This window comes from Netta rufina (genome assembly GCF_964035555.1).
Source record: "Netta rufina genome assembly, chromosome: 1".
NCBI lineage: Eukaryota > Metazoa > Chordata > Aves > Anseriformes > Anatidae > Netta > Netta rufina.
Window position 1 is genome coordinate 104,050,611 of NC_140123.1, and position 108,464 is coordinate 104,159,074.

The following is a 108,464-nucleotide window of genomic DNA, read 5'->3' on the forward strand; positions in this document are numbered from 1 at the left end:
CAGAATTTTCTTCGGTCTGCCCACTTCTTGAGTTGTGGAGAACAGAACCAGATGTGGTTTTCCAGATGGGGTTACATGAGTGCAGGATATTCTGATAATTTAACATTTTTTCTTTCCTCCTCCTTCTTTTTCCTTTGTGTATGCAGTTATGGGCCACACTTTAAATAGACTAAGATGATATTTTTGATAAGCAGAAATACCCACCTAGGGCCTGAGTCACCTTCTCTCTGTTGGTCATTCAAGTTAAGAGCAAACAGGGAGTGGCAGGGTCTGAATGATACCAAAGCCAAAGCTTTCATGTGCAATTCCTCTTCCGTGCCAAATGTTTCATGATACATAATAGTGTTCCTCAGCCAGGTGGATAACTGAGTGCTGATTCAAGAGAGAAAGTGTTTGCTATAGAAACAGGTGCAGAAATGAATAATCTACTGCGTTTTGTAATAGTCAACCTGATATCCTGGCATATTCAAACACATCTTTGAGTGGTGCTGCAATCACGTAAATGCACGAACCCATAGCTTTTTTTTCCTTTTTCTTAATATCTCTAGAAAGTCTACCTGTAAAAATGTAAGGACTTTATTTGCTTCCAGTTTTCCATTGAATAACTTGCAAGGACATGCTCACTGAAAGTTCTCTACAGAAAAAGGAAAAAAAAAAAAAAGTGAGTAACTCTTTTTATAGACAAAATGGATTTGATCATCCCACACATATTTAGGACCTAATTTGTAAAACTTCCTGATAAGGACTAGTATGATTTTGTTAAACAGGAGTGTTCATATGAATATGGACTACCCGTGTAAACAAACAGTTGAAGGAGCACATATGTTCAGGGCTAGACTAAATGTCCTACACAGCCCTAACCTAAAGAGCCAGAAACCAAGAAGGGAGAATGTAAAGAGCTAGCACTTACTTGCAGGACAGTTTCGTGACTTTTGGAAGCCTGAGTAATGTTTTTTAGATGCACAGCTTAGTGCAGGCAAGCTGGCCGAGGAGGTGAGCTGGCAGTGCTGGGAGGCTGCTTTGAGCCTGTAGATTCAGGATCTTCATGCAGAAACAATGCAGTAGGTTGTTGCTAGCACTTCTGGACTGAAAGTCATGTAAGGGAGAAGCAATAAGCTGAAAATAAATGGAGCAAGCATCCCTTTTGAGTGTGCAGAGGGCACAGTGGAGATTCATCTGTGGGCTGAAATGTGAGTGGGATGCAAGCGAGCCTTGGAAGGAGGGCTTTGTACAAAGTCCCCAGATTTTGCTAAGGAAGAGCAAAAGAACCAGGCTAACAAAGAATAGGTATGTAGTGCAGGAAAACTTTGGATCATTTAGAAAAAAGTTGCACTAGAATATCATGCATGAACTACGTTATCAAGAGCAGCGTCCCGTGTTAAATAAACACTGTCTGCATGCTCTGTTTGTTTCCAATCTTTGCTTCCTGCACCGATCCTGGGGCTGTGGATTTGCAACGACCCTTTTGGACCAGTGAAGCTGTGTGGTTGGGACTGGGGCTGCACGAGGAATTTCCTCCTCTCCTCTTCCGAGCGCTATCTTGACAGCTGAGAGCAGCCAGAGCACTCTCGCCGGCACACCCTGAATCTGCACATCTGGAGAGTGTAAGCTCTGCTTTCCTTGTGAAACATGCTCAGCTCAGGAATTTACTTCTCCCAGCGGCCTAGCAGAGCCAAAGTCCGCTGACTTTCAGGGCACGATGTAAGGCCCATCTGTTTGCTCAGATCTGTGCCGGAGGGTCTGGCAGCGAGGCTTATGGTTAACGTGTCCCGTGGGAGTCTGTGCGAGAAGAACAGTGGCCAGCGCGCTACGTGTCTGTTTTTTAAACAATCTGCATGCGTGCAGACTATCTGAAAGTTAACAACTGCAGGGAAATTAAACAAAATAATTTAACCTTACGGGCATTTTACAGTAAATAGATTCACTGAAAGGACCCCCTTTTGATGCCTGTGCCGCTAGGGTTCTTTACACCTGACCAAGAGCGTGATCTCTCCTTGGATCTTCTGCCTCGGTCCTGCAAAGAAATCACATCACAGACACTTCTGTAACAACAGACTGGCACACATTATATGCTCAGGATTAAACCAACACTGAATCATCGAACAGAAGAAGCTTGTGTGACACAAAGCCCTTATTAAAACTTAAAGAATTTCAAGGTAACAAAGAAAGAAATGTATTTCTTCTCCTTTTTTGAGTTCACTCTGGTTGGTCCTTCTTTTAAGCACGCAAAGTAAAGTACTGCAAGCCTGGCATCCAGCTGGGTTACCCGTTGACTGAAATACCTATGAACTAAATGGAGGGTGGTAAACAGGTACTGATTAATTCCTTCAGGCTTTTGTCATAGATATAAAACCAGGGGGGAATCAGAAGGTGTCAAAACATGTTAGAAAGTACCCTAGGCCACAGGTACCATAGTTCCAACCTAAAAGCTCTTGTAGAGCCCCTGATGCTCTATAACTATGTTTCTACTCAAAATCAGATGTGCTCCTCCAAGTTCACCTCCATTCACCTGTGCTCAGTTTGGCCTTTTTCTTCCTGTGCAGCATCAGCATCGTCAGGTCCATCCTTATGCTGTTTCTTCTTCCACTGCTTGTCCTCTACACCTGCTGCAGCCTTTCACTGCTGGCAAAACTCTAAAGCAAGGACCAAAAGCCAGGTCTTCTCCTTCTTTCCTGCATGAGCTGTCCTACCAAAACATGAATCTTATAAATAAACTAATTTTGCGAATTAAAGATAAATACATAGATTATTATGCTAATTGGGAATTGTTAGAAATTTCAGGTTCCAAGTCCCATTTAGGTAAAATCACTCAAACAGGATTCACAATTTAAGTTTTTTTTTTTTTTTTCTTTATTAGTTACTAAGCTAATATCACTTTGGAAATGTTTCAGGACTGTGCCAGGTCTTGAAGGTATGTCAAAGTATTCACCTTTTTAAAAAAATGCACACTTCATATCTGGAATTCCCAGCTTTGAATTTTTGGTGTGGTTTCAAATTAGGAAAGTGGTGTACAGAGCAACATGACTGCAGCTAGTTAACCATGACATGCAGGTGAGGTTTGCAGTAATCATGAAGGAAGTCTATCTGTATATAATGGAAGGCACTTGGAAAATTAGTATTTTCAGTTTCAGTGCACCAAGATGAATTTTCATAGCTGAATACAAGACAGCATTCATGTCAAGGTTTTTAATCTGATTAAATATGTAAGGCTTCCCAAATTCTAATTAACACCAACTATACCCACAAGATTTGTGTTTATATCAGTTTTATGATGGGATTTGCATGACCAGCAGTTAGAACGGTGACTGGATAAACTTTGTTTGTTTTTCCGTGACTCACTGTGCCATCAGGGAGGTACGTCACTCCTTCTGTATGTCAGAGATGAACTCTCGCGTAGTTCATGAGCTGTATAACTAGTAGATCCTGAACCTATAGGAACCTACATCTATTAGGAACTGAGGAAGCTGGGCCACAGCTGAGAAGTGCAGAGTTGCTCTGCATGAAATCCCGGCTTTAACACTGTGCTCTGTACCTCCCTTAAAGGAAGGAGCACAGCAAAGCTGCCCCCTGCACACACCTGGCTCCATATAGGTATAGGCAGCTTGTTGCCCCTGTCTGTGGAGAAATAGGAGGCAAAGCCTGTGGCAGGGGTAAGGGAGGACAAGCAGAGGCAGACACCAGTTGGACCTGAGCACCTCGGATCCTATCCCTGAGCCCTCCCATAGCCCATATGTACAGAGTACATATCCCTAATAGTTTTGTGATGGCGTAACGTGTACTTTCACCACTGTAAAACTGTGCTTTCCAACAATGCATTCAGTCATACAAAATTCTTTCAGGCTTAAACAAAACATGGAAATCTTAGTTCAGAAGTGAGGCACTGGTTTGTTCACATTTTAGCACTGATGTAAACAAGGTGCTTGGAACTTGTCTTGCAAGAAAGCATTTAAATAGCTGACTTGCTTCAACCCCCAAATCAGCGATTACTGTAGGTGCGAGCACACAGCAGCCACGGGCTGATGGTGCTCAGCCTGCAGCAACAATGGGAAAATCGCCAGTCCTAAATCATGCTCTGCAGTACTGGCACATTTTCTGATTTATTGCCAAGGAAAAGGAGAAGAAGGAGATGCAACCTCATGGCTTGAGGGCATCTTAATTCTGAATTTCCTTCATGGTAGGTTACTTACTTCAATGCTGTCTAGCATCGCATTTACCATTTATAGGATCATTTGGACTAGCGTCAGTCCCTACTCAAATCTAAAGCTTCATTTCAACTACAAGCTCATTTAAATTTATTTGAGAGCACATTAACAGTGCACCAACATGACACCAGGGATTGACCTGGCAGTCCATTGTGGGGGCTTTGACTGCATTTGTAATACCTTGCACCTTTTTCTGCAAGCCCTCCTCGTCTTCGAGGCCACTGCATGGCAAGACCCTTAAGCTGAATTTGGCCATACTTATTTTTAAATTTCACATACGTGTGATAGTCTAGGTTGTGGTATTGACAGTCCAGATTTGAGTGACATATTTTTTCCCTACCATTATTGTAAAAATTACCACAGAGAACTTCAGGAGAAATTAAGTATGAAAAGATACACTAATTCCAGAGATCTACAAAAGTCTGATTTCCTTGTCTTTTACATGTCTTCCATCACTGATATCCAAAGGCTTTTTCAAATACAAGGATTTCCAATAGGCATAATTAAGCAATGCTTTTGTGTTCCCTCACATGTAAATGGAGCTTAAATTTGAGGTGCTAAATTTTGACACTGTGCACTGCAAGACGGGTTTCACAGTAATTTGTTCAAAAATGGAACTTCTTAGTTAGTGGAATATGGAAAAGAATAACAACATCAACACAGCTACCCCCTGCTGCTTACTTTGATATTAAATTCAATTTCTTTCATGATACCTCCCAGTCATCACACACTCTTGACTCTTATATCAGCTGCACAGAGCTACATTAAAGAAGCTGCAGGGCAGGGAGCAAGCTGAAGATTTCAGTGGGAGCACAGGGAAAGCTAGATCAGAGCTCAGAGAGACAGCAGCAGATAAACCCATTGCCAACATGTTTGTGTAGAAGTCAGCAAATAGTTTCAACGCTTACTGACTCAAGCACTTTTGCACCTATATTCGTCCCAAATATTTTTGAGGACAAACGTTGTTCAATATTTCTCAAACACAAGCTTTTAGCTTACGAAAGCTTAACTGTGAAAGTCCCCTTCCTGCTGCTGCTGCAAGGTGAAGTAATCTTTCTCTACGATTACAAGACCCCAAGGATTTAGGTATATGACTGTGAACATCAGCCAGACGGTATCTGCAGCATTCACCCATAGGAAGAGAAGTCATGATGTTATTAGTCGATCCTGGCCATCACTGCTGTGCTGGAAGAGCCGTGTCCTTCACTGCTGTCCGCACTGCCACGTGCAGGGGGACGGGCACCCTGGCTGCATCGGGTGCATCATCTGCTGCTGCAGACTTTTACTGTGCCAGTAAACGTAGAAGGTCCTTGGTGGCCTGTGCTGTTGAAAAGAGACGCAGTTTCTTCCTTCCTTTGCTCTAGGACCTCAGACCACTCCAGAAAGCAATTAATATGGATCGCACGCGCAGGTGAGGCGTAAGGAGAATTCAAGCATCCCCAGCGATGGTCCCGTGCTCCTGCAAGGAGCGTTTGGCAAGCTGCCACTGGCAGCTGCACCAGAGGAGGCACCAGCAAGGTGAGACGAGCCTTTCTGCTGATGGGCTCTCAGGGTCACAAGCATTTCCTTCGTTCTGCTGCTGGACGAGCTCTTTACAGCTTTGTCCCCAGCTGCATCCTCCCCCGGCATGGCAGCAGAGCCTGGGAACTCAGCCATGGAGCTTGACCCCACAAAGGACACAGCCCTTGGCACCTGGGATGGTGCAGAGGGGCCTCAGCCTTCCTCGGGGCTGCAAAACTCCCCGTCTGCCCACCGACAATGCACTTCACTACAGTATTTTAGAATGGTGTAGACGGCCAAGGACAATACTGTCAGGGTAACTCTTAACTTCTTTGCTTTCACAGATTTAAATCAAGCTTTAAATTATTTTTAGTAGCTTGTTATTACAGCTTTTGCAACCTGAAGACAGACTACTGCCTTTAATTCATTAGTAATTTCAACAGTTAATCAGAAAATGTCATTACCTAGGAGGACTGCGGCTCAAAATAAAGCACACTGGAGTTAAATTTAAATTAAAGCATGGACAGAAATGAATGCAGCCTTTGATCCCCCTTCCATCCAGACTGCACCCTGATGGGCACAGCTGGACAGGATAGAAATCGTGAGAAGGGAGCAGTCTCGCCTGTTTAAAAGGGCACTGTCAACTCATTACATCCTCAAGTTGAGCAAATTAAAAAAAAATAAAAATTCACTGGGTTCTTTTGGAGCTCCACTAATGTTTTCTGTAATGGCCACTTCTTGCCTGTTTAATTTTTAAAGGAGGCTGATTTTTAGGTGTTTGACTGAAAATAACATAGCCTACTGTTAACATCTGTTTAACCTTCACGGTGGCCCCAGACCACCTTTCTGTTAGCTGAGTGGGAGCTGTGAGCCGAAACAAGGGCACACACCTCTGCCTGCCTGTCTGTCTGTCTTTCAGCATACAGCTTCGTGCAAGCTCTGGGACCACTCAGCGGGTGCCTGAGCCCCACGGTGTCAGGGTGAACTTTGTCCTGGGTGGCACCAGCAGGGATGCAGGCGCTGAAGGCGATGCCCTGGGTCACACGGTGTCCCTAACCTGGGAGGACACAGTGGCAGTGCTGTGCCCCCATTCCATGCATACTGAGGATGGTATGCACGGAAGGATTTTTCCCCTTCCATTCTTCAGTACAACTTTCCCCCCCATAAATCCATGTTGTTAAAAAGCTCACACACACCACGGCAACCTGTGGAAGGCTGGGGTCACCTTCCCTTCGAACAGCGGGGCGCCCTGGGCACCTCCCCACTTCCAGCTTTGATTCAGGCAGCCTCAACAAAGCTATTTCCTGGACTGCTCACAATTGGCGGGAGACAGATTTACCAGCCCTGGCTTATTTGGCTGGGTTGGGACATGCTGATAATGGCGCGAAATTCGGCCGAGGGTAAAACTAGGGATGTCGTGGCATCCGAGGGGACCCCAGCTGCTGGGAGCATCGCGCTGACACAGCAGCCTGCAGCCCAGAAGTGGATCTATGGTGCACGTAGCCACAGGGAATCAATTTTGGAGGCTTTGGTAGAAGTTTTAGGGAGTGAAAGTGGGGTAGGGGAAGGTAGCCAGCTGAGCTCCAGAAGGGTTTAGAGTGAGTCTGCCTCCCTGGTTCTCTTTCCCTACACTTTTCCTTGCCTGAAGGCAGCCCTGGCTGTGCTTTTGTCCTGAATACTTCGAAGCCTGGACTTACACAGGAGGCTCCCAGTTGTCATTCGCTACAGTCAGGAGGGTAAAATGATGATGTTTCTCAGCTCTGGCTTAAATTAGGAAGTTTTACCAGCGTAGCCTTGTCAACGAAAGCTGCTGTGAGAGGAGCACACGGCTAATCAACACCTGTGCCAGCCGAAATCCTATTAGCGCTGCGGTTGGGCTCCTCGGGAGGCAGGGAGCAGAGGGCTTCGGCTCAAGCAGCGTTCAGCGTGCAGCGGAGGCGGCACGGAGTAAAACCGCTTTGACACTTTTTAACGAGTGAAAGAAGAGCCTAAAAAAAATAAAAATAATAATAAAAAAAAAAGAGGTGGCACAGGAGAGCAAGCCCCCTATCGGGAAAGCAGCCCTGCGAGCCGCCAGCGGGGTTTTCGCCGCGGCCAGGTACAGCAGCATCCTCACGGGGGGTGCTGCGGGCAGGGCGCCCCGCTTGCCCTCCGACAGCCCGCTGCAGGCAGCTCCAAGTCTTTGGGGTGCGAGGGTGGAGGCTGCGAGAAGGCAGGAGGGTGGGAGGGGAGCAGGCGGGGTGGCAGAGGAAGGGGGGACCCCATCCGGCTGGGGGCAGCCGGGCAGCGAGCCCCCAGGCCCCGGGGCAGGGCTTCGGGGCCGTGCAAGCGGGGTGAAATTAGCGCCAGTCCAAAGCGGCGGCAGCAGCAGGAGGAGGAAGAGAAAGAGGAGGAGGAGGAGGAGGCGGAGGCAGAGGGAGGCGCCGTCCCCAGGCAGAGGGGCGGCAGCAAGGGCCCCCCCCCTCGCCCCGCTCCTCCCCTCGGCGCCCTCCGCCGAGCAACTTTGCTGCCGGGCGGCTGCACGGCCGGGGGATGCCGGCGGCGGCGGGGGACGGGCTGCTGGGCGATGTGGCTGGCGGTGGCGGTGGCGGCGGTGGCGGTGGCGGTGGTGGCGGCGGTGGCAGCGCCGTGCCGGGTCCGGTGGCGGCGGAGGGCAGGCTGCTGGCCGCCTGGCTCAGCGCCGCGCCGCCCCGCGAGCGGCTCCGCGACTTCCAGCACACCAAGCGCGTCGGAGGCTACCTGATCGGCAGGAAGCTGGGCGAGGGCTCCTTCGCCAAGGTCCGAGAGGGGCTGCATGTGCTCACCGGAGAGAAGGTAGCCGACCGGCCGGCCGGGGAGGGCTGGGCACGGCGGGGAGCGGCGCGGGGAGGGCGGCGGGGCGCTCTGCTGCCCCCCGGGGATGCTCCGCTGAAGGCGCACCGACCCTTTTCCCCCCTCCGGGTTTGCTCGCTTTGAGTGCCGGCAGGGTAAAACCTTCCCCTCCTTTTTCTTTTTCCTCCCCCTCCTCGGGTATTAGTAAGAAAAGTCCGCCGAGGGGCTCTGCTCCTCGTCTCTTCTCCCCAGCCCCTTAGTGGAGCCTCCTGCCCATCGATCAGGATGTGTCACCACGCGATAGAGAGCAGCGGGTGCTTTAGTTTGGTCCACCCAGCTCGGGACCCACAGAGGAGTTATCCTGCTCCCGTTAGAGCTGCCCTGTCGGATCAGACCAGGTAACAAAGCTCTACCTAACGCAGGACACCTTACTGCTACTGCAGGCTCCCTGCACTGCCAGGACCAAGCACCTCCGGCAATTCCCTCCAGCGCCCTAAAAAAGCTGTCGGTACGGCTGCGTCTTCGTAGTATGCGTTCCTGCACTCCTGGCTCTTTTTTCTTTCCCCTTCCAGTAAGTTTCTCGTGGAATGAAATTTCGAGTTAGGGCTCTGAATTTCATCGGGACAAAAAATGGTAATGTTAGTGATTATTATCATCCAGGAACGCGAGAGGAAAATAATTTTGTGCTCTTCTGTTACCAAGCGTGTGCTTCTCCTTGGTAACAGATACATCCAATGATCCTCTCGTTGATAAAAGGCACATGCACACACACGTCCTTCCCACCTCCACTTTTTTGGATTGCTACATTTGTCTCAGTCTGTTAAGAGGAAAAAATAAAAAGGCCCACCACACGCCCCTCTGTCTCAGCTCCCAGGCCCGCTGCCTTCCTTTTTTTTTCCCCCCAGTGTCTTGAATAACACATGCTATGACAAAGTGCTGAGCAGAAACTCTAGGAGGATCTCCCTTCCTTCCTGCTGAGCCCCTGTGTCCTTATTCGTGGCCGGGTGCGATGATCTCTGAGCTCTGCCTGACCCGATCTTGTGCCGCGGGGTCAAAGGAGGCGCTCGCTGTCGGCTTCAGCGGGTAAAAGGTCAGTCGCATAGCTCCAAATTCACACATTCAGGGTCCGTCCGCCCAGAAAACGCAGCTCTTTAATTTCAGGTATTTATGGATGAGCGATTTGAGTTAACGGATGGGAGATAAGGGCAGCTAATGACTTCCTTCAGGTGAGGCCCTATCTCAGCGAGGTGCCTCCCTCTCACATGAGGGGGGAATGCTTTCCGTCCCACGCGTGACCCCACATGAGTATCTCACAGAATGGTAGGGGTCGGAAGGGACCTCAAGAGATCATCGGGTCCAGTATCTCTCCCGGCAGAGAGAGCTGATGGACACTCAGCTCTTCTGGGCATGTTCCTCCACCACACTTTTGCGTGGCCTCCAGCCAAAAGAGGCTGAAACGTGCCCAAACTGGATCTGCCTCGCAGCTGCCGGCAGCTCTGCCTACACGGAGCCCACCACAGGCGACAGAGCTCTGGCTGTAACATGAGGAAGAGAAGAAAAACATCTGCTTACCCGGGCTCCTTTCTTTGGGAGTGCATTTGAGAGGAGGCTGGGGCTGGCAAGCAAGCGTGTGCATCGAATGGGGAGGGAAAGCATGAGGCAGTGGGAGAGCTGGGACCAGCAGTACCGGCTCGTGGAAGGAGGTCCTGTGGGAAGAGGCCACCAGAGGCCGAGCACAGACCTCCTCCGGGGTGGAAACTGGAGTCAGGATGGCATTATCAGGGCTGCCTGAGAGCGCATGACTATGTGACAGTTGCCCCTTGACACCTCTCCATACCCACCTCCCTCCCCCAGCTCGGGACATCCCCTCAGAGCAAGGCTGGGGGAGAACATGGCCCTGTTATGGCCTGTCCCCCAGTCAGTGGGGTGAGCCAGAAACTGTCCTCCAGTCTGTTCACTTGCAGAGGAAAAGTTAATCTGCAGGAGGGAGTAGTCAGTGCGCCTGCAAGTGGAGTTCAGCAAAGTGAGCCGTGGAAACAAAGCCTTCTCCTGCGGACAGCCCGCTGGATCGTCCCAGTCGCTGCATTTTTCTAGGCTGATGTTTTATGAGTCTATTATTCCAGGATTAGTGCCTGCATGTATTTTCAGAGGAAAAAAAAATAATAATTGACATCTGATTTTTGTTTTGTAAAGCAAAGGCGCTGTCTGAATTTCAATAAAATTGCTGTAATAGTGTGAAGTAGGGGTCTCACTGCTAATGCCTGGTAGCTGGTTTGGCACAGGCCAAGCTGCTACAGTCACCAGATTATCTGACTTCAGCCAGGGGTGCCCAACCAGGTTTTGATTTGCAGCAGACTTTAGCAACTCTGGAGGAGTTAATGCGCATTATTGTTTCAGAAAACTGTGTATTTAGAAATGAAATCTGTGGATTAATGAGTCCCCAGCTAGGCTCGGATCCATTGCACTGACACAATGCATTGTACAGAATCAAGGCAATGCAGAGTGAATGCCAAAAATCTGCCATTACCTCACCCTGAAATTGCTAGGAGCTAAAGAGGTCTTCAAGAGCGTCTGAGATGGTGCATGCTGTGGGCCAAACGCTAGTTGCTTTACCAGCTGCTCCAAGGGCAGCTGGCTGGATTATGCATTTGGAGTACAGTGTGTGGGACTGCAACCAGCAGCTCTTCCGAGCGCCTGAGCACGGGAGGGTGAGCTAAGGTGAGATCTTAAACCTTAGCTGCGAGTGTCTGCAGCGCTGGGCTTTAAATCCAATCTGCTGCAGTGCTTCTTGTGGTTTATGTTACCATAATGTCAGGCATGTTATTATTTTCTGGGCTTGAAAAATGTTTGGTAATGCCTGATGCAATTAAGTGTATTTTAGCTGAGCACAGGAGAATGCTGAACAGATTATTCTTTCTGTTGCTTTTGAACAAAAATATCACAGCCTATAATCTAAGATTTTGGAGTAAAAGGCTGATTTGTCAGATCAGCTCAGGCAGTCTTTATTGCCAGTCCTAAGGAAGCGTAGTTTCTCTATGAAGAGCAAGCCAATTTAGATTTAAATTGTGGCTATGAAACCCCACTGAGCTATCTGTATTGTTATTCAACTAACTTTTGCAGCCTGTGCACAAGATACTCCCGGATTGTTTCAAGCTTGAGGCTCGGCGTGGTCTATCTCTGGGCAGCAGAAAGCGGGCAATATTGCAAAATGATATCTTTGTGTAGTTTCAGACAGCTGAAATTGGGTTCCTGTCAGTGCAGGGGGGTAATATGCTCTACTGGTAGACCTGACGGATTGTGTCATCCTCTGTGGACCCCGATGAAATGTCTCAATAACTCCATACAGCATCACAGGATGGCAGTATGTTGAGGGGAGAGAACGGCGTGAGCATGAGTCTTTATAAACAAACTTGACCCGAGATTGCTTTTGTCTACTTTTAGGTACAATCTTTAGCTCGACAGAAAAAAAGACATTGAAGCAAATTGAATCATTTGACTTCTCATCCACCAAAAAACATGTTTATCAGTTTCTTTAGCGCTATTGTTAAGCTCAAAAAGGAGACATTTTTAGTTACAGTGAATCGAGTGGTTTTCTGTAACAATGCTACTTAGTGGGAAGTGGCTGCTAAAAATACAGTTTACCAGCTTCTATGAAGGCAAAGCAATTAATATCGAAAGTGGCCTTTTCACAAAAGGGTTTGCTTTCAGAATGCGTTTCTGTGTTAAAAAAAAAAAAAAACAAACAACTAAAACACTGCATTTGAGATTTCTGGAAGTGCCGGGGTGGCTGCGTGGGCTGTTGCGCCCCAGGGAAGGAACAGGGGAGGTGTTCTCAAAGGGCACCTGGGCAGCAGTCCTGCAGGCTCTGTCCCCTGCTGGTGGCACGTTGCTCTGCCTGCATTTTCCAGAATTACACGCTGGCACAGTGGGTGCATTTCTGCTGGGACATCACAGTTTGTCGTCACCTTCTGAAGCAGATCAATGGGTGCAAGAGCTGGGGGGATCTGCATGGCTCTCCACCTCTGCGGTGGGTGCTGAACCATAGGGCTCAAGCTGCCTGCAGGGAGGCAAAATGGGATGCAGAGGTGTTACAGAATCACAGAATCACAGAATTTCTAGGTTGGAAGAGACCTCAAGATCATCAAGTCCAACCTCTGACCTAACACTGCTGCTGCCCTACACCAGCCGAGGCTGTTGGCTCCTAAAATCCTTGCTGTGGTGGGGAAGGCTGTCAGACAATCTGTACCCTAGTCTCAACATCCCGTTTCTAATCCCTTGCTGGCATCGAGGACATTTGTTGAGTTGCTCATGGGCTCGCTACCAGGAGCAAAGGCTGGAGTGATGCGTTTTGCATAATTCCTGTCTTCCAGCAGTGTCCCCTAGGAAACTCACCAACCCTTCAGGATAATATAGCCAGATGGACACAGAGAAACATGGACAGAAGTAATGCCAGCACACATCAGTAGATGTTACAACGCCATACACATTTTATGCTTTGCATTTTATGCAAAGTTAACACATGCTATGGAGTTAAATTTGCCTTGAGTAAATTCACTCTTTTCCTCTTATGTTCTGCCATGGACTTGAGGGGATTGGGGCTTGACTTGGTGGCCAAAAGCCTTTGGGTGCATCAGCAGGTGAGATTTTGCCTTGTTCCTGCCCTTGATAACTGTGCCAGCCCTGCAACATTGCTGCTCTTCCTTTGGGAAACCTGATGGGGACTTCACATGAAGGACTTCTGCATCAGGATTTGCCGTCGTCAGCCGTGCCTGTATTGCAAGATCCAGGGCTGCCCAAGTAGTAATGCTGGCTTGGGAACAGAGAAATGTGGCTTATACTCACATGTAGTCAGTTCTAGGATCATAACTTTTTGAGTTTGGGGGGCTGTGTGTGTATGGGGGTCACTTCCAAGCCATTTTACCAAGCAAGTGGGCCAGAAAGTTACTTTACTGCAAACAAAAGTTGAGTTTCTAATGTGACCATCGGTCTTTCAGTCCAACCCTTTGTTTTTACTCCCAAATACTGTCAGGCTGCAGATTGTCCTTCCTCCAGTGATACTTGTATATCAGTTTCCTCAATGTGTTTGTGCTCTCACTGCAAGTATTTAATTAATAGTTCTCTTCTTAGCTCTTCCTCTACATATTTTAACATTTTATCTATACCCCCCAAAAAAAAGCTTGCTTAAGAAAGTACTTACCATAAATTTGCATGGTGGCTTTCTTCTGTGATTTTTATTAACAGCTGCCAACTGTTACACCTGGATGATGTGTTATGATGCCGCTCTTAATTATATGCACCGAGGAAGTGAAATGAGGGTGTTTCTGCAGCCTTAATTTTGACATTTCTTTGCTTCTAAGTGTTTGCTTTCACAGCTTTGACACAATTCTTTTCACAGAGGTTTGTGTAAGTGCACGCAAATGCATAATTTGTATTGAAGCCACTAAACACATGCTTTTGTTAACATGCAATACTTCAGAGAAGGATTTCAAGGGTGCTGTCATGGCTGCAGTGACATGAGTAAGGACTTGGCTGGAAGCAGGACCAGACAACCGGATGCTTTGTCAGCACAAAGTTCTCCAAAGCGTGTTCATTTAAGAATCTGAGCACGGGGCAGAATAAACACCAGACTGCTGATGTGTGCTCACCTGCTCGGTCTCTTGTATGAGCACCTGCTAACAGTTGGTTCATCAGGAGGATAACCAGTTGCAACAGGCACTTGTTATAAAGCCACACTCTTGACTCTAACCCTTTTCTGTGTTGCATGCTTGGAGTAAGCAAGAATAGGCCTGAATAGGCAAGAGCGCCTGTTCATTATTGCAGTCTGCTGCTTCCAGGAAGCTTGTTTTAATATTTATCAGCTGTAGCTTGCAACTTGTTCTGCAATGAGCTGAATTGATGCACATGTGGCAGTTGCTTATCCTCTTGAGATAATCTGCTTTCAAGTTTACATTCAGCAGTTTTAAGGACGTCACTAACAGTGCATGTCAGCAATGTGCTGCTTTTCATACAGACCGTTATAATTTTAGTGGCATAGGCAGGATTGAGGGAAGCTGAGTGTTGAGGCTGAATTGATACCAGGTGTAGTTCTTCTGTGGCACTCACATCTGGATCCCTGTATTTGTTCTCCCAAGTTTTGTGTTTTTAACATATTTAATGATGTGTAAAGCTGCGAGCCTGTTTTTGTAGGCATGCCTTACCTACAAGAGTGTTAGTAATTAAAACACGTCTAGCTTTCCACCTCTTGCAGTTTGCTGTATCCCTTTTTACACTAATGAGCTGGGGAATGCTACCATAGCTTCATGCTTTTCAGTGGACATAACACATTAGGCATCTTCGCCCCTCTGCCCTTGTGAGTTATTTGTTAGCGTGCACTCGGGAAAGTGGATGCTATTAATGAGCAGCACTTACCCTTCGCAAGGAAACAATCTCACAAGTAAAGCAGTCATGAGGTGACGGGATGGCCCTGCTGGTGACTGAATTGCAATAATAGCCTAAAAGCCAAGCTGTTGTGTCGTATAAATAACAATAGACAAATAGACTGAAAGTTTGCGTGCATATTATGCTAGTCTTTGAGATCTTAGAGAGGGATCTAAAACCATCCACAACCAGTGGTTATGTAGATATTGGCCAGAAGAAGAGTTACGTGGGTTGCTGTGTTGGTGTTGACCTGGCAGTATGGGGTGCAGCTGGACCAGGATAGATGCAGGCTATCCCGAGTACCTTCTGCCTGCAGTGTGGTCTCACTTTGCACTACTTCTCTTCCGGATTGGCTTAACTACTATTTTCAGCTAAGCTGAGGAGCAAAAACCTCAAACCTCTTCATTCTGTGTCTCTGTAAAACCTTTTCTGCTCTACTTTCCTGATGTGCTTGCTGTCTGTTGGCCAATCTCCTCGAGGGCATGAACTTAGCGGTGCCAGTGTTTTCAGTGGGCTGATGGAGCTGGCGCTGATGAAGAGAGACAGGGAGTTTTTTTCTGGTAAGTTTTACTGCAGAAGGAGAGAAGCTGCAACCACTGGCATGACCCCGTGGCCCATGCTAGGACAGAGGTGCCCGTTTCTAAGCTGTTGAGGTGAAGCATTGCCAAAATTGTGTTTGGTGTCAGTGCTTGTAGGGAACAGAGTCAAACCTCCTCCTCCCGAAGGGAAAGGCCACTTCAGGAAAGAGTGGTTGAGCATTTAAAGTGGTCCCCAAGAGAGATCACCTAGAAAAACTGGTGTTGCCTCAACCAAAGCTTTCTTTTATGAGCATGCTCTGCTGCAGTATTGCGCTGCTGAGCTGCAAGTCTGGCACTTCCAACGTGGGTCCCAGTCGAGCTCTTCTCATTCCTGGTGCGAGATCAGGTGCCACCAGGAAAATCATCGCAACAAAGAGAACTAAAAAAAGATAAGTTATATATAATGAAGTTCCTTTGCTTTCTGCCTGTTGTGGAAGATTGTCATGGAAACATTTTCTTTTCTTTTTTTTTTTTTCAAAGAATAAATGTATTTTCTGTGATTAATGTCCACAGAACTAAGGGAGAGAACATATATATATATAAACTTTATTGGCAACACCCTTAGATTGGCTCCCAATGACTGTAAATATTTTATCTCCTGTATTTTAAATTACTAAACTGGGCCTTGAAAGCAGTGGTTTTTGTTGATGTAACAAACGTCCTTTTTTCTTTTTTCTTTTTTTTTCCCTTTTTTTTTTTTAAATCATAAAGCTGCATTGGTGTTAAGGCACTTTAAATTAGGGACACTTGGTCTTCTGTAAGTCCAGTTATGGATGTGATCACTAAAATGTGAAGCAGGGACTGCTTAATATGAAACATGCCACAGGTCCGTGATCATGCGAGGGGCAAGCGGCATTAGCCGCAAGGTTTCTCCTGTGAGGAGTGGTGCTGGAGGAATGTTACTCGGTATCACTTCTCCGCTTTTGTTTCCCCACAAGTAACCCGAGATCCTCATCCATCTTGCTGTGACAGAAGATGTTTTCAGCGTTAAAAACACGAGTTTTAGTTTATCAAAAGCAGCCGGATAGGACATGGTTCATTTGTGACCAAGGCATGGAGCATGCCTTGCTGTGCTCCAGCGCTCTCTGCTTCCTGTTGTCCTAGCAGCTTACTGGGGGCTGTGTCTGGGTGAAGAGGACCTCTGGTTTCCCAGCAGTTATCACACAGCTTCCTTCATGCTTGTTGTGAGTAGCCATCATCTTTTTTTTCCATGTAAAATAAGGGCCTTGCTCCTCTTAGCCAGCTTTCCCTCAGCTGCAGCGGCTGCACATCAGGCCCCCATGTGCTCATGTAACAGGACCTGAAAAACATCTTTCCCTCTAGCTGTTAATACCTTGAGCTCAAAAGAGATCTCGAATTGAGTGATGGATGGTCTTTTAGCATGTCAAAGAGCCATTTTCTGCAAAATAGCTAATATTTGGAAAGTGATACCGGGCAAATATTTTTACTTTTCAATGGCTGGGCAAATCCAGCCATTTCAGGCATTCAGACACATGCTTTCTTCTTGCAGCACATGGCCCAGGCCTGAAGGCTGGTTTTGACAAGCTCATAAGGATTTCTTAGGGAACCTTGGTATCGCATCCTCATTTATCTCCACCTCCAGCTTTCTGCCGCCGCCACGTCCATCGGTCTCTGCATAATCTCTCTTGACTTGTGTAGATATCACTAGAGGCCAGCAAGGTAAAACGTGCTCCTGTCCCTCGGGGGACACTGTTATTGCTACCCCATTAATTAGCTGACTAAGAGAGCAGTGAAAGGTCACTGGAATTGGTTTCTTTCTGCCAAAGGCCAGGCAGATCCCACCCATGACCCACTCAGGACAAGTCGTGTGTCCTGCCTGTAGATGTGCCAGTGCTGTAGCAGCACAGGCTCTTGAAAGTCCTGCATTGTACACATTCTGCTGCTTTGGACATAGAGCACCAAGGAAAAGCATAATTTGTGGGGATTTCCATACAGAACACATGGGAAAGGGCAGAATTGCTGCAGCCCCTTACCTCAAAACCATCTCCTGGCAGCCACTGAAGGTCTGGCCGTGTCAGGTGGCAGAGATGCTCGCAGATAAGGGTACTTCATTCAGTTTGAAAATGGAGTGAAGCAGAAGATGAGGGGGAAGAAGGTAGTTAGCTTTACGGAAACAGCTGAGCAGAAGTATGTCCAGCAAAGGATAACTGTAGTTACCCATGAAGGATGGCTTGATGTTACCTGTAAATATGGCATGAAGTAAAAAAGCATGTTGAAGAGAAATATGGCTGGGCATGGCTCTCCTCCAGTGAAGCTGAGCTGCTCTGTGGAAATAGACCATGTCGAACAAGGCATTAGTTGTGTGTTAGATCAGCAGTTACCTCTGTTTCCTTCCTGACTGACTGAAGGAGGAGGAAGCATTGCAGAGATACGGGGAATGCTGTACCATGTAAAAGGGCATGAAGGTAGATCACGAGGAAGCTCTGACCAGTCTGTGCTCACAGCCTTGCAATATTGACTGTTTTAAAGCCTTCATACAGTCTGCCCTTGCACATAGCGTGGTAGGAGCAGCCCTATAGTATGTCCTTACAAACACCAGTCCCTTGATACATCAGGACTCTGGCTCCTCATGGAAACACTAATTCGACTGTGCTGATGCAATAGGCAGCAGTAGCAGCGTGGGCGAGTAGGGCTGTCTGCAGAAGCATCAATATTTGCCTGAGTCCTCGTGACACTTTGTGTCTTCTGTGCCACAGAGCTCAGGAAAGGATGTTGGATGGAGCTTTCAACATTTGCATCCCTTGATGTGACTGCTAATTGCTCCCAGACTGCCTTGCCTAGCTCAACTCCAGTCTTCCTGTGCTGTGCCTTGCCCCTGTCTCAGCTGGGACCAGAGATGCTTCTCACCTGTACAATTATTAAAGCTCAAAGGGATCACGGTGGTCATCTGGCCTGACCTCCCGTGTAAGACAAGAGCTGGTATTCTCTTTGGGCGTATCTGTAGCAATGTTTTGTTGAGCTATTGCACACTCTGGGGGTGGGGGGATTCAAAATCTACTTTCATCTCTGTAAGATAAGATGTTCCTATCACTGCTTCACTGCACCTGAATAACATGGATCGTGCTTACAGCCTGAGTTTGCCCAACGTTACCTTTTGGGCAGTTAATTTTGTTTTATTAAAGAGCTGTCTGTTATCAGCAGCCCTTTCCTCCTGCAGGTACTTGCAGAAAATCATCATCACTGCTTAGTTTTCTCTTAATTAAAATTTTTGAGCTTCAGTCTGATACTGTGACAGACAGTTCTTGGACCTCAGACTGTTCCTGAAGCTCTTTTCAGAACTCTTTGCAAACTTTTAACATCATTCTTGAAGTGCTTGTGCCAGAACTAGATCTAGTAATCTAATAATAGTGCCCAGTGCCATGTACAGGTGTAATTAATACCTTTTCTTACCTTAACAAATACATCCTGCTTATGCTTTTAAGGATTACATTTAAGTTAGCTGTGACATCAAGAGGGTTCATTTGCTTATCTGAATCCTTATGCACATTGCTGGATACTGTTGTCTTTGCACTGTAGGTAATGGTAAGATTTTTTTCTTATCTCCCAGTGATTTGGTTCTTTCCATTCAAGCTACCTTCAATCTGAAGTATACGAATGAGCATACTCTGAGCTACTTTCCTGTTTATAAAAGTTTATTCCCCTTTAGGGGCTGATTTAAAGTTTTCCTGGCTGTCTAGTCTGCCAACAGAGAGAGTGGTCCCCTGCGAACTAAGACATTTATCCTGTACTTATCTCTACAGCAGCTGTTTTTATCTCTTGCTAAACCCCAAACTCTTGGCTTACACTGTCATGGACTCTGAAGAGAAGACAATATTTTAACAAAAGTGACTCCTCCCTATGTTTTTTAATTGTTGATTTTACTAATTCCGGAGCAAATACAAATGAAACAGAATATATAATTCAGCTGTCCTGCAAAGAGCAAACAGAAAAGTTATCAAAGGCTGAACATCACCACTCAACTGTGAAGCAGAGAGACGATACTGCTTGTTTAACATGAAATCTCAATGCATCTCTAATTGTATTGCTGAGAAGCCTTTTCAGTGCATATACATGCACATGCATGCACATTTAACTCAGTCTCTGATCCTCCTATTCTATTCATAGCAAGCACACAAGGCAAGTATAAAAGGTATCAGATGGCCATGGTTGAATGGTTGTTCTTTTCTGTCCTTGATAAATAGAACAGATGTCATTCTTGTGGAAAAGTCTGCCTTCACGCGTTGCTGTAGGTTTGGATGATTGCTTACTTCCTTGACGTGAATGGCTAGGCTGTAAAGAGAATGGTTAACAAGCATTTATCTTCTTGTAATACTTTTAGAAATGCTCTGCAGTCTGCTTTGAGAGCAGTTCTTGAAAGGTGAATAGGATGCTGGCGTTTGTTAAGGAACTGGACAGCCAAGCAGGATAGCTGAGGGGAGTTCCTCCAGAAGTGCCACCCTGGCACCTCTGAATTGGCTGCTACAGACTGCTGGGTAATTCGGTGAATGTCCAGCATGAGGCCGTGGAGAAAGTTAAGTTTGTGTTTATGTAATGGTGCATGGACTCAGCCACGTCTGACAGTTGAGCAGAAAAGCTCTGACTTCTCCCTGTCCTGAGCAGAGTATGCGTGGTCCTTTCTGCAGGTGTACAGCTTATTGATTGCTGGTATGCATTTACTTGGATGATTCTTTTCTTTAATGCTTTGTTTCTTGAGATGTTGGTACTTATGATCTATGAAAATATTCCCCTGATGTACTATAAAATTTACCAAGCTTTAACAGCTAAAGCAAAGAATAAACACTGTCTAGTGAAAGAAGTTAGCATTTTCTAATCCTTGGATTCAGTTATGAAAAGCAACTTATTATATGCCTGGTTGGTTGCCCAACCTGAGATACCCTGAAAGGGATTGCTCTCAAGAATACGCTGAGAACTGTGCAGGCTTCAAAGTTAGGTCTGTTTAGTATGCCCCGAATTGGCCCCCAAAAATCGCCATCCAGCTTTGAAAACTAAGCTCAGAGTTTTGTAGTGAGAGCAGTGGTGATTACAAAGCAAGCTATGAGTGATGCCAGACACCTGTCACCAAAAGGAAGGAAAAAAAGAAAATGAATTCACTGCAAGAGTTGTCTTGGTCACCTCAAAAATACAGCTGGAGATCGACTTGCACTAACTATGGCTATACGAAATACCTACATGGCCTGGCTCTTTGTCTCATTCTCCTCTAAGCATAAATCAGGATATAAAGGTTTGGTTTATTGTGGAGGCTCAGTCTTTCCCATTGACCGTCCTGGCTGCACCCGGTAACCTGCAGCTCTGAGTTCCATGTGAATGGTCAGGGTGCACTGGGACAGTGCTGAGAACTGGCTCGGCTGCCTGGCTTGGCATCACCTCCAGCAGGGCTGCCACCAGCAGTTCCTGGAAAAAAAAAAAAGAAAAAGGAGGGATGTGGAGATGGGGAGGGGAGGAGGTGTCCCTCCAGTAGTCTATAGCTGAAGTTTCTCCTCTTGTGTTGTGTTGGTCTCCTGGCCAAATCCCACAGTGCCTGCTGGATTCTTATTCAAGCCAGCTTCCTCTCAGTTCAGCTGGAGCTCCTTTTGGCAGAGATCTGCAGGAACTGGCTTCCTCTTATTAAAAGTTAGGAGCGAATTTGCAGAAGGAAACTATTCAAGTGGCTGGATAAGTGGGAAAACTCTTAAAGAGTCCTCTAAATGTCATACCCTGATTTTGCAAGGTCACGTGCAGTCTTCTGTTCTCTATAAAGTTAAGCATGTTATAACATTTTTTGCTAGACCGGGGCTATTGCTATGAAACTGTTCTTCCAGTTGTTACCGCAAGCGTCTGACATGAGTATTGTTTAAGACCTCTTGACTTCGACTTAGCAAACAGGCCATTGAGAAAACCCATTTTCTGGCAAAGAGGAAGGCTTGCTTCCATTGAGATTCATCCGCCTGCCAAGAGACAGCCTGCGTAAAGGCATCCAATCTGGCGAGCAAGAAACCTGAGGCGAAATTGGGACCTGGGTTCCCTGGGTGCTAACATACAGTGTGACTGAAGTCACTGGTAGTCATATGCTTGCTAACTTAGTTTCATTCGGGCAGAATGATGGTGTGTCGTAACTGGATGAAGCCCGAGATTCACCAGGGAAAAGCTAGGTAGAGAGAGGTTTTTGTTGCAAAATCATAGCCTGAATAAAACTCTTTGCAGCTTTGGAGACAAACAAAACCCAGTAACTTAAAACACATGCACACAAACACCACCCACAAAACAAACAAACAAACAAACAAGCAAACGAACAAAACCACTATTACACTGCCATCAATTTTGCATATATTTGAAAATCAACTCCATAGCAGGCTTGGCTTGCCACCCCCTCCAATGTTCTTTTGTTTTGTGTGTTTGTTCAACTTCATTGTGGTATCCAACATTTGGTTTCCCATCAGCAGGACACTGCAGGAATACCTATCAAAAGTATTACTCTTTGACCCATGGTTTCTCTGAATGTCACTGTTGGAGTTACATGCCCCAGAAGGGGCAGGGAAAAGATGACCGTGGGTTATTGCTCTCTACAACTACCTGAAAGGAAGCTGTGGGGAGCTGGGTGTCAGCCTCTCCTCACAGGTAACTAGTGATAGGACTAGAGAGAATGGCCTCAAGTTTTGCCAGGGGAGGTTCAGGTTGGAAATGAGGCGACATTGCTTCTCAGAAAGAGAAGTCAGGCACTGGGACAGGTTGCCCAGGGAGGTGGTGGCGTCACCGTCCCTGGGGGTGTTCGAGGAAAGGTTGGACGTGGTGCTTAGGGACATGGGTTAGTGAGTGACATTGGAGGTAGAAGGGCGATTGGACCAGATGATCCTGGAGGTCTTTTCCATCCTTAATGATTCTGTGATTCTGTGGTTCTTCTGCCCACCAAGCACTGGGAGGTTCCTCCTTCCTAGCACAACATCCCCATCCTCAGTTTTGTGGGCCTGGCGTGCTGTCAGGGCACAGATCTGGGGAGCTGGGACTGCACAGTGTGTCTCTCACAAAGACATACAGGCTGCCCCTGGGCTTCCCTTGGGAGATGACAGTGTGAGCCCAGCAGAAACCCTTTGTGCGCTGCGTGCTGGGTCAGCCAGAGACAGCATGTGTTAGAAGAAAGGCAGAGATAGCTTCGTCAGCAGGATACTGGGTATGGGTAGCCTTTTGTGGGGTGGTCTGCTGAGGTCTGTCTGTGGTCAGGTCTGAAGGCAGGGGTCTGTCTGTTGGGCAAGTCATTCCTTCCATAATAAAGTTTTTCCCCGCCTTGCATTTGAGGAGCAGAAGGGAAAAATGGAATAGGCAAGGAGGAACAAAGGCATTAGTTGTCCTCACTTGGGATCATGGGGAAACTCCAAACACTTCCCCTGAGCCGCCTTCCATGCTTTGTTGCAATTTTATGTGTGAAGGTATGGTTGTTTATAAAGAGCATGCAAAATGTGCTTTCTCTGGATGCTGAAGCCCTTGCTCCCAGCTTTCTCCAGGCAACATCTGGTCCTTTAAACTGTCTCTTCTTGCTTTTTCTCAGGGCCTTGCTGTGACTGTTTTTATGCTGTCTGGTGCCAGCCAGCTCCACCCCCTGCCTCTCTCTTGCAGCTTCAGAAACCCTCCTGAAGCACTAAGTGGCAAAAATCCTCCTCCCACGCGTGTCAAACATGTGCCTTTATTTGGGTGATGGCACGTGCCTGTATTTGCCGATGTTGGTTTAGCCGCTGGCTTCTGCAAGCAATGCAACTGTCTCCTACAACTATCTTTGGAGAATAGTGGTGTTTACACTTCCCCCTCACCTCCGTTCCAGTACATTTTAGCCCAGCCTGAACTATTTTAGTGCAACGATCGAGAGAAGCAGCAATTGCTCATATGATGTGTCACACCATAAACTTCAGGAAAGTAATTCATTCCAACAGTAATTCTAGGACTCTGGAACCAAAAATACGGCCTATTACTCATCTTCGTATCTCATAACACAGAATAACCTAAACCATTTATTTATTTACACAGCAAAGATTTAGCCAAAAGCAACGTGTTGAATGTCAAGAGCCACTGTTGATACATATTCAGAGTAATTACTTGCTTTATCATTTATTTTTATTTCTATGCCAATATTGGCTGGCAATTCAAGTCAGGAGATAAGCGTGATGCAAAGAACCCCCACGTGAAACTTGGGAGAGCAAAACAGAATAATTGTCTTATCTTGAGTAGGTTATGAAAGCTTGAATGTGTTTGCTTTGTGGTTAGTTAGCATCTAGGGTATTTTCTATACTGAATGCTTTTTCCTTCTGCATGGATGAAATTTTCAGGTGTGTGTGTGCATATGCACCATACATGAGTCTGTGCATATTAAATGTGTCAGGGCACATTCCGTCTCCACTTACCTCAGTGTAACTCTGGATGAACTCAAAATCAAGGATATTGAGCTAAGTCAATCCTGGAGTTACTGAGCGCACATTTTGATCCATGGATTTCCTCTGTATGCTTAAGAATGAATTGTAAATTGGAGAAAAATCCAAGAAATTCAAACAGGCAAAACCAAAAACTAAAACAAAAAACCTACAACAAAACAAAACAACACCACCAAACCAAAACAAACCATCGGAGCTCTGCCTGACAGTGCTGACTCCCTATCATGGGGTGCATTTCATTTATGAAAGAAAAAGGATCCTACGAGAAAACAAAAGCAAGAAGAGCAGTGCAAGGGAAAGGGCAGTGACTAGAAGAGCAAAAGAATAAATGAAAGGAGTTGTAACGAAGATGAGCGGGGATGAAGAGAGATGGAGAGGCACAACAGCTAGAAGCAGTTATGAACATCTGTTTGACAGTCAATAGGATGCTTATGTGTTGGGTCAACTGTGTATTTTTTTCTTTAGATATATGGAGATTTCTTTAAAGCTTTTGAATTATCCCTGAGATGGAGAGAGAAAATCTATGGAGAGAGAATAAATATTTCATCCATCTGAAATATTTCTGTAGTACCATGTGCTGCAGCATGGAACTGGGAGTGGAGGCAAGGTCCTGCTTGCACTGTCCCAGGAGCAAGCAAGGTGTCACAGAACCTTGTGTCCTCTCTGATATGGGAAATGCAAGCTTTCAGTACTCTTAATTGGTGTTTTACTCTTCTCTTTCCCCTGTGCAAAGCTGTTGCTGAAACAAAACTGTTATTGCCTCCTTTGTCAGCTGGCTGTTAGCTGTGCTGATGGACTTCTTGGACCCAATGCAAGGGATATTGAAGGTATGGAAAAGGCAGCTCAGACTCAAGGTGGGGTCTGAAGGCAGCTCTGTTGGGATAGATAGCGTGCCTGACCAAGCATCTGTCAAAATCAAAGAGAAAATTTGTCCTTAAGACATAGATGACTAATTCTTTGTGATGGTGAAAAAGTTTGCAAGTAGTCACATAGTTAGCTCTGTCTCCTGGGTTCAGGTGTTTGCCCTTGTTCCCCACAGCCATGCTCAGCCCGCGTAGGAGATATGCATGGGTTTAGTAACGTGCTTTTTTTAGTCAATGAGTTCAGGATGACTTCCTGATATGGACAAGAGGTTACTGCTCCATTTTGTTAATAACCCATGTTGTGTATCCTGCAGCTGCAGAAAACAGCAGCATTTTCATGTGCATTGTTCTCAACTTTTGCAGAGGTTGTGTTGTGCTGCCAGCAAACAAACTGGTATATCATGTTTCTTTTACCCACGAATTTGTTTGTCCTCACCAGAATAGCTTTTGTGGTTTGCTGTCAAAATAATCCATGCAAGCCTCTGTGTTCTTGGTCTTATTTCATTAGATTGAAGAACATACTAATTTAAGACTGTTTCCTTGGTGAATCACCTGAGGCTTTCAAAAATGGTTAAATAAAGCTCTGATTTGCCTGTTGTCTTATCTTAAAACAGAATGATCTTTCTTTAATGTGACTAGTCAGGAATGTAGCTTCCAGGCATTTATGGCTCTGATGCTGCTCCACATTTCACCCAGGCAGCTGTCACGCATGTGGTGTTTAGCCTTGCCTTCTTATCAAGGGTATTTCATTAGAATCATCTTTTAACAGCAGAAATGTATCCAGCCAATAACGTATGCCATGATGCTGACTTCTGTTTGTTAAGACAAACTATTAAGCCCAGACTCCTGTAGTTTTATTCTCCAATTTATCTGCTCATAAAAACTTGACTTTGACTCAAGGAGTTTGTGTTAAACAGTCTGGGCGTATTTTTATTTATTTATTTATTTATTTATTTATTTATTTATTTATTTATTTATTTATTTAATGCTTCTATTTTCTGAAGAAAAACCAAATTGTTTACTAATTCAAACTTTCTATTTCTTGTAGAAAAAAGGCTAGGCTAGCCAAACTGGGAGCTGTCACATGACTGATGTGACACTTTCTCATGCGGGGAGGGGGCCAGGCATTTTGTGAACAACTTTGTCTCCCTGATGCCCAAGACCAGCAGCCTATAATGCCGTGGATTTTAACCATGTAGTTGGCTGTAGCTGGAAGCAAGTGTGTTGTGAGTAGCTTGTCAGCCATGAGGAGGGATGCTGTACAAGATGGAGATGGATGGAAGCCTGTTTGGCTTGAGCTACTCTCTGGATGTTGAGAATGAGCTATCCGGTCAGTAAAACTCCAAGATTTTCCCCATGTTTGTTATTTCTTCTCATCATAGGAGTAAATTAATGCAGGAGGTCCTCCAAGGCCAAATCAAGGCACACAGCAAAGATGCAAGTGTAGCATCTTTGTGCCCCCATCAGGGAGGGCAGAGGGATTGTGGCATTTTTTCTGCCTTCTCTTGGACCCATACCTGTGCAAACAAGAACCTTTCCAACCAGTTTCATGTAAAATTCAGCATCACACAGGAATACCAAGCACTGTATTCCCCTTCCCTCATCCCGACAAACAACTGTCACTTGGGTAATGATCAGTGAGCTGCTGGGGCTGGTGCATGCGTTAAAGGATTTCCTTTGTTGCAGAGCTCTGAGGAAATGAGGGGCAGGGGAGGAGGATCCAGTGCCTTTTGTTGCTCTGCTGGCATATGCTGTTAAATCATTGTCTGGCGCAGATGACCTGGAAGTCTGCAGCACACACTCTAAATAAGAAATCTCAATAAATAAGTATCTACAAATTTGAGGCAGATAAAGGCAGATACTAATTAATTGCAATTATTTAGTGCCTGCATTAAAACAGTAACAGGAATCAGATTCTTTAAGCATAGAAAAGAGTGATATCCTCACTGGTCCCGTCCTTTTGTTCTCATGTAGTGTCTGCACCAGCAGTAGCACTTCAACACAACAGCAGAAAGCACTTCAACAGGGGCTAGACTATGTCATAGGCTGTGGTGCAGAGTCTCTTTGTTTTTATTACATACTTTCATGATGGGCTTCAGTTGACTTGGACAGCTCTGAGTGGTATGCAATTTAGTACCCACATTTAAAAAAAAAAAGTTTTGCCTTCTTGCATTTTGCAGTTGTTCAGTTCTAGAAGTAACAAGGGGACTGTCTTTCATGTATGTTTTAAAAGAGAAAAAGAAATGTGCCAAGAGAGTGGTACCAAAACAACTGTGTTTTATGTTTGTTTGTTTGTTTGTTTTGTTTTTGTTTTTGTTTTTTCTTTTTTTCTTTTCAGTCATGTAAAACTAACAGTTGGCTATAGTTTCAGGAACTTGTAATGGAAGCAGATCATCTGAAGTCGTATGTCCTAAGCCAGGAAAAGCCAAAAATGACAGTTAACAACTTGTAAATACCAGCTTGGAGACTTTTTGAGATGGTAGATGAAATTATATGTCCAGCATTAAATATGCTCAGTATTTGGGAGTGGTTAATGAGAACATTGTCTTCCCTTTGTTACCTATTTCCTTGCAATAACTTTTATCTGTCATCGCACAAGGGAGTAATTGTTAGTGGAGGCTGGGGTTGCAAAATCAGCTGTTTCTCTGACCTGGGCAGCTGTGCCTGAAACATTGGTGTACCAGTTGGGAATTACAGCCATTTATTTATTTATTTATTTATTTATTTATTATTTTTGAAGTTGTTTGTGCAGGTTTAAAGCAATAAATCATCAGTGTGTGACTGCTAATAACCCCCCTCTCCTCTGTTTTTCACTAGGTGGCAGTGAAAGTAATTGACAAGAAAAGAGCCAAAAAGGACACTTATGTCACTAAGAATCTGCGACGGGAAGGGCAGATCCAGCAGATGATCCGCCACCCAAATATAGCCCAGCTGTTGGATATACTGGAAACTGAGAACAGCTACTACCTTGTCATGGAGCTGTGCCCTGGTGGCAACCTGATGCACAAGATCTATGAGAAAAAAAGACTTGAAGAGCATGAAGCACGCAAATACATCAGGCAGCTTATTCTGGCAGTAGAACATCTTCATCGGGCAGGAGTAGTCCACAGGTAATCTTTAAAACCCTCTCTGGAACAAATTTACCTCAGAGCCTCAAAGTGGCGTCTATGCATGTATTTATATAGCAAGGTGACTTCCTTTTGAAAATCTATTACAGCCAGCTTTTTGGCTAATCTTTAAGATATTGTTTAGTTGTTCATATTTTAGACAGTAAAGGTATCTCTAGAAAGAACTTACCTAACTGTTTAACTTCAGAAAAAGTGCACAGTAGCTGCACCAACTGCATGTCCTTAAACATAGGCCTGTACTACATCAACATAGGTCTGTACTACACTAGTACTATTTTGCTTCTTTGAAGCTCAGTACCAACATTAACTACTGTATGGTTTCACTGTGTCTTTGAGGAGGTCATGTCTGCTGTTTCGCTGGTGGAAATACAGCAGTACAGGGAGATGAACTGGTTTGCCCAAAGTCTGTCAAGGATGAAGCCTAAATGGGTTCACAGAAGTCCCTTGCTTGTTCTTCTCTGCTCTTTCCACTAATTGTATTGCCCCAATGGGACCTCACAAGATCGGAGAAAGGGAAGTACAATCCAGAGTATGCAGCTGTTCACTTCATCTTGCAGTGTCTTCTCAGGAGAAATCCAGAGCTGCTGCAATGCTGTGTGATGTGTTTCTTTCTTTAGGACCTTGTTTTAATCAGTGCATAAGCAGGATGTTTACCTGGGCTCAAGGGGAAACAGGACAAGTTAATCAAATAGAGGTCTGCTGAGGGTTTCGGAATAAGGAATAGCCTTACTGTACCTCTGCCTGAAGCCCATGAGCAGCACCTGGCAGAGGCTGGGAGTGCACAGGTGGAGATACCACACATGATTGCCTGCCCCTATTTCCTTCTCCACTTATGTGCTCTTGGCTGCTATGGAGACAGGAGGATGGTGGGCTGATGTACCTTTGGTCTGACCCAGTATGTCTCTTATTCTGTTCCTAGGTGTATTTATAGGATGTTGTCTAAGAAGGAGACTACACTTTCTAAATTCAGGATGACGGGAGTCAAGTCTGAACTCCCACAGATTTGCCACGTGGCGCTGAGCACGTCATGTAGGCCCCATCCTCTCGGTAGCAGGAGCGAGGCACCTGCATAATTCTGCAGATCTGGGACTCAATACCACCAGGCTACGCTGCTAGGCCCAGCTCCACACACCCAGAAAGCTGCTTTTTTTGGTCTCAAGGTCTCTCTGCTTGTTCCCTGCAGTCCTTTAGGGGTAGGTGCTACGTGCACCTATAACCTCGGGTGCACTGAGGTCTTATCTCAAGCTAAGCTTCTGGTACCACTGCACCATAAATATTTGAGCAGCAGCCAGGTCTTGTCTGCAGGTTCTCTATCAGCAGCTGAACTGCTGATCTCTTTAAATTATTAACCCTACAGTTTGGGGCATGGAAAAGGAAGAAGTCTATTTATTGCTTTAAAGGATCAGTTCATATCCTGTATGTAGGGAGATGAGGTGTGGGGAAAGAAAAAGGTCAAAGTTTCTGAGAAGGGCAGAGAAAAACCTGTCAGGAACAGATGAGGATGTTGAGCTTCTAGCAGCAGCACTGAGTTCAGCAGCAGAAGTACCTCTCACAGGGAAATCTGCCCGCTGCTTAGTGTCATGGTATCCAATGTGCTTATGGTGGGCTGGCGGGACTGACTGATTCACTTGCTGGTCAGTGGATCCAAACTATCATTATACATCTGGATAACTAGCAGGTCCAATTCTAGTTATACTGATAAAATATTTTCTCTGGCTTAACTGTTAGCATCTTGACTTACTATATTAACAAGGTATGTAGAACAGCACAGAGACACAAGAAAAACATGGGCAGCCCAATCCAAATTTCTTCTCCCGTCCCTCTGTGTGCAATAGAGGGACAAGGACTAGTAGTTACCGCAGGAGTTGTCCTTCAGCTTCTTGGGCTTTTGACCGTGGCAGCTATAAAAACAGACTACTTAACTGAAGAGGGGAAAAAATAGTGCAGAAGTCTGATTCATGCTCACCCTGGATGAAATGACAGTGTTCTGTTGTTGTTATTGTTGTTATTTTTAAAACAGGTAAAAATAACAGAGCTTTCATTGAGGTGGTGATCTGTGGGTGTTCACATTCGCTGTGTGTGAAACAAAACACGGCATTGTAGGCCAGGAAGCGGTCTGCTGTTTGCCTCTCTCAAAATGTTTTCGTCATTCACCCTGAATCAGGCAGAGCATTGAAAAGTATTCACTGAACCTTTGATTACAAAAGTCACCGGCATTTTTGTCCTCATTATTCAGGGAATAATCTAGATGACTTGCCCTCTTCTATAATTCAGGATGGAAAAAAAGCCAGAAAGAAGTTGCATTAAATTTGGTTACATTATTTGATGAACATTACTCAGCTGGCTTCATGATTTACAATCAAGACTTGGCATGGCAGAAAAGCACTCTGACAAGAGAAGGGACCCAGAACTCAAAAGAAAAGCCTCTTTTAGGAAGCAGTGTGACATGCAAGCAGTCTTAAGTTTTTTGAGAAACCTCACTTTAATTAGAGAGATTAAAAAATTATTTGAGTTTGACCATATTTTGAATTATAAATATTTCTTCTATGATATATAAAAGCTGCAAGCACCCCAGTGTAGGAACAGCATCTCTGATGAGGAGTGTCCAGGTTTCAGTGGCCACTTTCTGGAGAAAGAAATGCAGCTATTCTAAATATAATTCCGTGTAATCACTTGTGTTTCATTGCTTTTATCAGAAGAGCTGGTTGGTTGCTAAAAATACACTTGCAACAAGCTCGACTGTGAATCAGGTAGGAATATTTATCTTTCCCTCTGACAGAAGAAAACAAACCCAAATGGCAGTATCTGGTGAAGCTTTCTCTTTTCAGAGGGTGTTTACACAGGCCTTCATGCTGTCAAAAGGCAGGATGAACAATAAGCCCCTTGGGAGCATAAGGACAACAGAGAAAACGAAGTGAAAGCCTTGGTGCTTGCAACTGCATCCCACAGGAAATTCTCAACAACCCTTTTAAAGTAATTTTAACAAAATTCAATCCCATTCAGTGCAATTACTGTCAGGATGTCAAAGAAAAGAATTTAATAATGTATTGGTAGCAAAGGTAGCTTTCTGTGTTCCCCCTTTTTCAGTCTTCGTGGCAGTATATTCATACCTTCCACTGCCATTTTGTAATTAAAAGCAGATCAGGAGTTTGAGAGACATAAGAAAATACTTGAGGTTTTGAGTGGAGTTTGTATATTTTTCCATAATACCCTTCTGCTCTTTCCCTAGCACACCAAGAAGTGTAAGGTGGTATGATGATGCAGTTGCTTAGGGTGCTACGGGAGTCCTTCTTTGATACCCACTAATTTGACATGTGCTGGCTTTGGTAACTTCCATCCCATTAATTTTAAGTGCCAGTAATCTGGCTGCTGATGCAGTATTTATGACAGATCCTGCACTACAGAACAAACTCTCTTTTTGAAGTGTAAAGCTGGTTTGTCTTTCTATTTTATGTCAGATTTCAAAATTACCTTTAGGCATTGTCTCTTGGACTGCTCTGCTGTAAACAAACTAGACATTGTTTTAGTAAAGACAATGGAACAAATTCCACTTTTACAGAGTCAACCACATTGAATTCAGTGACTTTGTGGCTGATAGAAGAATCAGGCTCAGTAAGCAACACTTTGATAACAAAGCAGTGCCTTTGAAATGTGTGTTAACACGATGATGAACCCAAAACTCTGCACCCTTCCCAGCTCTTTCATGGGGCTACAAAGTGAGTTTGTGGGTTGGTAGTTGAGATGTGATTTTTGGTGGCACAAGCCTAAGGTAGTGTGCTAAGTGAAGCAGGTTCGTGTTGCTCTGTGGAATCACTGGCTTGAGTAGGGGTTTCCGAAGTGGTCTATGAATCTCTAAGCAAAGCCAGGGAAAAATCAGCTCCATCAACAGAAGAACAAACTCCAAACCTAAACAAGCCATCCTATGAATCACGTCCCACTCTGAACTGAAGGTCTCCAGCAACTGCATGTCTTTTCCCCACCTCAGTTCCACATACTGTGGTACGTGTACAGCTGCATGGCCCTCAGTCACAAAGCAGCTGTGTCCTGTTGAAAAGTGCAAGCCATTTTCAGAATTACAGGAACCTCTGAGTCTGCAGGGACCTGCATATATGCCTAATGTTTAATTGCTCCGTGTCTTCCCAGTGTCTTCCAAGAAAGACTTCAAGCATTATGTGTGTCATAGCAAGTAACCCGCATTCTGCCTTGCAGTATACTACCATTAAAAAGCGTGCAAAAAGAAATCTCACCAGAATACATATGGTGGGATGTTTGCTTTTGTTTGTTTGTCAACCTTTTTATAATGTTGTGCATGAAATTCATTGTTCCCTAACTTTTCAATGTAATGGTGCTATTTTTTTTTCCATTGCAAGGAATTAATGTAAGCATTCAAACAAAGTAGCAACCGAGATAAGCCTGTCTGTAAATAATGATAATCATAATATAGTAATAATAATTAAAACCAAACAAAAACACTTATGTTGGAACCAGATTGAACTGACATAATAAAACATTTAGGAACTTGAGGGAAATCAGTGCTGTCTCTACAGGATGATCCTAAGAGAGACATAAAACCAGATTGTACAATCACGCTTTTTGTCAAAAAGAAATAGCGGGTGATTTGGTGTATTGTTAAAATCACTTAAAGTATTCACAGAATAAGCCCTCTGACCAGCAGGCTGTGTTTGCACTCCTGCTGCCCTGGCCTTGGGTGCCAGGTTCCTGCCATACATCGGTACCAGTCATCTATGAGCACTGCTGGTGGCCATCCCAGTGGGATCAGGCTGCGGGGTGGTGCTGCCCTGCACTTTCTGGATAGTCCATGTCTGTGTAGCAGTGGTTCTCCAGCTATGGTCTAATCTGGCTTTTCTTGGTCTGGTTTTGTACAGCTTTGTGTTTCTTAGACAGGTTCACATGGAATCTTTTCGTTAGGTTGTACCAAAGAGTGAAAATCTGTTGTCCTAGTTCCCAGCGGCACACCAAAAAAAGGGCTTTCATGTTGACGTGGACTGACAAAAATGTGGTACATATGAACTATTAGATCAGCTACTGCTTACTGGCAAGTCTGCTGAGAATAGACGTATGGGTGAATGGCTTTAATTAACCAGGTCTGATTGTACTCTATACTGAAGCTATATTTATTTTTTTTTTTCCTCTGATAGCTTTAAGATTCCCTGTAATATTTATCCTTAGTTTTATTTTTTAACCATGAATCCTTTTAAATATCTTGTGTTTATTTTTAGCTCTTCTGTCACTCATTTGTTATTCTAATTGCTTGCATGTCTTTTTGCCTCAACTTACAGCTTTCATCTTTCTATATTCTTTCCTCTAGTTTTAAAAGTTTACCTCTTTTCAGCTAATGTTTAATGTACTTGGAACTTCCAAATTGCCTTGCTTCTTGCTTTGAGAGTTTGTACTGAGTGTTTCAGTGTACGACTTGAAGTCCCACTTGGTTCTGTTGGTTTTTCAAGTCTTTTTTTCTTTTCCATACTGTTTTTTTGGCACTCTCTCTTGTTAAATACCTGGCCCCGATATCTTTCTAGAGGCTAATCACCCTGTCTGTGGAAAAATCTCCATCTGCAAGCAATAAAGGCGTGACACGTGAAGAAATAAGCCCTTTTTTGGCAGTGGGGGGAAGTGGAAGTGGGTTGATCTGGATCCATCTGGCAAGGCACGTCACTCTTGTACCAAGCAATTTCTCAGCCGTGGTGGTTACCATACGGCAGAAGCTCCCTTTGGAGGAGGCAGAGAGGTGGGTTTGTAGCGCGTTGCAATGCATGGAGTTTCCTGCAAAGAGAGGAATGCCACCAAATAGCAGAGATTTGCAAAATACTCTTCTTCAATAGATTTATGTATCATTTCCCCTCTTTCTTTTCATGCATGAAGCAAGGAAAATCTGCAAGAAATGCTAGCTAGGGTATGGAAACATCTGTTCAATAGGGAGATGGTCGTTGTGATTGTACGGGTGAAGTGAGTGTCATCCTACATGCAAATATTCTTTTTTCTTAGAGTTATTTGAAAGATAGCATGGACATAAAATGAGGGGAGAGGGACATTTAAAAAAAAAAAAAAGGCTTGGAGTTGGTCACAGTTATTTTTATTTCCCAGATCCTTTCTTGTGAAAGTGCTTTGTTTGGTTTGGTTGGTTTACTTGTCTTATTTTATTAAGCGTATATCTTCATCTGCAATAGAGGCATTCTTCATTACTCCCTCTTCCTTACAAAGGCAAAATAACATGGATGTCACTGACTTCCCATAATTATAGCTGATGGCTTTATTATCCATTTTTTTCCGAAGTGTACTGAGAGAAACACCACTGGCAGTCTGAGCTATTGATATCCTGGCATGCTAATAGAAATATTTTATGTCTGGACTGTGGAAAAAATTCTTGTAAGAAAGACACAGGCAATTCCTAGAAGTCGTGTGGAAGTTGTGTAGCAACCTAAATGATTTTTCATATTATACTTAATGCTTATACTGTACTTGAACCATTTATTTATTTATTTATTCATTCACTGTTTTAGGGAAAATAATCTTTGTGATATTTTGCTTATGTAGAACATGGTTTAGAAATGCACAACCACATTCGTAAATGATGAAAGAACACATGTAATGTGAATGGAGTGCTCACAAATACATGTCAGCAGACTGGTTGGCAGTAGCAGATAGCTGTTTTCATTTTATCTTCTCTCCCCCCAAACTGGTCTGGGCCCTAGTCTGTGAAGTGGTTCTGGGGAGGTCAAGCAGAGTAGAACGGTGGAGAAAGCACTGAAGTGGCACTCAGAAAACTTGTGTGAGGACTTCTCTCAGCTTTCTTACTAACATACTGGATGGCATTAGGCAAACCATTTCAATCCCTCAGCCTCAATTTTCAACTCTAGCACATGAGAATCTTAGAATCATGGAATGGTTTGGTTTGGAAGGGGCCATCTAGTTCATTTAGATCATCCAGTTCCAACCCCCTGCCATGGGCAGGGACACCTCCCACCAGACCAGGTTGCCCAAAGACTCATCCAGCCTGGCCTTGAACACCTCCAGAGATGGGGCATCCACAGCTTCTCTGGGCAACCTGTTCCTGTACCTCAACACCCTCACTGTGAAAAATTTCTTCCTTGTATTATATTTCAGCCTTATACTAGCATTCTAGTGTTGACCACCTTTGTAAAGTGTTTGGATGTCTCATCCCCATGGGGAGACTGATTGTGGTCCCCAGAACTGTAGACAATATCAGAGAAGAGACATTTGGCTCCTCAAATCTCTGCAGTTTATTCTCCAGCTGCATCCAATGAAGAGACTTTGGTTATGAAGAGTAACGAGAAAATGACCTCCAATTCAGAAACATATTTGAAGTGTTTCCCATGTACAAGGTTTCTGCAGGCTTATAAGTACACAAGAAATTCAAAGAATCTGATTAATTACAGGATTTACTGACAAATGTTTGTAAATTCTTTCTGTGCATGAAGAGTTGGTGTGAACCTGTATGTGAAAGTACTGGTAATTACGGAGAGGAGACAGTGCATGGGGCTTTCTGCTTTGAATGTGGAACTGTGTGCGCTGCTTTCATAATACCCGTTATTATATATATGAATTTTGTAAATGAACTGATGAGAGTGATGGGAAGTTGCTTCATTATTTCAGAGGCTCACTCAAAATATTTTGTTTCTTTCAGAGACTTGAAGATAGAAAATCTGTTGCTAGATGAAGACAACAATATCAAGCTTATTGGTATGAAACTAGTTCGGCAATTCCAGTAATTAAAATTGGTAGTTTTATAAAGAGAATTTTAAGACTTCATAATCCTCCATGTGACAACTGCTAATGTTGCTGCAAAGAGGAGCTGGGAGAGTATAGATAGCAATCAAGCTGTTCCTGACAGCATCTTGTGAAAAAATGTTCCAAATAATTCAGCTTTAACTGGGTATGGGTATAATCCTTCATTTTCTAACAAGCGGCTTTCCTATTTAAATCAGGTACTTTGTAAAGAATTAGAGAACCGACACCACAGAAGTAACTTATTTTATTATCTTTATAATTTTGCATTTCCTGAGTTGGATTCTGCCCCCATATGCATATGCTTCCGCTGAAGTCGGTGGGAGTTGCAAGCATTTTTAGCATCTAGCAAAATTTGGTCCTTTATTTATATTTGTTAAGTTTGCTTCCAGAACCCAATAAGAAATTGTTTTAGAGGGCTGTTAAAAAATATAAAAAAGATCAACAATAGAGACTTGATTGTGTTCAGGTGTCAGTTGTGTGCAGTACTCAATTCATTCAAGTTATGCAGATGTTTTAGATTAATCATCTGTGGGTATAGTCTCTCACTGCCGTTGTGTAACTGCCATTAACATTAATGTGTGCACTGAAAAGAAAATATGCCCTTCACTAAAAAAGTAAAAAAAAATAAAAAAAATATTCATTTCTATGCCTACACTTTTGCCAAAGCAGTGTCTGTGGCTGCAGACAAATTAAACACTTGACTGACTTTCTTTGAAAAGTTTTATCACCTGAAAAGTGATGAAAAACACTTAGCATTCAGATCAAATGGACAGTCTTTGTAATGTGTAAAGCACATACATCTTGAAACAAGCAAGAAGAGCATGGTTAATGAAATTTGAAATACTCAAAAATTACTCAGGGAATTTGGTCTCTAGAAGAACTACCATGACTTCTAGTCATTACTCTGTAGTGAATCAAATGTCTCTGGGAAAATAAAAGCAAAAGAGAATGCTGCATTACCTCAGTTATGGGTCAGAGGATACTGATATGTTACCATGAATCATTCATCAGTAATGATGGATACCACCCATTATCTTGATTTAGCAGATAAGTGAGACCAGATGGTTTGCAACAGTGCTATATGAACATCTGATAGATTTAAAGAATTTCTATAGCTTTCCTGTTATTGGGTGTTTGATTACACAACAGTATGTGAACTTGACATCCAAAACCAGATCTAATCAGATGATGTGTGTACAATTAAAACTTACATGCCAAAAAATAACTTCAGAGCTGTTCCTGCAGTTTTGTTTGCTTCAGTTGCATAGAAAGGTCTCCTCACAGTGGGTGGTGTGGGACGTATAGAGAAAGAGACAGATCTTCCGTAGCCTAGCTAGCTGAGATAAATTGTCCTCAGGTCTGCAGCCTGATGTTTTGAACAAGGCAGATTGTACACAGTATGTATCTTAAAACAAAGCAATTAAATTGCACTGTCCAAATGGGTATGGTATAAAAAAATAAAGGTTGCTTTATTAGTAATAATTTCACTGTAAGTAAAAACAGTTTTAAAGTCATAGTCTGCTCAAACACTTGTGTTTTATCAACAGTCAGCTTAAGTCAATTGTTTCATCTCCTCCCATTCCCAAAGGAAAACCTCTGATCTAATTTTCCAGAGAAGCCACTATTTTATTAAACAACCCCAAACAGTTAGGATTTGTTTTCCCATGTTTCACACAAGCTGGCTGTCCCGTGTCCTGCTTCTGCACAACTCATGCAATGGAAATGTTCCAGCACATGTCTGTGCCTGGTGTAATAGACCTGATAATTTACTCCTGTTCCTCCTCCATGCCTGTTCCCTCACTCATCTTGTTCCACATTCAGTAAAATATTTTATGTAGTCTATCTTTCTAGAAATGTGATGAATCAATTGTGTTGTCATGTAGTGCTGCCCAGGAAGGTTCTTCACTAGAGAAGAGTATGTGTAGAGGAATTATGTGCTGCTTGTCATGCTTTCAAGAAGAGACTTTGAGCTACAAAACCAGATGACATTAACTGCTTTGCAGTAGCAGCTTAGTCTCCAGGCTTTGTGAAGCAGCAAACACTCTAGTATCTACTGAAAATGTTGCTCTTGTAATAGCTGTGTAATATAAAAAACAGGAAAAAAAAAAAAAAAACACACAAAGGAAACAAGAGATGAATGAAAGATGAAAAATGTAGCATAAAGTGACACTGACAGTCCCTGCTTGCTCATGCATTTCAGTGAGAGACAAATCCCTTGAATCCCTTTCTTCACACAGCTGCTAAGTGACACCTTGCTTTTTGTTACTCCTTTTAGCTATGTGATAAGATGGTTTGGAATATGTGCTTAGATAGTATTATTAGAAAAATTCCATTTGCTGTGTTAAGTGGACTTGCTGCTAGCTGCTTGGTAAGTCTCAAATCAGGGAACATCAGGATCAGCAATGCTGGAAGTAATTCACTTCCCTTTATCTACAAGCCCATGGTGGTAGGTGTCTGATTAAGGTGCCATAAAAGGCCACTCACAGACCATGCAAAGTCCTTGGCACTCTGCTCAAGGATCTACAGCACCGAAAGGACCCTGCCCATAAGTAGCTCTACTGAGGTCTGTGAAGCTCTGCTGCCGCAGACAAAGGTCAACCTTGTCCATGATCTCTCACTTTATTCTAGGGCTTGTGCTGTTAAATGCCTTTTTCCATAATCCAACTGTCACAGCTTCAGAGATAGCCATGGATCCATAGCTTAATGTTGATTTCCTGGAGGCGTTGAAAAGTAGTAGTGCAATGCGATACTTCGATAGTATGAAGAGTGGGGGTGGTGGAGCTCCCATGTCATAATATTTACTCTGGAAAACCAAGTGTGGCCTTTGATCTGAATTCTGTAATTAGCTAGGCTTATTGAAAAAAGCCCAAGAAAGAGACAGGAATGGCAGTAAAATTATCAATGCTGGTGGTAATACCATTCTTACCAAGATAAAAACGCATCCTTACTACAAATGACCCTGCGATCACGATGTGCTGCCACAGTATTCATAACAATATTTCCATTTCTTTTGCAATAAAATCCCCGTCCCCAGTATGCAGGCATTTGCAGGCATTTTTAATTTCAACAGGAACAAGAAAAGAAAAGAAAAGAAAAGAAAAGAAAAGAAAAGAAAAGAAAAGAAAAGAAAAGAAAAGAAAAGAAAAGAAAAGAAAAGAAAAGAAAAGAAAAGAAAAGAAAAGAAAAGAAAAGAAAAGAAAAGAAAAGAAAAGAAAAGAAAAAGAGAAGTATACCAGCCTGGTTGTAATGAATGAGCTGAGAAAAAGTCAATAAGATGTTTATAGTTTAAGTAAATAAGATAGCGAAAACTTTCACTAGAGGATACCTCCGTTGATAATGATAAACAGATGCTGGTTTATACCGGGTCAGAATATAGCCATTATTTATTTTGAGTGTGAAGCATTATGTTACAGTCAAGTAATTTTGAGGTGGTATGTCACAGTAGGGTAAAGACCATGAGTAATACCCTGCAGAGGTATTATTTCTAGTTTTAAACAGTATTTTACAGCTGACATAACCCATCTCAGGCCATAGATAATAAATAAATTAATTAAGTAAATGGATCCTCAGAAGTATTTGTGTAAGCCCCAGGGATAATACATATCTAGCAGAGATGATTAAGCAGTGTCCAGAGACAATTGTTTTCCATCAGAGGCAAGGAAATTGCCTTGATCCTCCCTACAGTTTTTACAGTGCTCTCCAACAAACCCCTCTGAGCCTCTTTGGCTGTTTAAATGTGGTGGTGCTGGGCTTGCCTCCCTCACAGAGAGCCAGCCAGGCAAGCAGCAAGCACTCTGCAGTCATTTGGACACTCCAACCCACATAGTCATTTTTGTACTTTTCTTTTTTGGTAAACATTATTCATTTTTAGCCCAGTTTCATAAGGGAACAGGGCTTATGTGAACACCCCAGCAGGGCGCTTTTAATATCTTGAGGGACTCTTGTCTAATTTTAGCCACATTTGGCATAGGGTGAATCCTAAAGGACAGGCTGACAGGTTGTTACTTCAAGTCTCATGCAAATATGTAGGCAGATAAGGGAGAGAGACTCTAACCAGTGACTGTGGAGGGTGGCATGGACTCAGCAGTAGCCTGTTATATTTGGCCTCCAAGATGTAATGCTTTTAGCCCAGCTGGGCAGGTGGGTTGCACACACAGAAGGCTGTTTTATGAGACACGTGGATAAAAAAGACATGAGTCTCTAGGAACAGGATTCAGTGGTCTGTTTCTCCGGACTGCATTGTTTATGTATAAGACACTTTTCATTTTAAACACACCTACATTTGGGGAATTTTTAAGAAGAGAGGATGAATGAAAAAGGAGACAAACAGATGTCAGTGTTCTTAATACCAGTATTTCTGTTGAAGCTGTCATCAATGGGAGGCTATTAATAAACGTGAACCTCTTTTATTGTGACCTCTGTAGATCCTCTGCTCCTGGATATGATGCCCTGCTACAAAGGCAGACTTCCCAGCCTGTCAGCTTTGCCTGCATCCTCCTCTTCCTTGCCAGTTTGCCTCACTTCTTCCCCTCTATCATGTCAAGTTGCTGCCTTCTCTCAAGACCCTCTGCAACCTCTCCTCACCTTCCCTTGTCATCTCTGAGGCTGTAGTTTTGCTCTCTACCAAGCCAAGTGTGGGATACCACTAGACAGGGCTTGCACACCCCTGCCTGCACATTGCCCCCAGCCTCTTCTGCTGCTGGTGTGACTGAGCTGCAAGCCCATTCCACAGCTGCTCTCTGCAAATTTCTTTCCTTGCTGAGTGGTTTAATTTTTAAGATCCTTTCTTAAACACAGCTCACCCTGCAGCCATACCAGCGCTGGAGCAGACGAAAGAGGTTGGGAGAGCTCCCTTCTTGGCGCCAGCCTGGGCTTGGGTTGGCTGAGAGCACTTGTGAAACTGCAGCCTCCTCTGGTGCGGAGACACTGCGTCTTGTTCCTGATCAGTTCATGATGCCAGCCTTTGCCAGTCCCTTGCTATTACTGCCAGCAGAGAACATCAGATACACCCAGGGGCCAGAAATACAATAATTCAAGACAGAAGAGGGGGAGGGAGAGCCAAATCAACACATTCCCCTTCTTGCTCCAAGATCTCCCTTGTGTTGCTTCAGAGCTGAAACGCCGACTCTGCAACCCCATGTGTTTGTGAATCACCACACTAGTCCCAAGAAAGCAACCTCCCTGCCGTAAATCTGATGGCTCCTTTAACAGATTTAAAGGAAAAAAAATGAAGAAGCAATGCTTGGCCTCTTAGTACCAGTACGGAACCCATGACAATCCGAGGCTGCTTTCTGCCCCATGCCCGTCATGCGGTGAGGGCATGAGACAAACTCAGCTCCAGTTGCTGCCATCCAGCTCCCAGTGAAACATAATTGCTTTGTCTGTGAAACTGATGATCACGTGTGTTCTAAGATGATTTTTATTGCTTGTTGAAATCTCTTTTTATTAGCACAAATTGTAAAAATTTTTCATGTGAATGATTTTTTCTTAGACAGTTCGTTGCTTAGCTTTTGAAAAAAAAAAAAAAAAGTGCTTTTTTTCCTTGCTGTTTTAGCGCTTTTTTACTGTATCTATCTCTTTCATAACTCTGTCTCTATGCTTTTCACAGACTTTGGACTGAGCAACTGTGCAGGAATCTTGGGTTATTCTGATCCATTCAGCACCCAGTGTGGGAGCCCAGCATATGCAGCCCCTGAACTTCTGGCAAGGAAAAAATACGGGCCCAAAATAGACGTTTGGTCCATGTGAGTTACTTCTCTAGCTTATAATTGTTGTTACTTGTCATCATTACCCATTACTCAAATGAGAAATAAGCATAAAATCTGTTTTAATTAACATGACTCTGTGAACTAAATTGCACTGATATTTTGATTTGAAATAGAGCTGTATGTAGATTGGTAGAACACATAGCATGGCAAGGTTGCAGTAAAGTACAGCTTCATCACTGATTTTGAGGCACAGTAGAAAACATGGCTCTGGCACAAGAGGACCAACATTGTGTTTTGTTTTCCCCAAAGGAACTTCAAACTTTCACATGGTCTCCATGCATTATCCACAGTCACATCTAGCAGGAAATGTGAAATCTAGTCAGGTCATCCCTTTGAAAGCATAGTAGTTAAAACGAAGACATGGCCAGAAATTTTGTGAGCCTGAGAACCTAGTAACATTCAGGCAAAAGAAGAGGCAAAAATCACCTGTGCCAGAGATGGAGAAAGCTATAAAGGTGTTCTGGAGGCAATGAATTTATCTGCAGTACTTTTTTAGACTGTGTAACTCCCACTACCCTACTGTTGGCCATGGCCATGGTGTCAGTTATTGTCTCTCCCAGAGAGGAATTAGGTAAGATTAGCTGAGTTTTAGCTTTTGTATTAGGATCTGAATATTTTCCCTCACCAGTGAAACGGGGATAGTAAAACACAGATCAATTTAAATGAAGTAATAGATTGTAGTGGTTCCCTAGTTCAAGTATTTGGAATACTCTGAAAACATAAAGTGCTGTATAAGTGCTACTACTGCTAAGAAAGGTTGGCCATAGTTTACATATGAGACTAGGACCTGGGTCAACTTCATCTCTCAGACTGATCTGGTCAGCACCCTGTGACACCATAATACTCTTGATCTGCAGTCTGTGCTCCAGGAGACCTGCACCTCACCCATCACATGGCTACTTCACTTCTCACTCCAGCAGTGGGCCATCCCTCCACATCAAGGGGGAGATTATCAGCCCTGAGGAATGCAGGCACTCTTACTGGGACTGGAATGCAGACAAACAGAACACAGTCATTCCTGTAAACCATTTAAACTTCTCCAGTAATAATATCCTGCTTTTTTTTTTTTTTATTTAAGAAAGAAAAATACAGTTAACCCTACCCTTCCTTGTAGCTGAACACATGCTTGCTGTGATCATGGTTCGTAATAGCACAATGGTTTAGATTCTTTCTGTTCACATACGTTTATTCAGTAGACTGAGGAAACAAATTCCCAAAAGGAAGGAATTCCACTCACTTGAATTTAAAGTCCTTTTGTGGGAGAGAAGAACAAGAGTACCCAACCCACTTTTCATCACTGACTCTGTTGGGTAAAAATAAGCAATAAGTTTTCTGCTATGAAAAATTTAATTGTTCACACCTGATCTTTGTGCTGCACCAGAGGCCAGTGGAAGCCTTTTGGTATCAAGCCAGGACTTGCGATGTACCCATGGACATGGGCAGTCACACCACACCCAGGGCAGCAGCAGTATAAGGCTCCTGAAAGCACTTTAAGTATTTATGCAGCCTGAGGAGAGACATAATTGTGGACTGGCATTTAGCTGAGAACTTGCCTAACAGCTGGACTCAGTTCTGTGACTCCCAGCTTATGTCTTACACATTGTGCGACCCTCCATGAGCAAACCTCTGTAAACTCTTGCCCAAATCATTGTGTGCAACAGAAGGAGAACATTTTCCATCCTGTTTAGTAGTTGTTAGGCATTTAAAACAAAGTACAGTCACTAAAACCTCAAACTAAGTTTTTCCTTGTTCCTGATCATTTTGGTTTCTTTTATTGTATGTTTTCTTTTAGTGGGGTAAACATGTATGCGATGTTGACTGGAACATTACCTTTTACTGTGGAGCCATTCAGCTTGAGAGCTTTATACCAGAAAATGGTGGACAAAGAAATGAACCCTTTTCCCACCCAGCTCTCTACAGGTAATCAAAGGAATATGCTTGGACCTATTCAGATCCAGTTGGTTGGAACCATTGCATTGAATTCTTGATTGTGAGTCATGCTACCAGCATGGCACACTAATCGTGAAAAATGTTCTTTTTCATTTTGTTCTCCAAAAGATCTGCGGGTGTTGGTGTAGTATAACTCCTTTTGTTTTGACTTTTGTATGTAAGCTGGAGAAGTGCCAAGTTGTACTGAATATGAGAGGAACAAATCTGTGAAAATCTGTGAAATTGCTTTCAGAAAATAGCTGGTCAGTTTTGCGTGGTCGGATGATTTTAGTGTAGGGTATGGATGCATGAACTCATTATTTTGGAATAACACGTTCCTGGGCATTATCATGATTAAGGTTGAGCGATAAGCTACCTTGAATGACCTCACATTCATTATGGAATAATGACATGCACTCAGAAAGTTATTTTGGGACAGTAGCCTGTGATAACCTTCGTGTGTTCAGAAAATGCAAAATTGTCATTGCATTAATATTAGAAATATTAATTCCTTCTTCAAAGCCATGTCACTAGGCAACAGAATCATGTTTCAGCTTATAGCAAGACTGTGTCAGCATTTGGAACAAACTATGTTTTGTACTTAGGTTTTATTTTTGTATGCTAAATTTGATGCTCATGGAGAGCTTCTGTTCTTATCTGCAGACAGTTTGCAAGGGACATTCAATAGGTTTAAAATACCGCAAATACGAAAAATTTGAAAGATCATACACTTTCACTTAGATCACTAATAATGGCAAACGATTGCCATGGGGTATAAGAAAAAAAACTTTGAAAGTTGTGTTGCAAGACGAATTCTCCAAGGACAGATTTCCCGGCAAGTAGAAGAAGTAGATAGTTAAGGATTTTCTCACATGGTTTATCTGTGAAGCAAGTGGTGTATGTTGTTTCTCATTTGCTCAGCATCTGTATTAAGTACATATTTTCTGCCAGCAGCTAATGTTGCTGCCATGTTGTAAAGTGGTAGGTTTACAAGTGAGCTGGGATGCTTCAAGTCTTGCCATGTATTTGATGCAGTTAGAGTATTTGGTATTTCCATTCTGAGGACTCCCCTGTAGGATTCAGTTGCACAAAATTGCTATTTTAATGTTCTAGCACATGTTCTAAAGCCCCACTGAGTAAATTAAAAGACGGATTATACTGTATAAAGCAGATGACTGCTTCATATTGTATTGATCTGGAAGCCAAATCCTACATCAATTGCAGTTACTCTTGGATTCAGGGACTTGGATATAGTAGTAAAGATTTGCCAAGTTTGCCAAATATTTTACCAAATGGACCTCCCACAGTGAGACTTTTACCAAAAACTATCTGTTGTATAATGACTATACAGTCGCTTTGATCCAATGTACTGTTTCCCCAATCATTTTATTTCAACCACAGTCATTTTTTACGTGGGAGTTTTCACTGACTTTACGGGGACAACTCCTGTGTTAAAGTCTGAATCACCCATGAAAGGCCTGTGGAAGACCAGACTTTGTGTAGCAAAAAAGATAACATTATTTTTGACAGGCTTCATTGTACTGTTTCAGTCATCCTATAGTTTTATCATGGAGATCAAATTTTCTAACCGTCATGTCTTTGTAGAATTTGTGGCTCACTAACAATATGGTCTCCTGTGAAAACAATATTTTGTTTATCCTGTGAGAACAACAGCAGCTTGAACTTTCAGAGATGATGGAAAATTAATGGGATAGATTTAAACATGTTAACCTTTACTCACTGTGAAAAAGGCATGCATCGGTTCTTGGTTTAAGTCAACAGGCTTGCACATTCACCAACATGGCAAGCTGTGATTTAAGATGACATTTGTTCTTGACACACCTAGGCTTTGGGTCAGTAGGTAGAAAATCTTCTCCTCTGCCCTGAAAATTGTTTCATCAGTTAACTCCTTAGGTATACGGATCTTTTTCTTAAATCAGGTTTTCTTTTTCTGTTAATTCACAGAGATCACAGAAGAGATTTTTTGCAGTAGTCTGTTTTGCTTGTTCATTATGTTCTCTTTCAACATTTAATTTCACAGCTACTGAATGCAGGGTTTGTTGTAAAAATAGCTATTCTTATCACTAAACAAGAGTATATTTTATTTGTATTAGTTACAGTTTTGTGTGACCATGGACACCCAAAGCAACTGTGTAGCAACAGGGAAAATTTGGGGTTAGTATTTGATTTTCCCACTTAGGAAACTGTTTTTCATTAAGCTGCATAAACAACACAGCTATCTGATTATTGATTTTACTCAATAATCAGATAGCTGAGTTCAGTTGTTAAGGAAGTTGGTATTCACCTTGCGCACATTATTTTTTTTCTCAATGTACTGCTTCTGTGTGTTTATGGTCTTCCTTTTAGAACAGAGAAGTGCTGTGGAGATTAGAAGAATCTCTCTAAAAAAAGGTTTTTTTTTAGATCCTCAGCTCCTTTACTTGATAAGTTTTCTGCATGGTTGATGTCTTTTTTTGTTACAGAAACCCATGTCTTTCATAGCTGAGAGTCTAAAAGGTAGCATCAACTGATGTTACTTTCTCGTGATTCCCTTTTTAAAGCCTATCAGACACTGACTACTGCACATGTTGCCACGTATTCCATGCTTTTGGAGCAGAAATGAAGTGTCACTTTTTACGAGCATTCAGAAGTCGATCATTTAAACTCCAGGAATATGTGGATCATCTGATGACTTATATTTCCTCTGTGAAGTACAGATTAATTGCAAACCATTGATCAAGTCAGTCCTGGGAAGTTACTGCACCTCAGCTAGATGTTACCACTGTCAGGAGTAAAGAGGCAGTGTTGTCAAGCTGAGGTCTGTGTAAATTCTTAAGAACAGCAAGCAATCATCTGCCCACATCTGTAGTTCTGAGCTTACTTATGGCTTTGTGAAGTGAAATGACCTTATTTCATTCTCTCTGGCCAGTTTTGTAAGCAGCACCTGTATACCTATTTTAACCAGGGCCCACTCAAAGCATGGCATTCTCTAAACAAGACACTAAGCTGGTTTTGTTCATGTCAAAGCAAATGAAAGTAGCAGAGGTCTCGTAGTTCATACCTGAAGCACTCTGTGTTTCTGTTCATTACTGAACTCAATACGCTAAAGGAAGTTTAAAGGGAGAGTTGTTTTTCTCATGGTCCTGGTCTGTCATTTGTCAAAAGACCAAACTTTGCCCCAAAGTTACACCATGGAAACAAAATTCCATCAAGTGCAGGTCACTGGCTAATCAGATTAGTGCTGTCCTCGAGTTCGTTGTAAATGAGGCCCTCACATTCCCTCACATAATGAAGCATTGGAGGGATAATTCACAGTGTCCTTTGTTCATGAAGCTACTTGGTTCAGCATGAAAAGCGGCTTCAGATGCAGTGGGTCCAAAAATCGATTCATTATCTTCGTGTTTGTTTCCTGGGGGATTAATTTAGCTGTCCTACAGCTGCATGGCTAACTGAAAAAGACCCAGTCTTCCTCACACCATCTAACAGCTCAGGTGAGCAAAGGTGCTGTTAAAAATCTCTACTGCATCTCCTGGGACCGGTTGGTGAGGGAATCTCCCTGGAAGGCTCCCCTCTCTGGAATCAGTTTCTCCTGCTCTGAATCTGCTGCACTTTGTAATGCTTCACAAACCTCATTTACTTTGTCTTTTGACAAGGGGGGAAAAAAATCAAGGTTTTTAAGGAGCCGTTGGCTGATTTGGGGGCTGAGGGCGTTGGCAGTCGGTTTGGGGAGGGATTGCTTTGCACTGAGAAGCATGCTCTGAGCCCGTGGGATGCATGCGGCTCCTAACGGGGCAGTACTGGGAAGAGAGGAACTCAAATGGCAGAACAATGGGGCGATTGTTTCCCATAACAAGGGTCTGCGCCCAAGATGTGTTGACGTGCGGGCTTTCAGGGTACGCAGGGAGCAGTCCTAACATCGGCTTCCAGGAGATTTATGAACTTGGATGTAGTTTCTTCCTGCTGTTTCCACAATATTGCTGTCATAGGAAAATAACAAAAATGTTGGGAAAGATTTAAAGTGAAGTACCTCACATAAATCAGATATTTGTGAAGACAGAGCTTAGAAAAAAAAATAAGCTCATGCCTAGCTGAACTGGTAAATACATAATCATAACTCTCTCTCTTCCAAATATAAACTTCTTAACACTAGGCCTGCACTGAAACAGATATCCTCTAAGGGCCTTCCCTGGCTGATGTTTGATGGTTGCAGGATGGTGAACACAGAGGTTACCCAAGCTGCTAGGAGTCAACACCTATCACATCTAACCTTGATTTATTTGATGAGAAACCTTCCCTTCCTCTCCTGCTGCTCTGCTCTGGCACATCAGCCCATCCAGCCTGTCCCTTGCTGTGGGTGGGCTTGGAGACCTGAGAATGCTTGGGTAGACAACCAGGCAAACATGAAGAAGTCTCACAGAAAAGAATTTTATTCTTAAAAGGCAGCGGTGCTGTGTCTGTGCAGAGGATCTGTCCGTGAGAGGAGCAGTGCATTTCATATACCTAATCAGCAAGGCAGTTCTGGCAAAACTTTTACATAACACAAGACTCTATTTAATCTAAAACACCGCTGTTAAATCCAAAGACTTGAAGTAGGGTTAAATTTTTCAGTCCTCAGAAACCCTACCAAGCCTCAGGCAAAGCATAGCAGTGGTCCTGTGCTGCTACTGCCCAATGTCTCCATACAAGGTCTCTCCAAGGTCTGGAAATAAATAGATAAGACACGCTCAGGAGAGTCTGGGAGGGAAGCTGCAGCTCTACTGCAGAATGAGGTGGAAAAAAGCCTATAAGATGCCATCCATATGAGTTGGAGAAAACTGCTGGAAGCCATCACTTGTGTCCTTTGTTTGCCATTGACTTTGTTCAGGGTGCACTCAGCATCTCCACTGGACTGTTTCATTCTGGTTTTGGTTTTCCCAGAATTAGGTTTCTTTGTCTTTTGTTTAGAGAATGATAGAGGACATAGTTAACTCTTTAATGTTTTGTAGCTAATAAACTAAATCTAATCTTGATAATTTAAGGAGTAAAGACCAGGAATATTTAACATAGAGCTTATTTTCAGCTCAGATATTCACTTCTTGTGAGTCTTTTAGCAAATCTCTTGATTTCATTGTTCATAACCATATAAGAAGCACGTTATTTACAAATATTGGAAAATTACTTTTGAGGCTTGTCGTAAGAAAATCCCAAGGTGTCATGGAATGTCATTGAAAGTTGAAGCTATGGTATTTGAAAACAGAATAAAGTCCATTAATTTTACTGTACTCTTAATTTTGCTAAAATCTCCTACACCTGACTGTAGTTTAGATGGAAATTATAAGAGGATTTCTCCCCATGTCAACGGGGGCAGAAAACCCAATTCTCCATGTCTTCCCTCCCAGCTCTTCATCCCTTCCCTCCCCTCCACTCACTCCCAGTCACTCTCTTTCTACTCTAAACAGAGTATGAGTGATTTCCCTCTAATCTCACTCCAGTCTCCTGTCCTCAGACAAAAATTTTGACTAGCATACTCAGAAACTTCAAACAAGCTCTGAAACAAAAAGTTCTTTTTCTCCTCTCCTTTATGACTCTGTAAATCTCCGTTTATTTTAGTTACTAATCTCTTATCAGGCTTTCCTTTTTCTCAAGGACATTTGAGCATACTAGAAGGAAAAAGTTGATTTTTAGTATATTCTGGGGTCAGGCTACACAGCATAACATCTCAACTACCGTGTTAAGTCATAAAGCATATGACATAGCTCTTGTTTTTTCTTGATTTCTTCACAGCGGCTGTAAACTTTCTACGATCTCTGCTAGAGCCAGATCCTGCAAAGAGACCAAACATCCAGCAGGCACTTGCAAATCGGTGGCTTAATGAGAATTACCCTGGGAGAGCACCACCTAATGTAACATATCCAAACAGGTACTGTGTGAAAGAGCAGAAAAAAACAGCCAGTGTGTACTGATGTTAAAATGTGAACAGTTTCATTTGTGTGACAGTGTCCCACTGCATTTTCTGGGATTGCTTTTCTGACTCAATCCTTAAAGGTTTTTTTTGGATTGTCCATTGAATATGTGTTTCCTGAAATGACCAAAAACAAACCTTAAATCAGAAGCTGGCATATGATGCATTTGGGGGGTGGTCCAGGGTACAGATCAGGTGATTAATTGGCTGCAGGCCTTAGAATAGATGTTTGTGAAGATAGTTTATCAGTTCTGATCTTCTCCTTGTTTGTCAGTAGACCCATACTACTTTTCCAGTAGAGGCTATACCTATTTGTGATACATATGGCAGGTTCCGTGGATTAGGTAAATATGCAAACAGTAGTGAGAATGGTCAGAGTTAAATGACCTTCATTTGTTGGTTGTTGATCTTGAATACCTGTGCAATGCTAAATGCATGACTACATGCAAACAGGTAGCAAATCTCATGGTTAGTCAGATATCAGTCTAAAGAAAAAAAGAAAAAAGAAAAAAAAAAAAAGGAAAAAAGAAGAAACAAAGAAAGAAAAATCCTTCTGGTCCACTTTGGTTAGAAATAATCTTGCTTGACTTTCAACACCTCTCAGTATAGAGTCTTCACATGAGCAAGTCAACGTGGGCTCTCCTTACAGTCAATGGAGAGAAATAAGGGCACAGTTTACAGAATGATTCATCTGACTTCTTTTTGATTCTGTAGTAGGATGACATTGTTCCCAGGAGATCTGAGTTTCTCTCCCATGAATGTAAATAGAGCCTCAGGCAACTCACTTAGAAATGTATGTCTTTATTTGATCAGACAAAACTACCTTCCTGCATCAAAGCCCTTCAGCACACACAATCTATTATCTGTGGAGGATTCCTTGTGGTAGTTACTAGCTCTCAGACAAAGATCCAAAGTAGTGCTGAGGCAAAGACAGCAACTTAAAGCTTGATTTTGGTGCTTAAAATTTGATAGTGCCCCAAAATTTAATTCTTAACTCACTAAGAGACAAGTTCCTAAGAGAAGAGCCTAATTTCTACTCTAAAGTTTGTTCAAGCCCATCTACAAGAAGGGCCGGAGGACAGACCCGGGAAACTACAGGCCTGTCAGTTTGACCTCAGTGCCAGGAAAGCTCATGGAGCAGATCCTCCTGAGAGTCATCATGCAGCAATTGCAGGGGAAGCAGGCGATCAGGCCCAGTCAGCATGGCTTTATGAAAGGCAGGTCGTGCTTGACGAACCTGATCTCCTTCTATGACAAAGTGACGCGCTGGGTGGATGAGGGAAAGGCTGTGGATGTGGTCTACCTGGACTTCAGCAAGGCTTTTGACACCGTCTCCCACAGCATTCTCCTCAAGAAACTGGCTGCTCTTGGCTTGGACTGGCGCACGCTTCGCTGGGTTAGAAACTGGCTGGATAGCCGGGCCCAAAGAGTCGTGGTGAATGGAGCCAAGTCCAGTTGGAGGCCAGTCACTAGTGGCGTCCCCCAGGGCTCGGTGCTGGGGCCGGTCCTCTTTAATATCTTCATCGATGATCTGGACGAGGGCATCGAGTGCACCCTCAGTAAGTTCGCAGATGACACCAAGTTAGGTGCGTGTGTCGATCTGCTCGAGGGTAGGAAAGCTCTGCAGGAGGATCTGGATAGGCTGCACCGATGGGCTGAGGTCAACTGCATGAAGTTCAACAAGGCCAAGTGCCGGGTCCTGCACCTGGGGCGCAATAACCCCAAGCAGAGCTACAGGCTGGGAGAGGAATGGTTGGAGAGCTGCCAGGCAGAGAAGGACCTGGGAGTGATGGTGGATAGTCAGCTGAATATGAGCCAGCAGTGTGCTCAGGTGGCCAAGAAGGCCAACGGCATCCTGGCTTGTATCAGGAACAGCGTGACCAGCAGGGCGAGGGAGGTGATCGTCCCCCTGTACTCAGCTCTGGTGAGGCCGCACCTCGAGTACTGTGTTCAGTTTTGGGCCCCTCGCTACAAGAAGGACATCGAGGTGCTTGAGCGGGTGCAGAGAAGGGCGACGAAGCTGGTGAGGGGCCTGGAGAACAAGTCCTACGAGGAGCGGCTGAGGGAGCTGGGCTTGTTCAGCCTGGAGAAGAGGAGGCTCAGGGGTGACCTTATCGCTCTTTTTAGGTACCTCAAGGGAGGCTGTAGCGAGGTGGGGGTTGGCCTGTTCTCCCACGTGCCTGGTGACAGGACGAGGGGGAATGGGCTTAAGTTGAGCCAAGGGAGTTTTAGGTTAGATGTTAGGAAGAACTTCTTCACTGAAAGGGTTGTTAGACATTGGAACAGGCTGCCCAGGGAAGTGGTGGAGTCACCATCCCTGGAAGTCTTCAAAAGACGTTTAGATGTAGAGCTTAGGGATATGGTTTAGTGGAGGGCTGTTAGCGTTAGGTTGGAGGTTGGACTCGATGACCTTGAGGTCTCTTCCAACCTAGAAAATTCTGTGATTCTGTGATTCTGTGAAGTGCCAGGTACCTGATGTAGCATACACACAGGGGCGTGACAACCTCTCTTTGTCTGAATGCCTGAACCATTGTCCTCTACCCAATATGATTTCATGTTCATCAACTAGGCCACCTCTTTGTGTTAGTGCCTTGACAGTCTCAGTGCCTAGGCAAGCTCAGACCATGCAAACAGAGCATTCACTTGAGCATTCACTTGAGGCCACAAAACTGCCTCCCCACCTGCCCTCCCCTCTGGTCACCTTCTAGTCAGGTGAATAGCTGTAGGTCCAAACCTTGTGGGGTTGACAGGCACCTACAGTGCCAGTCTCTTACTGCTGAAGCGCTTGATACTGCTCACAACTGAGCTCAGTAGATCAAACTGGGTCCCAAAACTCACGACAGCCTTCATGAAATTTTGGAGACTTTTCCTTTCACTGTTGCTGTCAGCTGGCTTACAGGTCACAGTCCTGTCTGCTACCCATGTCCCCTCTATATGTGTAGGCAGCTGAGGTGCCCTCATTTAGCAGCAGGCATTTCCCTTCCTGAGTTAGCGTTTTAAGTATTGCTTTGTGGAGAATTGCTTCAACTATGCATTTCTTTGGCCTGAGGACAATAATGTCTCTCACTCTCAAAATATGGCTGGATAGTTGTTGAGCAGCTTGGATGCTTGTTCTCCAACGGGTGCCATCACTAGAGCCATCCACTGAAGCAATTGTGAGGCTGGCTGCATGTGATCCTCAGATGTATGTGGACAGAGTATAAAAATGGCCCGTAAGAATGATTGTTTTGCAGGGAATAAGATAGAGAACAGACAGACTCATTATCTCAACATTACTGCCTGAAATTTAAGGGCAATTGAGTTAATTTGAGTAGTATGCTGTGCAACAAAAGGAAATCTGAGTTTCCATGGTGCTTTGGACTGTACCGAAGTGCACTGTACATATGAACATTGTATGGTAAAGAAAGGGAAAACAAGTGTAAACTGAATGAGTTGTTAAGCTAATGAAATCACTGTCATAATGAGCCTAATCAATCTGCTAAACGTGGCATCTGGTAAGTGAATGTAAGTGTAACTGAGAGCTGTATGGGTGATTTAATTCTCTTGCTGCGTGTGTCTTATCTGCAGAAGAGGAAAAAAAGAAATATGGCTTAAATGTGATTTCAGAAATCTTTTGAGTTTGTAGGTACATTTTCATGCCTTGGTTTCATGACTTGGTTAGCTTGAAATTATCAGCCCTTAGACAGACAGGCTGTGGTGGAGGTGTCACTTTAGAGCTTACTCTCTAGTCCAATTAGGTCGGAGATTTAGGAGAGTGGCCAACCTCTATTAGGTAGAAAAGCTGTGCAGTGCTGTTTATGGAGTGCCCATTAATCATCCCCTCCTAACAGCAGGCAAATGAAATGTAAGAATGGAAGAAAATGCAATACTGAACTATAGAGAGAGCATGTTTGCTCATGAATATATGTGGATACAGTGATGATCATAATCCTTACTTATTGTAAGCACTTTTAAAGGGAGTATCAATGTGAAGAGGTACCCTTTGCTATTAAATAAATCAGCTACATTTTTTTTCTCTCGTTGCATATTTTTTCTTATTTTTTCTATTTGAAAATAAGAGAAAAATAACTACTTCTTTCAGAACACAGGTTTTATGATAAAGTCAGTGAACCTGTAAAGGATAAAAGCTATCATGATTTTGTCTTTCCTTTCCTTTTTTTTTTTTTTTTTTGATATTATTTCTTTATTTTTAAATTGATACAAAATAATTAGCTTAATTAGTTTCTGCCCAAAGCTTGACCTACCTAGAATTTGTAGAGTTTTACTAAAGCGTTATTGGGAAAATGCTGTAAAGTTTGAAATATTTAAAAGACATAATTTGCCTCCTTTTGATTGCCTCCAAAAGGACCTCTAGAGTCAGCTTCAATAGGGTTTCTTCAAGTTTCTGTTAGTGTGCAAATGTGGGTAAGATATTATCTGTTCTGAAAAATCAACTACCAAATATGCTAGGAATCACTTTCTTTCTTAATCATGCTTTTTATAGCACAAGCAAGAAACTGTTCTGTTCTTGCAGTTCTCTTCTACCATTTTAAGGTAACCACCATTGTTTCCAAGGCAGCAACACTGTAGGAAAGGGGAGAACATGAAGATAAGGTAGAAGAACAGCAGAAAATGCATTTTCAGGCAAATAATTTCTCAGGCTTTTTATGAGCTTGTTTTTGTTAAATAGGCAAGCAAATATTTCCCATTTTGCTGTGCATTTCGAGTAGAAACTGCTTGAATTCTTTTTGCCATCCAAATGCCTTAATGTGCAATGGCCAAGATAAGTTTTGCTTATGAACTTAAAAAAAAAACACTCAAGCTTTTTTTTTTTTTTTTTTTTTTAACTGCACAATGAATCTTCATTAGCATGCTGAATAAAGGAAAACAGTTAGCTGAGATTTTCCAGAGTCTGTTTTTCATCTTGTCTAAGTCCTTATGTCAGACCCAGACTGCTCTCTGGGCATTCCTCACATCACAGGTGTACAGGACAGTGGTATAGGAGAGCAGGGGTGAGAAAGGTAGAGAATTATCCTTTTGAGGGGGGAAAGTAGGTTGTAAAAAACTCATAACCTAAGCTTCCATTAGTTGCCTTAGCCAAATATTAGGTTTGATATTGGGAGCAAAGAATATCCTTTAGAAAGCAGACAAAATCCAGCATTTCTTTGGAGATGGATGGGAGTTGACAGGTACATCTGGGAATCTGGCCAGCATATTTAGGTGTCTAAACAGGAGCAGAGTTCTTTGGAAAAATTGTTTTTAACTTACACTGTGAAAGTGCTTTGCTATTTCCACAGCCTCCTGTACCGCACTTCTCACCTTGGCTAAGTCTATTATGGACTTTACAGAAAAGTACATCCATAAACTCATGTTGTATTTCTGCTTCTAACCAATATGAGTATAGCAGCAGTTTTACCATTTTGGGAGCTGCTGTAATAACCCTCCCTGTGTGTCACCTTTCTCTGGGGTGAAATGCTCTAGCTACCTAGTGCATAAATATTGTGCAAAAGTTGAGGGGTGAAGCTGAACACTGTGGTGTCTTTTAAAGAGTAATTTCAGAAAGGAAAATGTAGCCACCTAAGTTGGATTTTACATCTTTTCCTTCAAAACCGGGTGGATGATCTTGACAGTCTTCACTGGCCAGATCTAGGGTGACAAACTGAGACATCCTGGGCATCGCAGTGCCATTTCATGTCATGGTAGGATGTGATAGGTTGGCTTGGTTTGTTCAGCTACCACAGTGTGCACATGGTTCCCAAGTAGTCTGCCTTTCTCATCACAGCCATGTTACTGAGCCTTTCAGGTTTCTTCTCTGCCATTGCTAGCAAGGCTCTGTCACTGGGAGGACAGTGCAAGCAATGTGCTTCACCTCTCTTTCTGCAGAATCCACCTGGAGGACCTCAGTCAAAGTGTGCTGCTCCATATGACTGAGAAGCTCGGCTACAAGAACAGCGATGTCATCAACACTGTGCTCTCAAACAGGGCAAGTCACACGCTTGCCATCTACTTTCTGCTTAATAAGAAGCTGGAGCGTTATTTGGCAAGCCTCAGGGTAAGTTCTGCTTGGTGTTGATTCTTTGGACAAGCAGGTGAGAGGGTAAAAAAGTGCTTAAAGATTCCCTGCTCTCAAGGTATTGCCTGGATTTTTATTCCTTCATACTAAAAGCATAATTTCCAATGATAATTCCCCAAGCTGCTGAGGTAATTGCTTATAGGCTTGATGTCTCACGATTCCATGTTTTTGAAGATCTTTCCATAGAAAACTAACGGTACAGTTGCCACCCCAAGGTAGGCTGTTGTGCAGGCTGTGCCTAGTGTGGTATGCAGTTTGGCCTGCTTGACTTTGCAAACATTCTCCCAGGTCATTTTTTCTCTTCTTTAGTGCTGCTCTCCTTAAAATCCAGTGACAGTGCTAGTGCTGCACAACTGTCCAGCTCATGTAGCTGGGAGCCCATTTGTTAGGATGGGCAAAGAGCACCAAGGCAAGCTGCAGTCTCTCTTCCCATGGCTATCTCTCCACACAGCTATCTGTAGTCTGGCGAGGAGTCTTAAAAAGTTAAGAGTCTGTAGGCTCCTGAATGAGTTGCGTAGTCAGTAGGGTGGGCTGTATTTTGTTTGAGCAACCTGGTCTATTAGAAGGGGTTGGAATTAGATGATCTTTAAGGTCCCTTCCAACTCAACCCATTCTATAATTCTGTGTATAGAGTTTTATTTTTAACGTTTGTTTCTTTGAGAAATTATCCCCAACAGCACCTTAGTTTTTCTCTTCTCAGTTCTTTTAGCAAGCGTGTTTTAACGATGATGCCATCAATGATATTTAAAATGTAATGGACCAAATTCACCACATCCGTAAGCTGATGAAACTCTGCTGAACGCCAAGAGTGGATATGGTCCATTAAGCAGTAGCTAAACATTAGCTTTCTCTAATTATCTTATATACTTTGATTTTCTGTGCTTCTCTCTCCACAGAAGTCTGAAGGCCAGGACAACATTTGCCACAAGAACCAGCTATACCAGATAGAAAAGTACAAGGCAAATAAAGACTCCTATGAGGTAAAGCTCATTAAAGCTTCTTAAGGTACTTTGAAAGCAGGCTGAATTTGAGGATCCCCAGCTGTTGGGATAAGACAATGAATTTCTGGAGCTGTGAAGAAAAAAAGATCAGTGGTCTTGGCTGCACAGGGCAATTCTCTCAATTTCTTTTTGAAGGAACAAATAGCAGCCCCTTAGGGCGAAGTTTAAAGACAACTTTCAGCTTTCATGAGGAAACTAAATGCTCTATTTAGCAAAATAACACAAACTTCTTCAGGGGGAACCTTAGTTTCATTATGATGTGCAAGTTGCTGAAGAAGACTCTAACTGCATTGCCTCGAGTCTAAAGACCTTGGTGGTGCAGAGCAGAGAGCTGTGTGACTGCCAGGGTTCCCTCTCCCCGGTGACTTGCCATAAATCTGCACAGCAGAGTGCAATGTCCTGACTTGACTACTAGAAAATGTAAAACTGTATTAGTACAAAACTCTATCTGGGTGAAAAGCTTTTCAGCAGAACTGATGCAGAACTAGCTCACTGTGTTGTGACACACTTCCCTTGGCCAGAGAAAAGATTTAACCAAATCACCTTTCACTCTGTTTGTCTCCAGTCTTTTTTCCTGCAATAGAGGAAGTAATTTATTAGAGGAATCCATAATAGATAATAGGAAGCTTCTTCTGTATGGATTTCTCTTCTTTGGCTGTTTCTTTGCCAAGCACTAAAATTACAAGGGTTGCATGAACTGTGCAAGTCCTATCTAACAACATAAATAGCAGTATTCCTGAAGAGTTTACCTGTTTCAAAAGCTACTCTCCAGTGTTGGATTGATGATCTAATTGCAGGGACAGATTTGTATTATGGCTGAGTTTGTTTATTTTAGAGACTGCTTGCAAATTTCATAGAAAAGCTGAATTGCAAGCCAGATGGAAATATCAGGGCAAAGTACTTCTCATTCTTTCCTTACATAAATCAGAACCACCTCACTTAACGTGTGTCAGCAGTGGGTAGGCTCGATGAATACTGTATTTCAAAACACTCTGTGGCAGTTTACTTGCATGGCTGGCTCACTGTGTCTGCATCCACGCCACATACAGGCAATTCTGCAGCAAGGCTTGCCTGGGCACCTGCACATAGCCAGGAGAGAAATGCATGCTCTGTTTTTGTGCTCTTCCTGTATTCCCCGCACCCCTGGAAGGGAGCTGATATTTGACTTCTGTAAGGATCACTGAAAACTAATGATGGTGTCACTGTATGACCCCAGTTTTGTTTGTATGCACAGTTAGGGATAAAGGCTCCCTCCAAAACCTCTCCTGCGTTCAGTTAGTCCCAGTGTAGCTATTTAGGGGATGAGGGGATGTCCTTTCTTTCCTGAAATAGTTATCTTGAAGCAATTGCAGCGCAGACACTGTGGTAATAATACGGTATAATATCTTTCTTCATGGGCATAGCTGGGTATAAAACATGTTTATATCACTTTAGCTGTGTTTACATGGGGGGATTGTACCAGGACATTTAAAACAGCATGCTTGGGTGAACACAGACCCTGAGATGCTCCTGCCACTTGTAATTGTGGGAGACGTTTCTTCAAAAATGCCTTCAGGGGGTGGGAACCCAGCCATGGAAGTGTCTGAATTGTGCTGCTGGGATCAGCGGTTGCCTTTGGGACCCAGAGATGCAGAATTCATAAGCTCGGACAAATTTGTGGGCTGTAGGTAGGGTCCCCTTACCCATCCCCTGTTTCCAGACTGGGACTGGGAGGTATTGGTCTCTGGGCAGATAATGCAAAGGAAGCATCGCTGTGTGTTGCCATGGAAATGTCATGGAGAGAGGTGGTCGGGTTCAGCAGAAGCAGCTGACTGAATTTCTCCCATCTCACTCCCGCCATGTGAAATGAGGACTTTCCTGGGGGTCAGGGGCTGCTTGCCAGCAGCACTGTCTGTGGCTGGGGCAGGCAGCACAGCACGCATGCAGCAGACATGCCCAGACCCTCTTTTCCCAAATTGGCATGGTAGCAGTGGTGTGCTGGGGCTGAGAGTGCAGATACGTGCTGTCAGGGCTAAGCAGACGGGTGTTTTTGCAGGCTGGCTTCACTTGAGCACTCAGGGCACTGGGGCAGTGTAGGAGTATGGAGAGAGACAGCCGTCTGTCTGCCTCTTTTTGGTTGCAGACAGCTCAGGTGATGAGCAGTCATCCCTGCAGCAAAGCCAGGGGACCGGTACTGGGGGTTTCTGCTGCCCTCCGAGTAGCTGGTGGGCTTAGGCTGGAGGAATTTGTAATTATAAGAACTCGTGTCGTTGTCCTATCACAATATTAGGCAAAGCCAAGGCAAATACTCATTATCTTCCTTCCAAGTTCGTTGCCGGGACTAGGATAGATTTTAGGGTCGAGGTCAGGACAGGAAATAGCAGAGGCTGATGTAATGCCGAACCTATTCAAGTATAACATACCGGCACAACTCTTTCATTGTGCAACAGCAGGCCATTGCACGACTGCGTACAGCACGGTGAGGAGTGAACTTTTATAACTCCCCTGAAGGAACACTTCCTTTCCTTTTTAAAATATAATAGCACACAGCACCTTGGGAGTTTAGGATTTTGGCCGTTTCCCCTCCCACCACTATCATCAAAGAGAAGCAGTCTTGGTAAATTTTAAAAATAAGGCTATTTACAACATTCGTCCAGGGTAAAGTAATTCATTGCTAATGCCGGATGCGTGGATTTGCTTTTTCATCGGTGCTTTAATTGTACGGTACAACTGTGTTACTGCTGCTTATAAAACATTACAGCAGTGTGAAAGCAAAGCCAGGGGCACGTGGCATGTGTTTGAGAGGAGAGCGGTGAGGAGTTCTGGCTTGGCTCTCGTACCATTAGCCTAAAATGATCACAGCGCTGCAACGTCCTGCATTCTGACAGATGCTGCAGCAGCCAAAATGCAAATTCTTTCCTCACCTATCCAAAATAGCAAAAAGCCCTTAAACAATTGTGATTGGCTCCTGCAGGCTTTATATACTCACCACTTGGTCTCATCCTCACAAGTACCTTTAAAAACAAGGATAGTTGGTAGAACCCAGTCTCTGCTGAACTTGGCAGCAGAGTTTTACATCCTTGAAAGAAAAAAGTAGTTTGGTGGGCTCGGAATTAAATGCACAGCTCCCACTGACTTTATTGTTATAGTCTGTTATTCACACAGCATTATTGTTATTACTGCTATTGTTGTTATTACTGTTGTTATTATTTCATTGTCATCAATAGTGACTGTGCTCGCCAAGATAGCGTCTGGGACGGATCAGACATTGCATTGTTCCAGGCATAGCACAGGCAGGGAGGTATAAATGCTCCGTGCCTGACATGGCTACAGCCTCTAAAGGCAAGGGGGAAGACATCAGGTGAACAAGGAGATATAACGCAAGGAAAGCGATGACAGCTCCAAAAAGTGTTGGTTTGTTTCTGTGGAAGAGTTAGCCAGCTTTAGATGGCTAAAGGAAAACAAACCAGAGTGAATAAGGGATATATGGAGAGAAGGCTGGGGAAAAAATGGGTGTGTGGCAGTACACGGAGGGGAGGAAGACAGGAAGGAGTTCCCAGAGGATCCCTGGTTCTCTCTCTCTCCCCAGTCACTTCACAGCTTCTGTAATAAGACTAAAGTCTTAGTTTGTGATTTCCTGAAGCTCTTCCTTCTGACTCCACAGCTTCCAAAAAGTCAAAGATCAATGAGCCCAGCAGTGCCCAGACACCATCTACGCAGTGCCCAGTTCTGTCTGATGGGTGCAGCCTAGTGATTTTCCTCTTATGTGTCTTAACATGTTTCCAGGGGTGTTTAATGGAAGAAACAGACAAACAAAATGTATTGTACATCCTTATTTCCCTCTCTTGCATTTATGCACATTCCTTTGCATCACACAGGTGCCCCTCTAAAGAAACAACCTCAAAGCAACCAAAACAAAAGCCCCACTTCTTTGAGATTCACATTTAAAACCAAAAAGCACACGAGTTTGTTCAAGAAAAGTGGGAATTTCTTGAAGTCTTTGAGTGACAGCAAAATGCAAGCCATAAATTTGATGCCTGAGTTTTAGAAGTAAAATAATACCTTTGTCTGCCTCTGAAATCAGTGGCCAATGAGGAGTATTACGCAGCTTACAGAACCTAGTGATTCCTGTTGAAAAGAAACAGTGAATTTTTACTGTAAAACAACTCTTCAAAAGCTGGAGCATGGGTACACTTTTCCCTCTGTCATCACTGGACATCAAAATTATGTTTTCAAATCTCCATGTTTGCAATCCCAACTTCGTTGCTGCCTTGCAGCATAACACACACGTAGAATCAGAGCCTGTGGATGCACAGCAAAGGCCACGTTCCTCAAGGTCTTGCCCAGAGAGGAGATGAGTGACTCAGAAAGTTTGAACTTCTTTAAAGCTGTGCAGCTCATCTTTTGAAATATCAGAGGAAGTGCAATAAACAGGAATCAAAGACCTTTTTCTGTGTTTAAATGGGCAGGCAAATTTCAGATCTGAAAGAACACAAATCCTCATGTACTTGGTTGAATGAGGTCTCCTAGGACAAATGACCTCCGAACAGAAAGCTGTCCTTTTTCTTTAATTTTCTGAAAGCATCTTTTCATCTGTGTGTCAGTGCAGATGGGAACCCTGACACCATGTCAAATGGGTCAGAGGAAAATGTGATGTGGAAGCTGCAGTTATTTTGAGTAACCTGTACAAGTTCCTTGTAAAGATATTGTTTTCGATATGACTTCAGTGAGTGGTGTGCTTATAACTCGGGGGGGTGAAGGACATTGAAACTTCCTGAAGTAAACCAAATTGTTCTTGTTTGTTTTACAACCTAAAGGACAAAAAACTCAAAGAGCAAGAAAAGAAAGGGGAGATTCTTCACCGTCAGCTCCCAAAGAAAGCTGAGAAAAGTCCAGTTTCATATAGACAGCCTTCTTCCTGTCTTATCTCACAGATACAGAACACCAAGGCTCTGCTGAGGGACCGAAAAGCTACCAAGGCTGGAGGTGCAGAGAAAGGTCAGTGAGAGAAATACCAGCGTGGCTCTGTGCGCATGTGCCTTCCCGTGAATGTGCTTGCATGGGTCTGCCTGTACCAATACGAGTGTCTTACGTGGCATATGGTTGTTAGTAAATAGTCGTGTGCTTGCGTTTGCTGCCTGCTCTGGAGGTGGTGATGTGAACGGGGATGGAATAATGTAGTCAAACTTTAAACAAAACATCCTGAGGAAACCATGACAATGTTCAGCAGTCATGAATCCTCACTTTTACTTCTTTTTTTTATGTGACAGAATTTCCACTGCATTTAAAAAAAAAAAATAAATCTTTTCCTATTTTTATGTGCTTGTACAAAATCATCTGTACTTCACATTGGCACTTTGAAAGCATCAACACCCACCCCAGATCAGTGCTGGGCTGCTCACTGACAAACCAAAGCTGATAGGGAAGCTTCTTTCTGCCAACAAATGCATTTTGCTCAGAGAGGAATAAGGGGCAGCACAGAATGAAATTGCTGACCCTGAGGAGAGTGCTGGTACCTGTGGCCACCTTTGAGAAGTAGTGGCAGCAGCTGATGGTGGAGGAAGGGGAGATGGGCAGCCAAGAGGAAAAGTGGCAGGCACTGCCTACCATCGTGTATTTCAAGCAGTGAAAGGAGGAAGAAAAACATTAACAGGAAAAGATGAGACAGATGTAGAAGAGAAAACATAAATAATGTAGGGAAGGAGGCAGCCTGGGGAGTGCTGGGTGGGACCTGCTCTGAGGATGGCAGGACAAAGGAGGAGGGGAAAAGAACAGTCAGCAGGGAAAATGGGGCTGCAGGAGTGCATATGTGGGCAGGACGTAGAGGGGAGCAGGAAGGTGACGTAGTTGGCTGTTGAACAAGGGAGGGTAACTAAAGACCAGCATGGAGAAATACAGTAACTTAAAATGTTAATTGTGGTGTCAGGCGGTTATTTAGAGCCTTGGATTTGGGTGATTTCATTGCCTTTCTCATACCTTCATAACTTACCATTTGATGCTTTCAACGTGAAGTGTCAAAATGGTGTTCATCAGGCAGCACGGGCACCTCTGCTGTAAGGCAGCAGCAATCTGTAGAGATGGTCACAAATAGGACATACTTTTTGTGAAAAATTAAAAAAAAAAAAAAAAAGTAAAAGAAAAAGAATCTGTTTTTCAGAATTTGCCACTACTTTTGGGAGTATGGCACAGCTGGCAATAAGCAGTTGATATTCTTTTCCTCTCCAGGCTTCTCCTTGCTTTTTTGAACTAATGTAAAACCTGAAAATCACCCAGATCTCAACTAGAGCATTTCTGTGCTTACGGAAACTGTGTTTTGATGCTATTCAAATAATTTTGACCAGTTTTGGAAAGAGACTAGTCAGATTAAACCCGGTCTGCCTTTCCCAAGCTATTCTCAATGCATGTGATTTCATCCCATACACCCATTATTGACATCTCAACCTCTGCCAAGACCATCCCTTTCAAAAGATATACACGTGAGATTTGTGGCTATGACCCGAGGGCTGCAGACCTCAGAAACTTTCTATCCCCTGTTCTCTCAGAGTGAGGATGGGAGAAGTCATGGACAGTGATGAACTGCCAGTCTGCTATTCTTTCCATCAGGGGGAATCTAGCAAAGCAGACTCCTTGGCTAGCTTTTCCTAAACGCAGCAAAATGTGGTGTGTTTTTTTTTTCTTCTTGCAACTATCTTGGCGTGAGTGCCAACATTCTGTAGAAACTGAGTAGATCTTCTCCATGGGCTGTTTTGTATTACTGGGCCAAATCCTGAAAAGATTGTTCCATTTATTTTCGGTCCTTGCTTGGGGAAGATTCTCGCTGAAGTCAGTGCAGCAAATCTGTTCCAACTGTAACAGCCTGAGTCTGGCCAATGCAGTTACTCCGTATTTACATGTGGGAAACCAAGAACAGATTTTGTTCCAAAATGCAAGTAGAGGCATTAGGAATTAACTCACTGTTGTTCCCTATGTCTGTAGGTATGTGAGTGAATACAGTACACAGACCTAGCTAAAAACATGCAAGGGAGAAATGTGAGATTTCTCAGACATTGCCTTAGAGGATATAATTATTACAAACAGCTGACGACATCAGTGGTTTTCTTTTTCATGTCCTTGTCTTACTCACTTTAAGTGCCCTTCCTGCATTTGAGGAAAGTGGCAGATAAATTACCCATGAAACAACAGCATGAGTGTCAAACAAGGATCAGGTTCCTCAGTGCTGCATTGAGTGTATCCCTCAGACCATTTGTTTTAGCTGGTGCATTTGTCGTGCAGATTTGTTAGAGGTGATGTCCGATGCTGTCTGCCACAAGGCAGAGAAGGTAGCGCCATTGATTGCCATTTGCTCTTCTGGTTCCTTTTGTGGTTGCTTTGTAGACTCCACCGGCGGGTTAAGCCCTTTCCACGAGCCCGTGGCGACCAAGACAGGCTGCGTCACGTCCAGCTCCCTGGAGTACCTGGAGGTCCAGCCGCCGCTGCCCAGGACCCCACGGCTCCTGAAGAGGCAGGATTCCCCGCAGCAGGAGCCAGCCCGGGCCGGGGGCCGGGCCAAGGACTCTCCTCTCATCCTGAATATCGTGCACTCCTTCGAGTCTGTCGACAGAGAGGACCAAACAGACCAGGTTTCCCCCTCCCACCAGTACAAGGTTTTAGGCTCGCCCATGAATTTCCCTTACAAAAGCTCAAGTGAAAGGACACTCTCCCCGCTTTTTCAGCCAGGAAGTACGTCCCCCGTCCACCCCACCCAAGTCTCTTTCACGTACGAGGAAAAAGCATATCCCACAAAGGAAGAAGCTGTGTCCCCTACTCAGCTCTTTTCCAACAACCCCCTGGGCAGCCCTAACTGTGTTAAAAGCAGGGGCAGGTTCCCCATGATGGGGATCGGACAGATGCTGCGGAAGAGGAACCAGACGATGCAGTCGGCGAGCGACAAGCCGCTGGAAGCACGGATGCCTCAGCTGCAGCAGATGAGCCCCACGCAGATCACCTTCAATGCTGCAGACGCCGTGAGCGGCCAGTGTTAATCTGGCAGGCCAGGATTTATACTGCTGTTGTCTGGGACCTAGCCTTTTTAATTGTTAAAAAGAGGGGAAAGCCACAGGCATGTTACCATTGCTACGTAATACACTACAGTTGTCCAGCGTAGAAAGTCAGAGATCTGCTTGTAAGGAAGGGGTTGTCCTACATAATAAAGCTGAAAGAAGAGGGCTTTGCTTGGGCTGTTAAGAAATATTAGCATTTTGCATCTGACTGTACAGTAAAACATGTCTTGAAAGAGCCATGTCAGTCTGTGTTTTCACTGCTGTGATCTAGTATTGCAGTAAGTAGGTTGGAAGAACGCCGAGCATTAATGATTTGATTCATCAAGGTAATTGGTGTGGTGCCATGAGCGCTGGTCCCATCAGGACTAGTGGTAAAACTGTCCGTGCTCCACCTGCCTGTGCCACACTGTATGTTGTGCTCTTACAGGTATTGCTCACGTGGCTCGACAAGTGGAAAAACTCGAGATGCTGTTTCCAAAATCAACTTGCTAAAAAGCACTGCCAAGAAGATAAAGTTGGTAGAAGCTTGAATAAAGACATGGGTGATCTAAACATTTAGAAAAAGCGGGAATGTTGAAAGTCAAAGCAGCTCTTAGTTAATAATAAAGTAGCTAATAATGGAATCATTTTTTTCTAAGGAAAATGATTTAATGATGTTATTCAGAAGAAGCACAATTATTTTAAAACAAGGTACATCCCATGGCGATTCAATTTACCATACTGAAGGCCCGTTCCTTTCATGTAATGGGTTTGCAAGTGGATGCTTTAGGCAGCAATCCCAATTGCAACACGCTGTGTTTAAACAACCCAGTCACCTCCAATTTTTGTAGCTGTACTAGCTCCACTCGTGTGTGCAGGATTGCAGTAGCCCCTGTTACAGCAACACAGCACTGGACATACCTGAAGGCTTTTCTGAGAGACTGCAGTGAATTAAAGAGACTAATAAAGGACATGTGAACCTGTACCAATGCCATTTTATACTGCAAGATTGGTAATGCAGTGGTTACCAAAAATTTGGTATTGTTATGAGCTGTGAAGATTAAGTTTCTTAAAAGGCAACTTGTTCTGCATACTGGTCTTGTTTTTCTAAGTAAATGATACATTTGAGAGGTTGGCAACATTTTTTGGTTCTGTTTTTGTGTTCTCACCATTTCCTATAAACTAGAAGGTTTAGCCAAAGACTATGCTTTTATTTCGTCTGTACTGTGCTTGCATATGTGTTTGTGTATACGGGACATCTCAGCAAAGCTTGTACTAATCCAGTCCCCCCCCGGGTACCCCACTGCTGCCCACCCACCTCTCGCCATTCCACAAATGGGGAAGCAGAATCATTGCCCTCTTATTGGGGTCTTTACTGGAATATAGGGATTTTGCATCAGTGGGAACCCACGTCCTATTTTTATCAGTGTTATTGCAAATGATTTTGGAGCCCCACTGCTTTGGTTTCTGTATGAATATGGAGAGTTTCCCTTGTCTGAAAAGCTTTCCTTCCAGTTTCATGAGGTGCAGAAGGACTGGGGGAGCGGGGCCACCAGAGGCGGTGAAAGGGTCCCCAGCAGAGCCCATAGCTGAGTGCATATTCCTCATTTTCCACTAAAAAAAAAAAAAAAAGGTCATCAGTCCAAATACTAACAGCATGGATAATTGGACTGTTCAGTGTTTTGAGTGCTTGCTGGAAAAAACAGCAGAGCATGAATGCTCATCCCTGCAGATGGGACCTTCACCTCGGCTTCAAAGCAGCCTGTCAGGTTGTACGGGGGAGTCTGCGTGCTTCCTACTGTACTCTTCAGGGTAGTGAGGACGCACGCCTCTGTGGTACTTAATGCAGCTCTAAAATTATATACATAGAAATCCTCACTTATTAAGAAAGCCCTGAAATACTTTTGCTTGTCTTGAGATTGAAAGTTGCTGTCTTCTATTTGTATGAAACAGCCAAGTATCCCAGGGGTCCATTTTATCTCTTCCTTTTGTTTAAAAACATCAAACCATTTTCTTTTCTTTCACACTAAGAACACGTTTGCGCTGCAAAGCTAGTGAGCAGGGACAACTGAAACACCGTCGTGTGTGTGCATCAGGCTCGTGTACCTGATGGCAGATACTGACTTGAATTACAAACTCAGGTTTATTTGGAACCCAATAAAAGGTTGGGGGAGGCAGGAAAGAGACATGTATTTTTTGTGAAAACCCAGTAAATATATGTAAGAATCAGAATGAAAACAGAAATGTTAAATCTTTTATTATATTTATAGAGAATATATGAGTACTACACTGCTAAAACATAAACATGTATCCAGCTTAGACAGTAGCTATGTACAGTCAAACCGCAGTGACCATGTAAGGGACTAATTGAAATACAGTAGTGGAAATTCCAGGGGAAAAAATGTATTTGTTATCATTATTAAATATATGTACTTTTTGAACAAGATTGCCATGGAGTGCTGACTTTGTTTGCAAGGTCACTATATAGCAAGGAACGTGTAAGTACAAAGCAACCAGTGAAACACCAAGGTGACAGAAGGATTACCAGTGACTTTACATTCTCCCATCAAAGGCTGTTCCTTTGCAAGGGCTGCTGATTTGCCTATAAACTCTGAGTGAGCTAAAAGGTGGATGATTAGTAGAGGGTGGGATTTCCCTTGCATAACATTAGCCCCCTTCAGGTTGCGCATCTCATCTGTGTTCATTATCCAAGCTGTTCGTCACCAGTGCAGGCTGATAGGGAACTCCAGTTCTCCTTACCTTAAAATAGAGGCTTGAAATAGGGGAATGAATTGCTCCCCAACAGTGCCCAGCTGTTCGAGTTACAAGAACGGGAATAGAGTCGATGAATTCAGATGGGAACTGAGCTCTTGGGCATCCAGGTGAGTCCCACAGATAAGAATTCACACTGATACAAACAAAAGTATTTGCTGATCAGCTTTCTGTGCCTCTAGATTATATTGTTTCAAGTTGTAGGGACCTTTGCTAAGTTCAAAACAGCCGTGCAAAGACTGTCAAGCTTGCAGCTTCAGCTTGAGCATTTCTGTTGTTGATCTCACTGTTTTTGTAAGAACTGTTTCTTCCTCCTCCTACCTTTTTGATTTTATTTTTTTTTCACACAGCAGCTATTCTGAAGACCTCCAAAATCAGCAGAGGTCTCTTTCAGATGTCTGCAGTAGGCTTGGCACCAAGCCCAAGATGAACCTGTTTGATAGATCTGAAAACACATCTTACACTTCACGTCATGCCCTGGGGGAAAGAGCACTTCTGAGCTTTAAGTGCAAGGGGAAAGCACTGTGGTTAATGGGGCCTTTTTGAGGTGCTATTTATGTCCACAACCCAATGGAGTCAGTGGACCGGTGGTGAAGCACCTGAAGGGCTTTGCAGACTATCTGATCACTGGACAGCAGCTCAGGATCTGTAGTATTAAAGTAATTTTTAGACTTTACTGCCTAGAGAAACTGGTGTCAAATTTATTCAGCAAGACAAAGAACACAGCATCTGTTGCTAAAGGTGTTGTTCTTTGTCATTGCCTTGTAGGTAGGCTGATAAATATTAAAACTGCAGAATAATGAGGTTTACAAATCCTTAAAGTAACTAACAGTTCTTTTCATGCTTTTGCACTTTACCTCATTTGATCTTCGCAACAAAATCCCTCTGCATAACTGCAAGATGATGGGGTCATGTTTTCAGGCGACTCCTAAACCCTCAGAGCACCAGTAAAATGTTTTGTCAGTGCCACCCCAGAGACAGCCAGGCACAAATCTGGTTAATGTGATTCCGGACCTTGTTTATCAAGAAGAAAGCAGAAATTTCGGGGAAGCTATTTCTGTGTGCAGTAGATTTGCAAAAAAGCTTCTTCCCTGCTTTTTCAAATACTCGGTGAACTTTCCCCACATACCTTCTTGAGCATAACAAAACCACCGGGTATAGCAGCAATACCCGTTTTTCCTATTAAAAAGCTATCATAGCTCTGTGGAACGAGAACTATAGATCACAAATACATCTGTGTGGCAAATTCATTCATGGATGTGACTCTTACAGTCCTTAAGCAAGCTCCCTACCTCCTGGTTGCATGGCTTGTTCACATCTCAGGTGGCCTCCAGTAGGAACAGTGTGGGGGGACACCAGGAGATGGTTCAGCTTAGTGTCCTCACTGTTCATCAAGAAAAGAGTGCTCCCTCAGAAGGGAGGGAGCATATTATTTGCAGCAGGTTTTCTGTCAAGAAAGCTTCTTGAGTATTCATTCCTAAAACACTCTCAAACACTGGCATTGGCATGTGTTTCCTAGGACATGTGTGCATTACATATACCTGTCTTTCACAAAGATGGCTTGCAGATCTATGTAGAGGGAAAACAGGTTACATCATTCTGAGTCTTTTAAATATGTAGTATCAAATGAAGCTTGTAATATGATGCTTTCTATTATTTAGGTACAGGCAATTAGCTGCTGTTAGCAACAAAGGGTGTCAGGACAGAGCCTGAAATAGGATTTGGAGTTCATATGAGCTTCCCTGTGGTGTGGCTGCTGATGCTGGGGCAGTGAAATACCCAAGAGAGAAGAAGTAAGAAAAGGCTTATTGATTAAAAGTGAGGTGCTAAACTTGTTTCGAAATTTTGGTTAATATTCTAAAAACAGGACTAATGCATTTTTGAGATGCTAAAGAAATATGTTTATTAATGTTGTATGAATAGCACTCCTACTTATAAATGTAAAAATACTGCAATTTATTGTATTTCCTGCAACCAGTAAAGATAATACACTATCTAAAACAAAGACAAGAAAATAAAAGCCACCAGAGGCTTTATTTCAAAATAGTTTCAATCTTTCACAGAAGGAAACAGAGAAGGAACTATTGTCTAGTGCTCATAGCACAGGGCTGACTGTTAGACAAAAAGGTTTTTCTCTTCCATCTCTACCTGCCCCAAAACAATTTGTTCCCTGCTTACCTGTCCATGAACTTGAACCCATATTTTCTGTGTGTCTTCCTGAGCTAATTTGGGTCTCCTTCTGTAGCTGGTCAGTGAGCCACATGAGATCCATGGGAACTTTGGAGACCTCTTTTGGCTGAAGGCAGCTAGGAGTGTTCAGACCTCATTTGGGAGAGACTGATGGATGGATGGGCAGACTGATCTGTGATATACTTGTGAAATACCTTTTCCACCCCATGTGGACCTGAGTGTTATTTTGGGAAGGTATCTGACACATACTGATCTCCAACAAGGGAAGCAGCTATTGCTTGGGATCTGGTGCAGCAAACCTCCTTTGCATGGGCTGTGCCACAGGGTTCCTGTGACACCACAGGCAGGGCCGTGAGCACTGCCAACATTTTAGCCACTTGAAATCACTTTCCTTTTTTTTTTTTTTTTTTTTTTTTTTTTTGACTGCTACAGTCTTTGTTTTTAAAACCCTGTTTTAATTCAGCTATAACATTTCTGCCACTCCCGAGGACTGTGTGTTTGTGTAGTGGGGGACTACATATTTACAGTCACCAGGCTCACGAGCTCTTGCAGCTTCTTTCTTTGACTACAAAGGAGCTGTGGGTGGCCTTTGTGCTGGGAAGCCGTCTGTCTGTCCCCGTGAGAGCCACCCACATCCCCCAGTGATGGCCAAGAAGAAGCTGGGGGGTGGACAGCGAGCTACCGAAGCCTTTGAAGAAAGGATCAGAGAGTTTCTGCAGTGATGCTGTGTGCGAAGGATGCTGAGTGCCACTAGGGCCACCAAGCAGTGCCCATGGGTCCTGGAGCTCATCCTGTGAGAGGCCACCTCTGCAGTTTGGGAGTCCTGGCCAGAGGTGCACCCATGAGCCTATCCTTCAAAAACTCCTGCACAGAGAAATGGGAAGTCACCCTTGAAGACAGTGCGGGCTAGAAGTTCTCTGGGTACCATCTCTGCAGCACTAGGAACATCTTCCACACTAATGCTTTCATCGGGGCATTTGCCGTCATTTCCCCAACAACAGCTCCTCTCTTTTATTGATCATTGCTTTCCAAGGAGCAATCAGGTGAAACATTGGTGCAGAGCAGTTTCAAAGGAGGGAAGAAGTCCATTTTCACAGTATGTCTTCCGAGTAGAGGAGTTAGCTATCCCAACAGAAAATGTCTGAAATATGTGCTTAACTCTTCAGTCCCTGTAGAGGCCAGCAATTTGCTATGGTTTATGGATTAATTAGATTTTACTTCGAACCCCAGGGCTATTGGTAAAAACTTCAGGCTTTTTACTGAGGGGTTTAAAGCTTACCTTCTTAATAACCACACACAATGCAAAACTCCTTATTCAGTTCCTTAAGCATGCAGCAAAATTGCAAGTTACAAAACCAGCTTTTATTTATGAAAACAGCAGCGTAGTGGGTGTTGTGGCCAACATTTTAAAGTACACAGCTGTTTTCTCATGTTCTTTTGAAGAGGATAGAAAGGAAGAAGAAGCAGCCTCTTTTCCCTCACGTGGCAGGCAGCATCTCCAGAAGGCTGAGCAGCACCTCCAGCACTGTGTGCTGGGGGCAGCTCTCCCATGGGACTTTCCTGGTCTTTGCCACTCCTCAAACAGGCCTTAGAACAAGTGTGTTGGTGAAGGGTCTAGAGGGCAAAACGTATGAGGAGCGGCTGAGGTCCCCTGGTTTGCTCAGCCCCGAGCAGAGCAGGCTGAGGGGAGGCCTCATGGTGGCCTGCAGCTCCCTCACGAGGGGAGCGGAGAGGCAGGCGCTGAGCTCTGCTCTCTGGGGACAGCGACAGGACCCGAGGGGATGGCATGGAGCTGGGATGGGAGGGTCAGGCTGGGGGTTAGGGAAAGGGTCTGCAACCAGAGGGTGGTCGGCACTGGGACAGGCTCCCCAGGGCAGTGGTCACAGCACCGAGTCTACAGAGTACAAGAAGCATTTGGGCAATGCTGGTTATGGACACGTGGACTGATTTTTGGGTGGTCCTCTGTGGAGCCAGGAGTTGGACTTGATGATCCTTGTGGGTCTTTCCAACTCAGGATATTCTGTGATCCTATGATCCTATGTTTCTGCATGTTTTTTGGCAACTTCTGTGCTAGCTCAGGGCAGTATTTATCATTCCTCCCCCAGCATCGAATATGCAGCTTATCCTCAGGAGAAAGCACAAAATCAAATTGTTCCTGTGTGAAAATTAACAAGGGCTCCATGGGGCTCCCTCCCTGCAGCTCATGCCTTGACCTAGATATGTGCTATATGCACATGGGAAGAAAGCACAGTGGCAACTGGCACCACTGAAGCCCACAGACCAGACTGGTGAGTGCCTGATGGTGGGCATCTCCTAGGCAAGAGGTGCAGCTTCCAGCAGTGGATGTCTAGGCCGATGGGTATTGCTTGGCAGGTGACATGGGATGTCCTCATTGCAAACCACTCACCCACGCCTACCCGTCAAATTGAGCCCGTCTGTGGTGCCTCAGGAGCCGCTGGAGGCAAATGGAGCCTGGGAAATGACAAAGGAGAAGTTAATAAGTGACACTTCCCTCAGAGATGGAGTGTCCTGAAGAGAGAGGTTGTGTTTGCACAAACGACCTCAGGGTATAATCTGTGTCTCTGAAAGAACTGCTGAATGCCAGCTTTTTTGCACAGAGCAGGTAGAGATGTCCTTCATATGTGCTTATTTTGTGCGTTAGGTGGGAAAATGTAACTTTAGCCTTCAGCCAGCTCCATACTAGTGTTCATGGATAAGCCCCATGTCGGTGCATGTGGTTACATGCAGCAAAGGCTTGTTAGAAGCCATCTCAACAGAGACAGCCATGTTTTGCTCTCTCCTAGAGTCACTGCACTAATTATTAACTAAGAAAAACAAACCCAGAGTGGCAGGCAGAGGGAAGACAACAAGTAGATAAGAAGCAATTCTCCCATAGCTTGAACCTCGCAAAAGCAGGGCTGCAGCTGGATCACCCAACTCTTTCTTCTCCAGCCCATCACCCCCCTCCAGCTCTGCTGACTTGTTTTCTGCCCTCTCCCACCCTGGGGCTGTTTTTTTGTCACTTCACAAGGAATGACTTCAGGAGCTGACCCAGCTGAAAAATAATTAACTTATTTGCCAGGCTGGTTTTCAGCTAGAGCAGCTCCCTTAGCCCAGACACTTTCTCATTTAAGAGAGGGGACAGGAGGGCAGAGGTGGAGTGCAGGGTCCCTGTCCCCTCCCAGCTCCCACAGCCAAAGCCAGGTCCTGCAGAACTGTACCCCCAGATGCTCTTCCTGAAAGGTGGGACCTTTCAGGACAGCTCAGAAACAGAAATCAAAGGCTTTGTACTTTGTCTCAATGTGAAAACAGGTTTCAGATGCGAAAGAGCACAAATCTCTGCACATGCTTGCTTCAGTAAGGGGTCTGCCTCAGCCCTTGTAGCAGACCTTGCTCAACACTTCATGTGCATGTCCCCAGAGGCAGCAAAATTTCTGTTTCCTGTGTGTGGGAGAACAAGGACACAGCGAGCCTGTGCTAAGGTGTAATCACAGTTGGCAGGAATGGAGCCGAGCTTTGTCAGTGCGTGGTGGTAGCTGTGACAGGTTACCAGTGCTTCTCTCCCAAATCTCTGAAAGGTATCACTGCTATTAACATTTCTGCAGTCTTGGGGCTCTGGCAACTGCACTAGGTAGCCGGGTGCAAAACCCCACATGAAAAAACATTGATGCCTGGGCAGTGAGAGTGTTTGAGAATATAAAGCTACCAAAACAATGTGTCCTGGGTGATGCTGTGTAGCCAAGAGAATTTCATGTGCAGAAACATGTCTGAATAATTACTATTTAGTCATTATTTCCTATAACAGAGTGATACAATTCAGAGAGAGAAAAAAAAAAAAGACTTAAAAAAAAAAAAAAAAACAGCAAAAACTGCCCAGAACTAGGAGGAAAACACTTGTTTTGTGTGTGTAAGTGTATCACAGCACATAAAAGAAAGACAGCTCTTTGCCTCACCAGTGGTTTTTGTTTTCCCAGGCTTCTGTTAGGCCAGTTCTGATGCCAGCACGACCTCTTCGTTTTGAAGGAACATGTAGCAGGGAAAAGCCCCAAGGACATCTGGGGCTACTGCAACCTCAGTGACCCATGGCCCACATCTGAGGGCATGGTTTAGATAAAATGAGAATGCCTCTGGTCCTTTTCCCAAAACTGAAACCAGTTGCCCTTCATGAGCTTGGAAAATAGTTGGAACTGCTGGTTTTAAAGCCATGCCTTATCCATTCCAGCAGCTGTGTTATGGGTTTCTCTTCTGACATGCATGTCCCCGGGGGCTCAGGTGCCTCTGGGCAGAAGCAGGAGGAGGTGGGCTCTGCAGCCTCCCCTTGGGGAGGGACTCGGTATGCCTCACAGCCAAAACTGCACTGTGGCAATCTCGGCAGATATTTCAGAGTGTCTGTCCTATCAAGAAACCACCAGGAAAGGGAAGTGGGAGGATTATTTGGGGTCTACATCTGCTGTCTTTACTGTACATCCATGGAAATGGAACTGGGGCAAAGCAGAGCTCCAGAGCAGGACTGGTTGTCTTGTGCATGATATATTACCATGCCCCAGGGGCCCCTTTCACAGCTTTTCATTTAAATATTTATCCATGGATGCATCTGGATGTGACCCCCCGTCCTTTTGTGGTGGCTGGGTGAGGAAGAGAGCCTTTGGGAGCACCGGGAGTTTCACTTGGAGCTGTGCTGATGGCTTCGCATCAGCAGCACCTGGTTAAAAAATACTTGCCTTGCTATCCTGGGATCCCTCTGGACACAGTTATTCATCACTGGTGCTTCACAGAGCGCCTGTCAGGTTGTAGATTCAGCTCCTTAAGGCTGCTGAAATGAGGCATAAATCCGTGCGGTTGTTATCCACGGCTGTCGCTCCGCTTCTCCGCCGGCTCCGATGTCACGCTGACTTGCAGAGGGGGCAGGGACGGGGCAGGGCTGTCTGTGCGAATTCAGCAAGGAGCTGACAGTGCTGTGGTACAGTTTCTCTCTAATCTGGCAAATCCCATGGATGCTCAGGGTTTTCTTTTTGTCAGAGCTGTGCCCTCTTTTCCAAGTGGAAAAAATGACATATTTAGGTCTGCTCTCCAGAAGGACACTTTAAACTACCTACAGCTGACTGCAGTCCCCGAGTTTTCACGTGCAGAGCCACCAGCAAAAGAGTCACAGGTCTAAGGTATGTGCTGGCCTCAGCTCCAAGACATGTCTGAGCAGAACTGTGGCCTGACCCCTGCAATGCTCATGCCTGGAGCAATAGGTAGAGTGATGAGAGATGCTTGTGCTCCAGACTCTCCATTTGAGGAGGGAGGCTGGCAGATGGCCTGAGGCTGTGATTAGAGCATGTAGCACACTCACTGTGCCTGCGAGTGACAGCAAAATGCTCCCTTCCCCCTCAGCCCAGGTTTTTCCTGGGTTTGTTCTTGCATTTCAGATTCTTCACTTTGGACCGGAGAGGATGCGCTTCTCCCCAGGGGCTACACATCCAGGCATGCCTCAGTTGCTGAAAGGCACAGCGTCTCACTCAGCAGATCCTGTGTGACGGTGCTGATGCTGCTACCTGGCCTCAGGTCCAGATGCAGCTGGGAGCCCTGGGATGGGAACGTGAGGTCTGTCTGCACCCAACCCTGCAGACATACCTGGGGACCCCGCGTACCCGCAGTTCCCACTGCCTTCTCTGCTTGTGGAGATGAGTCCCTGAATGAGCCATCACAAGGCTTTAAATATAGCACAGTTTCCTGTGGGGATGAAACCCTCTATAGCACAAAGAATTGGAGACCTTTCATGTGAATCTGAATCCAGACATTCCTCTGATGAACAAGCCCAGATTCCCACCGCCTCCACCAGTGACAGGGGCCTGATCCATGTTATGAGGGTTTTCCCACTGCAGGAAATCCCACCTGGCCTGTGCACTTATTTTTAGTTGTGAGGGAAAACCTCTCTTTGCCTTCAGACAATGCACATCAGCGTGAATAAAAAGCTTTCCAGAAAGCCACCCAGCACCTGTTGCTTAGTGCTCAGCTGAAACACTAATTCCAAATTGGTGACTTTGCAACAGTCTCCATAGTGATTAATTGTAATTTGCAGACAGGGCACGGTGACTTGACAAGGGAAATTGGATGCAGAAGCAGGAAGACTTCTTGCTTATAAAAACTGGGGAGAGACACAATTGATTCAGTGCATCTGTTCTGTGTTATTTATTGCTGCTGCACCTCAGCCTTTCCTGCTCTGTGGAAGGGGTTTGGGCAGCACCACAGGGCTGATGCAGAGATGGAGAATTCCCTCTGTAACCCAAATGGATGAGTTCATGCAAGACAACACTTGCCTACCTGCTGCATCTGATTCAAACGTGTGAGTGGGGCAAAGACACAGGCTGACAGCACCAGAGGATGAAAATCCTTGTGGTGCTGGCAGCAGCATGTGCTGAATGTTCATCCCAGGAGATGGGGATATGACATCCCCCTAATACCACTCACTGCCTGTAGTGTGGGACAGCTGGGCAAGCTTCTTATGAGAATGATTCAAGGATGGCCAACTGTTATGGGGAAGAAAATTTATCATAAGACAAGTTTCCTCCACTTATTTTGTCTTTGCAAACATCTTCTGGGAGACTCCAGCATCTATCTGCACATACAGACAACTCTTCTTTCCAGCTCATCCTTTTCTCTGGGTATTTTCCACTTCCCAGATCATGGTTGCCAGGAGAGCAGCTTGCATGGATTGTGTCATCTTCAGGGAGTCCTGTCTCATCATTATTCAGTTACCTGCAATCCTCTGATTGAAGATGCTAAATCCCTAGCTCACAGCCAGATTAGAAAAGTGATTAGTTACCTGTGCATCCCACGTTAGAGGTATAGGATTATATGGCAATTATAAGGGATCAGACTCAGCCTATTTAAAAGGATGCTGACATCTTAGAAATATTTTTACAAGCATTTTACACTGAGCCTCCTTACCTCAAATCTTTTCAGGCACATTAAGTGAAATTTTGAAGTTGGTTTCTTAAAACCATTATGTTTTGCATTTTGTGCTCAAGTGATTAGGGACAAGGAAGGCAAACTGCTGGCAATTACACTTGTCATTGAGGTCTCAAGTCCCAGGCAGTACCCTGGTGATGACACTGCTTAGGCCCAGGTACTGACCAGGAAACACGATAGGGCTACGTGTTTTTTCCCCCATAAAAGACAAATTAACTGATGTGTTGGAGCTGCTTCAGAGTTTTAAAGATCTACTGACTATAGAATATTTTTTAACAGCTACTGATGTATCTTGAGGGTTACAGTCATGTATTCATGTGCTCATACTATATGTAAATGTTATTGTATGTGAATATATAACCCACAGGTAAGGGTGTGTTACCTGATTCACCCAGGCTTGCACCATAATTAGCTTTTTTCTGTCCCTCAGTGTGTCTGTCTGTCTTCTCCAGTCATTTCTGCACTGCTGGCCAAGCTGAGCTGCAGCATAGAGGGATGCAAGCAGTCACAGAAATCACATGGTTCCTTGAAGTTTCATGAAAATACACAGGGAGGTAGAGGAGGGAGCCTCTGCTTGTCCCCAGAGAAGGGCTGCAGATTGCATTCAGCTTGTAGCACAAGTTGGATGCCCACCATGAGCACCACAGCCATGGGCAAGCTTCAGTCAAAGCCCACGTCCCATTAGGCTCCACAGACCCCGGCCATGGGACTGGTCTGTGGGAGGCCTGGCTTGGTTACTCCCACTGCTCATGCAACTACTCTACCACTCTTTTACTTTTTCATGTAGTGATCTCCATCTCCACACCTCTAAAATGCAACCAGCTACTTCCAGCTGGCAATTACAGTTGCCATCTTGATCCTTTTCAAATCCTACAAAAAAAAGGGGGGGCTTTTCTTTGCTTTCTCCTTTTTTACCTATTATCTTTTTTTTTTATCCTTTTTTTTTTCTTTCTGTAATTCAGATTCTAAAAATCCTTGTGCATAACTTCTCAGTATTTCTCCCTAATCTATATTTATTGTATAAGCTACTCCCTGGGGAGCAAGTAGCTGTGAGGCTGTAAGATGCCTCCTAGGGAGGCGGGCTTTTCCTGGTGATGGGGAGCCGTGATTCTAACAGTCACGAAAAGGGAGATAAGATCAAAATTGACTAATGCCTTCTCTGTTGCTCATCAGGCCTCTAACTCAGATGCATATGCTGATGCTGACCAGCACAGGCTACAGGAAATGTTCCTAACTGGCACCGAGGCACTTCATTTAGCCCATGAAATTCGTGAGTGAAGCTTCTCTCCCAGTCAATGGGGAGAGGCAGGCTCCTGCTCTGAGTCAGCCGATGGAGGAACATGACTGAAGTGATCTGAATTGCCCTCGGCAGGAGCCGACCTGTCTCTGCTGACTGAGGGAGGCGGCTGAGTGCCTCAGTATACGTCTTCAGAGAAGTTGCAGCTTCTATTAAAAACTGCTTCTTTAGCAATGTTGAGTCAAGTGCACTCAGCCTCCTCTACAGCAGGCCCGTTCTCCTGCAACTTTACTCCTCGCATCAAGCATAGCTGTATAAACAATGCAAAAATAGCCCGTCTTGTAGCAAAAAGGCCTTCCAAAGGTGCAGTGCTTGAAGACAGGACAACAGGAAGGGGCAGAAGGAACAAGCTTTGTTTATTCTTCTTTACCTGTTTTCCAGTACTTTTCCTTCTCACTTGTTTGGGAGGGGAGAAAGGGGAGAAGGTAGGCAGGCCCTGAAAGGGCTGCTGTGAGCAGTGACTTGCAGGGGCTGCAGGAAGCTGAGGAAGGAGAAACAGATCCCGATGGAGGAGGTCTAGTAAGGCTGAATGAGGAGGAGAGTCCCCAGGTGGTTGGTTTTGTGGCAGAGCTGGAAGGGTAAGGCTGGGACTAGAGTTAACAGCAAGACAAAGGCTGCATGAGGCCTTGAGATGAGACTGGGGTCAGTGAGGTTGCTGCAGCAGGAGTGGAAAGGGGAGTTATGCCAGCAGGGGGTGGGACTGGTGGGGCAAGAGGGCGAATATGGACCAAGGATGACCTCTAAGAGGAGAGAGGGGATTGTGTTTCTCAAGATAGGGATGTAGCAGAACCTGGAGGGAAAACCGAGAAACCAAAAACATAATTTCTTTTCACACATGAAACCAGAGTACCTTTAAGAAAGAAACACATGTACACCAACCAACCAACGAACAAGCTCAAAAGCACAAATGCTATGGAAAATTCGATAGTCCTGGCAGAGATTTCTCTAAAAAGACACCTAGTGATGATAGACATGTTAGCACCATGAACAAACATCTGTCTTCTTCCTGATAGGCATCTTTTGAGATAGAAAGGGTGTGCTTCTCCCACAGCACTGGCACCCAGAAACATCTGAAACCCACACCCTTGTCTGGCCATTCCTTCCTGTAGGAAGGAGCTGCATATGCACTGAATGCCAGCAATCACTCTTGCATTACAGCAGCAACTGAAGAGAACAGCATGGGGTTTACTGGGCAATAAACGTCCAGCTGGCACATTATCTTGCTGTGAAGTGTCAGACCGATGACCCAGGGACACCGCTGTTTTACAGCAGTCATTCCCGGGGAGAGAAGCCAAATCAGCCAGGAGATCTCTCACACCCAAAGCGCAGTGGGATACCAGTCCCTGACATATCTTGCGGTACAAGTAGAACTGGTGTATCGCCATGCTTTAGGCTACAGGATCATCCTCCCTCAAATAGAGAGAAAATAGCAAAATAAATAGAAGTGTTTTCACTCAAATACCAGCTGGAAGAAATCAGTGCTGCTTCACTGAACTCAGTGGACTTAAAGTAACCCACAGCTCGCCACAGTCATGAGCCAACAGATCTGATCTTGGACTCAGGCTCTGACCCAGACTCAAACACTGGAGATTTGTTTTTATTGTTGTTTGTTTTAACTGCTTCCTTTAAGAAATGTTATAAAAACTTTCTGGAGAAAAAAGAAAAAAAAAAGGATTAGGGATGGCTCTTCTTGGATGAAGAAGGCTAATGTTTTTTTCTATTTTTGTCTTTCCCTTTGTTCTCTAATCTCTTGCTGATGCTAATGGTTCTAGTGGTATAGGTTACTCTGTGTGCCACTTGAGGATAGAAGGACTGCTCTTATCACATGTCTAAGGTGTCACAAGGCTTGGCAGAAATCCTGATCTTCAAGGGTTGGTGTTATTTACATACATACGTCTTTATCTGTCCTTAAACTGATGGCTGAAGTATCCATGAAAATGGTTGTTTCTGCAAGAATTTAGGAAGTTTCATGATTGACAGTTTTTAATTCATTCCTCCTCCCCTCTCCCCCCATAATTAGCGCAAATCAGGTATATAACTATATTTTACATAAAATTAATATTTACATTTTTAAAATCACGACTTCTTAGACCCTAGCTAAGAGAAGCAAATATTGTGCCAGCTAGTGGAGATACTCTCACCACTTACATGTACGTCAGGATCTGGGGGAAGGTATGAAAGGGGGTGAAACAGGGGGGTAGCTCGGGACATTGCAGCTGTGCCTGTCTGTAGCATGCAATGCTAAGGGAAAAAGAACAGTCACGGGCTGTAAACTTGCTCCAAATGAAAAGCAGACAGCTAGAGAGGCAAAATTCAAGAAAAATACGTGGACAACCAGAGCAGGGCAAGATACTGCTCTGTTGCTAGGTGATAGATCTGTTATCATGCTAATGACAATAAAAGATGATACTGGTACCAATAAAGCATCTTTCATCTGAGAATTACCAAGGGTTCTCCAGACAGCAAGGCTGTATTATTCCCATTTTCCAGAGGCACAGACAGAGATGAATTGATTTGCCAAAGGTCACCTAAAGCATCGCCGATGGATTTCAGAATACAAAATTGACCTATTTTAGTTCTGTTAGGCCAATGACTGTCATAAAACCTTTCTTTGCAAGCAGTCCCTCCCCCCTCACCTCATCAATCACCCCCATGTCCCGCTCTCCTGAGGGGACATCCTCCCCTGTCTTGTTTGTGTTTCTGGTCTTGTTTAGATTACAAGATCTTCTGGCCCAGGAGTGTGGTTTAAAAGGGACTGAAGGGCAGAGCAAATGCATGGGCCAAACTGTGCTGTTCTACATACATACCTGGCACTTCTCTGTCCTCTGGCACTGGGAAGTAAATACGCTGTGATAGGCCTGAAAGTTTCTTGTCAGATACTAGCTAGTTTGCCCCAGGCCTCTGACTTATAACAACAAATGGTGTTAAGCACCCATTTCTCCTGGATATTCTGACCAGCTGTGACTTCTGTGTGAAGGACTTCTAGGTTGCCCCCCATGACTTTGTGTTAGACAGTTATCTGCATGGAAGGCCATGAAATGCCAAGGGGCTGTATTCAGAGAAATGCAAATGCTCCTGAACCCACTGAAAAACAGCTTTCTCTATCTGCACATCTCTTCCCAATACTGGGGCTCCTTAGGCATGAATCAGTGAAGACATGAGTCAGGCGTGATTTTGTCTGTCATTGTTTCCCGTTAGAGATCGTGAGGAGCACACAAGTGAATCTAAATTCTAGCACTTGTAGGAAAACAGCATTTCTGATTTACATCTGAAGAACAGAATTTCCGTGATGACGAGGAGTAGTCTCCAATTTGCTGATGAGCTGATACAGTCTAGCAAGGACAGCGGGGCTAGAAACACAGAGGGGATGCCTACATGAGTGATTTTACTCTGAGTCATTGTTCCCTCTGGGGTCTGGGCTGTACATATATTCCACCAGGTGTTTCCTATGGTGCTTCCAAAGGTACACCCCCAGCAGTTCCCACTATATCTAAAACCCAAGCTTTTAAAACCTGTATTTCCCTTTCCTCATGTGTAAAATAGGGATGCATCTCTTTTGTCCCTGACTGTCACTGTGAAAATTTAGCTAATCTTTCTACAATTCAACAGAGATGCAAATTGCAAACGCAGTAGGTGCTAAGCATTTTAATGACTCCTCTCTCCTGTTTTTCCTACTTCTCAAGTCTTGGCAATTTTTCTCAGTCTCAAGTGTTTCAGCACAGGAGGACACAGCCCCAAAGCAACTGAAGCACAGGAGCCACACAACAGCTTTGTGGGCTTTGTTCAAATTATGTAAAAGACTAAGACAATTTAAAACCTCAGGGCATGTCTGTAAAATAGATCCTACTGGAGTGCTAAATCCTCCAAACTGATGTAAGGCTGCCTCTAACTAGCTAAGAAAAAGTCCCAGCCCAGTAAAACATTCATGTGCTTTACTGGATTGGGCCTTTTTCCCCTTTCCATGGGAAAAACATAAAAAAAAAAAATTAAAAAAAAAAAAGTGAAATGGCACTTTTTAGGTAAATGCACACTCTGGCCAAGTAGAGATATTAGCAGCAGTGGAGCATGGAAAGACCAGCTAAGGAAAACCCTTCTGGCAGCCTCATGGCATTTGCAGTGTAAATACTGCTCATAGATTTCATGTTATGCTTGAACCTGGTTTGCAGGGGAGCCTGAAAGCCCTGAACAGGATTAACTCCTTCTAAAAGGTGGAGATGTCGGATGGATGGGTAAAGGCTGCTCTGCTTGAAGCACTCCAAAATGTTGCCTGGATGTTGCCTATTACCTTTGCAGGTGTTAGCTCAGTTCTGCAGATAACAGCTGCAAACAGATGTGGTGTCTTTGGTGAGCTGCGTCCTTTCCATTTCTCCAAAGACTGAGTGACTTATCCCCATGGAAAGACTGCTGGCAGCAAGGCTTAAGTAGGTAGCATTTTAGTCATTGAATCTGGTGAGGGAATCAGGCAATCACTTCTTCCAGCAGCTTTCCTGACTCTGGAGTTTCCAGCTTCATTGAATGCCAGTGTACACCACTCCGTGGCCCAGGGAGTGTGAAGGGGCCCGTCCCAGCTAAAGACCCTTGAGAGAGACACTTGTTGCTTTAATGTATTCCATGAGTAGATGACATGCCTGGAAGACTCAGTCAAGGACCAGTTCAGAATTTAGGCAAAGTCCTGTGCAAATATGTGGTAGGAAGATGGCTCTTCTCTGAAGGATACTGCAGCCTGCAGCAAAAAAATAAAATAAAATAAAATAAAATAAAATGGAAAGGGACAAAGTAACAAGGAGTTAATTTTGGTTAGCGCAAAAAAAAAACCATCATCTCAGCATCCAGTGGCCAGAAGTCATGCCTAGTTTCTGCAGGCCCCACAAAAGGAAGGGTTTATGCGGGGGCTAGGAGGAAAAGGCTAAATTAGTTTTACAGAGAACTTCCCCTCAAGTACCACGGGGAAATCAGGCAGGGCCTGCTTGCTAATGCAGCACATGTAGCTCTCCTGGCAGCCTCCTCAGAGGTGGGAGATGGCCCACCAGCACCGAAGGGAGGCAGAAGGCTCGGGCAGGGCCGCCAGGCCTCGCGTGTGTGGCGTCGAGGAAGGGAGGCAGGGCCGGAGGGTGGGCTGGCTCCTATGTTCATCTCCCTCTGCTCCCCACGGGGACCGCGTAATATATCAGTCTGCTTTGCATCAAACAGCTGTCTGACAACAGCCTTCCTGAAAGCGAAAAGGAGAAAAAAAAAAAAAAAAAAAAAAAAAGCAAGAGTCCTTAAAATTCAGGCTCTGGCTCTTGCTTTTGTCAATTGTCCTTGTCAAAGCCCATTTGTCAGAGGCTGTGCTCTGCAGGCTGTCACGTCACACAGCTCAGCACCCATGGCTCCTCTGCTGTCCCACAATAACCTTCACAGCAGATGAAAGACTGAGCCTTTCTTCCTCCCCATCTCCTTGTTTTTTTTTTTTTTTTTCTTTATAAAGCAACACTAATTTATTAAACCGGAATTTATACAGAAAAAGTCCTACAGTCACATGAATGTACTGGCTTCATACATGGTGATGCAGTAGGTCTAGATCTGCACTAGCGTTTTAAGAGTCCACAGCAATAACACAGAAACAAAGGATACACCAGAAAGATAATCCCGGGGATGGCATGGATTATAAAATGCTGCCACTTGTTTCATTAACTTGTGTCAGCCTCGCATGGCCACACACATGCCAGCCTGCACTGAAAGACAACTTAAGGGCATTATGGTCTCAGCGTCCCCAGCAAACGATGGCCCCTGGCAAACGTTTCTGAATCCAAATGTCTTCTGTCACCAAAGACTGAAAAATCCCTCCATGGTACATCATGCATCTATCTGCCTCTGGCTAATTTCTGCTATCTGTTTATTATTTTTGTTTCAGATCCTCGTGTTTTTCTGAGCATGATAGGTACAACACAGGCGTAATGACATTTTCCGTGAATTCTGCATTTAACAGAAGAATGCAACATTGCTCTGGGTAGTTTGTTTGTTTGTTTGTATGTTATGATGGCGATTTCTTCCCTTGGAGGAGGAAGGATGCAAATTCCAATGGCTCACATAATTCACTGTTGTCTTTTTATTTTTTAAGTCACAAATTAAAGTGGGAGGTTCTGATACTACACACTCTTACTTTGGGTCGAGTTCCTACTAATTTATAGTTTTGTCTGTGGAGTAGCCCAGTGCAAATGGGATGTCTAACCTGGGTGGAGCCTTTCCAATTTGGCATCAGTGGATTGTGTGAAATCTCAGTGGAGAAACCTGCAGCACCATCAAGCCACGTTCCTGTTAAAATCACAGAAAGGCTTGCATAAAAACTGAGGACTTGACCCAAGATGTATATAAATCACCTCATCACAGCCAGCATTGTTGGCACTGAGTAGGAACGTGGCCTGAGCACCAGGTGGACACAGGATGACCCTACACATGTAGGGTCTTCCCCTTTGGCTGACAAGACCAGGTATCCCTGCACAAGGAATTAATTGCTGTGAGGGCATCTAGTCACAGAGATGTGTCTGGCCAAGCTCCTGTGAGCCAGGCTCAGTTAATTTCCTCACAGCCCTGTTTGCCTGCCAGACCCCTCAGAGCAGTGGTGGTGGGCTGGGTGGCATGCCACTCCTCAGCCACCAGTCCTCTCCTGGGGGCTGATGCAAATTGCATCAGACCAAGCGACACACCACCTCCCCTTCTATCCCTGCAACAGGGATGACAATTTCCAGACCAGGAGCAATAAACTTTTAGATCACCCCACCACAAATGACCAGGGGCTGGCTGGAGGCAGCCTTGTTTATCAGCAATTATTTCTGGTGTAGGTTTCTTTCCCAAAGCCTCCATGTGGAAGGCTTTTGTCTTGTGCAAGGTGTCACTTCCACAACCAGGAGGTGACAAGCCCAGCATCCTCCCTGCTGTGTCTCTGCACCAGGCTCCTTCACATCCCCAGTGACTCCCAGGTTAAACTGCTGCATGCTGAGCTTTTGACAGCACTATATGGCATCAAAAGCCACAGAGGCATCTTTACCATACCAGTTTATGGTGTTCCTCCTCTAAACATCACATGTGGAAAAGCTGTTTGCCTTCTGCTCAGCAGAGGGGTTTTTAAATAAAATGGACTCTCCATCTTAAATACATCATGATGTTTGTAGGACATGTTGGTATTACAAATCCTACTTGACATGAGTCATTTCAGGTTGTAGTTAAATAAGAGTGGCTATATCTTTCCTGCAAGCATAAGTCAGTTAAATATACCCTGTGGTTACTGCTTTGAAAATGCCTTAAAATCAACTTAATCTGATCACAGTCGTGACAGTCACATCAGAACATCCAGCTGCAGAGCATGCCTGCATGGAGGTCAGTCCCTGCACATCACTGGCAGCAGGACTTGCCATAAAGAGAGGTGGGCTGCCTTTCTGAAGCCACTGCAGCAGCCCCCCTAGCCCTTGAGCTGCTCTCACTACTTCTCGGGCTGCTGGCACAGAAGCAGATGCTGATGCCTTCACAGAGACATGTCCAACACCACCGGTGTCCAAACACAGGACAGAACATCTCTGCCTTGGACTCACACCACATGTTTGAGCTATAAGATGTGCTGTTTCCAGCCATGGATCCAGTCCCGGTGCCTCAGCCTCCCCAGCATGCAAACTACACCCTAGCCCCAACTATGAACCTTTTCCTTTACAGTTTACTTCTTCCAGAGCTCTGCAAAGACAGCTCAAGACACAGAGAGGCTTTGTGAGAGTTTCAGAGCAAACTGCTGTTTTTCCATAAAGAGAAAGAACTCAGGTCATAGATCTTTGCAGAAAGAGCAAGTTCCCCCAGTGCTGGGCTTCTTGGTTTCCCTCTGACCTCCCTCCGGAGGCTCAGGTTGCATGCTGGAGCCTGAGCACCAGGTTCATGACCTGTCTTCTCAGGTCCTGTACATTTGTCTCTCCTTGCTGCAAAAGCCAGCTCAGCCATAATGGGGTCCCTTTAGGTCCCCCTGGGGGCCCTTGCATGCCCAAACGTCCCTGAGTGACCTCATTTTGGACCCCCATGCATACCCTCCCCATGGGTCTGGGAGCCCCATTTCAGCTCCATGCTGCCTCCCAGGCCCTGCCCCAGCCAGTCCTAGCTCACTCACTGGGCTTCATGGGTGGGCCAAATGGGAATTATTTTACCTGTTGGCAGGGCTAGTTTGATCTTGGAAAACACATTGGGAGAGCTGGCTTTCAGATTTGTCATTTTTCCTTCCACACTCGTTCACTCGCTTGCAAACAAGCTCCTACTTTTCCTTCCCTTTCAAAACTTAGTTACTAAAAAGGGGAGAAAAGTTGCTCATAGGATAGGGTATCTAATGCAGAGAATGAGCAAAGCCATTTGTTATCATCTCACCAACACTGTGTCACAGGCTGGGTAATACAGAGGATGCTAAAACCCATTCAGCTCTGATGAAGTGTATAACAACTTCCAGAATCACCACTGATCATCTTTCTATTATCTGACCCCCTTCTGGCAGGTTTAGAAAACACCACAAGCACTACAAATATGAGCATAGCCCCACAAAGTATTTTGTTACCTTCCCTTGGAGCCCTGTTCCCCAACAAACACTGCAGAACCAAGAGACAAACACATGCTGATGATGTTTATAAGCACAGCAAAATCTCCTTCCTCATTAAACAGCTGAAGCAGCGTCCCAGTTTCCTTCCAGCTGCTGCAATCCCCTGTCACTAAAGGCTACCAAATCACACGAGTCTTTCTAGAAATCGTCAGGTGGGATTAATCCCAGCCCCTCTAACCACTGCCCTGGCTGGGGGCTGAGCTTCCTCCAGCCAGAGTCACCTCAACATTGCCCCTGGTTCTGATCAGCTCCAGGGCTTGAGGCCAGAGTGTTTATACTCTTGCTGTGGGGGATTCCTCCTGTCAAATGTTTCACACACCAGCATGGTTTGTGCACTGCAGAGCAAGCTGGAAGCCAGTCAAGTCCTCTGTTCATCTTCCTGGAGCAAGAAGCAGCACACTGTCCACCTGGCTCTGTCATAGTTCATGCTACTGTGGCTCACAGGGAGGAGAGCCTGTGGGATGGCTGGACCCTTTCCAGTGCCTTTTGGTGACACAAGGTACAGCCACAGCTCTCCCTCCCCTCTCTGCTCCCACTGTTCTCCTGCAGCAGGCTGGTAGCTCAGGCTGGCACGTGGCTATTGCATGGCTTCAAAGGGATTGTGCCAGCATTGTCCTCTGAGAGCCCCACAGGCACCTACAGCAAACCTGATGAATTTGCAACATCTTTATGCTCCTGCTGCCTCCAGCAGCAGGCTCGCTGCCCTACAATTGCTCTGTGTCTACCACAGGGGAGAATATCAAACAGTCCTGGTGGGAAGCCACCAAGAGCAGTAGGAAGACGAGCACAGTCCTAGCATCATTTTCCTTGTTATGCTCATAGCCAGCCTCTTTCATTCACCAGCTAATTTTTAATGGCTGACATTAGGGTCATCTATAAAACTGGGCACTGAGCAGACTTTCTGCACATTCATGACTCTCTCTGAGGGTCTTCTTTGTCCAATGAGTAAAGTCTATTGTTCAGAGAGTGTTTACTGAAGAAGTAGCTGGTCACTCTAGAAAAGAAAATTCATTATTCCATTCATTTAAATTATTAAAATTATTTATGAAGCCTTAGGCTCGTAAATGACAAACATACAGCCAAAAAATTGTGTTTTCTCTCATGCAACTCTCGTCTTGTATGACACACAGATCCATGAACATTACTTCTTGGGAAAAGTGGAGTGTGTTTCTACTATCATCATGATCATCTAAGTCACAGAATGGCATTTGGTTGCTCCTAAGTGTGTTATAAATATAGCCACCTGCAAGGTCCCAGAGCTGATCTGTGGATTTTCCTTCGGCTCACAGTAGGAAAGAGGGGCCAGCAGATACTCTGAACCCTGAATTCCCCTGGAGTCTGGATGCATTTATAACCACTGATGCAATTGCACTCTCACTGTACATACAGAAAGAGCTAGACGTAGACTCCAACCCCAAGCTCTTCTCAGACCCTCTCCTATTGAGGCTAAGGGTGTAAATCCACTCCTAAAAATAAATAAATAAATAAATTTGATTAATTAATCAATTAATTTAAAAATACTAAAAAAAGAAACTTCAAACTCCAAAAGTCAAATGTAAGTGTTCTTCTGGCATATAGTCCCTGGATGAAGTGCTAAGGTAGAAGAGCAAGATATGATGCAGTACCAAGTGATTGCTGGCATTTGGCTGCATTGTTGAGTGAGTTTCACATAAGTCTATTTAAACCAATTCCATTGGGAAACAAAGATCATTAATTTGTCCTTCTGTACCTGAGGGGAAGAACTGATGGAGCCGCTCTGAATCACAGCTCAGTGGATCTCCTGTCATTGCTGTGCTGAAGAGTGGATTAAGACCCTACCAGTCTCTGAAGCCTAGTCAAGACACACTTACAAGATGGCATCTTACAGTGAAATTCATTTTGACATATATATATTTATTTATACAACTATATATACATATACATATATGCATACGTATATATACACAGACATATTAAGGGGAAATGAAAATACTCCATGTCAGCTTCTTACAAAAGGACGCGTTAATTCACATATGAAAATCTCCTGGCTGTTCAAGTGAAGCCAGGATGCTGACTTAAAAACCCACCCCAAACAAAGAAACTCTAGCAGCTCTTGAAAAGTCACAGACGCGGTCAAAGGCCCTCATGTCTTATTATTTCCACACACACGTTCGTAATTTCACTGGGCCAATTGCTTTTGATTGATTTCACTTCTCTGAGACACCACACATCTGGAATTATTCAGGACGTTACTGTATATAATGTTATGCTAGAATAATTGTTCCATTTAGCTTTATCCCCTCTGCTTACAAAATCTTAGAGGAACTTAAAATGCTCTTAACATTTGTGTGTGCACATTGGTCTGTTTGGTTTATGAGTCTGAATGACAGCATGAAAATGACACGCGTGTAATACTTAACCAAAGGCTGACTCTGTACACACAATTCAGGAGAATTCAGATTTAATACTCTTACAGCATTGTTAATGTTCTTTAGGTATATGTCTTCTTATGATCCGTGCTTTGATATCCTCATTTGCACAGCCCAAGATCTGGTGCCAGGATTCAGCTCTCTGAGCTCTGCAAGCCTTTGCTTGCTGCGTTAGGGACTTACTGTAAGTAACAGCATTGCAGATCCACCCCGGGATTGCACGCTGTGTCCTGTCCAGCTTGCCTGTCAAGGAGGTTAAGGAAAAAATGTGCTGTTTTAATAGACAATGATGCATAACTCAGCTTATTTATAGAAGAACAGGAAAAGGAAGATACAAAATACACAGAACAAATCTCCTATGGTGACGTAGGGTTAACTTCTGCATAGTTAGAGCTGAACTGGCCGGAAGGAAAAGGGTGTTTGCACTTGCTATAGATTGTGTGTGGTGAATGAGGGTGATGTCAGGGTACTTGTTTGGTATGTGTATTAAGGGAAAAGAGATTGCTCACGCCTTGCTATGGGAAATGTTTGGATTCCCCAGTCTGTTTTTCTGAGTGTGTCTTTGGAGGACAGGAAAACCTGCCTGAGCGCCAGCTTTCATCATAGAGAGAGGTGACCAGGTACTTTAAAAAGTGTCCCGAATTTGTCAGAAAAGCTGGCAAAAAAGATGAGAGAAAAGTCTGTCAGTGGAATATCCACTGTTTTTTTCACCATGGCATGGTCACTATTGCTTTTGATTTCTAAGGGACTACCAACTATCCCACCTCTAAAAGCAGTGTGAGTAAAAACTTTGTGTTATTTATAATAGTTTGGTGAAGAAAGAATGTCTATGAAGTCTCTTAGGAGATATAAATTGTTACAATTCTGTCAGTGTGGAAGAGGAGCCATGCCAAGTGAGGACATGCCAAAATGTTAAAGATTTCACTAACCATTGCCAGTTGCATTTTGGATTTTTTCTTCTTCCAAATTTAACCCAGTCACGTTGAAAATTAACACATATTTATAGTGGAAAGGATTTCCTAAAAGGCCAAGGTGATAGCTCTAGCATACTTCTGACAGGCATATTTTTGCTAACAATGTTTTGTACAACCATGTAACACAGAAATTGTTCCTACTGTACCCTTAAGAACTTATGCAAAGTTGAGGCTGGTTTAAGATGCACTGCTCGTGCCATGTTTTCACAATGCAATCTGTGCTGCTTTTTGTAAGGTGAGTTTGTTTGCAAAGCCCTGCCCGTTTAGCTGAGACCTGGGCTGGCTGGAGACTGGATTTGTGTGACAGGGACTCCTTCGTACAGCTGAAGTTACATTAGTGAAAATGTGTTTTATGGCTTCTAAATAATCATTAGGGATGCACTGGTGGTTATGGGCACCTTTATGCCAGTACAGCTACATCTGTGTTAAGGACTGTAGAAATGCCACTATTCTGGCAGAAAATGCACTGCTCATCAAAACTGTATTACCAGAACAGAAGGCAAGCATCCAGCAGCCATCAGGCTCTTTGCAGCTGATGGGCTCTCCCAGAGCAAATTGATGAAGCACAGGAAGAGGAATTATCCCTTTTTTTTTCTTGCCTCTATTTTGAAAGGATTTGATTAACATTTAAATAAAAAGTTAAGCAGTTGCCCTGTGTTGTGTATCATGCACATTTGCAACCACCTCCTGTTTAAGTTAGTTGACTGTTCAACCTTTTGCCTTTCTTTTTTATAGTTCTCTTGGTAGCTTCCTTACCTCATTAGGCTTTTGAATTCTGAAATAAAAACTCAATGCTTGACTTCTCTGTCCCGGGTCTGTTTTTAAAGCCCCTTTTGAGGACATTAAATCAAGATCAGAGCCAATAACATTCTGCTTTAGGAGCACAGAGTGACTATTTAAGGTGTTTGGGACCTCCATATGATCATTTATCATAACATTATTCCAGTTCAAATGCTTAATTATAGAATATTTTCAAATCCCTTTCCAGAAGCTCTATAAATACCTCAGCAACATCTAAAGACCAGTTTGTCTGCCAATAACTAAAACTGTCTTTTCATACAAACTAGCCTTTTCTTTCTCCTCTGCTAACACGTCTGTGTTTTGCAAGTAGGAGCCCATAAATGTTGTGTCCTTTCTTCGGTCAGCCTTTGCTGGGTGCCACTAGGGGCTGAGCATCATGCTTTACAGACTTTGCTCTGTTTCTCTCTCACTCCTCCAAGGCGGAAGGCAAAGGACCTTCAAGGCAGGGAAAGGTGGAGATTGAAGTTTCTCCCTGTCCTCCTCCATTTGTGCTTGTCTCTGCTGTCCTCACCACTTCCTCATCACTTAGTTCCTCATCGCTTCCATCCAATGGGTGCTGCCATATGTGAAACGAGGGCACAGCACACTGGAGGAAGACGCACCTACCTGATGGTGTTGCTCTCAGTCACAAGAAGAACAAGACAGTGTTGGACAAGGACCCCACAGATGTAAAGCTAGCAAAGGGAAATACTTCCCCATTAACACACATTCTGCCAGAAGAACACAATGCCGTAAGTATGACTGGGGCAGAATTTTTGCTATGAGTCTAAACCATGAGTCAGACATGGAAAATAGCCATCGTTATCCCAGAAAAGATTCTGGAAAACATTGTAAAACATTTAGGATTCACCACCTTGGTAAACTGCCCACCCTCAGCCATGTCAGCAGGGATTTCAAGACGCTTTTACTTGAAAACCAGTGCCAGGGGGAGACATTTTGGGTTTATACGCAGGGTGACTTTTTCCTTTCTCTTTCCTTCCTATGCAAGCATAATGGAAATCTCACACAAAGTATGAAAACAAGATTTTTTCTTCCCTTTCCCAGAGCACTGCAGTGAGGGAACCTGTATGCTTTGTGGCCTCAGGGCATTTGGTCCCCCTTTGGCCCCTTTCTGAGGTGGCTGAGACCCCACATGCACCTGGCTGCTCAAGCCCCACTGAAGATTTTCAGTGGTCAAAGCAAGTTGTCTTAAACCCAGCTTCATGGACACTAGCTCTGCTGGACTTACTTGTTTTCACTGTCTAGAGCACTGGAAAGCAACTTAAAAGCAGACATTTAACGCATGGATGAGTGATATTTATAAGACTCTGTGTGAGACTGGGGCAGAGCCATGTATATATATTGGCAAATAGTAAATTCATTGAAAAATGTGGCCTCAGTGTTTCTGGAACCATCAGTGGCTTTAGAACTGTTTGGGCTGGAAGTACATTTATTTTGGGAAAAGATTCATAAAACTGCCTGCAGGCTGGGAGATGGGATTCAACTCTCCTCAAACAGAGGAAGGAAAAGAACTAAATTTACCCGCAGCCCAGCGAGTCCTTTCAGCTCTGGGATGGTGAGAAAAGGGGGATGTTTCTTCTTACAGTTGTTAATACCCTAGCTTTTCATTTTGTTTGCTTTTCTTCCACAAGCCCAGAAATCAGCATTTTGCTGAGGTTAAATGGGTTATTTTGTGCAGAAAAGAATGTTTTCTTCTTTTTGTTCTTTTTTTTTTTTTTTTTCTCTTTCCCCAGAAAGAAGGGAATTTGAAAATCTTTCATAACTTAGTTCAATCCAGAGGGATTTTCAGTTGATTTGCTTTGTTTGGCTGATGTACTGAAAAAAATCACTTTTATTTTCTTAGCCCTAAGCAGCGTTCAGTGAGCTCTTTGGCAATGCTCTGTATCTAGTCTCATCATTTAATAGTGAATCTGAAGAATTAAAAAGATAAAGGAGCACTTTTCTCTTTCAATTATATTTACAGTTTAATTGCCGATCCTCTGCCTTTGACAGCTTTGCATACCTTTAGCTGGTACAGTTGTGGCTGCACCCCTCCAAAAAACACACAGATAACATTTAACATACTATGCAATGTTTTCCTGCTCAGGATAATACAGACTCCAGATCAGACCTAAAATTAATATAGGTGTCTACTCTGAAATCCTTATCACATGACAGTAGTAAAGTAACAAGAAACTGGAGTGGCACCAATTATGAAACCAAATCAAAATTTCTATCATGCTCGAACACCAACAAAACACTGAGATTTTCAAGGTGATGTAGGGTAAGTTGAAACCATTTGTAGAAAAAGCGTGAGGTTAGAGTCAAGTATTCACACCTTCAGTTGGTGAATCATAGCCCTGGCTCTGGGAAACTCTGACTTCCAAGTGAAGTCAAGCAAGTCATAGCAAGTGACCATACTTACAGGGATGGCTGCATCGCCTACCTTGGCAACATAGTCTAAAATCTTTAAAATGTGATTGTAACCCAGGGCAAAACTGAGCAGTGGGAGGTGCACCTGGATCTCCGTGGCCTGGGAAGGGTCCTGCAGTGCCCTGCAGGGTACATCTCACCTCAGCTGGAATCAGATTTTGGCAACAGTGCAAAAGCGCTACAAAACCTATATGCACTTACCCAACTAATACTGAAAACAAGAAGAATAAATAAAAACTAAAAAAAAATAATCTAATAATCCTTCCTCTTGCTTAGAAGATGTCAAGCTGCTCTGCTTAAAACCTTGGTGGCAGCTAAGGGAATGATACTGAAACCTCACACCCACCGCACTCCAACCCCACAAGCATTTTAAGATGGGGTTAAAAGTTCAGTGTGTGAGCAGGTCCTATTGATGCTGAGCTCCTTTATTTTGTAATTCTCGAGATGCTTTTACTCACCTTTCTGAGAGTCTAATGCCAAAATTTCTCCTAGTGGCATGACTTAGCAGGTGTGACTCTCTCCTGGGCTTATTTGTGGTCTTTTTAGTAATTTGCTGTGATTTTTCTGGTCAACTGTGTTGCACCTGGCGGGTGGAACACATCATCCCACAGACTGTAGAAAATGAGAGAGATGTTTGTGCTGAGCTGCAGAATAAAGAGAAGAAATAACCCTTGCTAGAAAGCCAAAATATGAGTGTGCTTGAGTCAAGGATGACACCATCTCCTGGCCCTATTTCGACTGGCTCTTTTCCAAGACCACCCACTTTCAATCCTTGGTCTACATAATTGGCCAGCACCCAGCAGACTTGCTTTAAATCTTTGCCCCTTTTGGTTCCCCAAACCTCTGCCTGACAAACAGCTTTAAAATTCCCATCAATAACTCTGCACTTAACCATAACAGTGCATGCAGGTTCCCTTTCTCACATGCGCTAGAGGACCTGGAAAGAGCACAGGTAATAATTCAAGCACCATCCATTTTGGTGGTCCCCTCACACCTCCAAAAGAGGCCCCCCGGGTTGTGCTGGGGTCCAGAAATACCACCCGATAAGCAGCGACTTTCTGAAAGGCTCCAACTCTGCATGCTCACTGCAAAACCTTTCTGTGTGGTGAATAAACTCCTAGAAAAGATGGCAAAGCATGCAATAGAAGATGTGGGGTGTCCTCTATTGCTGTATCATTGTTTTTGCATGGCTGGGAGCCACTCTTGCACACCATGGGGAGGCAGGAGGCAGCTCCCGGGGCCTGGCTGCTGCATGGCAGCACAGGGTGAGGCTGGGCATGAGGCTGGGTTTCAAACTTCTACCACATTCAGTTAAGTTCAGGATTTCATCTTTTGGGTTTTCTGCCCAGAAAATATGTCTCTGTCTTTCTCTCCATCTCAGTATCACTGCACTAACATATGCTGGGAGACACGAGTGTACTGCTCAGCATACTGTGGTGACTTCAGGGATGTCTAGTCACCTAATTGCAATTAAACAGTAATTTCCATTTCTGCTTAAGCACATTCAGTGTATAACTACATACCTACAGTCAAGATTCCAAGTCCTATGGTGACTTTTAGATAACTTTAGTTTATTCCCACGTGTAAGAGTTCCAGGACTGAGACCTGTATAGACACAGAAACACTGAAAATGCAAGCACAGACTTAAAATACTGTCTGGAAGTTTAACTGCTGTTTTTGTATTAGCTTAACGTAACTCTGTATTCAGAACACATATGAGTTTGTGGGATGTAAATCTCTTAAAGTTGCTGACTGAAGAAGGGATCCCTCATACTCATCCTGTTGGCTATTTACTGGAGGCTTTAAATTGTAGGCAGAAGAGATTTGGACCAACGTTATTTAAAGTTTCACTGGAAAAAAATCTTTTCTGTTGAATATTCACTTAATGAAATAAGCATATACAGTTTCAGGCTATTGTTACTGCAGAAAACTTTCCTTGACAGCCCAAACTCTCCTTCTCCAACCTCCTTTCCTTTCAGTACTGGCAGAGACTAGAAGAATTTGGTACAGCCTCATATCTTTATCCAGCTGTGAGTTTGTCTGAAGGACAGCACGTCATCACTTTAAATCAGGTATGCATAATTCCTACCTATGAGCTGTGAATTTATTTTTTGTCCAGCCATGATAGCAATTAATAGCATACTGCTAAGGAAGTCTTTCTGGTTAGTAGCATGAGGAAACTGTAAAGACGCAGCTGGGATCCCGGTAACAGCTTTTATTGGGTAGGTATATAAACAAATACAGCTTAGCTCCATCTGCAGCTCTGAGCTGTGGTGCCTTCCATGGTACAACACTGGGAAATGCAGCAGGAGGTCCAAAGACGCCATGAACCCCACTCTGCAGTGCAGGACTGTGCCCAGGAGCTGCTGGGATCAGGTCCCTGTAGCTCAGTGCTCATCCGGGCTGGCTGTACCAGGTCCTGAAGTCTCTCAAGGCTTCAGGGTGCATGGAGACAGATTTCCAATGTTGTAGGGTTCAAGTTCAAGCAAAGCAATGCTTAAGCCCCTTGCAGTCCTAAATTAAAATAGGGTTAATGTTGAAGGAGCAAGAACATTTTACATACATATTCAAGCACACTAATATGTCCAAATTTGGCCTGAAGAAGGAGAGAATAGCTGCCTCCGCAGGGCTTTCCCATGTGGGCTTTGCTGGGTAGTGAGGTGACTTCAACACAAAGGCAGGGGATGAGGTTTTTACCTCACTAACACCATCCTGCCTGGAGGAAAGTAGTGGCCTTGTGCAGCCACTTTCTGCTGCCACTGTCCCTAATGGATGTTTAGGCAGCATTTTTACTGAAACAGACACTTTCTTATGGCATTCCTTGCAGGCGGACACAACCAGACATGAAAAGGGGCTTTTGAGGAAGAAAGAGTGATCTTATGTCAATATGAACTTTGGAGTTATTTTTGACATATTTTTTTTAATTAGAATAAAATGGGTTATGAGTTGCCTTTTGGAAATGCGCTATCTTTCTACATACTCGCCTAGAATTTGAGTGGAAAAAGAAAAAAAAGGAAAAAAAAAAAAAAAGAAAAAAAAATCATGATGCTTGTATTTTACCGAGGTCAAGTTTCTACATAAAGGAGAACAGTGTGAATGATATATATGTAAACAGACGGCATTCCCTATGTATGGACCTTTGAGTCCGGGAAATTAATGACAACTCAGAACCCCATTCCTCTCCAATTTCCTCCGCTAATGCACACGAACCAGTTGGAGCGCACAATTAGGAGAAGGCTGCCTGTTTCCAATTAGGTCAGAAGAGAGGACCTGCCTCTTTCCTAAATGAATTGCAGATAAAGCTTGCCAGGAGTGGGCCTCCTTCTGTCCATGCTGGCATAAATCAGGGACAGCAGCAGCAGCCTGCACCATCACATCGGGGCAAAGCGGGGTCCAGCCTGCCCCACGTGTGCTGCCTGCCTGCCCCAAGGGTCCCATCCTGCTCTGGAAGGGTGGCCACGGTTTGGTCTGACTGGCTTTGTCCTCCTTTTTTTTTTTTTTTTTTTTTCCTACCATTTTCCACCATTCCTGGGTTTATAATGCTTAACACATCTGTATTTCATTCCCTGCCTTCAGTCTGGAGGGTCGGTGTGGGGGGAAGGTGGTCTCGCTTTCAAAATCCTTGTCAAGAAAATGAAGGCGCTGGAGCAATTTGAAGGGGAATGGCAAGTTATTTTTGTTGACAGGATTTCAACAAGCAACAGTTCTGGCTAATTACACTGTAATTGAATTGGCATGTTAGTACGGACTTCGAGGGACTCTCTTTAGTTTTTTATCCATTACAAAGGGATTTTGAAATATGGGCTGTTTTGCTTTAAAAAGAGAAACAAAGGAAATAAAATTGAGCAATTGAATTAATTTGCTCAACTCCCTCAGGCCCAGGCAACAACAGTTACCACTGGAAAACCAGATACTCCCATATGAGGAGCACTCAGAGAAGCTGTAGGAAAGCAGACCAGGGTAACTGGGCGCTGACTGCTCAGCATTAGCTTCAGCCTGGTTTCCCCTACCAGTCACGACAGAGGTTTTTTTCTGTCCTTTTGATGACCTAAAACCCTTGTTTCACAGTAATTTCTTCATTATTATTTTGAAAAGGAGAGAAAATATCTGTGTATTCATATGGGAAAGAAAAATCTCAGTTTCAGATCCAGATTAAGGAGAATTTATAAAAGTTCAGCCTTTCTTCCTCTTCCCCCTTATATTTCAGAAGTGAGGCCAACTGGTGCTTCAACCTAATACTGGGAGAAAGATTTCCTCTTGTCCAGGATGTTCTAAAATTGTCCAATCCTCCTTCTGCAGCATCTGGCATGGGTCACTTCTGGCAGTCAGGCTATAAAAGATGATTCTGAACCTAAAGAAATGATAGAAAAGCTCTGTTTGTATGACAATGTATCAACATTGTTTCTATAAAGTGCATGCTCTACAGTACAGTAAAGTTTAATTTGACTGCCTGTAGGTGTTCAGCTTAAACCTCATGCACAAGAACAACATGTCTGTACTTTGGTTAGTACATGTCCACACAGTATAGGAGACCTGCGTTATACTTTCCTTTAATAATAAATACATTCAGTGAGGCTTAAAAATACGACGTCAAAATCTGCACAGACTTTCAGCTTCCCTTACAAGGTACTGTGGTTTTAATGTGACAACCTTGTAGATACAACACAGTATGCTGATTTAGCCTTTTCCTTAATTGCCTCCAACGACATCGTCTCCCAGAGGCTCTTTTACACAGTAGGTGCTTCATTTTCCGAGTTAAATGCCACCCAACATAATCTCAGAGGAAACAGTGCATTTATATTGAAACAATCCCAGGTGAAAGCATGGTATTTCTTTCGTCATGACATACAGTAAAATGCTATATTTGCAGAAGAGAAACTGCAAAAGCTGTGGCATGGTTGCACTTAGGGTTTGGACATGCTGGGGACCTGTCCCTGTCCTTACCCAAAGTGCAGTAGTGCCTGCAGTCCCGAGCCCTTGAGCCCACGGCCTGGCTTCACCCTGCTGCAGTAGGGCCGTGATTCAGTGGGGCTGACCTGACCGATCACTGAGGTACCAGGGTGTATCACACAGCTCACACACTGCTCTGTCCAGCTCCCCCTTGCAGTACTCAATGTTGGCATTAAATCCGACATGAACTCCTCTGCAAATGATGGATGGAAGGGAAAGAAAGGGAGCTGGGGCCTTTTGTGTGAGTTCATGTTCAATGACTTAACATGGCTCCTACGCCAAGTGCCAGTGCAAAGAGTCTCTGAAAACACATTCAAAACACATTTTAAGGGCCTCAGAGGTGCACAGGCCTTTTGTGGATCCTCTGCATGGGGTGAGCTTCATGATCTCTGAGTTATCCCTAGAAAAACAGCGACTAGACATAGCCCTCAAAACACTGCGGCGTTGTTATTACAGCGGGATGTATGGTGCAGTTTGATGTATGCATCCACTGATAGCAGTGGAAAAACTTCCATTCAATGGAGTGGGCTGGAAGCCAGGCCCACAGTGAAGCCTTGTCTGTAGCTGTTACTGTGATGGTGGATTCTATAACAACTGTATCATAAAACACTTTACAAAAGAGTCATGAACCCTGGGAAAGAGTAGGGCTTACAGAGTCTATTTAAACAGAGGAAGTTGCTCAGTGACTTGGCAGCAAAGCATGACCCCCAGTTATGGGTAACTGAAGCCAGCATCAGAGAAACTACATAAGCAGATAGTTAATATCAAGGCTCACATCTTTCCAGTCTGTTACTGATTCTGAGCTGGGCAGAGAGACGGATAAGAGGAAAATAAAAGTGATGTGTGATGAGGGTGACAGCCCTCTGCATGCAGAGAGCCCAGGCATAGCTTTTTGCAGTCTGTCAGGTCACCACTTGAAATTGCAATTTTGGTGAAATTAATAGCTAAATTCCTCTTCACGTCAGTGGGGCCTGAGTTTCCCATTTTGGACCAATAAAACGTCAAAAGGTGAAGTAAAGTAGCAATCGCAGAAAGAAAGAATGCAAACATAAATAGAACGGGGATGAATTAAGAGCTAACAAATATTCTCTCCCAGTCATGTGGAAGATCTGGAAGAAAAACACAGTGTAAGGAATAAGTTAATCCCCAGGTTTCTGGTTTTGGATGATAAATAAATGTCTGAATAAAAGGAGAAAGAGGAAATGAGAGGCAGAAGCACATAACTTTTCACTCAGAAGGGTCTGAATCTTGGCTAGGAGAGGGATATAGCGTAAAATCATTTTCTTTTATTCTCAGGCCAAGGTTTGATGGAATGGAGGCTTTAGTGACAATATTGACTTAAATAGGTTCCTTTCCTGGCCTCATATTTCCACTCCTGAGCAGCAGCACACTGTTCCCGTATTTCATTGTTACAACTGTTTGTGGAACCATGCTGTAAACACACTCAAATAACTGATGGGTTAAAAAGGAAAAGCTCTAGGAGAATTTGTTGGCAAGATGGTGATGCTGTCAGCCCCGGAATGGGCGTGGGCTTGGTGGCACCAAGATGCTTGATCCATGTTTAGATGTTCTCTGATTAGCTGGGAAAAGCAGTCTTCCTTCTACCCATCCACCTTACTGCAGAGGAAGGTTTCATTTGCATGGTGTGGTTAGGGCAATGGGTTTGGTACATTGCCTTGCACAAGCTGTAAACTTGATTCATGTATCTTATTTTCCCTTCTCATGCACCAACCCTCCTTTTTGCTGTGGTTTGTTCCTCACTTTCTCCACTCCAGGCTTCTTCCAAATCCATCACTAAATACTTTTTCTTCATTTGGTCCAGTTTTGCTTCAACTGTACCAATTTTAATATTTCTGATATTAGTATCTGGGTGATATGTTGTTCTTGGCCTTGCAAGGTCCTATTCCCCAACGACTCCCCGGTGCATCCCTCTGGTTATCTGTGATTTTGGGCCATCACTAATTAACACCTCCTTAAATAACCTGCGAAATCCAGACACCACTTATGGGCAGTATCTGCAACTTTTGCCAGCTTATCATATTTTACCTCTCAGGTCCAGCAATTTTTCGTGTCCTCACCAGTAATTTTTCATGTCCTGTTCTGTTAATTTAACTAGGCCATGGCTATGGCCTTGACATCTGCCTACAGCCCTAAAAATAAATAAATAAATAAATAAATAAATAAATAAATCAATGAGGAAGGAAAGCGAAGACAACGAGATAACAGATCTCAGTCACTCACTATCAACCTGGGAGACTGTGCTCAGCTGGGTTCTCCAAGGACCTCTCTTGGAGCCCATGCTACTCAATATCTTCTGTAATGGTTGATGAGATTGATAGGACACTTACAAATCAGCAGAAACTGCAAAGTTGTGCAAGACTGTAAGCCAACTCAAGGACTGGCACGGAATATAGATTAATCTTGTCCAGCTGGGGAACCAATCTGGAGAAATGTTAGTTGCAATCCAGCATGGAGAAGCGCACTACTCTATGTGATGGTAGGGGCCATCCACACAATTACATGAGGAAACAACCAGTTTTGCAGAAAAAAACGTTGGATGGTTTAGTGATTACAGGATGATCTTGGATCTCTAATGACAAACTGCTGAGAAGAAAGCACCCAGTGGTGAGAGATATGGACAGGAATGCTGTGCATAACACAAGCAAAAATAATCCCTTTACCCTGTTGGGTCTGGTTGTGAAGATTTTGGTTGGATTGCCCTGTCTAGTTTTTAGGGACAGTTGTCTAAGAAAGGTGTGAGCTGGATAATGTTTCAGAGGAGAGCAACAAGAACCAGGTCTAAAAAAACAAGGCTTGTGAGGAAGTCTTGGAGGAAATGAAAATATTTAGGCTAAAGAAAAGAAAATGAAGGGAAAGATGCCAGCAGTCTTCAAATGCATGGAAGGTAGCTGCACAGAGGAAAACATAAACTGTTCTTCATGTGCTCAGAGCGCAGAGGAAGAATTAATGGCCTCATGGGAAGATTTAGGTTAGTTGTGAGGAAAGCTTTCTAATGAGCTTTGGACAAGGTTCTGTACCAGCTTGCCTGAGAAAAACAGGGAAGCTCCAGCAGGAAAAGTTTTTGAGAACAAGCTGAAGTACCATCTGCCAGGAGGGGTTAAGTACAACTGATCCTGCACATAAGCTGTGAGACTGACCTTGAGGAGTCCCTTCCAGCCCTCTCCTCTGTCAGCCCATCAATGGTCCCACAGTGAAATGAGAATTTGCTCAGTATATCATTAGCCTGTCTGATCAGAGCCATCCACTGCAGTCAAGGCTCCTTTGGCTGTTCCTGCCAGGAGAAGAAACTGATGGTGGAACTGGGGACCTGTGACAAAAATCTGTTTGTTTACAAAAGGTGGACAAAACCCTCTTGCACTGAATCCAGCAGAAATCCTACAGCAGAAGCCAACTTCTTTGCTTACAGTTTTCAGACTCCTTTCAGCCAACTTGCAGATCAAAAACATTCCCAGAGGAGTTTCGAGCTAGTGTATCCCCAGTGCTGAGTCAAGCTGCATCTGGTGTTTTTTTACTGCCTTCTCTTTGACTTCTTTCCATCTTTCTGCTATTCCCCTTTTAAAAACACCCAAGTCTTCACCCTCCTTTCTTCCTCCCTGCATCACATTATCCCTTTGTAAATGTGTTTCTATTTTGTGAAGGATACCTGATTATGTAGAGGCATTTCACTTCTTTCAATCTGTTCTTTCAATAATCAGAAGTGAAGGGGGTTACTTAAACATCCACATTCAAAAAGATTTAATTCAAATCAAGCCAATATTATGAATGACTAAAAACTCCCCGCAAACTGTAAAATGGCAACATTTGCAGGCGACAAAAATGACTTAGTGTTAGTCATGATTGTGAATGATGATTTGGGTGAGGAGATTGTGAAGAGAAACCTAACAGAGCTAGGTGAATGAGAAAAGAAATATTCAGTTTAATGCTGGAGCATGCATGGAGTCTTGAAATTATGCAGGTGAACTCTGCTGAGGCTGGAAAAGAAACAGAGAGTCAGCTGCAAAACAGTTCATACCAGTGACAGATGTGCTATTCCTGTTTAACAAGTACTTTTGGGCTCTTTTGCCTGGAGAGTAGTCTCCTCGCTCACGTTAATCGTGATGATTCTTTAAAAAACACTAAGTTAAGCAGCAAAGAATAAAATATATTTATTCTAAATGGAGAGGCAATTACCTCACCAATGTTCCCCCGTGCATAAAAATCTACACGCGCTGCTCAGTGGAGCTACAGTAACCTGCTCTTGCAAGTCGTTTAGCACGTGGGATTGAGTTGTTTTTAATTGCTTGTTGAATTACCTGGGTTTCAGCTCTCAGCCAGTTCCAGATGTAACTTAGTTACGAGCTAAAGCAGAGGAGGCAGAAAAGTTGTGGGTTTCAAAGGAAGCCGGAAGAGTGCTTTCCATTTCTGATAAGGTATTTCTGATCTGGAATGGAATTGTTCTCCAACTGGGAAAAAAAAGTCACTCACTGGGGATGCACCATTTGGACTTCTGAACAGCTTTCTTGTTCAGGTTCTCCCAGATGGAGGTAGACCTGCTGGTTTTGGCTTAGTTTCTACCTATCAAAGGCAATAATAGATTGTATCAACATTGTCTCCAGCTAATAAAAGGGGACAGGTTCACACTCATAATAACTTTTTTTTTTTTTTTTTTTTTTTATGCCTTTTGGTATGCAAAAAGGTGAGATTAAGTGAAAATTTTGAAGGATGGCTTGTCCTGAGTTAACTGAGGATGGTGGTTTGGATTTGGAGAAAGCCGTTCTGACCCCTGCTGTTAGTTTTGGGGAAAATAACGTTTTCAGCAGCCAACAGCAATGCAATCCTGGAAGCTGACCTGGAGAAGAACTGGTATTGCCACGAAACGCCAGTGAGTGGAAAGCCAAGTAGTTGAGGCTGAACCTGCCTTTACTGGTTGCTGCAATACAGCAGCTGAAGCTCCCACCAAAGCCCAGGGCAAAGAGCATTAGCTACAGCAGGCGCTGGGCAGAGCCCTGCAAGGCAAATCTCCTTTGCTGCACCTCCCACGTTCTCTCTCATCTGGGGGCCTCATAGTCCCTTCCTCTGCTCTGGATCTGAGCATGCTACTGCAGAAGCAGGGCAAAGCAGCTCCTCTTGTTCTTCTGTGACCAGAAATAACAGCAGCTGGAGTTTTCTTCCTCAGTCTCTTGCTTTTCCCATGCTCCCTTATTTTTGTGACAGCGCCTGAATCTCTGAGAACTCAAACATACTGACCTGCTACACCCCTGAAAATAGTTACCTGTGTCCTATAAGCAGTTCCCCTGTCCACAGCGCTGTATCTGTGCATTCGCACTGACTATGAATTGTGATAGCAACGAGGCACTTGTGTCACCTCCACAGGCAAGTAATGGCAGGCTTTTGGGTAGTCTTGATGTCAAAACTGACCCTTTGCTCAGCCAGATGTACAGCTACACAGCAAGGAAGAGGAAGAGGATTGCTGCTGGCAGACTAGAGGACTTTTAGCATCTCTATCACCAGGAAAGCTGGACCCTCAAAAGCAGCCCACACCCATGCTTCAGAGTCCTATAAAATAAAGCTGCGATGGCAATTAAAAGCAAAGCCAAGCCCAGCACTGAAGATACCACTTAATGCTTTGTAAATGTGCATGTTTTGTTCTGTCATATTTGTTTGCCAAATTCCAGACTGATGCAATTTGAAGCAGCTGGGACATTTAAGCCCTGTGGTGACTCTGGCCTTCCAAAATCAGAGCTTTTGGCACTGTGCTGTTCCTGGTCACCACAGGACTCTGTCTCCTTTCCTTCTGGCAACAAGGGCTGTGTAGCTGCCACCAGAGCCTTTAACACCTCCAGGTGTCCCTGGTGTCACTCTCCTGTACATTGGAGAGAAGCTGGCAGTTGTATGCTGCTTCGTGGTGCTTCATCCCAAAGCTGCTAGGATTCTGCCACCTAGCAGGACATCACCCCTTTGAGCTGGCCAGGAAATACGGGATTCCACTTCATTTGCTGCTCACAAGCAATGAAGCTTGGGAAGTGAGTCAGAGGAGAACACACACGTGCTCTCTGCTGGAGGAGCACAGATGCTACAGGAAGAGCCCACACATCCAGGTCCAAAATAGGCTGTGACAGGGAGCATCATGAACCAACAACACACTAAAGGTAGAATAACTGCAGTCAAGTGCTGGGCTGAATACACTGAAGAGGCAACCCAGGAAATCATTGTCTCCATGACAAAGAACTGAAAAGCTAGTTCCTATATTACATGCAGCAGGCTGGTTCTCCAGGCACTAGTAGGCTGTGTGTTGTACTGAACTGCTGACTCCTGTGATGAAAACTCAATGGGAAATAAGTCCAGTCAGCACATACATTACATTACACTTTTTTTTTTTATTTATTTTTTTATTTTTTTTCCCATTGTGATTCAAATACCAGTCTGAGGAGGTCATTCAGAGAACGGATTTGTTCTTTGCCTATCTGGCTGGAAATCAGTGTTAAGCTTCAGACATGGCTGTGCTCTAAGACCCATCCAAGGCAGAAAACACAGTGTTTAGATGTCCTTTATGAAGATTTGACCTCTTCTTTCACTGTTCTGCAGAGAGTTACGCACTGGACTCTGGCAGCGAGGTATGTTTTCCTGTGCTGATGGAGCCATCGCAGGCAGAGACAATGGCACTCCAGCACATTCAGGTCATGAGTTCTGCTTTTCACCCTGTGATGGATTAAAAGCTCACAGACATTGCTGGAAAGACTCCCAGTGTCTCTGACAGTCTCCAGAGCAAACCTGCACACAGCGTTAATACCTCACGGTAGGTTGCAGCTGCACATCAGGCAATGTTCGGAGCAAGGATGAAATCCAGCCTCGTGTCCTCGGTTCAGCATATCACTGCTGCATGTAGTCACAGGGGAGAAAGAGCACATACAAAGTCAAGTAGGGGTAAATTTACTGACTAGGAGGGTTTGACTGTCTCATCCCATTAGCCATGTCTGCTGCTGCACGTCTGCTCTCAGCTGTGTGGTGTGGCCACGTAACTCCTGATCGGCCTTTGCTCTCCAGCCATACAGCAGCTGCATCCAGCCCTACATGCACACAGAAATCCCCCTGTGGAAGTTGTTTCAAACCCATTACAGCTGTGACCTTGTAGAGCCCAGCTCAGCAAGCTGGCAGAGCCAGTGGCACCATGAAGCTGCTTTTAATGCAGAAGGGGCCATTGCAAAATTCCTTTCTCCTTTCTAGTTATGTCTTTCCTAGAGGAAGTTTTTTGACATGGCTTTAGTCCAGCTGGCTCTCTGAGGAAAGACTTTCCACAAATCTGTTGAACACATAAACCTGCTCTGAACTTCATGATATTTTTTTTTTAATTGACAAAGTTAAACATGTCAATTTTCTGTTGGTACAATGAAAGTAAGGAGAGGAAAGAAGTAGTTTTATACACGTGAGACCTCTTGTTCTTAAAAACAAAATGGAAACTCAAAACCGATCAGTGCTGCATATGGGCCCAAATGATCTCTGCAGGCAATGGGAATGCAAATAAAGAGGGTTATTTTAAGAACTCAATAAGTAATCAAGTTCCCATTTAGGTTTGGCTGATCATAAGCAAGTGAATAGTTCCTTCAAAAAAAAAAAAAAATAAATGCTATTTCAGAGCATGTAGCCTTGGAAAGTCATCGCAGTGGTTAGCCTTTTAAGTAGTTTGCTGCCTCTCTATAGGACTTAATTGAGGGACAAAGGGAATAAAATAGGAAGCACATCACTTTGTTGATGTGTGACTTGTGCCTTATCTGTTACAGAAACCATTCTACAGAAGGAAAAGGGGAGTGATCTTCATGGCACAGTGAGGCCTTTCCACTGACACTCTTACAAAGGGTCTGAAGCAGATAAAAACCTTCTCCAAAATATATCCAGATCATCCTTGCCCTTCTTGAGGAATGAGAGGAATGAGAACTATTGAGATCTCTTTGAAAGGAGCCGATCATGCCACTGTCTCAAAGCAAAGTGACTCCTGAGGCCCCTTAAGGTGATAAGGAAATACCCCTTTTGGCCTAGCACAATAGTGGACTAGCAATAGAGAATATGACTGTGACTGCAGCACACATACCTGGACTGGCAGCAAGGGATTTTTGGTGACAGAACAAGGGATTTAGAACATGGATGTGTGAAACAGTAGAGGCCAAATTCAGCCCCAGTATAATCAACCCAAATCTTAGCCATATGAGACTCCATTTGTTTTAAGCATTCCCCAAATTGAAGTCATGCCTTCCTCTGGTGCATGGCTACATATCTTCAAGGCAATAGGTGCACGAGTCTCTTCTGGGTCTTACCAGACCCTGGGAGCACAACCACAAGGTCCCTCCTTGAGCTGGGTGGCTCTACAGCAGCTCTCTGGTGGATGTGGAAGGAGTTGTGTGTCCCTCAGAGCCATCAGGGCAACTAGGCCCATAAAAGGGATCTGGAGACCAAACAGCACTTTGTGAGGTTCCCTCTCCCACCCTGGCAAAGTGAGCAGGTTCCTGAGTTTGACAGAAGCTAGACCTGACTTTCAGCCTCTCACTCGAGACCAGCCAGCTAATTCAATCTGCAAGTCTGCCTAACTTGAGTCAGAGACTTTTGTACCCAGACAGGGTAATTGCTTAATAATCCAATCGAATTTCTGTTGAAGATGTATTCCTAGAGTAAATACAATTATTTAGACACGCAACAGGAATTCAGGATGAGCGTAACATAGAAATTAGTTATGCTGAGCGATTGTCCAGCAGGGCACACTGGATGTTTTATAGCTGTACACTGATGGCAAAGATGTCTCATCTTGCAACTGAGGATTCGTCCCAGCATCTTCTCAAGGTGAGGACTGACATAAAGAATTTTCCAGTCTGGTCATCTGCATGGAAAATGGGGACAAATGAACAAATACATACAATGAGCAGAATGAAAGAAACTGTACCTTTTAATTTAGTTTTGTTCTGCTCCTCTAAAAGTCAGATGAATAAGTTGTTAGGTTCTGGAAAGCCATTTTTTGGTGTGTGTGTCTGTGTGTACATACAGATATCTGTCTACATGTACTATTGTACAAAATATGCCAAGAACCTGCATATTCTCAGAATCAGTAGCCCTTTAGGCTGAGGTCTAAGTGCTATTTCTTTTGAATAAAAGGCAAATTATTTCTCATTAGTAGACTAGGTGCTCTGTTCTCTTTCACTTTAGAGTATTACATTTTCTTTCTATTGAAAGAATGCCATATCACATGGAAATAAGTGCTGAAAAGTGCAGTATAACTCTAAATACCAGTAAGGAGAAGAAAAATGCTTTTAAGCCTAGAGAAATCCTCTTACTCCTTAAACTTTGTGGGTAAAATCTTGGACATACAGAAGCCAAAGGCGAGACTCCCACTCATTTTACTGAGGCCAAGATTTCAATATGCTTTGTGTATTCTCAGTGTGTATAACTTGATCCCTTCTAAAGAGATTTATAGCAGACAAAAGAAACTACAATGCTATAAAATGTTGGTGTGTACATACAAAGTGAATTAATAGACACAAAAGATTTTGGCACTTGAAGCTGGGTTTGAAAACATAGCCCTTTATCAGCTCGAGCAAATGCATGTAGTAAATCCTGGTAATTCTTGTGGAACTGCTTGCACATTTTTGAGCCTGTGGTTTCTGGGTATTACATGCTTTGCTTGCCGAGCACCAGAGCCTGCAATCAGTGGCAGCTCCATCTGAGTCAGGACTAACAAGCAAGCCCCAGTAACGCGTTGCAGAATATTCTGCTCCCTGTGTGTTATCTCTGCAGACATTAAGTATAGATGTTAAATCTGGAAACTTTCTGTGGAGAATTCAATCCATTCCCCATAAACAAAAATACTGCCTATACGCTGAAGCAGGCAATCTCTTGTTTGCAGAAAATTCATACACCTGGATACAATGCAGAGTTTTAAACTATCACACCATGAATTTTGTATGAAGAGGAAATACAACTGAAGGGCTCTAAAAGAGCTGTGACATTTTAAACAAATAGCCCACCATTAAACAAATACATCTGAGATTCCTACTGGTAATAAGAGGGAGAAATCATATCTCTGTGTTATATGCTCCAAATTAATCTTGAAAAAGACCTTTAAGCAACCCAATATCCCTGTCAGTTATGAAGCTGCAAGTTGACTATTGATCTGTAATGAAAACAGATTTTAACCTCAGGACCTTCTATGAAGAAGAAAGGCTGGCTGATGGGCAGGTTAGGGTACAGCTGGCTTTCAGGTACTTTCACCCACAAGTCCAGCACCTGGGAAGCAGCCATGGTGTCACTGGAAGCATTTCCAGGTATCGTCATCTCGTACTCAGCCATCTCCTACCACATGGAGAGGCTGGGTGGGTGGAAGGGGATCCTGCCAGAGCCTCCTGGAGAAGGCCCAGAGCCCCAGCAGGGCATGCAGAAATGCTTCATCAAACAAAAAAAAACAATAGTTTAAGGATCCAGATAGCTTTTCACAGGAGCTACATGATTGTCCGTTGCTGCTGTTAGGTTTGTTGGGGACACAACGTGGCACGTGATGGTGCCACCAGCTCAGTGGGGACATGCCTTTGAAGCGACTGTGTGAGCTGTGTGTTCTGCCAGGGTGGAAATGAGCCTGTAATTACTATGTGGGGACAGGCCAGGGGCATGGTGGAGCTACCTGCCTGTTGGCACCAAGCTGAGCACCACCAACCAGCCCAGCAATGCTCCGTCACCTCCTGATGGCCTTGTCA

The 108,464-nt window shown here is 44.0% G+C and overlaps 1 protein-coding gene across 1 annotated transcript; it reads left to right on the top strand.

Moving 5' to 3' along the window:
* Positions 1-8,234: 8,234 nt before the first annotated feature.
* Positions 8,235-64,374, top strand: HUNK (hormonally up-regulated Neu-associated kinase; the record flags this gene model as incomplete). The annotated part of the gene is made up of 10 exons (XM_084297274.1): positions 8,235-8,516; positions 27,603-27,895; positions 35,580-35,635; positions 41,292-41,427; positions 43,244-43,371; positions 49,144-49,279; positions 55,184-55,352; positions 56,270-56,353; positions 61,171-61,351; positions 63,728-64,374. 10 exons carry the CDS (start codon positions 8,235-8,237, stop codon positions 64,372-64,374), a joined length of 2,112 nt encoding a protein of 703 aa, XP_084153400.1.
* Between the last annotated feature and the right edge of the window lie 44,090 nt (positions 64,375-108,464).